The 121896-nt window shown below is 41.4% G+C and overlaps 2 protein-coding genes and 2 pseudogenes across 4 annotated transcripts; 2 read left to right on the forward strand and 2 right to left on the reverse strand.

Moving 5' to 3' along the window:
• Positions 1 to 65817: 65817 nt before the first annotated feature.
• LOC147417502 (putative serine/threonine-protein kinase At1g01540) lies at positions 65818 to 92970 on the forward strand. 2 transcript variants are annotated; one of them, XR_015187236.1, is made up of 7 exons: positions 65818 to 67319; positions 67403 to 67507; positions 67579 to 67692; positions 67818 to 67988; positions 68065 to 68194; positions 85548 to 85621; positions 92225 to 92359. XR_015187236.1 is itself a non-coding variant. In XM_086506515.1 (6 exons), exons 1-6 carry the CDS (start codon positions 66613 to 66615, stop codon positions 92453 to 92455), a joined length of 1458 nt encoding a protein of 485 aa, XP_086362641.1. In that variant the 5' UTR covers positions 65824 to 66612; the 3' UTR covers positions 92456 to 92970. The 2 variants fall into 2 exon arrangements, 1 of the variants encoding a protein (XP_086362641.1); XM_086506515.1 differs by lacking the exon at positions 85548 to 85621 and having other exon boundaries at positions 65824 to 67319; positions 92225 to 92970.
• On the forward strand, positions 68201 to 85540 carry LOC147417503 (uncharacterized; annotated as a pseudogene).
• Positions 85631 to 88687, reverse strand: LOC147417504 (uncharacterized; annotated as a pseudogene).
• Positions 92971 to 116769: 23799 nt separating the features above from the next.
• Positions 116770 to 119722, reverse strand: LOC147417505 (putative isoprenylcysteine alpha-carbonyl methylesterase ICMEL1). Of its 2 annotated transcripts, XM_086506823.1 has the most exons (5): positions 119205 to 119342; positions 118784 to 119126; positions 118508 to 118694; positions 118313 to 118427; positions 116770 to 117768 (listed from the first exon to the last, which is right to left on the reverse strand). In XM_086506823.1, exons 3-5 carry the CDS (start codon positions 118625 to 118627, stop codon positions 117029 to 117031), a joined length of 975 nt encoding a protein of 324 aa, XP_086362949.1. In that variant the 5' UTR covers positions 118628 to 118694; positions 118784 to 119126; positions 119205 to 119342; the 3' UTR covers positions 116770 to 117028. The 2 variants fall into 2 exon arrangements, with proteins under 2 accessions (XP_086362949.1, XP_086362948.1); XM_086506822.1 differs by lacking the exon at positions 118784 to 119126 and having other exon boundaries at positions 119205 to 119722.
• Between the last annotated feature and the right edge of the window lie 2174 nt (positions 119723 to 121896).

Here is a 121896-nt window from a genome sequence, read left to right on the forward strand (position 1 = left end):
AAAATGATTTCTCAAAGGCATTCCCAAAATTAAATTTGTGTTTTGCAATGGTGCTACTAAGAAATCTCATGATTCAATGAAGTCTCTGAATTGATATTCCAAATGTTTTACCATATACACACAATTTTGGTTCCTTGGAAAGTTGATTTTACTTCATAATTTGTGGGAGTCATATGCAATTTCAACTTTTGTGCAACACGTGTAGAAATGAAATCATGTGTGCTTCCAACATCATGCAATAACTTAAAAGCATCATCGCTATCTTAACTTGCATATGAAAAAAACTATGTTATTGAGAAGTAGGAGTACCTATCTGATCATGGTAGTTTGAGTTACCTTGAAGTTCTTGATTGCTATCTTCAAAAGTGTTGGCAGTGTTGACATCCATCTACATGTTGTGCACATGATGGTCACTATCTTCTTCAATCTATTCCATAAAGTGTGAGGAAGGTGTTGGCATGCTTTCAAAACACTTGTTGGTTGTATACCCCATCTTATGACAAGTGTAGCAAATAGCAGTCTTCATATCAATCTTTTTATTATTCTTGTAGCCGTTATTGTTGTTGTGACTATGTGGATACTTGTTTTGTGACTTCAAAGAAGGAAAGGATGAAGGTTTAAAAGAATTACTTGAACCATTGTTATTTACCTTCCTTTGTCCAAAACTGTTTTGATTGGAATTGCTTGATTGTGAAAAATGTTGATTGTAATGTTGCATCCATCATTGTCCATTGGTGCCATTAGTCATTGGTGGAGGTACAATAGGATTTGTACGTTGTGGTGGTGGGAGAGAAGAATAGCTCTTTCTGATTGGTTATCCTTTTGGAGTTGTTGGATTTTGACCTTTCGCAACTTCAGCATCATGAGCTAAAGAAATAACTCTTTCCAATGTATGAGGACAAAATTTATCACCTTAGCATGCAAAGTATACTCCAAGCCCTCAGCAATATATTTGCATTTGAAAGTAGAGCGAGAAACCTTTTCTACATTTTGAAGAGCAAGTATAATTTTTTTAGTTTTTGTTTGTGTATTATATAGCAATTTTTCATATCTTAGACTGAAGAGTATCCCATGCATGTCAGCTAACTTTTTCTTCATATTGAGAAGGGAGAAATTACTTATTACCATTCTTTGAAATTTCTTCCAAGTTCGTGGTCGTTTGTGACTCATATTCCACCAAATAGAAGGATGTTCCATCATTTGGTTTGTTGCACACTTGATTTTGTTTCGTTTGCTGAACTTTTCTCATTGAAAGTTGTCATCCTAAGACGATAACCAAGAGAGAAACATACGTGCATCCTTTCTTCTATCACACTTTACAAAAGTAAATGCCTTTTTAGAGATCTTGTTTTGTTTTGTTTTGTTTTGGCTTGAGCATCCAAAGTATGCTTAATTACTTTAGCAAATCGCTTCTCTTTGTTGTCATCTTCATGATTGCGCTTGTGGGAAGTCTACTTTTGAAACTTCTCAAGCTTTTCTTGAAGAAGAGAACCAACACTGAGTTCCTTTTCAAGCTCTTCAAAAAGAACATCAATCTTTTGATCCGTAACAAGAGAATCTTGGGTGGTCATAGTTGGTTAACTCATGCAAAAGAAAGTTAAAATAAAGATGTAAATCCAAAATATATGCAAGAGTTAAATTACAAAAAAAAGAGCATAAGAAAATGAATAAGATGATATTTGTGTATATTGAACGAGCTAAAATTTTTCCAAGAAGACCTTTACTGAATATACAAAGCCTTTGAACAATCCAAAATGGTGAATAGAAAACAGTTGAGAGAGTGTCGTCTTGTTTCATTGACGTTGATACTTTGATTAACTTTGAGGCTAATTTTCAACACTGTGATTGTTTCTTGAGAGTATAAACGATGTATCAATTGTCTTTGTTGTTTTTCTTCAATTGCTCGATCATTTTCTTAAAAATAGGTTGTTTATAGTATTGATTGAAATTATTGAGATGAGGAAACTTATTGCTCTTGCATCTTTAGCAAAGAGAGAGCCTTCCGAAAGTGATCTTCTTGAGCGTTTTCATGCCAAAATTTATTTTATTTTCCCACAAAAAGCACTCTTATTTGCTTCTACACGTTGTTTGAAGCATTTTCAAAGCTTCCTGAAATCTTCTCAATACTATCAGCACAACTTTGATTGATTAAATCAAAATAAATTCTGCAAAATGATTGATTGAATAATCACAACATACAAGAGAGCAACATAAACAAGAATCGAACCACAAAACTACATATTGGGTACCAACCATTTCCCTCAATCAACATGATTGAGTATTTTCCTTCCACCTCTTTATTCATTTGATGGAGCATGAATTTACAATAGTATAAATATATGAAAGATAAGAGAGCATGAGCTATGCAATTAAGAGAGTGTATGTCATGATTAAGAGAAAAAATTAGCGTAAAAGAGGACAAAAGTGTATCTTCTGTAGTTTTGCTTTGATGAATATTCGGATGGCTTCAAAAGGGGGATAAAATTGTAGGTCACCTTCTCAAGATGCTCTCAGAGTGCACATCTTCCCGTGAAGAGCCAAGAAACTGATTCATGTTGAAAAAGTGCGATGCGCACAAAGGTGCGATTTTAGGATTCTCTTTCTCTCTTCATACATATACCCAAAAATAGAAGTCATTGCTTTTCCCGTAAACTCTAAGAATAGTAGGTAAACGAGAGTTCTATTTACATTGCTTCTTTAGAATGGTTTTGAAAATAAAACATAAGCAAAATTGATAAAATGTCCAATTGTAGTAAGTAATAGTAATAACATTACATTAGGTGGAATCTTCATTAGATTCCAACACATGTCAAATTAAATCCATGCAAGTAACTAGAAAACCCAAGCAACGTGTGTGAATTGAACTCTCAACCCTCACAACAATCAAGATAGGGTATTCCTAGGTAAACCACTACACCCCACCACCCATGGCCGTTCACTTATAAAAAAGGAGGGTTCATGTGCTCCCACTTACCTCTCCTACCACCTATCCCTATGATGTGCTTGTTACACCTTTGTTCGTCCGCCTTGCTCCTCTGTCCGTGCGACATGCTTGCTGCTCATCTCCTCGCCCACCACCACTTGCCACTTCTCTTCCTTTTTCCTCTCTAATCCTCAACATAGCTTCTTCCAACATCCCCCCTAATAAACCCAACTGTAGTATCAAACCCACATACTCTATAGGTTCAAGCACTTCTTTATACTTTATGTGCGAGCTCTCATTCTCTTCGCATTACTCTTGAGTAGGATTTTGAGAGTTGTGTGCGAACATACTTAAGATCATCTAGATATTGAATGCATGCCCATCATTCTATGGATAATCTACTTTTGTACTTGAAAACTAATTGATACTACTTCTTGTCGTGAGCTTATAAGGTTTTTTACTTCTCTAAAAGTGTGTGTGTGTGAGTGTGTGTGTGAGAGAGAGAGAGAGAGGGGGAGAGGATGCTTAATCATCACTTCAATGGACTTTCTCAATTTAGGTTCCAAAACAATATTGTTCAAATGAGAGGATCTAAAAATCCAATCACATGTTGAAACCTTAATAACAGGGTCATGACTCAACACAAGGCTTACAATGGCGGGATGCGACCGCGGGTGGGTGGGTGGGTGGGGGGAGAGAGAGAGAGAGAGAGAGAGAGAGAGAGAGCACCAAATGCATTGCCTATGAAGGCTTGACAAAGGAATGAGCAAGTCAATTTGCACCCAATGAGTAGCTTCTTCTCATACATAATTGGCTAAAACATTTGAGTCTCGTGTGGAGGGGCTTGTGGTAAACCAAAAAAGAAAAGGGCCTAAAATTTGTACGATTTATTTTGTGAAAGATATGCAAAAATGAGCATTCTCTACTCATTTAAGCCACACAAAAAAGGAGCATACGGGGATTTGCTCTCATGGTGGAAATAAGCAAACAATGAAATGAAAAGAGTTGGTTGAGCATGTCATGACTCATGTGTCTCGAGGGGCTTTTTTTTTGTCATGTGTGAGTGGAACTTTGCCATACCTAGAGAATGAACCATGAACTAACCCACCCAAGATACACACCTATCTTTTTGCTTTGCTTGCATTTGTTACAACTAGAGATTGTGATGGCTGCCTTGCTTATTGGATTGACTTGCTTTACCTATGCCGGAAGAAAGGCATGTGTCTTGGAACCTTAGAGCAACAGCCCACAATCCTTGCCAAAGGTGTATTGCCTTTAACAACTTTCTAAAAAGAGTGAGGTTTGTGCTTGAAGAAAGGTGTTGAGAAGGGGAGAGATGTGTGTTTGGAGAGTAAAAGAGATTTGAGGATGGGACCATGAACACAAATAGGCAAACTATTTGAACATAAAGGACAAATCATTAAAAGTAAAGAGAAAAGGACTCCAGAGGATTTCAAAAAATTGTCTTAGGTTCAGTTCATACGAAGTGGTGGCAAGCAACAAGAGCTAACTAGACACCACATGTCTTCACATCATTTGCTTAAAAAAGTATAGCCCTTCTTTGGTTTGTTGGGACACACACACCCCCCACCCACTCCCCCCCTCAAAAAAAAAGAGAGAAAACTATCGCCCAGAAAAGCTAAAATTTGCATGCTAGCCAAGACTCATACTCATAATCATGCTCGTCCAATCAGTGAAATGGTATCATCACTTTAACCACATGAGCGCCTTGTGTTTCTTGCCTTTGTTTGCGCCTCTTGTGAACATATATAAAGGGCGACAATGAATTCTAAGAGTTCTTCAATTGCCTCGTATGAACCCAACCTCAATTTTAGGGTTAATTTGTCTTTGAACCTTAGAGCAACAGCCCACAATCCTTGCAAAAGGTGTATTGCCTTTAGCAACTTTCTAAAAAGAGTGAGGGTTGTGCTTGAAGAAAGGTGGTGAGAGGGGGAGGGATAAAAGAGATTGAAGATGGGACCATGAGTAAATCACAATATAAAAACACAAACAGGCAAACTATTTGAACATAAAGGACAAATCATTAAAAGTAAAGAGAAAAGGACTCTAAAGATTTCCTCAAAAAATTGACTTAGGTTCGTTCACACGAAGTGGCGGCAATCAGCAAGAGCTAACTAGACACCACATGTCTGCACATCATTTGCCAAAAAAAAAAGTTAGCCCTTCTTTGGTTTGTCGGGACACCCCCCCCCCCCCCCCCCCCCCCCCCTCCAAAAAAAAAAAAGAAGAGAAAATTATCACTCCAAAAAGCTAAAATTTGCATGCTAGCCAAGACTCATACTCATAATCATGCTCTTCCAATCAGTGAAATGGTATCATCACTTTAACCACATGAGCGCCCTGTGTTTCTTGCCTTTGTTTGCACCTCTTGTGAACATATATAAAGGGCAACAATGAATTTTAGGAGTTGTTCAACTGCCTGGTATGAACCCAACCTCAATTTTAGGGTTGATTTGTAATTTACTATGCGCATGTGGAAAATATTTTGGCATGTGAGGGGGGGGGGGGGGGGGTAGGAGTAGGAGTAGGAGGGATTAGTGGTACACATGAGTAAGCTTCAAATGAGCCTACACAAAAGGGAGCTGTCTCCGCTTTCTTCCACATGCAAAAGGAGTTGGCAACAACTGCCAACGCAAGAAAGATGTGTTGAAGCAACCATTTTTGAAATTATAGAGTTTTTCAAGAAGACGATGCTTACCAATGCTCCAAGGAAACTCGTTTGATTCACATGGACCATTCATAGGCTATCTATGTATCACACCATCAAAGCTAAAGTCCTCTCAATAAAATAAATCATGTGCCAATATATTAATCTTTCACGTGGTCCAATCATCGTGGATTCGTTTGCTTTTGTCCACTTCCACATGTACATGGTGGACATTTTTAAAAATTAGTTAGATAGTCTAAAATATGGGATTTTATTATCAATGGGCCATTGTATAATTTAATTTTATTCCCTATTCCCTATAGATATCTTTCATGAGCTAACTAGAATAAGATGCAACTATTCTCATATTTAGTCAATTCGAGAAGAAAAACTCCCTTGGCTTCAACGATGTGAGAGTCACCAGCAAGTGCTAGCTCTCCTTGTTGCGGCATTTAACCTCAAACCGAGTGACTCAACAACAGACATGAATGGAGGGTGGTCGGTCTTCTTGTGCAAAGATTGACCATTCAATGCCTTCTCTAAGTAGCCTAGTAGATTGAGACGCATTGCCCGAAAGAAAGGGGCATGAGAGCTAAGCTCCCTGCATTTTGCATAGTTCTTTAATGCTTGCTTCAATACTAGATCTTAGATGTACACTGTGGGAACCACACACACAAAAATGAAGGGAATGTTTAGGCTATCCAGAGCATTTTCATTTCAAATTGGAGTAATAATACTTGTGGCAACCAACTTTGCAAGCTGCTTAATTAGAAGGAATCTGGGGAGATCCTTTCGATAGATTTGAAGTGAAAAAGCAAGGAGCAGACACGTCGAGGGAAAGTGTGTAGAGAGAGAGAGAGAGAGAGAGAGAGAGAGAGAGAGATAGAGGCTTTTTTATACACCTTGTGTCAGCAAGAGCGTGGGGACCCGGAGAGATCTTTGTGTGCACAATCGGTCTGGGGATTCGAGGGTTCGTCTGCAAGCAAGGCCCCGAATGCAAGAGATGGTGGATAAGGGTGGAGGCACTGAGAGAGAAGGAGGTTCTCTCTCTCTCTCTCTCTCTCTCTCTCTCTCTCTCTCTCTCTCTCTCTCTCTCAGTGATCCATTGCAAGGCCACCGTTGACCGAGCACGATACCCTGTTTGCAAATGAGCTGCTCAGGCCAAAGTGCGATGACTTGCTCGCAAGAGGAAGCGAGGAGGAGGGTGGGGGTATACCCTCTGCCATCGCGAATGCAGAGTAGGCCATGGGCCTGCGACTGAACAGGAACAGATCGAGACTGTGTCGCTTCAATTTTTTTTTGCAAGGAGAAGCGTACGTGAACGTAGCAGCATCTGTCTAGATTCGGCTTAATAGGGAGTGTAGGCCCAATAGTATCCCGTAGTATGTATGTGTGGGGACCTACAACATGGAATATGGACATTTTGTGAAAGGCTTGCATATGCCATATGAAGTGCTTCAATTTTGGGAAGCTTTGTGTCATGGATGGCCATGGTCGGTACACATATATGTGTGCGCATGTGAGAGAGAAATAGGACTCTTTTTAAACGGCCTTTTATGTCCTATTTTTGATATGTGATATTTTCTGTGAACATTATCACACATTTCCTATTCGCTCCACTTTCACCTTTTTTTTCTAATCTTAGTGGGTCTACGCAATTTTATTAAACCGAATCTATACAGATTCTTTCTTTCTCAAAGGCTCGAAAGGCAACGATGCCGATAACGCCACATTGCATCTCTTCCTCCTGAATCTCTCAGAGATTGGCATCCTCATCACCCATCGCGCTCGCTTGCCCATGCCAAGCCTCTGACGACGTAGGGAAGCCTCTCCACCCCTGCCCTCGACCCCCAATTGATGCTAATGTCACCAGCCCTCCGCGCGCCCTTCGTTCTCTCATCGTCGCCTTGCATCTAACTGCAAACTTGCACTCATTGCTCCAACCCCATCGATGTTGCTGATTAGGGGATCAATCGTCCACTCATTGCGGTAGCCCATCGCCGATGCTACGCAAGCATGCAGGAGATACAGAGACACAAACGGTACCTGCAATGCGCATCAGCCCCATCAAAATCTCTCTCTCTCTCTCTCTCTCTCTCTCTCTCTCTCTCTCTCTCTCTCTCTCTGCGTGTCCTGGCGCATGGCAACTGGCAATTGTATCAAAGATATCTCTGCCTCTCTCGTTGTCGGGCCACATGCAAGATGTCTCTCTCTCTCTTCCACTTGGCAGGTCCCCGTTTTTGCCCTCTCAGCGAGATACCTACATACTTGAGCATCTTACTAGATTCTGGCTAATTCGACCCGCTTCCAAAATTTGGGAGACATACTCGCTCCACTTTCAATTGTTGATCCTTCAACGGGTTCCATCTCTTAGAAAAGTCCCACACAAGTCCCACTGTTTGAACTCAAGACGTCACTGTCAGGACTCAATCGTTATTGTGAGCCAGTTGATCATCACGTCCTTCGTGCTCAGGGAACAACATTCTGCATATAAAAAAAGCAGCGTCACCGTTCTAACCTCGCACGTGATAGATGGCTCTTTCCTTTGTCTCCACGTTGACTTGCGTGCCTGAGTCCACGGATTGGGAGAGAGAGAGAGAGAGAGAGAGACACTTTGATTTGAAAACAACCCCTACACTTTTCCTTTTTCTTTCTCTCGATCCTGAGCTTGGCATATATTGTGATTCCATCTAATTCCATCTAATTCAAACGTTTGGACTACCTATTTTTATGTCCTTTTGCTATCATTTACATGCACCAACTAATAGAATCCAACCAAGGACTAGGAACATTTTGAAGAGAAGTCCAAAGGCCAAAATCTTTTTTGGGCTAGTCATGGAACAATGAACATGGTTCTTACGTCTTGACCCATACTCACTAGACTCTTAGTTCTAGTCCTTTGGCCTCACCTCAAGAGACACAACACATGGAGACAAAACCTATTATTTAGCTATGGACAAGCACATGCGTGCAAGGAACTAACTCAGGGGGCACACACACGAGGAGGGGATATTTGCTTGAGTTACCACTCCCCCAACCTTTTGGATACCACTTGTTCTTCCTACGATCATAGAAGCAAAGATTGGACTCTATATTATATAGCAATAAATATGTTCAAAAACTTGTCACCCTTATTTTGGTAGAGTAGATGCCAAACACACAATACAATCTATTCTACTCTATAACGGGAAGCCCTTTTCAAGGTTTCCATGTGGTGCAAAGAGGAGGCTCGAAGGACGATGCACTATTTTGGCATCTTGCATATCTTGTGCTAGTGGGGAGACTCTCAAGAATTCATGAGTGAAAGGGAGTTGAAAAGGCCCCCTACAAGAGGGAGCTAAAGAGTTGGCCTCAAATATAGTAGAGAGAGAGAGAGAGAGCGAGAGAGAGAGAGAGAGAGAGAGGATTATCTACAAGACCTAATGATGTTGCTTCCCTATTGCATGTTTGGGCGCTCTTGCAAGCCTCAAGGCTTTGCCCCTGGTGCTATGTGAGAGATTTCTTCTTGCCACCTTGCCTCCTCGTGATTGCTACTCATTCTAGCAGATACATTTCTCAACAGGTCACACCACTCCAGCCACCGATTGGCAACCTCAAATTTGTTAATGTTTGGTGACTTTCCTTCTCTTTTGAAGTTAGTAGGTAGACAACACTAACAATTTCCGCTTTTGGAATTGGTTGAGGTAAGCCTTCCTAGCTTCTAAGTATACCTTGATGCACATCCATGGCTCTATGTGCCGGCAAGCTTGTCGGTTACATTTTTTGAGCACAAGTATAAGGTTTCAAAGATGAGGCAACTTAAGGGGCATTAGCAAGCTGCAAAGGCAACGAGGAGGGCTTAAGATTATCGGCATAATAGATTAGCTCTTGTCGTGGTAGGGTAGGGTATGAAGGTAGATTTAGTGAGTTTGGTTTTCTCTTTTATCACTCCATGTCCTTCAACGATATCCAAGAGCTAGCAACCCTACATTACAACTAATTAGGATCTGAAAGCATGAAAGGGAGAAAGCAGACCAGCCATTGAGAAGACATTTGCAGCTAATAAAAGTATCTAGCAACCTCCTTAAGGAAGCTCGTGTATCTTGACATAATGAATCCTTCCATCAACATCTCATTGTGACTTGCTTAGAATTGCTTGACTTGATGGAACATCAACACTTTGCTTCTTCATTGTTATTGTTATTTCTACACTGGCCTGTGGATGTATGCTTGCATAACTAGCCATAGTTCACAGGCATACAATGCTTATAAATGATTATATGAACAATTCCCTCTCATGCAACTACGTACATCTACTTCTCAAAATTAATCTTAGCTACTTACATTAGCTTCATGTCAAGTACAAACTTCAAGCTAATCACATGATGTGATTTATATATGATTTTAACTCTATTAAGTTGCTACTTACATTAGCTTCATGTCAAGTACAAACTTCAAGCTAATCACATGATGTGATTTATATATGATTTTAACTATATTAAGTGTCAAGATTAACAAGCCCAGCAGAGATCCCTACGAACACATGGGTGTGCAACACTGGTGGTTTAGATGTGTTGTTTGAATGTTTGAGAATCCACAAAATATACAATACTTGAGTGCTCAACTTTTGATCACATTTGAGCTTGCTTCCCTCACATTTTTTCGGGTGGTCCATTGTATCATCTATTCTACTCTATAAGGGAGAGCCACATTCAAGGAAGCCACATGGTTGCACAAGTAGCTTCCTATACACCCAGTAGCCCTCGTCTTTGTATTCTATGTGAGTCACCATTGCCAACAACCACTAAGCTCTCTCGCTCTCTCTCTCTCTCTCTCTCTCTCTCTCTCTCTCTCTCTCTCATACACACACACACATACACGCGCGCACACACACAACTATTGGTAGTGATCAATGCATGTAATGGAGTCCAACGTTGGTGCAGCCAAAGTTGGTCCGAGCTGGAAAGAGGTTTATGCCAAGCAAAGGTCGCAAGCAGGTGCAGTGCAAAAGACTAGGGCAAGTACCAAGGTCCTGGGCAGCCAAAGGGTAGCGCAAGTGTATGCTCAATGCGTTTTTTTAGGCCAAAAGAGCTAAAGGATGGTCCAAATCGGATGAGAGATCAAGGTGTTTGAAGTGCAGAGTCGATGCCTTGGAATGTAGTGTTCGATGTGCTCTGGAAGCCGGTTTAGACGGCTCGTCAAAAAGGAGCTTCGGTGCTCAAGATATTGCAGTTCAAAGTTAGAAGGTGTTGCAGATCCCCGACGGGCATGGCAGTTGGGGACAAGTGGCCCAAGCTGATGTTAGTGGATGCATGTGTAGAGATCGAATTATGGAGCGTGCCTGTCTTCTCGGATTGCGAATCGGAGCTTGGGATAGCAAGTTATGATCAATTGAAGATTTTTCGGGGGCCGGCTCTATGTCCACTTGCCTACATCGGAGGATACGCCATGTGGCATCTTTTTGACCTCAACAAGGTTCTGGAAGGTGGAGAACATCAGTGAGGATAGCACAAATTGATGGTTCGTCCATCGGATGCTTGGTCAGCGGGATACAGCAGGATGAAGTCAGGAGCTAGTGTTAAGGAGGGGATTGATAGATGTTTTTTGCCTTTTTTGCGGCCTCGGATAGCGGGCTCGAAGAAGTCAAAAGTCGATGGAGATTGCGGAGAATGAAGCCGGGTATTTGGAATTGCGATCGGGCTTTACAGCTCTGGAATGGGATCAGTGGGCAGAGCATGGGAGTTGGACCAGGTTGGCACCCCAAGGTGGGTTTCTCTCTCATGGAAGAGATGTTTTTTAAAAGATTTTAAAGCCTTAAGGTTTGGAGGCCCAGGAAATGACACATCGAGGCGGATTATCCCATAGGCACAGCCAGAGGTTCGGACAGGGGGCTTTATGGGCGTGTCCGTGAGCCTCAATAGATACACAAAGGGGGAGAGAGGGGAGCTCCCTCACCCCGTGGCAATGGAGGTCCCCTTGCGGCACTGTGTTGGCGGTGCCAATGGTCCTGGGTGCAGGTTTTGGAGGAGGAGGGACGGGACTATGCGCACGCCCGCTAGACAGTCGTCGACGGTTGGGGTTGTAGTACAGTGATGACATGGCGTGCCCTTAAGGGCTAGTGCCCGCGACCCGTTGGGCCAAATACCTTTTTGAAGGCAAAATCCCCCCCCCAATAGCAACGTCGCTATTGCCTAGAGAGAGAGGCAGTTCGAGAGAGGCCAATCCTACGGCCAGATGGTAAAAAGAGAAAGAGAGCCCTAGGAGGGCCGCAAGGTATACAAGGAGCAGACCAAAGAGGCCATTCCAAGGCCAGCCAAACAAGACCAAGTAGAAGTAAAGGGCAAATGAGGAGAGAGAAATAGAGAGAGAAGAGGGCAGGTGGGAGACGGACAAAGACGGTTAGAAGTAAGTCAAAGGAGAGTGCAAGGTAAGCTCCCCAAGGGGCAAAAAATAAAGAAAAGAAGGAAAAAAAAAATGCCTAGGGGCAATAGCGACATCGCTGATCCCCCCCCCCCCCTTCAAGTGCAAAAGGAAGAGAAAGAGAGCAGAAGCGGCTACCTCCTCCCAGGGGTTACCAAATGTGGATGCAAAGTGGACCAATCAGAGCCCATATGCCAAAATTGAAAGGGGCACCCCTATGTAAACCATTTTTGAGCCATTTTTCATGCTTTTTGCCAGAGTAGGCTTCTTGCTAGGGCCTTGAGACGGTGAGCCTATAGAGAGCCAAGATAGGGAGTGTGTGTGAGTTCTTGGGTTGGCTTTTTTGTGCAGAGGTGTGTGCCTGCAAAGCCCCAAGCGCGTGTTTTCTTGCCCAGCGACCATGTGGGTGCGCTATTTGATGTAGATGAGTTGTAAAGAGTGTTTGAGCAGTAGTGAAGCCTCCATTGTGTTTGCTCTCGCGCCGTTTCCCCTTCCCCCCTTCTCTTTCTCCTGCTCTGGTGTTTCCCCTCGGTGCCGGTTGTGCAGATGTGTGTGCCCCCCCCCCCGGACTGGCGGTGCTTTGTGTGAGAGAGTGAGATTGGGCGGCTGTGTGCCTGTGTAAGGGTGGAGACAGAACGTGGCAGCAGGTGAGTGTTGTGTGGTGGATTTGTGGAGTGTGTGAGCAGTGGAAATTGGGCAGGCGGTGGTCTTCTAGTGTGAAGCGTGTTTTCGAAGGTGTTTTCCGAGAGGATAGGGTGTTGTGGATACCCTGAGCTATAGAAACGCCCTTGTGTTTGTGTCCGGCGTGTTCCCCCATTCCCCCTCTCTAACGTCTTTCAACCTACTACGGAGAAAAAGAATCTACACATGGATGGAGAGAGAGAGAGAGAGAGAGAGAGAGAGAGAGAGAGAGAGAGAGAGAGAGAGAGAGAGAGAGAGAGAGAGAGAGAGAGAGAGAGAGAGAGAGAGAGAGAGAGAGAGAACAATGTGCTGCCACATGGCACTTTTTGCCACCATCGACATGTCCGAATAGAGAGCTGGCTTCTACAATTGCATGACCTATCACCAAAGGCTATGGAAGTTGAAGAGGATATGGAAGTTGAACTAGCTGCATGAGAAGAGAATATAAAGCAACCATTGTTCAATAATATGGGTGGAGAAATGAAGGAGTTAGCAGTTGGTTGAATAAGATCTCTCTGTGTGTGTGTGTGTGTGTGTCTTCGTGTATGCAAGTGCTAAAATTCCAATTTCTCAATGAGTTGTGTGTTGGGGTAAAGACGGTGTGCCTTTTAACCCGGCCGGATGTGGCAGAGGCGTCTGACTGCCCATCATCTATAGAAACATTTTATTCTTTACTAGATAGAAGAATACGGGGCTCTCTCACATTGTGGCAAGCAGCAGCTCCACCTACAGTGTGTCTTCTACTCTTCTCCTCCCTCTCACTCTGCACACGCCGTGCACCACCAGCGCACTCACAAATGGTATCAAAGCTCATAGCATAGGTCTTGTGGTGAGCTCAAAGTAGAGGTGTGTGTGTGTGTGTGTGTGTGTGTGTGTGTGTGTGTGTGTGTGTGTGTGTGTGAGAGAGAGAGAGAGAGAGAGAGAGAGAGAGATGAAATTTGCATCCGCACGTGCATAAAGTTTTAGGCTGGATTTTGGTTTTGATTATTGTTGTAGCTTCTTTGTCATGCCAGTAGTATTCTCAGTAGAGGCGTCCTGAGGTTTTACCTCCCTTGCCAAGTTGTTTATGCTCACAAAATCTCCATTTCAGCAGCACAAAAAAAAGGTAGTTTTTAACTAACGTTTTTGGCATCAGATTCAACTTTCAATGCTTCTCCAACATTCAACATCAGCTTTGGTGATAGATGGAAATTAGGTGCTTCTTCTCTAGCATCGGAGAAAAAGAGGTAGGATGTGTGCTTTTTCACACACACACACACTTGGCATTGGATACACACACACCACACACACACTCTGATTTTGTGTGTGTGTGTGTGTGTGTGTGTGTCTTCGTGTATGCAAGTGCTAAAATTCCAATTTCTCAATGAGTTGTGTGTTGGGGTAAAGACGGTGTGCCTTTTAACCCGGCCGGATGTGGCAGAGGCGTCTGACTGCCCATCATCTATAGAAACATTTTATTCTTTACTAGATAGAAGAATACGGGGCTCTCTCACATTGTGGCAAGCAGCAGCTCCACCTACAGTGTGTGTCTTCTACTCTTCTCCTCCCTCTCACTCTGCACACGCCGTGCACCACAAGCGCACTCACAAATGGTATCAAAGCTCATAGCATAGGTCTTGTGGTGAGCTCAAAGTAGAGGTGTGTGTGTGTGTTTGGGTGTGTGTGTGTGTGTGTGTGTGTGTGTGTGTGTGTGAGAGAGAGAGAGAGAGAGAGAGAGAGAGATGAAATTTGCATCCGCACGTGCATAAAGTTTTAGGCTGGATTTTGGTTTTGATTATTGTTGTAGCTTCTTTGTCATGCCGGTAGTATTCTCAGTAGAGGCGTCCTGAGGTTTTACCTCCCTTGCCAAGTTGTTTATGATCACAGAATCTCCATTTCAGCAGCACAAAAAAAAGGTAGTTTTTAACTAACGTTTTTGGCATCAGATTCAACTTTTAATGCTTCTCCAACATTCAACATCAGCTTTGGTGATAGATGGAAATTAGGTGCTTCTTCTCTAGCATCGGAGAAAAAGAGGTAGGATGTGTGCTTTTTCACACACACACACACACACACACACACACTTGGCATTGGATACACACACACACTCTGATTTTTGGCTTGGGTGACTCCAACATCTTCAAGAAAGCGAGGTTCTTCCATTCAACATTGGAAGAAAACATTGGCATCTTCTCCCCGACTTTGACATAGCGAGAGCGAGAGAGAGTGGATCTAGGCTCTCCTATGGTGCTTTAATTTCCTCTCCATCGGCACACATACAAGATGATACAAGCAGCTCTAATGGATTTTTGGAAGCGGGTTTTTTGACTAGCGACATTGAATCTCAGACATCTACAACCACGATAGGTACATCTTGACCTTCATAGGGATTTTGTGAGCTAGATTGTACTATGTTGGGCATAAGGACATGTATGCTATATGCAGACAAGTGGTTGCTTATCCATGTATTTGATTTTTGATTGACAAGATTTTCGACCAACAAGGTAGTGTGCTTGATTTTGGGCATTTTGCTCACAAATTGCATTCTTTTTAGTGTAGATTATGCAACACAACCATTGTGTGCTGGGGTGCAAGCATTGTATCGCCTCACACTCGTGGAAAAAACCCCTAGCCTAAGATTCATGTGGAATATGTGTGTGCCATTAATAAAGACAAGAAGTATGTGTTAGCAAGAACCTTGTGTGTGTGTGTGTGTGAAGCATTTATTGAAGGCAAGGAAAATGTGACAAGTTTGTAGAAAGCAACCCTTTGTATTCACAATGCTAATCTACTGCAATCAATATGTTTATTTCCAACATGAATGGTTTGTTTCATGACTCTCCATAGATTAATTACCCTTTCAATTGGTATCAAATCCACCATCATGTTAGTATGAGCATAAACCCTAATCTCTATCCCTTCTCTATGCTAGATTGAGCATTATTATATGCTTAATTAATAATCACAACCTATCCTTATATTCTTTAGCAATAAGCATACATAAAATGGTTGATTTGATCAAGGTTTTGGTAATCCCAATGAGCCACTACCCTCGCTTGGTGTAGTCACTAGTGCTAGGTGTTATTAGGTTTAAGATTTTCTATATTTTAGTGCTTACACGGCCTCGACATTAGTAGGTCAAACCTCGACACTAGAATGTCATACATGAGACACCCCAACGCTGACAAAATCTATGCAAACCTTGCTATTACAGCCTCCCATGTGCTATCTGCATGTATTGTTACATCAGGACTACCCATCGTGTATGGATGTGTCAACACTGAGACTAGGATGGCTACGTCCCTCTCACCCATAGGTATGTGTCCTGGCACCAACTCATCAGCCTCTAGCATGAGCATATCAAAGAACTCCATGTCCATCATCTCTTCATGTGTCTCTAGGGAGCAAACCCGCTCTACCTCTATCTGCACATACCCTAACAACACCTGTTGTGTCTCACTAGAGCACTGTCGCTCTACCCGTGTCTCTATAGAGTCTATTGGCGGGTCCTGCATAGATAAATGCTATGTCATGTGAGCATGGTGGAGCTCATTCTTGAAGGATACACATATCATCTCTCGCTAAAAGCATGTCAACAACAAAATCGAGACTATGTCATCTGGAGCCTCAAATACCTGCATAAAATATACCAAGCCACTGTGGGCTCCTCTGGCAATCACTAATGATCCGCAATGCATCTAGAAAGAGTTCTTAAGCAATGTCTCACACCCACAATCTGTTAATTGTCTCACTGAGATCAAGCTCTATCTTAGCTAAGGAACATAGCGCACATATTGTAACATACATGATGCATTACTGAGCAATGACAAGCAAACATCTCCTGCACCTGCAATATCAAACACCGAACCATTGACCAGGTGTAGACAACCAAATCTTGCACTAGAGAAGGTGCTAAACGACTCATGATGCAGAGTGATGTGGAAAATTGCATCCTCATCTAGTAACCAATGGGGAGAAGTGTCACCTCTCAAAGACAGGTATAAGGAGGAACACTAAAGGCAAACGTGGCATCATCGTCATTGGCATATGAAGCCACTGCTCTAGCATGTATCAAAACCTCATGTGTATCACACATAAATCTCTGTTGCTACCTCATACATCTAAAACAATGGTGTCTAATGTGCTTTGTGTGACCACAATGCCAACAACACATATATTGGCAACTACGAGACTGCCGTCTCTCACGAGTTATCATCGTAAACTCTAAACTCTCACACATGTTTGCTAATTGGATGCAGGAAATCAAACTATGGTGAGAAATCTTGGAAGAAATGTGGTAGAGTTTTCCCTCTAAACTAATTAAAGAACTCACGAGTCATCACCTTAGAGTCTAAACTCTCACACAAGTCTCCAAAGTGGATGCCAAGAAATCAAACTATGGCGAGAAATCCTAGGAGAAATCTAGCAAAGTTTCCCCTCTAAACTGAGTAAAGAACTCCAGCAAAAGCTCAACCATATACAATGCCAAACCGTCAACAAAGTGGGAGATAACTTGACCACTACACAATCATGGAAATCGAGATCAAACACATCAAAATTGATGCTCATATATGCATAAAATCAGCTCCAAAATCTGCTTTATTTGCAAGCATACGATATGGGACAAACAACTGAATAGAGTGTAAAGCGCATAATCATACACGCAAGTAGTGAGCAAACTAGCTCAAAACGCATCGCACAAGAGAAACTAGCTGCAAAAACCTGTGAAACCTATGATTGGCAAAGTCTGTAGCCACACGAGCATATGCAACTCTCACTCCTGCGAGAGTGTGTATAGGGCTGACAAAACCTGTCAAAATGGGAGTCAAACCCTCAACCACTAAACATCACAGAGCAAAAGTGCAAATATGCATAAAACATGGCAATAATCTGGGAAAAATCCAACAAAGTTTTCCCTATAAACTAAGCAAAACATCTCAACAACAAACAAATAGACAACACAATGGATAAAATGCATCATTGAAGTCATTTTGATAATGTGCAAAACAGAGACTCGATCTCTCATCCACGGATGTCATACACCAAGTCAAAAGTGACTAAACGCTCTCCAACCATGACAGAGAGAAGCAAGACAAAATCCGTGGACTATAATCAAAAGGTGCATAAACCTTTTTAAGACCAATCCATCTCAGTCACAAATCCACATATGGCATATGTGTACCATACGCATGGCAATCGAGCTCACTCTTACATGAGTAGCTCTATGGACAACTCCACTTATTCAAAACACCTGTATACCTATGAACCTAGTACCTACAAGCTATACCTAGCTCAAGCTATATCCACAAATGCATACATATCATAAATTGTACACAATTATGCTAGAACCACTCTCTGGAACGCCCCACACTGTCATACAATGCATAAAACCGCATCTAGATGTGTAACAATCAAAAAGTCACATCCCAAAGCATCACTTGTTTACAAGAAATCAAGGTAAATTCTCTCTCAAATAGCACCACAGTGTGTCATACATAGCCATAGATGCAAATCGCACAATGCTCTGCAATGTAGGAATCAAAGTGCAAAGCTTCGATATATCGAGGTTCCTACATGCTGTTGCAAAAAATTCAACGCTCAAAATTTTAAATTTTTTAAATAACTAGCACGTCTAAAACTTGCCAAAACCCCACGATAGACTCTTGGATCACATATATTCGAGTCCGGGTGATATGCCAAAAACTTCCGTTTTTGGCCCAAAAACGCAGCACAAACTTGTTGTGTTGTGCCTGCTGTAATTTTGATCTGAATTTCAAAAAATGAACATCACCATTGCATTTGAAATGTTCCAAAACCCCAACCTATACTCCTGGATCATATCTATCCCGACTTCGTACGACGGAGATATGCAAAAAACGATGTTTAGAGAGCCGAAAACAGCAAAAACGGGCTGCATCACTTCTTGCTCCTGCTTCTTCTCTGCAAAATGCAGTAATGGCTTGCTACACAAGCTTTATACAAGCTAAACATACATTCCTAAGCTCAGATCTATAATCTCGGCTTCTCTTGCACTGCAATATGTGTGCACAATGTCGGCGTAGAAGCTTCCGTGTACATGAGTAAAACCACTCACAAACCTGTGATGCACACATGTTGCCAAGCTGCCCCTTTCTCTTGAATCAACTACCATCAATGCACTTTTCATTGCAAATACGTTGAGTCAACGGTCACACTACACCCCCCACCCCCCCATTTGTGCTAGCTAGCCTTGAACAAATACTGTTGCAAGAGTCCATTGCCACCAACACTTGTCTGTGCTTCAAACCCTGTTTTCTTTTCATGCTCAGAGCTTCATTGTGGTGCTACCAAATTACCACTCTAGCCCCACACTATCAAATTTGCAATAGACTACCCTAACACATCCACTCATGTCATCAGAAACTCTAGCCTACAATTTTCCTCTACATAGGCTCAAAGCCTTAGCTTGTTGCATCATGCATGCACATGTGTCATCAACTGCACAACCACCCATTTCTACTCCTTGTCAACCTTCAATTGCTACCCATGGCCACCTAGCTCTCAACCATAATTGTAACCATCAAAGCCGTTGATTTAGTAAGAACCCATGCAACTCATAAAAGCTGCCTAACCCTTGCAAACTTTGGCCCGGCCCTGCTTCATATCTGCATCACCACCTAGTTTCTCCCATGCACTACTTGCATTACAGAGTGACTTCCCGCCCAAGTGCTTGGCATCACCCAACTTGGAGCATTGACACACTATGCAGGCCACACCAGACTGTCATCACCCACCATGCCACCTACGTCAGCTCGTCATCAATGAACCAGAAAGGTTTAAATAAAAAAATTGTTTTTATTTGCCTAGTAAAGCGTGATTCTCACACTCAACAATCGACTTGTCATCCTTGGATTATAGTTTACAAATTTGAAGGGTGCAAATGAATTTGACTTGATTCCAATTTCTTTTGGCAAGCTGGCATTCACATAGTGCCATCCATTGCCAAGAATTGATTCACACCCAAATAGCAAGTGGTAATTCCCATTAAAGTAGATTCACATTGGTTCTTGCAAGGCCTTGAAGGTTAAGAGATTTTTCACGCCGCAAGTGATTGCATCATCTTCTAGCATTTCAAGGAAAAATACATGCACTACAAAGTATAACCATCTTTTGAGTGTACTTTTTTTTTCTAACATCCTTGTACATTATTTTGATTTCTAACAATTATAAGCTATGTATGTATAGTGTGTGAACCAATTTGAATTGTCATGTGATATGCACATGGTAATTAATGTTAGTGCATTTATGGCTGTTGTCAAAGGATTATACACTCCTACTTTTAAAACAATAAGACCTTCTTCAAGGGTATTTGCATGCACTTATGACATGTTTTTGTACACCACTCATGGATTGTATCCAATGCCTACAAAGGCATCAACTGCATGTGTAGTTCCACCAAATCACATAGCTAATCTATCAAGTGATCCAAATTACCAACAAGCAATGAAAAAAACAATCAACAAAATGAACAACAAGGTAACAAAATTAACAATCACAACATGATTAAAATGATATTTGCACCACCTGTGTAGGGGAGAAGATCCTCCAACTGACAAAATAACCATGAGTATAGGTGAAGCACTTGGTTTGTGTTTCCATACCCTCTTGTCTGTGCTAGGGGAAATTTGTGTATCCACCCTTGTGTTTGGAAGATTTGTGTACTCCACCCTTGTGTAGGAGAGGTTTGTGTTTCCCTACCTACTTTTGTGTAAGGGGAGGAATTGTGTGCCTACATCCTACTTGTCAGAAGGAGGCAAATCCGTGTTTCTTCATCCTCATTTATGTTTGAGGGGAGGCAAGTTGTGTAAGTGCTACACCACAAGGGGAGGGTTCTTGGGTTGTGGGCATTGTAGCACCTCACACTTGTGGGAAAACCCCCTAGCCTACGAGTCATGTGGAATATGTGTGTGCCATGGATAAAGGTAAGAAGTATATGTCAACAAGAATCTTGTGTGTGTGTGTGTGTGTGTGTGTGTGTGTGTGTGTGTGTGTGTGTGTGTGTGTGTGTGTGTGTGTGTTTTTAAGTATGAAAAATCCCCTCATAATTGAACCATACTTAGACAATTGTATTAAATAACAATATTTTAAAACAAGATGTCATAAACCTCAATTATCATTTCATATACACCAATACAACATTCTGTATCTAATGGATAATACAATCATTTAGATCAAAAATTTGATCTTTGATCACTACAATATAATGTCTTAGTGTTGTATCTCTATGTGCCCATCTTTTGGATGAGCTTCCACTACATCTCATAAAGAAGGATCCAGCTGGTACATTGGACAATCTTCTGTTATTGCTGCAGTTTTTGTTGTGATCCCAAGGAAAGAATCTCTTACCTGTCACCATCCAAGAAACATAAGCCTATCAGAACTGGCATTACTTGGGAAGACATGTGTCAATGACTCCCTCCCCTTGTTATTGGTGTCAGAAATTACGACAAAAACTAACACAATATATAGATCGACTATCAAGTTTAAGTACTGAGCTATTTATTTACGATAATGTTTACATCATTTAATTCCATAAAATATTGGATAGCATCTCTTTTGTAATTTGAATCAATTTTCAAAATTCCAGTCCAATGCCATCTCATCTGAGACCCTCAGAGGAGGATTAAGGTTCTTTTAGAGATAATGGAAAATATCGACTCTTTTTTTTAAAAAAAAACCACATATTTGCTAGAAAAGGAAAGTCTCAAAAAATAGCTTATGGTTTTGAACTCCCCAATGTATACTTACCTTGATTGGGGTTGTAAATCCAACATATCCATTTCATTAGGCATTCATCTACAATATTTAATGTAAACTATATATCAGAAAAGATTGTAAACTCCATGTGTCTACATATAAGCAAGAGCTACAAATATCCATATTTCACCCAGATGAAGCACAATGTGAAGCAGTTAGCCAAAGTAAAAATTTGGGCAGCATCTCCTTCGTTCAACGGATAAATTTTCAAAATTCCAGTCGTTGCCATCTCTGTTGAGACCCTCACATGAGGTTTTAAGGCTCTAGCAACCATTGGAAAGTAGAAAAAAGCGTCCTGTGCTTAATCAATTGTGTCAACACTTCTCAATAAATTTTAGCTACCTGTATTACTCAAGGTCAGAATACCCAATATCCTCATATGAATACATGGGCAAGAATCGAGTTGCAGTTTTGTACGCTGCAAACTGCAACTCGATTCATGCATTATCTTGTAAAAGCCACGACCAAGCGAAGGCAGATAAAGACGTCAATAATGCAAGTCAAAATCTGCGAGGGAAAAGTATAAGAGGAAACAAGCATACGCCAGGTTGCAATCTGCAAGACCAATCCTAGGAGGGAGATGAAACAACCCGTTACGGCGTTTTTATGCAGGATCTACACACCATCCTTGTGGGCAAAACATAGCCGTATATCAACATCAGAGAGAGGGTCTCCATGAGTGGTGTGTGTGTGTGCATGTGTGAGTGTGTGTGAGCATACACGTTAGAGTGTGTGTGTGTGTGTGTGTGTGTGTGTGTGTGTGTGTGTGTGTGTGTGTGTGTGTGTGTGTTTAGGCGAGCAAAAAACGGATTACCAATTTCAGCAAGCCAGGAGTGCCTTCATATGATGTGCCTTCACCACGCAGAACTGATCTCCAGTCGATGTGAGTGTGTGCATACCCGATAGAGAAAGGGAGAGATAGAGACTACACACTCGTGTGTGTGTATGAGCGCGAGAGAGAATAGGGCAAGAATCGAGTTGCAGTTTTGTACGCTCGATTGCATGTGTGTTTGTGTGTGTGTTGACCTACCACAAGTGAATAGAATTGTAATGCCGCTAAAGTGGTTAGATGGCTTCATGGACAGATGTAAAGTTGAAGATAGCTTCATGGGCAGATGTAAAGTTGCTTGGCCATATTAGTGATAGCCAAAAATAGTAGCCTATGTAAGCCAATTCCAATTGCTTGTATGTGAAGGCATTAATGTAACTTCAAGTCAGCCAGTGGGGACTCAGCTAACCTTATGAAAGAGAATCTCTTTCTAGTAATTGCGAGTGATCAAGCCAAGACCTTGCCATGATACTCTCCATGTGTGTTATGGATACTGGGAGCCAGAGCAAGCTAGTCTATGCGCAGAATAGTGCGGCAAGTAAGTAAGTATGAGAGAATGGAATGGGACACTACCTTCTGCCCATGTAGATAAGTGTGTGTGTGTGTGTGTGTGTGTGTGTGTGTGAAGCATGTGTAGAAGGCAAGGTCCACATGACAAGTTTGTATCAAGCAACACTTTGTATTCACAATGATAATTTTAATGCAATCACTATGTTCATTTCCAACATGAATGGTTCATTGTGCGATCCTCCATATCTTAATTACCCTTTCATCGTGCTCATGTATGACAAAGTGGGTTACTACAAAGCGTTTTCTAGTACGATTTTGCATTGTGTTTTTGCTATGTATGCATATGGAGATTTTGAGTGAGCTAGTTACAACTCGTAGGTGATAGATTCACAGGTTTACATGAATTTTGAACTAGCACATTTGTCCATAGAGCCACTCGTTCAGGAGTGAGCTAGATTGCCAAGATTTGGTTTATGTATACCATATGTGGATTTTCTACTAGAACATTGAATGTCTATTTATGGTCTATGCGATTTGGTGATATTTTTTTTGTTGAATTTTTGGGGAAACTTTGTCTGTAGATTCTTGCCATGCTTTCTATGTACTCTTTGCTGCTTTTGTGGTCAAGACTTACTTCGACTTTGATAGTGATTGAGTTTTGAGTCTCACTTTGACAAGTTTTGTCGATTTTAGACATAGATTGGTGTTCTTGTATCCACTCTCACAAGAGTGAGATTTGACTTGATTCCAATTTCTTTTGGCAAGCTGGCATTCACATAGTGCCATCCATTGCCAAGAATTGATTCACACCCAAATAGCAAGTGGTAATTCCCATTAAAGTAGATTCACATTGGTTCTTGCAAGGCCTTGAAGGTTAAGAGATTTTTCACGCCGCAAGTGATTGCATCATCTTCTAGCATTTCAAGGAAAAATACATGCACTACAAAGTATAACCATCTTTTGAGTGTACTTTTTTTTTCTAACATCCTTGTACATTATTTTGATTTCTAACAATTATAAGCTATGTATGTATAGTGTGTGAACCAATTTGAATTGTCATGTGATATGCACATGGTAATTAATGTTAGTGCATTTATGGCTGTTGTCAAAGGATTATACACTCCTACTTTTAAAACAATAAGACCTTCTTCAAGGGTATTTGCATGCACTTATGACATGTTTTTGTACACCACTCATGGATTGTATCCAATGCCTACAAAGGCATCAACTGCATGTGTAGTTCCACCAAATCACATAGCTAATCTATCAAGTGATCCAAATTACCAACAAGCAATGAAAAAAACAATCAACAAAATGAACAACAAGGTAACAAAATTAACAATCACAACATGATTAAAATGATATTTGCACCACCTGTGTAGGGGAGAAGATCCTCCAACTGACAAAATAACCATGAGTATAGGTGAAGCACTTGGTTTGTGTTTCCATACCCTCTTGTCTGTGCTAGGGGAAATTTGTGTATCCACCCTTGTGTTTGGAAGATTTGTGTACTCCACCCTTGTGTAGGAGAGGTTTGTGTTTCCCTACCTACTTTTGTGTAAGGGGAGGAATTGTGTGCCTACATCCTACTTGTCAGAAGGAGGCAAATCCGTGTTTCTTCATCCTCATTTATGTTTGAGGGGAGGCAAGTTGTGTAAGTGCTACACCACAAGGGGAGGGTTCTTGGGTTGTGGGCATTGTAGCACCTCACACTTGTGGGAAAACCCCCTAGCCTACGAGTCATGTGGAATATGTGTGTGCCATGGATAAAGGTAAGAAGTATATGTCAACAAGAATCTTGTGTGTGTGTGTGTGTGTGTGTGTGTGTGTGTGTGTGTGTGTGTGTGTGTGTGTGTGTGTGTGTGTGTTTTTAAGTATGAAAAATCCCCTCATAATTGAACCATACTTAGACAATTGTATTAAATAACAATATTTTAAAACAAGATGTCATAAACCTCAATTATCATTTCATATACACCAATACAACATTCTGTATCTAATGGATAATACAATCATTTAGATCAAAAATTTGATCTTTGATCACTACAATATAATGTCTTAGTGTTGTATCTCTATGTGCCCATCTTTTGGATGAGCTTCCACTACATCTCATAAAGAAGGATCCAGCTGGTACATTGGACAATCTTCTGTTATTGCTGCAGTTTTTGTTGTGATCCCAAGGAAAGAATCTCTTACCTGTCACCATCCAAGAAACATAAGCCTATCAGAACTGGCATTACTTGGGAAGACATGTGTCAATGACTCCCTCCCCTTGTTATTGGTGTCAGAAATTACGACAAAAACTAACACAATATATAGATCGACTATCAAGTTTAAGTACTGAGCTATTTATTTACGATAATGTTTACATCATTTAATTCCATAAAATATTGGATAGCATCTCTTTTGTAATTTGAATCAATTTTCAAAATTCCAGTCCAATGCCATCTCATCTGAGACCCTCAGAGGAGGATTAAGGTTCTTTTAGAGATAATGGAAAATATCGACTCTTTTTTTAAAAAAAAAACCACATATTTGCTAGAAAAGGAAAGTCTCAAAAAATAGCTTATGGTTTTGAACTCCCCAATGTATACTTACCTTGATTGGGTTGTAAATCCAACATATCCATTTCATTAGGCATTCATCTACAATATTTAATGTAAACTATATATCAGAAAAGATTGTAAACTCCATGTGTCTACATATAAGCAAGAGCTACAAATATCCATATTTCACCCAGATGAAGCACAATGTGAAGCAGTTAGCCAAAGTAAAAATTTGGGCAGCATCTCCTTCGTTCAACGGATAAATTTTCAAAATTCCAGTCGTTGCCATCTCTGTTGAGACCCTCACATGAGGTTTTAAGGCTCTAGCAACCATTGGAAAGTAGAAAAAAGCGTCCTGTGCTTAATCAATTGTGTCAACACTTCTCAATAAATTTTAGCTACCTGTATTACTCAAGGTCAGAATACCCAATATCCTCATATGAATACATGGGCAAGAATCGAGTTGCAGTTTTGTACGCTGCAAACTGCAACTCGATTCATGCATTATCTTGTAAAAGCCACGACCAAGCGAAGGCAGATAAAGACGTCAATAATGCAAGTCAAAATCTGCGAGGGAAAAGTATAAGAGGAAACAAGCATACGCCAGGTTGCAATCTGCAAGACCAATCCTAGGAGGGAGATGAAACAACCCGTTACGGCGTTTTTATGCAGGATCTACACACCATCCTTGTGGGCAAAACATAGCCGTATATCAACATCAGAGAGAGGGTCTCCATGAGTGGTGTGTGTGTGTGCATGTGTGAGTGTGTGTGAGCATACACGTTAGAGTGTGTGTGTGTGTGTGTGTGTGTGTGTGTGTGTGTGTGTGTGTGTGTTTAGGCGAGCAAAAAACGGATTACCAATTTCAGCAAGCCAGGAGTGCCTTCATATGATGTGCCTTCACCACGCAGAACTGATCTCCAGTCGATGTGAGTGTGTGCATACCCGATAGAGAAAGGGAGAGATAGAGACTACACACTCGTGTGTGTGTATGAGCGCGAGAGAGAATAGGGCAAGAATCGAGTTGCAGTTTTGTACGCTCGATTGCATGTGTGTTTGTGTGTGTGTTGACCTACCACAAGTGAATAGAATTGTAATGCCGCTAAAGTGGTTAGATGGCTTCATGGACAGATGTAAAGTTGAAGATAGCTTCATGGGCAGATGTAAAGTTGCTTGGCCATATTAGTGATAGCCAAAAATAGTAGCCTATGTAAGCCAATTCCAATTGCTTGTATGTGAAGGCATTAATGTAACTTCAAGTCAGCCAGTGGGGACTCAGCTAACCTTATGAAAGAGAATCTCTTTCTAGTAATTGCGAGTGATCAAGCCAAGACCTTGCCATGATACTCTCCATGTGTGTTATGGATACTGGGAGCCAGAGCAAGCTAGTCTATGCGCAGAATAGTGCGGCAAGTAAGTAAGTATGAGAGAATGGAATGGGACACTACCTTCTGCCCATGTAGATAAGTGTGTGTGTGTGTGTGTGTGTGTGTGTGTGTGTGAAGCATGTGTAGAAGGCAAGGTCCACATGACAAGTTTGTATCAAGCAACACTTTGTATTCACAATGATAATTTTAATGCAATCACTATGTTCATTTCCAACATGAATGGTTCATTGTGCGATCCTCCATATCTTAATTACCCTTTCATCGTGCTCATGTATGACAAAGTGGGTTACTACAAAGCGTTTTCTAGTACGATTTTGCATTGTGTTTTTGCTATGTATGCATATGGAGATTTTGAGTGAGCTAGTTACAACTCGTAGGTGATAGATTCACAGGTTTACATGAATTTTGAACTAGCACATTTGTCCATAGAGCCACTCGTTCAGGAGTGAGCTAGATTGCCAAGATTTGGTTTATGTATACCATATGTGGATTTTCTACTAGAACATTGAATGTCTATTTATGGTCTATGCGATTTGGTGATATTTTTTTTGTTGAATTTTTGGGGAAACTTTGTCTGTAGATTCTTGCCATGCTTTCTATGTACTCTTTGCTGCTTTTGTGGTCAAGACTTACTTCGACTTTGATAGTGATTGAGTTTTGAGTCTCACTTTGACAAGTTTTGTCGATTTTAGACATAGATTGGTGTTCTTGTATCCACTCTCACAAGAGTGAGATTTGACTTGATTCCAATTTCTTTTGGCAAGCTGGCATTCACATAGTGCCATCCATTGCCAAGAATTGATTCACACCCAAATAGCAAGTGGTAATTCCCATTAAAGTAGATTCACATTGGTTCTTGCAAGGCCTTGAAGGTTAAGAGATTTTTCACGCCGCAAGTGATTGCATCATCTTCTAGCATTTCAAGGAAAAATACATGCACTACAAAGTATAACCATCTTTTGAGTGTACTTTTTTTTTCTAACATCCTTGTACATTATTTTGATTTCTAACAATTATAAGCTATGTATGTATAGTGTGTGAACCAATTTGAATTGTCATGTGATATGCACATGGTAATTAATGTTAGTGCATTTATGGCTGTTGTCAAAGGATTATACACTCCTACTTTTAAAACAATAAGACCTTCTTCAAGGGTATTTGCATGCACTTATGACATGTTTTTGTACACCACTCATGGATTGTATCCAATGCCTACAAAGGCATCAACTGCATGTGTAGTTCCACCAAATCACATAGCTAATCTATCAAGTGATCCAAATTACCAACAAGCAATGAAAAAAACAATCAACAAAATGAACAACAAGGTAACAAAATTAACAATCACAACATGATTAAAATGATATTTGCACCACCTGTGTAGGGGAGAAGATCCTCCAACTGACAAAATAACCATGAGTATAGGTGAAGCACTTGGTTTGTGTTTCCATACCCTCTTGTCTGTGCTAGGGGAAATTTGTGTATCCACCCTTGTGTTTGGAAGATTTGTGTACTCCACCCTTGTGTAGGAGAGGTTTGTGTTTCCCTACCTACTTTTGTGTAAGGGGAGGAATTGTGTGCCTACATCCTACTTGTCAGAAGGAGGCAAATCCGTGTTTCTTCATCCTCATTTATGTTTGAGGGGAGGCAAGTTGTGTAAGTGCTACACCACAAGGGGAGGGTTCTTGGGTTGTGGGCATTGTAGCACCTCACACTTGTGGGAAAACCCCCTAGCCTACGAGTCATGTGGAATATGTGTGTGCCATGGATAAAGGTAAGAAGTATATGTCAACAAGAATCTTGTGTGTGTGTGTGTGTGTGTGTGTGTGTGTGTGTGTGTGTGTGTGTGTGTGTGTGTGTGTGTTTTTAAGTATGAAAAATCCCCTCATAATTGAACCATACTTAGACAATTGTATTAAATAACAATATTTTAAAACAAGATGTCATAAACCTCAATTATCATTTCATATACACCAATACAACATTCTGTATCTAATGGATAATACAATCATTTAGATCAAAAATTTGATCTTTGATCACTACAATATAATGTCTTAGTGTTGTATCTCTATGTGCCCATCTTTTGGATGAGCTTCCACTACATCTCATAAAGAAGGATCCAGCTGGTACATTGGACAATCTTCTGTTATTGCTGCAGTTTTTGTTGTGATCCCAAGGAAAGAATCTCTTACCTGTCACCATCCAAGAAACATAAGCCTATCAGAACTGGCATTACTTGGAAGACATGTGTCAATGACTCCCTCCCCTTGTTATTGGTGTCAGAAATTACGACAAAAACTAACACAATATATAGATCGACTATCAAGTTTAAGTACTGAGCTATTTATTTACGATAATGTTTACATCATTTAATTCCATAAAATATTGGATAGCATCTCTTTTGTAATTTGAATCAATTTTCAAAATTCCAGTCCAATGCCATCTCATCTGAGACCCTCAGAGGAGGATTAAGGTTCTTTTAGAGATAATGGAAAATATCGACTCTTTTTTTAAAAAAAACCACATATTTGCTAGAAAAGGAAAGTCTCAAAAAATAGCTTATGGTTTTGAACTCCCCAATGTATACTTACCTTGATTGGGGTTGTAAATCCAACATATCCATTTCATTAGGCATTCATCTACAATATTTAATGTAAACTATATATCAGAAAAGATTGTAAACTCCATGTGTCTACATATAAGCAAGAGCTACAAATATCCATATTTCACCCAGATGAAGCACAATGTGAAGCAGTTAGCCAAAGTAAAAATTTGGGCAGCATCTCCTTCGTTCAACGGATAAATTTTCAAAATTCCAGTCGTTGCCATCTCTGTTGAGACCCTCACATGAGGTTTTAAGGCTCTAGCAACCATTGGAAAGTAGAAAAAAGCGTCCTGTGCTTAATCAATTGTGTCAACACTTCTCAATAAATTTTAGCTACCTGTATTACTCAAGGTCAGAATACCCAATATCCTCATATGAATACATGGTCGATTACAAATCAAAAAGATAATTAAAAAATAGATTTAAGCTGAGGAGTTCATCTGAGTCAAAAAATCAAACCCTTCTATATTGAGTGGAACTCAATTTTCTTCTCAATTTAGCTTAGTGTGTTATAGTTTAGATGCTAAACACTTATCCTATTCATCGTTTCCCAATACAACTTATTAGAAAGAAATGTTACTAAGTCCAATCTAATTCCTGCTTTAAAAATCTCAAAATTAACCAAGGTTTTACGGAGTAGGTGCAAGGGCACCTACCTGTCCCGTTGTTGCCGACAATTGGATCGTAAGTGGAGTATTTTGAGAATCTGCTAACCCCATTTAGCTTGATGAGGTCGAGATTATGCTATATGGCCATCGATTGCAGCTTCATGTATATGTTGTATCATCATGAGTGGTCCGAGGAACAACGATTAGCTACCAAGTTGCAGAGGAATGTGAGCACAAATGCATGTATGGTTTATGCCACAGAGAGAGTAAGACTAAGATTGAGTATGACAAGCATGCCTAGCATCTGAGGCTTGTATTCCACTCGAGTCAGTGTGTGTGTGTGTGTGTGTGTGTGTGTGTGTGTGTGTGTGTGTGTGTGTGGGGGGGGGGGGGGGGGGGGGGGGGGGGGGTCGTAGGGCAAGAATCGAGTTGCAGTTTTGTACGCTCGATTGCATGTGTGTTTGTGTGTGTGTTGACCTACCACAAGTGAATAGAATTGTAATGCCGCTAAAGTGGTTAGATGGCTTCATGGACAGATGTAAAGTTGAAGATAGCTTCATGGGCAGATGTAAAGTTGCTTGGCCATATTAGTGATAGCCAAAAATAGTAGCCTATGTAAGCCAATTCCAATTGCTTGTATGTGAAGGCATTAATGTAACTTCAAGTCAGCCAGTGGGGACTCAGCTAACCTTATGAAAGAGAATCTCTTTCTAGTAATTGCGAGTGATCAAGCCAAGACCTTGCCATGATACTCTCCATGTGTGTTATGGATACTGGGAGCCAGAGCAAGCTAGTCTATGCGCAGAATAGTGCGGCAAGTAAGTAAGTATGAGAGAATGGAATGGGACACTACCTTCTGCCCATGTAGATAAGTGTGTGTGTGTGTGTGTGTGTGTGTGTGTGTGTGTGAAGCATGTGTAGAAGGCAAGGTCCACATGACAAGTTTGTATCAAGCAACACTTTGTATTCACAATGATAATTTTAATGCAATCACTATGTTCATTTCCAACATGAATGGTTCATTGTGCGATCCTCCATATCTTAATTACCCTTTCATCGTGCTCATGTATGACAAAGTGGGTTACTACAAAGCGTTTTCTAGTACGATTTTGCATTGTGTTTTTGCTATGTATGCATATGGAGATTTTGAGTGAGCTAGTTACAACTCGTAGGTGATAGATTCACAGGTTTACATGAATTTTGAACTAGCACATTTGTCCATAGAGCCACTCGTTCAGGAGTGAGCTAGATTGCCAAGATTTGGTTTATGTATACCATATGTGGATTTTCTACTAGAACATTGAATGTCTATTTATGGTCTATGCGATTTGGTGATATTTTTTTTGTTGAATTTTTGGGGAAACTTTGTCTGTAGATTCTTGCCATGCTTTCTATGTACTCTTTGCTGCTTTTGTGGTCAAGACTTACTTCGACTTTGATAGTGATTGAGTTTTGAGTCTCACTTTGACAAGTTTTGTCGATTTTAGACATAGATTGGTGTTCTTGTATCCACTCTCACAAGAGTGAGATTTATAGTATGCTCATAGTTGCTACAGGTTATATGTTATGTAGTGTATTGATCGATGGATATTATAATCGTTAGTCTATTGCTTACATGTTATAGCTAGAGATTCTATAGGTTTCAAGCACAAGTTCCATGTACTTTTGGCATTTGAGACTTGCATCAGTGTGACGATTGCAGAGCACACTTTGGTTACACTGACGCAGGAGATTTTATGCATTGATGTGCTTGAGCACTGCGAGTGCTAGTGAGCTTGTTTGAGAGAATTTTCTTTAGAAGGAGCTCCTTTCTATCTATGTTTGGTTCACTTCTCTTTGGCATTTGTTTATGCAAATTGGCCTTGTGCTTGTTGTAGAGCTATAATACTTGTTTATGCTTTGATAGCATTGTATCTGTTGAGATTTTGCTCCAGACACAGGGGAGGCTCTATTGGTTTTTCTTAAGATTTGCCATTGTTTTGGTGATAGTGGTCAAGTTGATCTCCCACTTTGGCATTCACTCATGGTAGTTGATATGCGTGACAGTTTTGAGTCCACAATGATGACTCATATGAGATAATGGACTTCTTCATATCAACAATTGAGATGTTGGCATTGTGGTCACACAAGGCACATTAGATGATGATGCTTTCTTTAGACGCATAAGATACAGAGGGGATGCATGTGAGATGCAGATAAGGCTTTGGTACCTGCTAGAGAGGCACTTGCAGTGGTGGTATATGCCAATGCCAAGGATTTCATGCTTATATCTCTTGCAGATATGTCTATGGATAGCACACTTTGTCCACAGTGGCTACTAGATGGCAATGCTTCTTTCCATGTCACACCATGTCATAAGTGGTTTAATAGTTTTTCTAGTGGGAGACTTGATTGTGTGCGACTTGTTGATGGTTGATCATGTGACATAGAGGACATAGGAGACATGTGTTTTGCATTTCCCAATGGGTGCATCATACACACGTCATCATGTGTCATACATTCCTCAGCTGAGACAAAGTTTGATCTCAATGAGACAGTTAAGACAATGGATGTCAAGTACTGCATAGAGAGCACTCTTTCTAGGTGCATTGTGGTTTACTATTCATTGTGAGAGGAGCCAGAATTGACTAGATCTACCCTATGCATGTATCTGAGGTACAAGATGGATAGTCTCAATTACATTATAGCCATGTTAGTGAGAGATTAGATATGTATCTTTCACGGATCTCAAGAGTGTTTTTCACAAAGTTAGAGTGGCCATGCTCTAGTGAGGCATAGTAGATTGATCCCCTTAGTACAGAGATGCCTCCTATCATTGAGTTGAGCAATATGGAGTTCTTCAACATGGTCGTGCTAGGGGCTAAAATGATGATTCCTAGACATGTGGATACAATCCCTATGGATGATGAGGGAGTGACGACTACCTTGGAGTCAAGATTGATGTGTCCATAGGTGACAAGTTCTGGTGGTGATACAACGAGTGTTGAGATACCTGTTATGCATAGATTGGCAGAGGTCTTTGCACATGGGGTTGATGCAATTGCCACGGATGTGTTGGCAAGGATTATTCATTTGTCATTAGCCTTTGGGACTCTCATGTATGACCTCTTAGTGTTGAGACCCGATATACCAGCTAGAGTGGGATCATTGCAATTGGGGTTGCTAGTCAAGTGATAACTGACACTAGCATGATGCGTACTAGAGTAATATGAATCATTAAAAGATATCTCAGTGTATGCATGCTGATTCTAGTAGGGATATCTGCTTTTGCACACTACTAGCACCTATACGATGGCATGCATTGATTTTGAGAGAGCCACTCGACATAGGTTGAGATAAGATTCATGTACATACTACTAGGTCCTATTGTAGTACCATTTATCACATTTGACTTTAATTGGGAGATTGTTAAGGTAAAGATGGTGTGCCTCTTACCCCAGACGGATCCACCACAATTGTCCAATCACCCATTAATTTCACACAGTGCACACACATTATTCTTTAATAGATAGAATAATAAGGGGCTCTCTCACATCGTGGTGAGGAGCTCCACCTACAACGCATGTCTTTTTCTCTTATCCTCCCTCGCACTTTGCATGCATTATGCACCACTTTTGCACCCCCAGCATGCTCACACTATGGACAACCAACTTTCAATGCACGACTGCCTCAAAGGGTCCCTAATTATGTTGATAATTGATATTAGTTCTCTCTCCAAAATTCTGGTAAAATGAGTCAAGGTTAGTGGAAGCTACTCTTGAAATTTTCCATGTAAAGAGATCACATATCAACACAAACTCACAACCTAGAGCTTTGTATGGGGCTAAGGATAGTCCCTTGCATGTCTAAAGAAGACCCTCTGTGATCTCCACCTTGTATGAGTCACAGAAGACCCACCTTTAGTGCTCTCACTTCCACGTTCACCTACTTTGAAAGGGCTCTGCTTTCAAGGGCTTTCCTTTTGTGAGACAACAAAGAGGCAAAAGCTTTGAGCCAATATAGTGGTAAGATTATTTGATCAATGTAATAAATTATATGATGTTCACACTAAGTAAACCTATCTTCTAATACCTTCTCTGTCAACTCTATTTTCCTGATCCATCTTGGTGTACATAACGTTTTCCAAGAAACCTTAAACTACTATAAATGGATGCTCTAAATTGCATCATCTTGAATGCAATCTCTTTTAGATGTTGTCTGTTTGAAAGTACTTAGGCTAGGCATGTGCTCTCAACATGGGTAGATGCTTTCCTTTGCTTCTTGATGCTTGCATCTTGGGTGATCAAATGCATAGTCAAATTAATAGCACCAAAGAGATTCTTACACTCGGATTGCACTTACTATAGGTATGTCCAACAATGTTGGTAGGGCCAAGAACTTTAGGTTGTTTTTTGCGAGTCTAAAGTTGAGGTAGCAAGTAGTTGAAGAGTTGGGTGACCTTCTTAAGGCTGTAGTGGACTATGTTGAACTCTATACATACATGGAGAGGTCAATGGTGTGCATGGAAACTTTTGAGATCCTCATAGGGTTACAGTTTGGACCATGTATCTCTTGCATCCCTCTTGCCTTGTGGGTAGCCGCCCCTACATGAATCTCCTCCATTTTTTGAACTTTTTGTTGTTGCCACTTCTTTCCACTTTGTCAGTGCATGAAGGCCACTTATGGATGTGTGAATGTCTATTCCATTATTGTTTATTGTACTAGAAGACATAATTTGCTCTATTCCCTCTTGCATGGCACAAAAATGCCAGATCAACTTTGGAAGAGAGAGAGAGAGAGAGAGAGAGAGAGAGAGAGAGAGAGAGAGAGAGAGAGAGAGAGAGAGAGAGAGTTGCAAATGAGATATTTTGCCACTCAAATGTGCAAGTATAGAAGGATGGATGTAGAGAAAGAGATAGATTCATTAGAGGAAAGCTCGAGCATGTTCTTTCATAGATGTCAAGAAGTCCAACTTTAACATACTATTGACCTTCATCTAAGAGTCTAGGATAAAGCCAAAGGCAAATGTAGTGTCTCTTAATGTAGAGTTGGAGCTTCTTTCTATGGATTTGTCATTAATATTGGCTAAGCATTTGAGCCCTCTTACTACAAAGGTGTTAAGAAAAACCCTTATTACTTACCATTCATCTTCATATCCATCTTTCTATGGTGCTTTCCATGCCATTTTGCAATGTAAGAATACCATACCATCGCTATATAGGTGTTTTTCTATCGTTATTATCATTTGCATTTGATTGTGAGGTTGAGCAATTGGTTTTGAGGATAAGATGAAAGAGCTTTTGCTAATGCAAATATCATAAGTAATGAGATGAGGGGACAAGGATTTTTAGCTTTGGATGAGGTGTCCTTTTCTAGGTTCATCGCCTTGTATGAACCGCTAGGTTGTTACCATATACATGTGGTAGTGATGTGTGTGAACACACTAGGACCGCCGGGGCATTTTTTCCCTCTTTAGGAGGTTTTTCCCCCCCGTGCATTGTATATACGCCCATCACTCTAGGGCTATCTATCTTTCTATTGCACACTAAGTAACACACTCTCTATTGTGTGCCTTGAGCTTCCTCCGTCTTCTCCAAGCTATGTGCGTTTCTCTGCAACCCTAATTCCAACAATTGGTATCAGAGCAGGTCACGTCCTCCCGGGCTTAGTCGCTAGCTGCTCCAGCACACGCCTGCTCACTTTCTCCGATTTCAATGAGCTTTGGCAAGCGTTCGCAGGTTGACAAATATTTTGGGAAAGCTTGAAGAGCTTGGTTTGCTGAGAATTTTGATTTAGGCTCATTTCGGCCTCCGTTTCCACTACAGGCAGTACTGCACAGGCTATTTCGTCATTTTGTGCAAAATTTCTGTGAGTGCCATTTTCTGCATAACAGGTGCCTTATAGTCTTCTACGGTTTGTGCTATATAGCACAGGTTGTTCCCGCTCCGTTTCTCCTATTTTCGGGCAGTTTTCACATCAGGTGCAGCATTTACCAGGGCTGACAACAACAACACAGATGTGTTCAAGATGTTTGCTGCTGAGGACAGGTTGGATGGGGACAACTACCCTAGGTGGGCTTATATGATGCAACATGTTCTTGTGTCAAAGGGTGTCTGGAACATTGTGCAGGGCATTGATGTACGTCCTGGTTCTGAGGATGTAGGCAATGTTGAGGATGTTGCAGGTCTTGCTGCAAGGATTGCAGCTGTTAGAGTTGTTTTGCCTACGGCAGAACAAGCTTGTTGGGATGTTAAGGATGCACAGGCTCGTGCATTGATTGTGTTGTCTGTGAAGCGCACCATCGTTCCTCACATCCGTTCAACAAAATCTACAAAAGAGGCTTGGGATATCCTAGCAAGTCTTTATGCAAGCCGCAATGAGGCTAAAATTGCTTTGCTGTGTAAAGAGTTGGAGTCAAAGATTATGCATGAGGAAGATGATATGGACACTTTCCTTGCTAGTGTCAAGGATATCAATGAGCAACTTATTTCTGCAGGTGAAGTTATTCCAGACAGTTCCCTTGTGCAGACTGTTCTTGATGCCTTACCAGATTCTTACCAGACTTTTGCTAGTACTTGGAGACTTATGACCCAAGGAAATCCAGAAGTTGTCAAGTTTGATGCATTATGCACATTGCTATTGCAAGAGTCACTTTCCCAAAAAAACAGGACTAGACAGCGTGCAGTTGAACATGCTTTTATTGCTTCTCAAAGAAAGGGTGGTAACAGCAATGCAGCCACTTCTTATGGTTCTGCTACGAGTGGCAAAATTTTTGTTCCTAATGATTCTGCTGGCAGCAATTCGTATGGAAATTCTGGTGATAAGGGCAAAAAAAAGATGCGTTGCCATTATTGTAAAGTTAATGATCACTTGATCAAGTCGTGTCCTAAGTTGAGGCCAAAGAGGCTAAGAAGAAAGAGGGTGGTTCCACTGCAAATGCTGGTTCCACTACAAATGCAGCCATTGTTGAGTCTTCTGTGAAAGGAGACTGTGTTGCTGATGTTGATGCAGAATGGGCTTTTAGCGCAGAGTGCACTTACAATCCTTCTGTCCATGATGCATGCTTGTCAGTTGCTGCAGATTCACATGTGTGGTATTTCGATAGTGGTGCTACAAAGAACATTACCTCACATCGTGAATTTTTTACCTCTCTCGAGTCTGTCCCTCATGGGAATTCAGTCACTTGTGCCAACAACGCCTCTTATCCAGTTCAGGGAGTTGGAAAGATTGTGCTCACTGCTGCTAATGGCAGTTCCTTCACACTTGTTGATGCACTTTATGTACCTGGGATAAAGAAGAATCTCTTGTCTGTATCCGCACTTGCTAGACTTGGACTTGTAGTCAAAGTTGTGGATGACAGATGTACAGTTCATGATCTCAGTTTCGGTGATGAAATTGTTGCATTTGGGCTTTTGTGCCGTGGGTTGTATAATCTCACTTTGTATGACAAGTGTGGACAAAATTTTGCAAATGCTGTTGCAGATTCAAGGGCTATTTCAGATGCAAAACTTTGGCATGCACGTTTTGGTCGTCTGAATTTTGCCAGTTTGCTGCGTTTGCAGAAATCTGATATGGTTGCTTCTTTGCCGCCTCTTGAAGCACCTGTCAAACATGTTTGTGAAGGCTGTATTCTAGGTTAAATGCAGCGTTCTAAGTTTCCAAAGGATGGTTCAGTTAGGGCCACATGCAGGTTGCAGCTTGTGGATAGTGATGTTTGTGGGCCCATGCAAACTCCGTCCTTGGGCAATTACCTTTACTTCATGACTTTCGTTGATGATTACTCCAGGCATGCATGGGTATTTTCGCTTAAAGCGAAGTCCGAAGTTTTTATGTGCTTCAAACAATTTCTGGCTATGGCTGAAAATGTCTCGAAATGTATTATGGGCACCCTCCGTTCCGATCGAGGGAGGGAGTATATGTCTCATGAATTTAATGCATTTCTGGCTAGTCGTGGGATAAAACACCAATGTACAGTGCCTTATACACCTAAGCAAAATGGTGTTGCTGAGAGAGAAAACAGGTCACTGACGGAAATGGCACAATGTATGGTCAAAAGTCAAGCTTTGCCACATTCTTTTTGGCTTGAGGCCATCATGTGTGCCACTTATGTACTTAACAGGTGTCCTACGAAAGCTTTGCAGTCTATTACTCCATATGAAGCATGGCATGATAGAAAGCCTTCTATTAAGCACATGCGTGTTTTTGGCTGTTTAGCATATGCTTTGGTGCCACAAGTGCAGCACAAAAAATTGGATGATAAGGCTGCCAAATTTATTTTTGTTAGTTATAGTGTTGAAAGCAAAGGTTACAGTTTGTATCATCCGCAAACAAAACGTATTCTGGTTTCTCGGGATGTAGTGTTTGTGGAAGATTCTGTTCAGCCCTTGCTGTCATGTACTAGAGACAATAATGTAAGCTCACAGGACATTTATGACACTTTGTTGCCTCTTTTCAGAGGTGGAAATACGAATGTAAGTTCCAATGAGGCAAATGTATAGCCTATGGGGGTTTTTGAAAATGTTTTAGATCAGTCTATTACTGATGCAGATGTACATGATGTACTTGATGAGGAAAGGGCTGAAAATGAGCAGGCTATGAAGGAGTACGAGCGGAAGTGCGACGCGAGAGAGAGAGTGCGAGAAGAAGAGCACGACGTTATGGTGAACTCGCTCTACTGTAATGTGTAGAGCATAGTGAGTTCTTATTAGGTTTTCACAAAAGAATCTGTGTACATACCTGGCGGCCCGCCCACTTACCTGGGCGACCACATTGGGCTTTATACCCCAACAACCTCCCACTTAAAGTCCAATGTGGTACTTTAAGTGTGATAGAAGCTACTATACAAGCTAATATACAAGAGATGTAGAGAAGTGATGTACTACCCTACACCTAACTGCTTTCGAAAATGCGCAAAGCTCTCTGAGGGAAGTCCTTTTGTAAGTAGATCAGCAGGATTTTCTATGGTGTGAACTTTGACCAGCTGAATTTGCTTATTTTCGAGCATTTCCCTGATGAAATGATATTTCACATCCACATGCTTTGTCTTTGAGTGATAAACTGGATTGCGAGCCAATTGTATAGCACTCTGACTATCACAATATAACACAGGCATCTCTTCTTTGATTCCCAAATCTGTTACTAGCCGATTAAGCCAAATTGATTCTTTGCATGCCTCTGATGCTGCAACATATTCAGCTTCTGTAGTAGACTGAGTAACACAATCTTGTAATCTAGAACGCCATGATACTGCTCCACCAGCCAATGTAAAGACATACCCTGACGTAGACCTTCGATTGTCTAAGTCACCTGCATAATCTGAGTCTGTAAAACCCTTTACACTTAGCTCCTGACTCCCATAGCATATACGCATACTCTTTGTAGCTTTCAGGTATCTCAATATTCCTTTCACTGTCTCCCAATGTTTCTTGCCGGGATTTGACATATATCTGCTAACCACTCCCACTGCAAATGCAATATCCGGACGTGTAGCAATCATTGCATACATCAAACTACCCACTGCAGACGCATATGGAATCTTATCCATTTCAGCCTTTTCTTCCTCAGACACAGGACAATCTTGTTTGCTAAGTTTCACATATGGTGGCAATGGAACACTCAATGCCTTTCCCTTCTCCATATTGAAACGTTGCAAAACCTTGTCAATATACTCTGTTTGAGATAACCAAATCAACTTTTGTGATCTGTCTCTCTCAATGCGCATACCAAGTATATGACTTGCCTCACCCATGTCTTTCATGTCAAACGATTTTGCCATCTTTGACTTCAAAGCTGAAATTTCTTCCAAGTGCTTTCCAGCAATCAACATGTCATCCACATACAAAATAAGGATCAGCCAAGTGCTTTCCTTCTTTGTATATAGACAGTGATCGAACTCACTACGTTTGTAGCCTTGAGAAAGCATAAACTTGTGGAACTTATGGTACCATGCCCTCGGTGATTGTTTTAAGCCATAAAGACTCTTTAACAACTGGCATACCCAATCTTCCTTGCCTTTCTCAACAAACCCTTCTGGCTGCTGCATGTAAATTTCCACATCTAAATCACCATGCAAGAACGCTGTCTTGACATCCATTTGGTGCAACACCAAATCTAATATGGCAACCAATGCAAGAAAGCATCTCAATGTAGTCATCTTGACCACCGGAGAGAAGACTTCATCAAAGTCAATGCCTTGTTCTTGCTTAAAGCCCTTGGCAACAAGCCTTGCTTTGTACTTTGGCTGACTATCGTGAGTGGTGATCTTATACCTATAAACCCATTTACAAGGTAGAGCCTTTTTGCCCTGTGGTAATTTAGTTAGCTTCCATGTCTGGTTTTTATGCAGAGCTGTCATCTCTGACTGCATGGCCAAATGCCAATTCCCGGAGTCCTTCATTTGCACTGCTTCCTTGTAGCATGAAGGCTCATTGCAATCAGTCAACATGACATAGTTCATAGATGGAACAAACCGATCAGGAGGTCGTGAGATACGTCCCGATTTACGCAAAACAGGTGGTTGAGGCTCAGCCACAACCTATGGTTCCACTCTATCTTGTCCTTGCTCCTCTTGAGCCCTGACATTTTGTCTTGCACGTGCAGGTCCATCTTCTTGGAAGACAACTCTTCGAATCTCCTCAACCCTCTCTGGTTTAGAATGATATTTGGCTTCATTAAAGTGAACATCATTGCTGCAGATAACCTTTCTGGATTCGGGATCCCAAAGTTTGTATCCCATCTCACCAAAATTACCATAGCCTAGAAAGATGCACTTTCTACTCTTTGGCTCAAGTTTGTTCCTAAATTCCTTTGGAACATGAGTATATGCCTCACAGCCAAAGACTCTGAGATGCTTGTATGAGGGCATTTTGCCTGACCATACCATCTCTGCCACTGAATCCTTCTGCAAAACCTTGCTAGGAGATCTATTTATAAGATGAACAGCTGTTGATACAGCTTCAGCCCAAAACCCATTTGGCAGCTGTGCATTAGACAACATACTTCTGACCTTCTCTTGTATAGTCCTATTCATCCTCTCAGCAACACCATTTTGAGGAGGATTGTAAGGAGCAGTAAGTTCACGTTTTATACCTTTTGACTCACAAAAGTCCTGAAAGGCCTTTGAAACATACTCTCCACCATTGTCAGTGCGTAAGCATTTAAGCTTCTTGCCACTCTGATTCTCCACAAGTGTCACAAACATTTTGAAAACACTAAACGCTTCATCCTTGTGCTTGAGAAAGTAAACCCATACTTTCCTCGAGTAATCATCTATAAATGTCATAAAGTAAGAAGCTCCCCCTAGAGACAGGTTAGGCATAGGTCCACACAAATCGCTATGAACAAGTGCCAATTGTGTATCTCTTCTACTGCTTCTATGCTTATGTGGCTGCTGTGTTTGCTTACCATACAGACAATGTTCACAGAATTCAAAATCATTAAATGAAAAGCCAGGCAAATAACCAGAACGAGACAAGATTTCCATTCCCTTCTTGGACATATGTCCTAACCGGCTATGCCACAAAGAAATGTTCGGCTGCTCGGTTACATTGATTACATTTTTAGAGACATTTGATACATAAATCATGTAAAGTCCTCCAGACTTTACTCCATGTGCTACTGTCATAGAACCCTTGGATATCTTCCACATGTTCTGTCCAAAAGTGGTGACGTAGCCAGCATCATCAAGTAAACCTGTGCTGATCAAGCTCTTTGTAATTGCGGGAACATGTCTCACATTCTTCAGCGTGAAAGAAGAGCCATTCTGAAACTTCAATTGAACATCTCCAACACCTAAGATCTCACATGTCTGCCCATTGCCTAGACGAACATGATCTTTAGTGGTCACATAAGAGGTAAACCACTCCTTGTTTGGAGACACATGAAGTGATGCCCCTGAGTCTATAATCCAGTCACTCAGTGCATGTCCATCAGATGCTGTAAGAAGAGCTGAGTCCATTGTATTCTTCAAGAAGTAGATGTCTCCTGACACTAGACTGTCATCCTCTGCAACAGTGTTTGTCACATTTATTTCTTGAATCTTCATTGAGGACTTGTTCTTCTCACCACGGTCTTCAGCTTTCTCTTTGCCTTTTTCTGCTTTCCATTCTCTGCAGTCTCTTTTCATGTGACCCTTCTTGCCACAATGGTAGCATTCTATGTCACTCCTGCCTTTAGCATTGCGGGACTTGCTATGAGACTGATTCCTCTTTCCACCTCTGTCTTTTTCTTTGGCCCTTCCCCTGACAAACAAGGCTGTTCCTTTGCCTTTGCCCATTGTCTTCCTGTTGGTTTCTTCAGTAAGTAGACTGCCTTCTACACCTGCTATGGTCAAACCATCTGGAGGTGCAGAATTACTCAAAGCTGTGCGAAAATTGTCCCAACTTTCCGGCAATGTGATCAACAGGAACATAGCTCTAACAGGTTCATCAAACTTGACACCTTGAGCTGACAACTGACTGTAGATAGTGTTGAATTCATTCAGATGGACATAGGTGTCCCTTCTTTCATCTTCAAGTCAACAAGCTTCTTAAGCCAATATACCTGTGAAGCTGCACTGCTTCTCATAAAGATCACTCAGCTTTGTCCATGCTTCATAAGCTGACATCTCGTCTGCTACATTGAAGTAAACGCTTTCTGCCAAAGTTAGCATAATGGTAGAAAGTGCTAATTCATCCATTTCGCTCCATTCATCTTCGTCCATATCTTCTGGTTTTATCCCTTTGAGCTTTATGGGTTTTATCTGCTTCTTTTGTACCAGCACGTGCCAAATCTGCTTCTTCCACAATGGGAAATTGGTTCCATCCAGCTTCTTGATATTGTAAAGAGCAATGTCCTGTGATCCAGCCATAGCTACGCTTCACAGTAGTTTACTTTCCTGGGTAAAATTCGGCAAAGTTTCCCCTGTAAACTGACCTCTGAACCAATATCAACCTGATGAACTAGTGGATGTCGCCTACAGTGTGTGTAGGTGCGCCCGTGTCATATGTGACACGCCTCCAAGAACTGTGAGCCGTCCTTCTTTGTGTAGACAGCCACAAATCAGCACTTTGGAAGTGCAGATATCCTCAGCACTTGCAGTTGTAGGCCAGAAAACCCCAAATTTGCAGAGTCGGATCTGCAACCGCCAAGACCACGTAGTCGAAAATGGCCTGCACAGAACCTTGTCGAAGCCGAACGGTGGCCGAAATGACCTCAGAATGAAATTCTGAGCACACCAAGCTCTACGGGCTCTCCCACAGGATTTGGAGCCGTGTCTTCGCCTATCGAATCTCACTCCAATCTGAGCAGGTGACTCTGGCTACCTGCAGTGCTTACCCGAGCCTCGATCTGAGCTCTGATACCAGTTGAAGGAGTACGAGCGGAAGTGCGACGCGAGAGAGAGAGTGCGAGAAGAAGAGCACGACGATATGGTGAACTCGCTCTACTGTAATGTGTAGAGCATAGTGAGTTCTTATTAGGTTTTCACAAAAGAATCTGTGTACATACCTGGCGGCCCGCCCACTTACCTGGGCGACCACATTGGGCTTTATACCCCAACAGGCTAGAGGTATGCCAAAATGGCTGGTGCACACTTTGCGTGACAGTAAATTGGATACACCTTTGTCTAGTCGTACTCGTTCAGGCTCTCGCCATGCATCTTATGCATCAGATTGTTATGCTTTGGCTGTGTCTAGCTTACATGATGTTGAGGAGCCTCTGTCTTTTGATGAAGCACATAATTCAAAAAATTGGATGGCTGCCATGCAATCAGAATATGATGCACTTATAGCAAATGACACATGGACTTTATGTGATTTGCCTCCTGGCAAAAAGGCCATTGGTACGAAGTGGGTTTACAAGTTGAAACGCAAGCCGGATGGTGAGATCCATCGCCATAAGGCTCGACTTGTTGCAAAAGGTTATGCACAACAAAAAGGCATAGATTATGAAGAGACTTTTGCTCCCACTTTTTGTATAACTACTGTACGTTTTCTATGTTCTTTGGCAACTCATTTTGGTTGGGATGTACATCAATCAGTCATTGTTACTGCTTTCTTGAATGGTGACATATTTGAGGAAGTTTATGTAACGCAGCCTCGCCGTTTTGTCATAAAAGGACAAGAGGACAAAGTGTGCAAATGTAACAAGGCTTTGTATGGGTTGAAGCAATCTCCTCGTGCTTGGTATGAGAAAGCTGACACTCATTTGGTCAAACAAGGCTTTTGTAACAGTCCAACAGAAAGCATATTGTATGTAAAGCGTGAGGGTGATGTACTTCTCATTGTGGTTCTTTATGTTGATGATTTGCTGATCACCGGACCAAATGAGAGACATATTGTTGAATTTAAGGCTGATTTGAATGGTACTTTCAAGATGAAAGATTTGGGGCTGTTGCATCATTACTTGGGTATACAATTTAAGCAGTGTGATGGTGGTATTGCCTTGTGTCAGAAAAGTTACATAGAGACATTGCTAAGTAAGTTTGGACTTGAGGATTGCAAACCTATTGCCACCCCCATGGAAACAGGTTTGAAGTTGAGTCTACATGATGCTGGCGATCCTGTTGATGTCACTCTTTACCAAAGTGCTATTGGCTGCCTCATTTATGTATGCAACACGAGGTCGGATATTCAGTTTGCAGTCTCACAGGTCAGCAGATTTATGCATAGCCCAGGGTCTACGCATTGGCAGGCTTTCAAGAGGATTTTCCTCTACCTTAGTGGCACTTTACATCTTGGCTTGTTTTATCCCAAGGGGGGATCATTGCCGCGAGACTTACATGCTTTTTCGGACTCAGATTGGGCTGGTTGTTTTGACACACGATTGTCCACAAGTGGTTTTTGTTTCATGCTTGGCAGTTCATGTATATCATGGTTGAGCAAGAAGCAACCTTTTTGTGGCCACTTCGAGTTGTGAGGCTGAGTACAGAGCAGTCTTCACAGCTACGGTTGGGTGTGTATGGCTCAGACGCCAGTCTTCACAGCTACGGTTGAGTGTGTATGGCTCAGACGCCTTATGGCTGATTCGGGTGTTGGACAGGACACTGCCAACACTATCTACACTGGCAGTCAGAGCGCATTGGCAGTTGCGAGGAACCCAGTTTCTCATGCTCGCACAAAGCACATTGAGGTGCATTACCACTATGTCAGGGAGAGGCTCTCAGCAGGAGAGATCAGCTTGGCTTATGTGCCAACACAGGACAACCTTGCAGATCTTTTCACAAAGGCATTGTATCGTGAGAAGCTTGAAGCTTTCCGCAAAGCTTTGGGCTTACTCCCCTTTGTGGACTGATCCTGTCCTCAGGGCATGGCACTTCCCTTTACTCATGTGCCAGCTTTCGATCACCGCATCACTCCAGGGGGGATTTGTTACCATATACATGTGGTAGTGATGTGTGTGAACACACTAGGACCGCCGGGGCATTTTTTCCCTCTTTAGGAGGTTTTTTACCCCATGCATTGTATATACGCCCATCACTCTAGGGCTATCTATCTTTCTATTGCACACTAAGTAACACACTCTCTATTGTGTGCCTTGAGCTTCCTTCGTCTTCTCCAAGCTGTGTGTGTTTCTCTGCAACCCTAATTCCAACATAGGTTATATGACTTTATACAATGGTTGACAAACCAATGGTATGGTGTTTTATGTAATCTTGTTCCCATTTAGAAATTTGTCATTGTCCTTTTGTGGCCATGTTTCTTTTGTGGATACATTAATCTCCTCTCTTTCCTAGCTAATTAGTTCATTGGGGAATTTGTCAAACTATTAATAGTTTTAGAATCTCAAGGACCAAGTTCGTGGTGTTTTTGTATTCGAAACTCCCATATGGTCAACACAACAATCAGGGTAAGAAATAAGATGTGACTCGCACATTGATTTGTATGCATGGGTGATGGTGGTGTTAGTTACTAGTGATAGGTCCTCTTACTTTTGAGAGCAGATACTAATGAAAAGCTCTTATGTAATCACTTTCAATTGAAGATTTTATTGATAAGACCCCAATTAAATGTTATATTTACATTTTGGGCATATTAAAAAAACCCCACCCTTCTCTAATTTATACATAATTTAAAAAAAATTAAATATTACTAACCCTCTTTGGTTACATGATATGATAGACTTCTTAATAAGTGATTGCATGAGGTCTTTACTTGCATCTATCATATATAACTAGCGGCATATGCATAGACATTTTGCATGATCAATAAAGCTTAAGTTATTTGAAATGGATGCTCTAGATTGCAATCTCTTTTAGATGTTGTCTGTTGAAAAGTACTTAGGCTAGGCATGTGCTCTCAACATCGGCAGATGCTTCAATTTTTTACTTTTTGTTAGCTTTGCCTCCCTGTGCTTGCATCTTGGGTGATCAAACACATAGTCAAATTAATAGCACCAAAGAGATTTTTACACTTGGATTGCACTTACTATAGGTATGTCCACCAATGTTGGTAGGGCCAGGAACTTTGGGTTGTTTTTTATGAGTGTGGAGCCGAGGTAGCAAATAGTTGAAGAGTTGGGTGATCTTCTTAAGCTTGCAGTGGACTGTGTTGAGCCTATGCATATATGAATGAGGTCAATGCTGTCCATGAAACCTTTTGAGATATTCAAGGATTAGGGTTTGGATCTTGTTGGTAGGCCCCCTGCGTGAATCTCCTCCAATTTTTGAACTTTTTGTTGTTACCACTTCTTTTCACTTTATGAGTGAATGAAGGCCTCTTATGGATGCGTAAATCTCTAATCCATTACTCTTTATTGTACCGAAAGACATTCTTTGCTCTATTCCCTCTTGCGTACCATAAAAATGAAAGATCAACTTTGAAATTGAGAGAGAGAGAGAGAGAGAGGTTTGCAAACGTGATATTTTTCCACTCAAAAGTGCAAGTATAGCAAGAAGGATGTAGAGAAAGAGATAGATTCATTGGCGTACAAGCTTGAGCTTGTTCTTTCATAGATGTCAAGGAGTCCAACTTTAACATATTATTGACCTTCGTGTAATAGAGCCAAAGGCAAATGTAGTGTTTCTTAATGTAGAGGTGGAGCTTCTTTCTATGGATTTGTCATTAGTATTGGCTAAACATTTGGGCCCTCTTACTACAAAGGTGTTAAGAAAGACCCTTTGAACTTATTGTTCGTCTTCATATCCATCTCTCTATGGTACTTTTTATGCCATTTTTGCAATGTAAGAATACCATACCATCACAATATATGTGTTTTTCTATCGTTATTATCAATTGTAATTGATTGTGAGGTTGATCGATTGGTTTTGAGGCATAAATGATAAGAGGAGGGGACATGGATTTTTAGCTTTGGATGAGATGTCCTTTGCTAGGCTCATTGTCTAGTGAAAACTGTTTGGTTATATGACTTTGTACAATGGTTGGCAAACCAATGGTAAGTTTTCTTTAATGCAATCCTTTTGCCATGTAGAGATTTTTCATTGTCCTTTTGTGGTCATGTTTCTTTTGTAGATTCATTAATCTCCTATCTTTCCTAGCTAATTGGTTCATTGGGAAATTTGTCAAACTCTTAATAGTTTTAGAATCCCAAGTACCAAGTTCATGGTGTTTTTGTATTTGAAGCTCCCATATGGTTAGCACAACAAGCAGGATAAGAAATAAGATGTGACTTGCATAGTGATTGGTATCCAAGGGTGATGGTGATGTTAGTTATTGGTGATAGGTCCTCTTCCTTTTGAGAGCAAATACCGATCAAAAGCTCTTATGTAATCACTTACATTGGAATATTTTATTAATAAAACCCCGATAAAATGTTATATTTACATTGTGAGCCGACTAAAAAACATCACCCTTCTCTAGTGTATACGTAAAAATATATATATATATAGTATTACTAACCCTCTTTGGTTAAATCACATGATATGATAAGACTTCTTAATGAGTGACCACCCCAAGTCTTTATTTGCATTTATCACATATAACTAGCGGCATATAAATAGACATTGTGCATGATCAATAGATCTCCTCAAAAACCTATTTGATTACCATGTTCTAAAACCTATATATAGCATAGAGCATATGTCCAACACACACACACATTAACATCGTTTAGAGGCCAACATGATCTATGTGATAGAAACACAAGAGAGATAGAGAGAGAGAGAGAGAGAGAGAGAGAGGGAGAGAGAGGTGGGGGTGGTGAGGGATGACAACAAGGGAGACATAGTGAGAATGTGTTGTGTGTCGTAGGGAGATGTATAAAGGGGCCTAATTTAAACCTCCCATCACCATTGTCAAAATTGAACAAGATTTGACCTGCTTGTCCGTCTCTCCTTTTTTATCATCAGGTTCTTCCATCTGAGCTTGTTTGCTATTTATATATTAATTTTGACCTTTTTATTAAGAAAATTAAAAGGATATAGCAAAACTCACTTAAAACTAGAATTCCAAGCTAGTAATTAGCAATATACACCTATCTATAATAGTTGGCCACATTTTTTTGTGGATTGCTCCATTTTGAGTATTTTTTTACCAGAACATGCGAAAAAAGCAAAAATGTAATTTTTAAAGCTTTTCTCATGATATTTGCTACAAGGCTAGACTTTAAAAAGGAGAGGGAGAAGAAGAAGAAGAAGAAGCCGAAGGGGGGAGAGAGAGAGAGAGAGAGAGAGAGAGAGAGAGAGAGAGAGAGAGGGCAGTGGGAGCGAAGAGAGAGATCTCTTATCATTCTCTGAGTTTGACCAACGGTCAATGAATGGTAAGCAATACTAAAATTCAATTGTTTCCTGAAGCTAGTTCTATGTCCATGCTCTTTTCCCACAATATGCTTGTGTGGTTAAGCAATTTTTGTCTCATTACACTCTGCATACAAAGGCAACTACTCTATCACATTCCTCTTAAGTAAGAGTGCAATCAATGCACGAGCCTATGCATGTATTGCATCCCAACATGCTTGCCCAAAAGTGGGAAAAACAATTCTAGCAATAGAATTGTGCTAACATGCACATTCCTTTTTTACTATTCTTGCAAAAAAATTCGTGGTCTACTAGAATGCTTAACTTAAAGCGCCATCAATGCACGAGCCTATGTATGTCTTGCATCCCATTATGCTTTCCCAAAAAGGGGAAAAAAGATCTAGTTGTATAACTTTTTGACCAGCACCATTGTCCATTGATTATGTGTGCAAAGGAGCTTGCTTTAAATCATAACCTTGCAATGTTCCAAATGACCTTTAGAAGAGGAGCATGGTACATCATGTATGCCCACAGTGATAGTTGTCCCCATTCAGTTTACATGCTAAAAACATCAATATTGTCAACAGGAATCTATAAGGTGCGAATTTTATAGAAAATTAAAATGTTGAGTGCTACTGAACAAATGAATGTTGGAGTTGGGAATCTGTGCATTAATGCTCCATGGACCCAAAAAAATTGTTCATAATCTCTGGGGATGCAAAGCGATAGTTAATAAGTTGTTCCATCTAACATGTCCAACCTTTTCTCTATAATAGCTACATAAACCAAAATGGAATATCCAAGCCGTTGAACAAAATTCAGATGACCAAAACATTCCTCTTAAAGTTTTGCATTCAAAATAGCCTAAATGAAAAAATTGTGCATGCTAGATCTCCCACATATTTCCTATAAGCATTGAATTTATACACGCTACAAAATAGAATGCCAAATGCCACAATTATCTCACAAAAACTAAGGTAATGTCTGCCATCTCCGTGATCATTTCATCTCCCGTTATCGCTCTAGGAGGGAATCCAAGTGGCTCCCTTTTTGGAATTCCCGTGTTTGGTGGACATATCTGTGGTCCTTCATTGACCAAATATCCATCTATTTCGAATGCACTCTGTGGATTTGTGCTTTCTACAGCTTTGCATTCTTGTCCATACTTGTCAACAACTATAGATTTCCATTGACACTCGACTCCGTATGTATAGACATATAAGAGTTTGTAATCCGTCGGATCTTTTGGGTATGGCTCTAAGCACCTATAAAAGTTGACATGACTGCCATCAATATATCTATACAGTCCTTCACTATTATGATCTGTAAGTATGACTAGACAAAGGTGCATCCAATTTACTGTCACATAAAGTATGCACCAGAAATTGTGGCATACATGTAGCCTACTCATTCTCAGCCCTTTCCTCATCAAGTACATCATGTACATCTACATCAATAATATGCTAATCTGGAATATTTTTTGAAACCCCCATAGGATGTACATTTGCCTCATTGGAATTTACATTCGAACTTCTACCACTAAAAAGAGGCAACGGTGAGTGCGCATATGTGCGTGGTGCGGTGCGGTGAGTGAGGGGAAGGGGAGAAGCACAAGATGGTGTGGGTGGAGCAACCTCAGGAACTGAGAGTGAGGAGCTCCTTATTCTTTCTATATGAAGAATAAGGATATGTACACACGTGGGCGGGCGGCCAGACACCAAACGTTCGCCCCCGGGCAAAGGTGCAGCGCCTTTACCCCAACAAACTCCCACTTAAAGGCGATTTGCCGATAAGTGAGGCCTATGTTTCTTATAAAGGCTGACTTGCAGCTTCCACAAAAACTACATATAGACTAAACAAGATATGTGATAATGCAACATGTAACCTTTCTTTCTGAAACATAAATTAAAAAATGTATATATTACACAATCTTGTCAGATAATTTTCATCATTTTGGTGTAGACACCAAAGCATAGGCACAAATTCTCTGTAAATGATATAATTTTCCTCATAGAAATGCCATTTTTTAAAGGGCTATATGGCCATGTTCATCAGTATTTTATCCCATGACTTGCTAGAAAATGCATTGAACTCTTTAGAAATAAAGTCGAGGAAGTGAACACCCCCTCTGATAAAAATAAAGGGTTACCACACTATGATGAGATACCTTTTTAGCAAAAAGAAAAAAATCGCTTGAAGCACAATATTATTTTCAAATTTTCCTTAAGCAAACATATCATGCATGCTTGGAGTAATCATCAATAGTAGTAAAAATGATTCTCAATAGATGAAGCACGCGCAAGACCACCAATGTCGTGATAAATAAGACAATTTGCGAGTAGCCCACACACATCCATCCTTAGAAAACTTAGAGCATTGCATTTTGCCCAAATATATAGTCCTTGCCTACATGTTTTAATGGTGCTTTAAGAGGGGGCAACGAAGCAACCATATTAGATTTTTGCGAATATGGCACAGCAGCAAAATTTCATATAACCACAATATGCATGCCAAAGTTTTGCATTTAAAATAAGCCTTAGAGTTATAAATTGTACAACTTATAAAACAAAGTGTCAAACTGAAGATTGCACAATACATTTGTCATACACAAAGTTGATTTATAAAACAAAGTTTTGCAAGTGCTACTATAGACAAAATTTTGTCTTGATCCCAAGTATATATAAACCATGAGCATTGTAAAACAACTACCACTTATAGTGGTAAGCACAATCTTGCCAATATTTTGCATCGTACACAACATTGTGTTCAATCTACATTTGAAGAAGCATTTACAATAGCTGCATTTGCCTTATAATAATTGCATTATAGCTTATTCTTGCCTTTATCACCATACTGGCATTTATAGTTGTGTGTATGGCGAGGAAGAAGCTTTGTCATTTGATGAAGCACATGATTCAAAAAATTGGTTGGCTCGAATGAAATCTAACTATGATGCTATTATTAAGAATGTCATGTGGTCTTTGTGTGACTTGCACCTTGCCCTATTAAGTAGGCTTTTAAATTGAAACATAAGTGTGATAGTAGTGTTGTTCACTACAAGGCCATACATGTGGCAAAAGTTTATGCTCAAGAGAAGGGCATTAATCTAAGGAGACTTTTCCCTCTTGTCATGTGACTACCATTTGTAGCATTTGTGCATTAGCAGCTCATAATGATTATAAGGTACATCATTTGAGTGGTAAGAGTGTGTTTGTGAAAGCAATGATTAGACATCAAGTAAAATCTGGCATATTTAGAAAGTAAAGTGATTAGCATTAAAAGTTCAATGAATTACGAAATCCTTGGACAAAGCATAGGTCCTAAAGATAGACCAATTGCAAGTGTGTAAGTAGGTTGAATGGCTAGGCATGTTAAGTGTGATTGCAACACTTAGGGACAAAGGCGCCAAGATTAGCCATGATTTGTGGCAAGTAGCTAGGAATCTAGCTTATGCAAGGGTGCTTATAAGAAGGAAAAATTGCAAGCATGGGATAGAAATGCCAAGGGGTAATGGAGGATTCTTTAGTGGAGCCTCAAGGGCAATGTTTGCTCTAGAAGGGCAAGAGCTTTTCCTATGTAAGATAAGGTTGGGTAGAGAATTACACATACTGTGCTCATTTTTCATCGTCTCTTTCTCATTTTCTCTAGGAGCAAGGGGAGTTTGCGAGTTTGCCAACTTGTGAGACAAGTGCCTCTCACATTTATATCAGAGCTAAGGGCTTGATGAATTATACATCTTTGTGAGTGCATGGGTTGTGACCAACTGACAAATCAAGCTAAGTTGAAATTGCTCCTCTTTGCTATTAGGGTAATTTTTAGCTATTTTTTGTGAAGAGTTTAGCTCTTGATTGTGTGCAAAAACAACTAAATTAGCAAGAAAAATGCACAACTTGCGCATTGGTGATGGTAATTCTATCTTTGCGAATGCTAGTAAAAGTGAAAGGAAAGATGACCACTTTTGCGGTGGACGAGAGAGCAGTGAATGCCTAAGCGCAGAGCTACACACACTATCATGTGCCAAGTACTGGATAGAGAGAGAAATGCCACCACTTGTATGGGCAAAGTGAGCCAGAAGCCATTTACAGGCACTGTTGGGCATAGGGCAAAAGCATTGTGATCTCCTAGAGGAGCAGCAAACAGGACACCACTCAGGTGCCCAACTAGTAGAGAGTGAGAGAGAGCGGAGCTGGTGGCCACCCTCATAACGTCATAGAGCATCCCCTAGCACCACTGTAGGTAGTGAAAGTTGCAACACCCTCAACTGCTACCATCCTAGGCCGTAGAGAGGTGCTTTCCATGGGCTGTAGAAGCAAAAGGAGGTGCCATTCTACACAAGGGGGAGATGGCAGAGGATGAGAAGGGGAGGTAAAGTGTGAGTGTGTGTGTGTGTGTGTGTGTGTGTGTGTGAGAGAGAGAGAGAGAGAGAGAGAGAGAGTTTGACCCTGCAATGCTCTGAATCACACTCTCCGACTGCCTTCACGTCTTTGCTCAAACTCTCTAGTTGCGAAATCTCACCAATTCCATTATATTTTTTAATCGTGGCCTTCTCTCTTTTTTTATATATATTGATAAGACCTTAATTCTTACCATATGTTCACTTTTCAAAGAGGAAAGTGAATAGAGAGAGAGAGAGAGAGAGAGAGAGAGAGAGAGAGAGAGAGAGAGAGAGAGAGAGAGAGAGAGAGAGAGAGTTTAACAAGCCTTAGCGTACCTCTTTCAATATTATATCAATATGAACCCACCAGTACACCATTGTGTGCTTCAAGAAGCCATTGCAGACATTAAAGTGGAGCTCAAACAAGTGTTAAGGTATTATCTGTTGCATATGGTAACATGCAACGGATCAAGGAATCCCACTCTCTCAAATAAAGAGTGGTGGGCATTCAAATATCCAAGTAGTCATTAGGAAAATGTTGTATGACTATCTTAAGCATATTAGGGAGAGACCCACTTCTCTGAGTAAGAATGGTGCTCACTTAAAGCTTGAGGTGGGAGAATTTTGAGAAGGCCCGGTCTTCCAAGTACGATTGCATGCCTAAAGTTTGAGGGAAAATACTAGTCCCTTACATGTGGTCCTTGATAAGTACCACTTAACCAACAAAATAAAAAATTTGAAGCTTTTGCCAATGTTTACATCAAAGCTTGTGAAATTTTGTCGATTTTATTAAAGACAAGCTCGAAATTCAGGCAAGGTTTTGCAATGTTAATTGGATAAAAATACACTAAACAACAAGATTTTTTTTTCAAACCCTAGAGAGTGTCTCTTCCTTCTAGTGGTCCAAGGAGTTGCAAGTGTGTGATATATGATGGGGATCAAATTTCTTTGCGGGGTACGTTGATGCCAAGTATAGAAAACATTGGAAGAAAAACAAAGAAGGAGTTTTCTTTATCTAAAAAAGGAGTTTCTTAACATGATGCATGTAAAATTCTACAATTAGTGTCCCACTAGGATGCTAAAAGGGCATGAGTCACAGATGGGCTAAGCTAATGGGGTAAGAGGATGGTACCACCCTTAAAATGAGTAGTGAATACATAGTTTTTCATATATATGCAAGTGCAAGTGGTGTGGAGTAAAGACTTATTCGTGATAAAACATGCACCTCAGCATAGATATATTGAAGTGCAATGGAACGAGGTCAAGATCAGGAGGTCCTAACTAAAGGTGCAAGAAGATAATTTGGCTAAAAATGCACCAAGTGTTTGTTGCATAGAAAGGCACTAGATGGGCCTAGTAAAGAACAGACAAAGTTGATAATTGGTCTCGTATTTAGGCATCTTTGAAAGAGAAGACAAGATTGTTGTAATGATTTGCAACCTAAGCAAAAGTCAACACATAAAGAGATTGTGTACAATTCTGGAGCAAGTGAGCCCCTAGATTTGCAGGTAACATAATCATAAAACATGTTCATTGTAGAGAATTACATTGTTTAATTGAGAACTTTACCAAGTATGGGCAAAGAAAACTCAGGATCACATGAGAGGAAATCAAATCAAAGTGAAAATGGCACTACATATGGTTAAAGTGGCAAAGAGCTTGTTCTCTCTAGTGAGAGAAGAATGATGATTTTTTCATCTCATGGATACTAGGACTTTTCTCTCAAGAGATGATGACAAGCCCTTCAAAGAAATAACTAGCAACACACAATGGATACTGGGACTTTTCTCTCAAGAGATGATGACAATCCCTTCAAAGAATAACTAGCAACACACAATGGATACTAGGATTTTTCTCTCAAGAGATGATGACAATTCCTTCAAAGAAATAACTAGCAACACACAGTGGATACTAGGACTTTTCTCTCAAGAGATGATGACAATCCCTTCAAAGAAATAACTAGCAACACACAATGGTTTCATCTCATGGATACTAGGACTTTTCTCTCAAGAGATGATGACAATCCCTTCAAAGAAATAACTAGCAACACACAAAGGTGCCATGAAAAAATGCTTGTTATAAATACCAGCCAAGTAAGCTGAGCATGAGAACTCTAGAGGGCCTTGTGGTGTAGATATTAATCCCAAGACAAATATAAAGACATCAGGTAAGTTGCAAAGAAAATTCTTCTATGAGATACCTACCTTGACACCTAAAGATGACAGTTGATCAGAAAATAACGTGTTACTTTTCTAAGGAACAAAGAAAGTAGCGTAGTTCTAGTCAAAAGTGTATCGTGCATGGCCACTTGGTAGTCCCTCAATAGATACTCATGTAGGAGACTCCTATTTTTTCCACCCACCTAAATGTTAGTCCCTTGGTTTGGGGTGTTGGAAGCAACTTAGTTGGCCACCTATGCGTTTAGGTCCCTCGTAATGGCACTTTAATAAACGGGTTACATGAATGTTGCTAGACTGTTTGTAGAAACCATACATGCAAACAATGTGTAAAGTATGTGGTATGGTAATAGTAAAAGGGTAAGCTACTCTTGATTTCTCTTTGGACATCCAAAACTTAATTCTAAGTCAAGCTGACTCTTGATATATCTGAGATAGTTTATACCATTTCAGTAATTTGCAAAGCATATAAGATGACTGAAAGTTGTGGGGTTTTTTTTTTTCCACGAAGTCATCGACTTAAGTAGGAGTCGAGTGCAAAATAACTTTGATTGCATTTTCTAAGTAGTGGTGCTTGAGCAATTTCACATTGACTTATTCTACAAGACAAAAAGTCTCAAGTGCAAGCACATGTGCATAGAAAGTAATAAACCAAATGTTGTTAGTTTTGTTTGATAGAATTCTCCTATGAAAGCCAAGGAAAAGGGAAGTTAAGAATCTGGGAGACTCTATTAAATGTGGTCCCTACATGTAGAGCATATTTTATAAAAGGTGATAGTGTAGCTTCGTTGACTCTTCATCTAAATCACAATAGACAAGCTCTCTAAGAAAATGTAAAAGGATGTGAGATCATGACATTAAATAGGTCATTGTGACTCTCATGATGACACCATTTCTTTATTTTGGTCAAGTAGCCCAATATTATTTTAGGAGGAGTTCACTTAGATGCAAAGATTGTTTTACAATGTGGCATATTGCATATATGTTGAGTATCTATGAAGTTGAACAATAATTTTTGTTGGATTATTATTTTCTTTGTTTTCGGTCAAGCAGACCAGGATCTTTGAAGGGCGAGTTCACTGAACGGCATGGATTGCTTTATAGTTTCATATGGGACACATTTGTTGAGTATGTTTGTAGTTGAGCAACAACTTAAGCTTCTAGGTAATTAGCTATCACTGAGGACAATGCATTCTTTGAAGGGGTGGAGAAAATATAACACACTTTTTACTCCTTAGAAGGTCATAGACTAACACGTGCTCCAAGATATTGGATCATTTAAATGTCTTTGTATTGAAGAAATTTATGATCTTTGATGGGGTTGTTAGATTGACTATCAATTTGTTAATGTCCTCGATATAGTTATGTAGTTTGAAGATATTGCAAGGGGTAATATGAGATCCAAGTTCGAACAAGGAACCAAGTTAGAAAATGGTGAGTTGACCACAACCAATTCTTGCTTAGCTTGACATGTGTTTTGCATACTATATTTTTTTTCTTTTTTAACTACAAAAGTGATCATTGAGCACAATGATTTAGGTTGAGGGGGTGATAATGTTAGACATTAAGTAAAACCTCTAGCGTACTTACAAAGTGACTAGTAGTGAAAAGTCAGTGAATTATTAAATCCAAAAAGAAAGGGGGGGGGGGGGGGGGGGGGGGGACACATGCAAGGGGGGTAGTTGTTATGAGTTACCCCCAAAAACTGATAGTGGAGCTTTGGCCCCTCCTCAATGGATTTTGGGTGCATCCACATAGTGGTGACAATTGAAGGCAATTCTGTGTATAGCCTCACAATGGTGGTGACAGTCGAAGGTCATTTCAACATCGATTTGCCCATTGATTTTTTGCAGCTAAAGAGAGAGGGAGTGAGGATTCAATAAATCAGCAAAGAGAGATGTTGACGGCTAGACTTGAAACACGAGCGAGCATAAAAATCAAGGAGTCAATGGGGATCCCAAAGCATGTGGTCGAGTGATGTGAGGCAATTGCTCCTCTTGGAGCTACAATTAGCATTAACCCCCTCTCAAATTATTGCGTGTGTATGCGAGGTGTAGTGGGGTAATTACCCCCTCGATTATGGTTTACCCCTGTGTTTGTGGGGGTTACTGAGCTGGGGTCTTTGAAAAAAGCATAGGTCTTAAGGATAGACCATGTGCAAGTATGTAAGCAGGTTGAATGGGTAGGCATATCATGTAATGTAAATGGTCTATGAACTTTGAGGATAGCGGAATTAAGAGAATTAGAGTGAGCATTTTTGTGATATTACTTTCAGAACTTGGAGGGTGAACTTAATTGATGGTAGCAACATAAACATAGTACTTAATTAACTTGGCATGAACATTACTTTTGCAAGAGAGAGAGTATTAGAGAACATGACAATAGATGAGGACCGGATTTACTTGGAGCCGGTCCCCCCTCCAAAAGGCGTTTGTATTATAGATTCTCCCATCAAGAGAGACTTTGTTACAATACAATCCTTGTGTTCCTTTGTGACCTTGGTGATGCTATGAAAAAGGAAAGATTCATGCATCACGAGCTTAACATAAACTTTGCAAAAAGCATTAACTATCCCAAGCCTCAGTCCCAAGGCCTCAAACACCTTCGAAGGTGGAAGAGCTAGCGGGGAATGAGGGTAGGGAAGAGGAAGAAGAAACATTCCATAGGAGAAAGAAATAGCTCCTCACTTATCATCACTCTTCTTGCTTATCATAGCATAATAGCATAATAATGAAGATGAAGAAGATGGCAAGCTTAAGCATTGAAGCATGGCTCTTGGTTGGATTTGCATTCCATAGCCAAGAGTGTTGGTGTAAGCTCTCCACTTCTCAACAAACTTGGAGAAGGAGATGGAGCTCTTGCATTTTGCACTCCACACAATGAGAGAATGTGTGTGTGTGTGTGTGTGTGTATGTGGAAGAGTATACCCCCCCTCTCATGCTTGCTCCACCTCTCTCTCTCTCTCTCTCTCTCGTATTATTTTATTATTTCATTTGGACAGGTGTCCTCTTTTTCCTCTTTGAGAGAAAGAACTTAATTATTTAATTTTATGTATCTAAATTCTCATTAGACCCCTTTAAAACCTATTCAGTAGCATTCAAACACATCATGAGGGCCACATGTGGAGGATCATTTGAACATGTGTCGTTTATGCTTATTAAGCCATTTGGTTGAATTGAAATACTTCAAAGACTTAGTCAATCAAGCATGGCACATTCGTGTCTCTTGAGAGTTATCTTTGAATTGAATACTTCAAGAACTTTAGTCTTTTAAGCATGTGAGAAACACCTCAAGCTTTTGGATAAAGTTCCCACTAACACTTAACAAGCCAACAAGCACCTCATGCTTGGGTAGGATTCCCACCTCAAGGTCAGTCCTAGCTTGCCTAAGGTCAAAGGACTTTTGAACACTAACTTTTGGAGGTCTTTAATGAAGCTAACCCTACGGTCTTCAAGCTCCATTAGGTAGCATTGCTCTTTAACATACCATCTCTCATTTGGACCCCTTTTACCCTTGGCCTCGTGTTGAGACAGATCCATAAACACATGTCCATATTCTAACCCTTGTTCTTGTTTATTCTCCCACATTAAATGATCAGTTTAATATGAGAAAATCATTTGGGTTGGTTAGATATTAGATTTTATGACATGTCAAGCGTGATTGCAACACACAGGGACAAAGATGTCAAGATTAGCAATGAATTGTTTTGTAAGTAGTTAGGAATCGAGCCTACGCTCGAGGATGCTTATAAGATGGAAAAGTTGCAAGCAGGAACCTGGCTTACACTCAAGGATGATTATAAGAAGGAAAAGTTACAAGCATGGGATATGAATGCCAAGGGGTGATGGAGGACACTTTAGTGGCTCCTCAAGGGCAAAGGCTCATGGATTGTTTTGAACGAGCAAGATATTTTCCTATATAAACTAAGGTTGGGTGGAGCGTTACACAATGTGCTCATTTTTCATGTTCTCTTTTTCATTTTTTCTAAGAGAAAAGGGAGTTTGTGGGTTTCTTGTCTTCATGAGACAAGTGCCTCTCACACTCACAATTTTGTATAAAAGAAGAAAAGGAGTAGTGCCATGTCAAAAAGGCTTTGTATGGTCTAAAACAAGCTCTTCATGGCTGAATGAAAAGAATCATTCTTTTTTTAAATCATTCTTTTTTTATTGCACTTGGTTTTTGGAATAGTCTACCTAAGAGCACTCTATGTGGTAAACGTGTACATGATGTACATTTGGTCAATGTTCTCTTTGTAGGTGACATGTTGCTGACCTAAAAAGATTAGGGACAGACATGTTGCTAATTTTAAGGCTGGTTTGAATCTTCTTATGTAATATCAAATGTGGGGCTTTTGCATCATTAGTTGAGTGTACATTTTAAGAAGTGTGATGTAGAGCTTTGTGCTAGACAAAATATATTGGGAAACTACTACATAGGTTCGACCTTCAAGACTGCAACCCTATTGTTACGTCTACGGAGACACGTGTGAAGCTAAGTCTTCATGTGATCGAAGATTGCTTTGCTGCCACTCTCCATCAACGAGATGTTGGCTCCCTTAATTATGAATGCATTACGAGGCCAAATATTCAATAGATAGTCTCATATATAAGCAAATAAACGCATCACCCATAATATATACATGGAAAGGAAATTAAGCAAATATTTTGCTACTTGAAAGGTCCTATTCCTCTTGGAATATTTTATCCCACGCCATGAATAGTACCACCATAGTTGGATGCCTTTTTGGACTTGAATTGGGCTAGTTGCTATGACATAGGAGTGTCCACTAGTGATTTTTGTTTCATGCTCGCTACCTCATGCATATCTTGGTTGAGCAAGAAGTTGCCTACAATGGCCACTTTTGTTCTGATTGTGGAATTAAGTATAATGAAGCTTTCATAGCTATATTGAATCCATTATGACTATGTTAGGAAGCGATGCTATGCAAGACATTTGCTTACGTGCCTACACATGGAAGCTATGCTGATATTTTAAAAAAGGCTTTGCCTTGTGAGAAGTTCTAGGACCACAAAGATTTGGGCTTACTTCCCTTTGTCACTCTCAAGGGGGGAATTCTACCATATTATGGTAGTGATTGTGTGAGAAAAGTTAATTTCGTTTACGAGAAAGGATGCAAATGTGCTTTTTGTTTCCTTGTGTGTGTGTGTGTGTGTGTAGGCCACATTGAGTTTGTCATAGATGCACTTGAGGAAGCACTTGCAACAATATGACATGCTTTGATGGTGTTGTTTGTCTCATATAAGCAAGAGCATGGTGCAAAGTGCATAGCCCCAACATGGCGAGCATCAACACTATCTCACATAGGATTGTGAATAAAGACGGAGGAGTGGGATCAATGTTGGAGAGTGTCGATTCACTTTAATGTTTGCTTGCACAATTCTCCTCCCTTGCCCCTATGTCTTATGCTGAAGCGATAAGGGGTCCTCAAGACTGGTACTTCAACCCTCTATTCAGGCTTGCCTTACATAGAGATCCAGTATGAGCTTTATTCCCCAATTATTTTACCATAATATGTGGAACATCCAAGAAGGGAGTACTCAGAATGTTCATAAACTTGAAGAAGGGAAAAATAATATAACTAGTATGTCTATTCTCTTTCTCACTCTGAGGAAGTGTCGACCAACCCCCAAACATCGAATCATGTGCTCAACATAAGGCTCATGATTCTTAGGAAGTAGAATCAATCCAAGGATTAAGAAGCACGAACAAAGAAAAAATGACTATTAGCAACAGATCATGATGCCTAGCATGGGCAACTAACGAATAGAATGGTTATAGGGCTATGCCATGGTCCTAGACCCTCTGGACTCCTTGAGAAATTGGGTTTCAGAGAATTGGGAAAATAAAAACCTCTTCCCTCAACAGATCCAATACCTTTCTAATAAGTATTATCTGTTTCTTTTTTAGAATGCTAATAGTGCACTCCAGGTAATTACAAAGGAACAATGATTGATAAAGGATACTCCATCTCCTTTTTTAAATGGTATAAAGGCTTTAACCCTAGAGTGGAAGATCCTACAAAGCTCTTGTGTGGGTAGATTTTCTTTATTTACTTGTAGAATTTTACCCGTGGCTCGATCATATTGGAGGGGTGGTAGATAAAGTGTTGGGGCAGAAAGCTAGAGGAGGGATCAACCCAAAATGAGATCCCCAAGTCTTGATTGAAGTAGATCCAAGCAAAGCCCCAAAAGTTATTGTGCCTATTAAGGATTGCTCTGGTCTTCTTCTCCATGAACAAAAGGTTTTATATATGAGTCTTCCCAATTCTTGTTTTCACTGCTGCCAACATGGCCATTTAATCAAGAACCCTACTATGCATGATGCAAAACAACAAATCAATAACTCTAAGGACCCCAAACAAAACCCCCAAAAAACAATTTCAACAAGTTCAAAGGAACAACGTTGGTAAGTTTCAAAAGAAGAAACAATGTGCCAATTCTAACTTCAACTATTTTGATGTCCTTTTGGAAGAGGCTTTTGACCCTTTTAGTGTGATAGATGATTAAGTTAAAGCAATTAACAAAGAGACAATTGAGTCTGTAGCAAATGATTAATGTGAAGCCAATGGATCAAAAGACTTGCACGATAACTCTATACCTTCTGATAGTCCTATTGTTCAGGATAAGGGGCTTTCAACCTTAGATGAAGAAGGGGAGTTTATCAAAAGCACTTAATAGGCCACTCAAGATCCCTCAAAGGATTTGATGCAGTTTGCCAAAGAAGTGGATGCAAAGGATATTTTCATCACCAAAACTGAGATCATGAACTGTACATTTGTCATCCACAAATTTGACTACAAGTCCAAGTGTCTAGTAAGTGCAGATACAAACAAGAGATTCTTCTTGATCCCAGGTACATAAAGTGCATCAACAAGTGTGAAGGAACTGCTATTTGCAGGAGTAAGCACAAACTTTCCAACTCCCTGAACGGGATAAGAGGCATTGTTGGCACAAGTGACTGAATTCCCATGAGGGGTAGACTCGAGAGAGGTGAATAATTCACGATGTGAGGTAATGTGCTTTGTAGCACCACTGTCGAAATACCACACATGTGAATCTTAGCAACTGACAAGCATGCATCATGGACAACAGGATTGTAAGTGCACTCTGCACTAAAAGCCCATTCTGCATCAACATCAGCAACACAGTTTCCTTTCACAGAAGACACAACAATGGCTGCATTTGTAGTGGAACCAGCATTTGTAGTGGAACCACCCTCTTTCTTTTTAGCCTCTTCGGCCTTCAACTTAGGACATTGCTTGATCAAGTGATCATTAGCTTTACAATAATGGCAACACATCTTCTTTTTGCCCTTATCACCAGAATTTCCACATGAATTGCTACCAGCAGAAGCATTAGGAACTGAAGTTTTGCCACTCGCAGCAGAACCATAAGAAGTGGCTGCATTGCTGTTACCACCCTTTCTTTGAGAAGCAATAAAAGCCTGTTCAGCTGCACGCTGTCTAGTCCTGTTTTTTTGGGAAAGTGACTCTTGCAATAGCAATGTGCATAATGCATCAAACTTGACAACTTCTGGATTTCCTTGGGTCATAAGTCTCCAAGTACTAGCAAAAGTTTGGTAAGAATCTGGTAAGGCATCAAGAACAGTCTGCACAAGGGAACTCTCTGAAATGACTTTACCTGCAGAAATAAGTTGCTCATTGATATCCTTGACACCAACAAGAAAAGTGTCCATATCATCTTCCTCATGCATAATCTTCGACTCCAACTCTTTACGTAGCAAAGCAATTTTAGCCTCATTGCGGCTTGCATAAAGACTTGCTAGGATATCCCAAGCCTCTTTTGTAGATTTTGTTGAACGGATGTGAGGAACGATGGTGCGCTTCACAGACAACACAATCAATGCATGAGCCTGTGCATCCTTAACATCCCAACAAGCTTGTTCTGCCGTAGGCAAAACAACTCTAACAGCTGCAATCCTTGCAGCAAGACCTGCAACATCCTCAACATCGCCTACATCCTCAGAACCAGGACGTACATCAATGCCCTGCACAATATTCTAGACGCCCTTTGACACAAGAATGTGTTGCATCATATAAGCCCACATAGGGTAATGGTCCCCATCCAACCTGTCCTCGGCAGCAAACATCTTGAAGACATCTGTGTTGTTGTTAGCCATGGTAAATGCTGCACCTGATGTGAAAATTGCCCAAAAATAGGAGAAATGGAGGGGGAACAAGACGTGCTATATAGCACAAACCATAGAAGATTGTAAGGCACCTGTTATGCAGAAGACGACACTGACAAAAATTCTGCACAAAATGACAAAATTGCCTGTGCAGACCTGCCTGTAGTGGAAACGGAGGCCGAAATGAGCCCGAATCAGAAATCTGAGTAGACTAAGCTCTATGAGCTTGCTCGAAATATTTGTTGACCTGCGAACGCTCGCCAAACCTCACTGTAATTGGAGAAAAGTGAGCAGGCGTGTGCTGGAGCAGCTGGCGACTAAGCCCGGGAGGACGTCACCTGCTCTGATACCAATTGTTGGAATTAGGGTTGCAGAGAAACGCACACAGCTTGGAGAAGACGAAGGAAGCTCAAGGCACACAAGAGAGAGTGTGTTACTTAGTGTGCAATGGAAGGATAGATAGCCCTAGAGTGATGGGCGTATATACAATGCACGGGGGAAAAAACCTCCTAAAGAGGGAAAAAATGCCCCGACGGTCCTAGTGTTCACACACATCACTACCACATGTATATGGTAACAACACAACCATGCCTAAATAAAAAACTAGGGATTTCACTACGACATTGACAATGATGGTGTGGGGTGTGCGGATAGCAGGGTCAACGCGAGTGAAGCATGGCCTTTAAGGTAGTGGGGTTTTGTTCACAATGCACAAAGTATCACAGGCAAAGAACCATCATTCAAACCACATCAACGAGCCCCAGTTTTCCTACTCAAGGTAGCAGTACACAAGTATAGGGTAATTTCTTTTTGGATCACTGCAAATAGATAATTGGTTTCAACTTTAATGACATAGCTTCTCCACTCACAAGTGCAAGGCAAAGCATTGCAGTATGCAAAATTTACAACACTGCCAAACAAGATTGCCCGTGCATGATCTATGAGGACTTCTATCTTTAAAAGAATGGCATTAATTACAGCAAGCTTGGTGTAATTTGAACCATTTGCGATCAAGTGTGTCCCTCAAGTGGGAAACTTCAAGTTGCTCATTGATAGGTTCAAAGTAGTAGTTGGGGGTGTTTCAAAGGGAGAGAGGGTGGTTGGAAGAAGTAGCAAAAAGGATCATGAGCCTTCAATAACAAAATACCCCAACAATTTTCAAGGGATTTGGGGGATACACACCCCAAAGTTGGTCACGCAGCGTAGCTTGGATGACATGCTGAAAGCCACAATGCTCTTACCACATTGGCACAAATGGGGGACCAAGGCCCAAGGCGGTCACCTTTGATGGCATGGTGAAATGAGGTCTATGAGTCTCTTGCCAGTGCTAGGCATTGTTACGAGCTATGATAGCTTGAAAAGTGGACGACTGAGATTGACAAGGGTAGATTTTGTGGTCCGATTGCCACCAAGATTTGAACGCAAAGGAGGCCATGAGCAACAATGCTGTTGGGACGGAGGCACTACTAGCTATGTTAGTATAGTACTACTTATAATAATGTATATTAGTCATGGGATTAGCAGTTAGGAATGTGGAACAATAACGAAGTTGTACAACAAGAACACAAGGTTTTCATCAATGGTTTTGCCAACAAAGAAGAGTATTAGACATAGCTTTGAGTTGAATCCTAAGGAACAACAAGGAAATTCTATTTATTTGCTAGATTCTTTGGGACACCTGCTTGTAGTGCAACTTCTCTGAGACATGAACCCACTTGGATGTAGTGGAATGGTGCACCTGCATGCGAGAGAGAGAGAGAGAGAGAGAGAGAGAGAGAGAGTTTTTCCTTCATAATTTTGTTGCATGTTTGCTAGCTCTACTCCTTTGCCTTGATTGCTTGTATTCCTCTGTGTCTTTGAACACATAACAAATCTCTGAGGAAGAAATTAATGTGAAGTGTGTTGTCAGATACTTGCTACGTTTCATGAATCATGTAGTTGTTTCAATATGAAAAATCATACCATTGTTTGATAATGCTTTGTATTCATGTTCCCGTTTGTGGTAAGTGACGACAAACCAAGGGGTGATGTATAGTTACCTGTGCAAGAAAACTTCGAAGATGTTAAGTTTCAATCTAATGTGTCTTGTATGATCTATGTTACGTACTGTCAATCTTTAGATGCTAGGTCTTGTTTCTTGGATCTCGTCTTTAGGTTTGCAAAGTCTCAACTAATTGCACGTAATACTAATGCTTCTAATCCACAAGGGCAGGCCTTGTGATTTCCTCACTTGTCTAATATAATTCCTGTTTTCTAAAATCCTCCCTTGATCCCATGGCTTGGTTCATCAAAGACTCGATCATGTGCATGTGCACACCACCACATCTCACTCTACCGAGTCTCGTTTTACTAGATGGGAAAAAGCGCTGCTCTCCTGTCTCTCTCGGATTCCGTTCGCCTGATGCTGTAGCCTGTCATCCTCCACTGACGCATCAACAATCACATCCCCGTTTTGCCAGCAACAGCTCTTTCTCTCTTGCCTCAAGTTGGCTCCCTTGTCCTGTGCGCAGTGCTCTTCCCCCCTCTCGCCCCACCCCACCGCAGAGGCCCTCTATTTTTTTTCGCTGACCCAGCTTACCAACCTCTCTCTTGCACACACTAAGCACACACAACCTCCAATTCCTTGTTTTTTCTCGTAGAACGTCTCTCTCTCTCCCCTCTCTCCCCCCCCCTCTGAAGGCTCCATCGCCTCACGCGCATGCGACAGTAGCTCCCAACCAACGCAAGAGGATGTGCGTAGAGGGAGACCTTTCAACTCTATCAACAGCAACAGACAGCTGCTAGGAAATAGAGATTTCTCGCTTGCTTAGCCGTTGGGGTTTGCCGGTAGCAGGGAGCTCTCCCCCTTTTCTTACTCCACCCATCATTTTGCAATTTCTGCACCCGTTTGTAGAGCTGCTTCTTGTGGGTAAATGTTTGTTCTTTCTCAGTGGCTTCGACTATAAATTTCTGCGTCAATTTTCGCAATTTTTCTTAGCAAACTGTAGCGAGTAGTGCTCACTCATGCAGGCGATGAGGGAGATTGAGCTCCAGGCGAAAGGAATACTGCCACGCTTTGTGTTCGGCAAACCACTTGCCCTTCAAGTATCTGCATATAGGTGGGCTGATGCGAGCACAACCTAGGTGAAAGGCGGTTCATGACAGTACATTTTCGTGAAATTCTGCCTCTTTGCAAGGGCCAGCTTGTGCTAGTAATGTGCCAAGAGAACTGCGGCGGAGGTGCACACCCAAGCGGAAACTCGATGACCCTTGGTTGATCCCTGTCTAGCACCGATACACATTCATATGCCCACTGGATTCATACTCTTTTGTCATGGCTGGTGAAGGAGATCTTAGCAACAAGCTTTCGCAGAAGACAACCCTGTTTGGTCTCAAGCTATGGGTCCTCATAGGTGTGGCAGTGGGCATTTTTATCGTCCTCATCCTGTTCTTTCTCTCCCTTTGGCTCATATCTCGGAAGAAATTGAGGATGATGGCAACAGCCGAGAAGCTTCGTTCAACAGCTTCCATCCCTTCTGACTCCAAAGAGATCAAGGAAGTGAAGGTGGACAGGGTCATTCCTTCCACTAGTGGCGGAGTAATCCTCACAATCACTGATAATACAGGTGATGGTGAGCCTGAGAAGGTTCTTGTTCGTGTGGGTGTCTCCCGGAAAGCCTCCTCCAGTGGAGACCGGCGCAGCAGTAGAGGACTGAGCAAAGAGTTTGTGGAGAAGCAATCCCTCCTGCAAGATCAGGAGATGCACCTCATTCCTCACTCTGGATTGTCCGCTGAAGAACAAGAAGCACGTAGGTGTACACCGGAAGATGGTAGCTTTCACCCTATTGCTTCAAGTGGTGAACTTACTGGTGAAGATATGCATTTTGGGTGGGGACATTGGTTCACTCTCAGAGATTTGCAGATTGCGACTGATGGTTTTTCCAAGTCTAATGTGCTTGGGGAGGGTGGGTATGGTATTGTCTACAAAGGCAGACTGGCAAATGGAACTATGGTGGCGGTCAAGAGCCTTCTGAACAATATGTAAGTCAGTGGGTCTCGTGCACAGCTTGAGTGAGATTTACATCAAGTGGGTTGGTGTGTAAAATTTTGATGCAACAATGCAGGGGCCAAGCAGAGAGGGAATTTCGTGTGGAAGTGGAAGCCATTGGGCGTGTGAGACACAAGAATCTTGTGCGGTTTCTTGGTTATTGTATGGAGGGTACTTACAGGTATCAAAAAACTCAATTAGTGCAAGCTTTCTGTCCTCAGCAGATTTGCTTATACAGTTTTTTCATTCCAGGATGCTAATTTACGAGTATGTGGACAATGGAAACTTGGAGCAGTGGCTACATGGCTCTTCCAGCAGCATGACTTGGGAGAATCGGATGAGAATTATCATTGGCACTGCCAAAGCGTATGTTCATAGATGCTGTCATTTCTTACAAAGTGTACACTACAGCATAGAGTTCTCTTTCGTAGGTAGAGTGATTCTGCTTTGTGTAATCAAGCTATACTCAAATTGTTTTTTGGAATTTTCAGTCTAGCATACCTCCATGAAGCTTTGGAACCCAAAGTGGTGCACCGGGACATAAAGTCGAGTAACATATTGATTGATAGTCAATGGAATGCTAAGGTGTCTGATTTTGGGCTTGCTAAGTTGTTGGGGGCGGGGAAAAGTCATGTCACGACACGAGTGATGGGTACATTTGGGTAAGCTCCTGTATTTCCTTTTTCATATTTTGGGGAGTCTCTCTCTGAAATGTTACTGCACTTGATGGCTTCACAGATATGTGGCTCCTGAATATGCTAGCACGGGCCTTTTGAATGAGAGAAGTGACGTCTACAGTTTTGGGGTTCTTCTTCTTGAAACTATCACTGGCAGGGATCCTGTCGATTATGCTAGACCTCCTGGAGAGGTATGTTTTTTAAATTTTGTGAAAAACATTGGATTTTTTTCTAGCAAAATGTTTATACTATGGTCAGTATGCACTAGTAGTCGTTGGCAAGATTGTGAACTTAGGATTGTACTTTGGTCTGCCTTTGTCTTGTCCACTCTACCTATCTTTGCGCTCAGCTGGGAGTCTAGGAGTTGATGAACTGCTTGACCCTGTGTGCTCATGACATCGTAGGTGTGTAAAGGTTATTATAGGATACTCATGTCTCTCTTTCAGCTGTGCACTTCGTGGATCTTTTAGGCAGAGGCCAAACCTCTTTATGATCTTTCTTAGTGGTGCAATGGAAAATTATCAGCTCTCTTATTCCTTACAGAAAATCAGTTGTTATATGATACTCCTGTCTCGCTTTCGGCTGTGCACTTTGTGGACCTTTTAGGCAGAGATCAAACCTCTATGATCTTTCTTAGTGGTGGAATGGAAAATATCAGCTCTCTTGTTCCTTACAAGAACTTAGTTGCGAAGGTCAGTGTTGGTATTCCAATTTTGGCTTGATGGAGTAGAAAGGCTATACGAGGACTCTTTTACCCATTTTTGACTCTGGCATCCCATTATGCATGAGAAATTGTGAGTAAGAGAGAGACAAGTTATGTGATTCAGCTCAATGTTTTCTGTACTAGAGTGCTAGGAGTTAGGTTTTTCCAAGGATTCTTCAGCACGGTTGCATTGCCATGCATAGAAGGTGGTAGATATTTATGATAAAATTTATCTCCCAAGTCTTTTTTTGTTGATCAAGAATAAGTGGGGGTTGAATCAGTAAACAATGAGACCGCTTTAGGACATGGCTTTTAGTGTCCTTACGTCATGAAGCATGTGGGTGATGACACTTAGTCAACATCTTTTGCCTCAGGACACTGGTGAGGCATAAATTGGTGTCTCTCATCAGAAAACCCTCCTTGAGAGAATAACGAGGTATTGATGGCCCATTCGCAAACTCATAGAAATATTAACAAAATTTGTTCCCTAGGATACCGCTTTCTCTTCTCATCCAACTCATGATGATAAAGGGCAGGGATAGTTGACCCGTGGCCCCGTGGTTTGCGGGAAAAAGCGTTTGTAACCACATTCTTCTCACTTGTCACATGCACAATGTATTTGGAAAAGGAATTGTGACAATGAAGTGGTTTCATCTCATTTGTTTATTGGATAGCTTAGCTCAAGTGAGAAGGTATGTAAGACTCCGATGATTTGTATGCATGTTTATCAGATAGCTTAGCTCAAGGGAGAAGGTATGGTGAGACTCCGAGGATTTGTCTGCATAGGAGACTCCGCATCCAACAAGTAGTGCTTCCAAGAGCTAAGAGCATGAATGACGTCTGATAGCTTTTCTTATAGATCTGTGTACGCCTCAACGCCTTAGTGATCCTCACAATGAACCTTAAATGGCTCGTACAATTCTGGCAATAAAAGATTAGGCCTTGTAGTGAGCTTCTTTTAGAGCCTTTCAAAGGAATTGATCTTCTTTTTCCCTAGCTAAATGTTACTCCTTTCTTGATTAGATTATGTAAGGAGCCGCGATCTTTGCTAAAAGTATGATATAAAACCCAAGAAATGTCTCACACCATGCACATTCCTAAGTGGTGGCCAATCCCTGATGGCTGCAAGCTGGTTTCTTGTATACACCTCTGTGAGAAGCAATGTGTCCCAAGAAATTGATGTCCCTGATAAAGGATTCACTCCTTGAATCACCTGTCGATGCTCCTTCAAAGATATCATCAAAGAAAGTACCTACAAACTTCCTATACCTATGAAAATCTTGGCCATGATCGTGTTAAAGGTTGCTGCTGCACTCGTGAGGCCAAAAGGCATCAATAGGAAAACTCAAAGATTCAAAAATTCATCTTGAAAGAAGTCTTATGGAATTTTCAAGTGCTATTTAAATATGATGGTACATACTCTTCAAATCTGTGTGTTAAAAACATGTGGATTTGTGATCGATCAAGAGTATCATCTATTTGTGGAATGGAAAACCGATTCTTGTTGGCTATCTTGTTCAAGGCTCTAAAATCAAGGCAATTTTCCAAGCCTCATCCTTGTCGGAGCAAAAATGGCGAACAATAGGGTGGAATGGAAAACCGATTCTTGTTGGCTATCTTGTTCAAGGCTCTAAAATCGAGGCACATTTTCCAAGCCTCATCCTTCTTCTACAGGAGCAAAACTGGCGAACAATAGTGTGAACAATAAGTTGGATCAACCTCCTCTCTAAAAGTCACGCGCTTGGTTCATGCTGTCCTCTTGTTGAGCAACATTACTTTGTAAGGCAGTTTGTTAGGTGGGAATTGCTTGAAATCAAGTCAATCATATGATCTTCAAGCTTGTATGTGTGGAGAGAGCTCTCTAGGCAATTGCTTCGAAATATAGTGGGTATTTTTGCAAGAATGAGGAATCGTATTGTGTCCTTATTTAATTGTGAGTGGCTGGTATATTGTTGTTGGAACCTCACTCTTTAACAAAAATCAAGTAAGCAGAAATATGTGTTTCCATCAACTTAGAGACCACCGAAGCATATACATCAGGGACGTGCTCTCTCAATTTTCACATTCAATACAAGGCCTTTTCCTCTATGTTGCAAGTGTAGCCATCTGTCTTGGGAGTCTATCATTTGATGGTTCTTGTGATGCCAAGGCATCCCAAGCAATACATCACAACCTTCTAGGGAGATGATTTGGAACTTGAGTTTGCCTGAGTATCTTCCACCTCAGGGCGTGGAGCTACAAGAGCAACATCCAATTGTGGCCCCATCTCCTCAGGCATCATTCCGAACTTGGCTAGAATCTCTTGAGAGAAAGTTTACCTTTGCTCCATTGTCAAAGGATGTTAGGGCATCCTGGGCTATCTTTTCCCAAGCTTTGCATAATTTTGAGGACTCATCTTCACGATGCATCCAATCATATCCGGAACTAGACCGATTGCGGCCTTGTCCTTCTTTGCTTTGCATTCCTCTAGTTCTTTATCCTATGTTATTGTTGGGAATAAAGGTCAATGTGCTTGGCGAAGTTGTGTCCGGCCACCCAACTTACACTAATCTTATGACTAATGATTCATTGAGTATTCTTATCTATTTATTAAGCAATAAGGAGCTTACACTTTGCAGTTGCTATGATAGCAGGCATGCATGCTAGTGCTTCACTATCGTCTCTCTCTCTCTCTCTCTCTCTCTCTCTCTCTCTCTCTCTCTCTCTCTCTCTCTCTCTTCCCCCTTCCCTGTGCACACACCACCTAGGGCATAGCGACTGTTATTAGAGCCGGAGTTCCGACTTGGGTATGTGGACATGATCGTGCAGAGCTCTAGCCACCGTAAAGATGACCTTGAAGCTTTGAGACATTGAGAGGCTTGATAGCTAATGTACTCTGAGGATGCACATGGTCTGAAAGGGCTCTCGCAACAGGTGAATATAGTAGTGCTAGAAAGTTATCATGAGTGAGCACACGTCTCTTTAGAAAAAACTATCTCAGGTTGCTAGTAAGAAGATTTTATTAGGAGCGCTTGCAATCACTTGTCATGGATGATCCACTCGAAGACGTTAAACTATAATCGAAATTTTGACTTGAATGGAACATAAAAGATGCCACTTGCACTTTGTAGATATATGGGAGAGGAGTTTGACGACACATCGATGTGATTTTTAATTAAGGTCTTGCCTCTTATTTATAGACACTTGGCCTTATAAAAGCAACTAAAATATCACCAGCGTAACTGCGAAACGCGTTTCAGCAGGCCTGAAACGCGAAACGGGTGAAACGGCTGAAACGTTTCACCTGCAAGGTGAAACGCCTGGAGTGAAACGCCTGAATGAAAAATTGCCTTTAGAGAATTTAGCCATTAAATAGTTATTTATTTATTATGTATATGCTATTTCAAGGTTAACATAGCTTGTGTCTCTACTCACTGCACTGTGAGCACCTATTTTGTCGATACATAACTCTATATATACACAAAATTGGCGTTTCGATCATACGTTTCACTAAAGCCTTAGCTCGGGGTGAAATGCCACGTTTCGGGGTGAAACGTTTCGCGGTTACGCTGAATATCACTTCTAAAAACAAAGCATAAAAGTCTTTTGCTTTTAGTAATTGGGCCCACATGCTGAAATTTAAATCGCTTCATTTATCGGTGTCCAAAAAGATGTACCAATGTGAAAAACTGTCACATCAACGATTCCATACGTCGTCACCATTTTTGGCATGATTTGCGCTGGAGTATAACTCAACTTATATCGTGAGTCTTTGTCTTATGGCTTTTGTTGCTACTTGACCGGCTAGCTTCTTCTTGGTGCCACGTATCGGCTTGTCACATACCCCTCTCATAAAGAATAATAATCATTCGTGATTGCACCTGCAGACACAAAAATCAACTAGGTAACATAGATAAGGGTTATAGACCCATGCAGTCGAGCAAACAAATTCCATCATCAAACACATTCACTTTAGTTAGAGAGAATGCAACTATCTTTCATCTCCGACACTACCTACGTCACATAAACCACAAAACATAGAAGAGGGCTTGCTACATGAAACAATGATGATTTGTTCAAGTGTTCTAGTGCTCAATGCCACAAGCGCTCAAGTCGCCTTGTTGACAAATCAATCTAGTGTTGATTTCTAATGTCGTCATACATGGTTCCATAGCATGTCTGGAGAAGCATATCGTGCTAAACCATGTCTAATCACGTCGTTAATTACAATATAACAGTTTGGTATGTATCCTCTATACACATGCCCCTAGCATATGTAGCAAATATATCTTGATAGGCTTTATCGTTACGTTGTTTAACACAGGTATATCAATTCACTAAGGGTCTTTAGGAGCATCTTATTAATAAAAACAAGGATGTTAACATTGGTATATCAATCCGCTAAGGGTCTTTAGCAACCTCATCTTATTAACAAAAACAAGGATCATAACCAAATGTTCATGTACCATGAAGAGGAAGCATCCTCCTTCAATTTGGCATCCAAAGAGTTGTGGACCTATGCCCCAAACCATCCATGGTAATAGAGATAGTAGCTACACTCCATTCACACATTGACCTTGAAACATTGTTCTTTGTCATAGATTGAAGCAAAAAGTCATCTACTTCATTCACACATTGACCTTGAAACATTGTTCTTTGTCATAGATTGAAGCACAAAGTAATCTACTTTCATAAGCTATTGCATGGCCGTCTTGAGTAAGAAGTGAACCATACAATCGCCTGAAGCATCACAATGTACTTCAAATAGTTTTCGTAGGTCAAGCACGATGAAGATTGATCCATGGGTTAAAAGGTACTTAAGCCTTCCAAAAGCTTCCTTTTGCTTAATACCCCATATGAAGGATTTTTCTTTGTAACGTCATGAGATCCAAAAAGCCAAGCACTAGCGCTCGTTGGCAACTGAGAGAGATCTGAAGAGAAACTTAAAAAAAAAGAGAAAATTACCAAAATACCCCTCTTATTTTTGGTGCCGCCACATGAGCGAAATGACGAATTAAACCTCTGTAATAAGAACAGAGTCCAAGAAAACTTTGGACATCTTGAACAGAAATAAGCTATGGCCATTTTGAAATATCTTGAATCTTTGTTGGCATGCGTACTAGGTTGTGAAAGACTGTGTGTTTCAAATAGTGAATTAAAAAATCACTTTTCTTAGGATTGACTTGAAGTATATGCTTCTTCATTTCTTCAAAGACAATCTGCAATTGTCGTTTATGTTCTTCTTCTGTGTGAGAGAAGACGAAGATATTGTCAAAGAAGATTGTTGTGAATTGTCGACGAGGACGGAAGATGCGGTCCATCATTCCATTGAAAGTTGCTGGAGCATTAGTAAGGTCAAAAGGCATTACTAAAAACTCGTACAATCGAAGGTTTGTGCCTCTTGTAGCTTATCTAAAATATCATCAATTCTGAGTTGAAAATCTGTTCTTTATCCAAATCTTGTTTAAAGAACGATAATCAATGCACATTCAAAACTTGCTTTCTTTCTTTCGAACAAGTAGAATTGGTGAACAATATGGACTTCTAGGTGGAACAAGACCCTTTTCCAAATTCCAAGAGTTCATTTACTTCTATAAGAAATTCCTCCTGTTGGAGTAAACTAAGTCAGTAAGGTGGTTGATTCGGAGGTAAATGACAGGAATCAGATCAATGCGATGATCTTTTGGTCTTCCAAGAGGTAATTCATCGGGGAGAGAGTCAATAAAAAAATCTTGATACTAATTAAGAAAATTTAAACGATATTTATCCAAATTTGACAAGACATTTTCATCACTCATCTCTCTCTCTTCAAGTAACCAATAAGACACTTCTTTATTTCTCTTTTAACAGAGATCTGATTGACCATAGAAACTGGCCACTCACTTGCACTAGCATCTACATCATAATGCTGCCCTTTAGAGTGGAAGAAAAGTTTTTTATTTACAAATTTTGGGATAGGATGAATTATATAATGCTTCGGTAGTCCAGATGCTTTGAGAAGTGAGGCCCTTGGGCTTCTTATAAACTTACAAAGGGATGCTAAAAGCAGAGCCCCAAAAGCCATAAACTCAAAAGCAAAGTCTTCCAAAAGCATCTTGGTCCAAAAATTGTAGGAAAAGCAGTATGAAATTCCGACATTCCTAGAGAAGACACCACCACCTTGGGTAGATAGACACTTACCACTTGACCTCGACACGTCAGATCACTTGCTTACACATGAGCATCTACATGGACTTAGGGAAAGAAACTTGGATCTCTTCTTGGACAGGTTCATTACTTGGATCTACAGATTGGAGTGGGACCTCAGTGCTTTGGACTCTCTCTTGGAGAGCTTACCCGCGAGATGTGGGAGATCAGGCATCCCACGACTACATCCGGAGGATTGCTACCTTCAGAGTTGCTTACACTCACCCTCCGTAACCTTACAACAGACTTAACCCCCGACCTGGGCAATAATCACCAGACCTGGGCAGTAATCCCCCGACCTGGGCAATAGGCCACTCCCAACTCATTCACATTGAGAGCCACACCAAGTTGCGGTTTGGTGGCGTTGTTAGTGTGGATTCTTTTTTGGTTGACATTGGAGGATTGGAGGCAAGAGATACAGGCAAGACGATGCAGACAGATTGGTTTGGCCTTTCCTCTTATAATTCGTGAGTTTAGACTATTCTGAACTTATGAAGGTATATTATTCACAGCGCAGACTTCTCATTCTGGCTTCCCTTCTTCATACATGATGATTACGGTGCAGACAGCTTGGTTTGACCACACCTCTTCTCAAAGGCCCTTCACAACGCAGACTGTTGAGTTTGGCTTTCTCATCATCTTGGATTACCCTACCTACTGGCAGGACACCATCCGGTGGTGGTCTGTGCGGTCTACCGGTGACTGTTGCAGCTTACTGTAGCTTCTACAGTGCTGATTGTTTTGTGTGGCTTTCCTTGTTTCGGAGGACACAGATTGCTACATCCGGCCTTCTTGGAGTTTAACATAGCTTAGCCACCTGGCCACACTGGGTTACAGGTTCATGCATTGACAGGCTTCCGGTCATTCTCACGACAGTTCTTGGGCTTCTCCATTTTCTCCAAACAGTTTGACTACAGACACCACAGATCCTATTGGGCAGGACACTTGCACGTCTATTCGCACTTCTTTTACGACAAGGATGGCCAGTCCGGAGACACTAGCCATACAAGGAAGTGCCCTAGACCTGTGTGAAGCAGCAGAGTTGTGTAAATCTAAGACCCCCTTTCAGCATCGGATACTGAACAAACCACATGAAGCTGAAGATGTGAGGCAAATGATGAAGATGTCCACAAAGCTACAATATATCCATTTCCCATGTGACCTGCCCTCCTCAATAATGGCTCGTAGAGTTCGGATGTGATCAAGAGTAGAGAAACCCCTCGTGAAACCTGCTTGTCCTGTTGCTCGTATACCTTCTCTCTGGCCATTTGCTCAGCTGTTGCTCGAGAATGGATGCGTATAATCGTGCTAATGCGTGACCAATCATAATAGTACGGTAGCTTCGAGGCTCCATAGGGTCTCCTTCCTTTAGGATAGGCATGATAGTAAACAAACTCCAAGTCTCAAGCAGGCCCTCCCACAAAGCACATCATAGCTAGAAGCTCTGCAAGCATATCTTTGGCATGAATAAAATGCTCGGTCACTAATCCCTCATGATCATAAGCTCTCCCATGCTTCATCGTGTCGATGGCTTTCCTTACCATCTCCGCTGTAAAGAAGACATATGCATGTGGGCATGGTCCCATGCTTCATCGTGTCGATGGCTTTCCTTACCATCTCGCTGTAAAGAAGACATATGCATGTGGGCATGGCTTTGATGGATCCGTTAGCAGTGGTCGCCCCGTGCTGTATATAGGGATGCTGCATATCGGCCCCACCTCTCCGAAGAAGTAATAGCTAGAGCGGGAGAGGATTCATGAAAAAGCCGCCAAGCCTCAGTTGAATCTTGACTCAAAAATAGCTGGTATAACTCTTGCTCAAGACTAGCTAGAAAGGCCCTCTTCTTCCGGCGTACTAAACGCCGGAAGGCAATACACGATTGTCTTTGAGTGATGACTCCCAAAGAAATCTCTCTCTCTAGGCGGGCTCTCTCTCAAATCTCTGCACTCCTCATCATACCAAATGTTCTGGGGCATAGTCCCAGAACGACGTCTCTGCTTGGGCTGTGTATGTGGATAAGCCTCCCTAGCCACATCCCGTAGAGTCTTTGTCAGAATATGGTTGAGCTCCTCCAAAGGTCGCCTCGGATCCTCTGTGCATAGGTGTCTATAAATCCCATCCATTTAAACAAAGTCCGTCTCCGCAGTGAAAGTATATCTTGTAGGACCTCTTGCTCGTGTCCTTTAGAGCTGTGGTGAACTGGAAGGAGATGTCTAGTGTCAAAAGGGCATGGTCCATTGCTACCCCAATGGGCCGGGCTCCAACTATGAAGTTCTCAACATGGGAAAGAAAGTTCGGTGTGGCCATAATATAATCCACCGTGCTAGCCCCGTGACGATGTGGGAAGCAAGTGAACCCGACAGTTGATGGGAATTTCTGTAAGCCATTAAGTATGGCTAACCCATGTGCGGTGCCCATATCTAGCAAGTATCTCCCATACTTTGTACATTCTGTATCCTGTGAGCGTTTGTCCAGCCCCATGTTTATGGTGTCCAACTCTCTCAACATCTCCTCCGACGTATCATAGAAGACTGTCTGATGGTTGCCCGTCCAGGCATTGAAGTCCCCCTAGAGAATGATGTCCCCATCCTTAGAGAACTCCCATATGTCATCGTCAAGCTCAGAGAAAGGAGAGACTCCTCTAGGTGACGCATAGGTTGATGTATTTGGAGCAAAGTAGCATATGGCAATAAAGAGAAATCTGCCTGTGTCAGCCTTCAATCTCACCCACATGTACCTGGCATGATCGTCTCTCCAAGCAATATGTACAAGCGATTGCAAATCTTCCCTGAAAAGAGGCACTACGCCGGGCCGTGTTGAGTAAAATTTAACTGTGATTTAAAGTTGTGAAGTGCTCTCCTGTGTCATGTCAGATTCGCGATTTGTAAATTCCCAGCAACTAGGCAGATTGCGTCATGATTCAGGGGATGTTTCAGGGTTTAACTTCATACCTTTTTGCAGTGTCGGTTGGAGTCATGATTCAAGGGATGTTTCAGGGTTTAACTTCATACCTTTTTGTGCTCTTTTTGAGAGAGGCAATCCCATTCTTTCTTCATATCCGTTTCAAAATCAGGAGGAAGAAACTGAGCATAGAAATGCTTTTTTAAAGTCTTCCCAAACAATGCGACATAAAACGCATTTCAAAGCTCTGAAACCTTGAAGTCCTCGGCGAAACAATTAAAACGTGAAACTTGTTTCAGGTGAGAGGTTTTACAGGTCTAAAACCCCGAACCCTGAAACCTCGTTTCGGCGAAATAATCGAAACGCAAAACTTGTTGAAATAGGTGAGACTTTGAGGTTTAAACCAGTGTAATAGGGAACGGGCGTAACATAGCCCAAATGTTCCGTAACGGCGTTCCGGACGAGTCCCGTTCTTGAAACGGAGTCAAGAATGGAACGCCGTTCCGCAACGGGGTGTAACCGGAACGGGGGGAACATGAGGTGGAATGTCGAAATGCGGGGCGAAATAGGCAAAAGTAAGCATTTGGGGGCAAAAAAGCAGGCTTTTGGGGGAAGATTTGGGGCTGTTTGGGAGACATATTTGGTGCAGTTTGAGGGCAGGTTTGGGGGCAGTTTCTGAGTTGTTTAGCAGTTGATTTGGGACTAAGTTGAATGGAGGTAGTTCAAGCCTTACTTTAGTTGACCGTTCCGGCCCCCCCTCCTCCCCGTTCCGTTCCCGATCCGGACCCTCCCGTTCCCGTTCTCTGTTCCCGTTCCGGGTAACTATGGTTTAGACCTTGATAACAAGAGGTGATATTCAACTATTTTTGGGCCACATTTATCGACATAATGATAAATTATAGAACGTCTGTAGACTCAAGCGAAAAAATAGATTTGGGTTTTTTCTCATGCGAGAAAATTGATTTTTTCTTTCTGTTATTTTCAAGCTTCCAATACAACGAGCTCTCGATCTCTACCGTCCTTGGTCTCTCTCATCGTATGAATGTGTGTGTACCTATACTTTACATGCAGGCTCACCTTATGAGTGCGTGCTTATGAATATAGATGCTAGTGTGCACTATGTACATACACACATACATATATAGATATATGTATGCATATATGTGATCGTGATGCTCTTAGGAATTTTCATCGTGATTTTATGATCTTTTACGTAGATAAGTGCTCTAATAACTTTGTTGCTACGTGCAAAAAGTTATATTTAGAATGCTTGTTAGGTGAAGTAAACTCTCAGACTTACAGTGATTGTGATCTTTCGATGCAATAGGTTGTCTTGAAACATCAAGATTTTTGTAAGTCTTTTGGTTTCAAGTGCCAGCCTAAATTACCTTTTTTATATACCGTTTGGAAGTTCCACAAGAACCCTATAAATATAAAGCCTAGATTTATAGCTGCTTCTTACAACACCTCTTTGACCGAGGTTTCCAAATGGCTTAGTTATTGTTTCAAAGCCATTTTACCCAACGTAAATGAACTGTGGAAAAATCTGCTAAAGGAAGCAGACGCACTTACCGATTCAAGTTGGATTTTAAATGATTCAGTAGGTGTGATTCCTGTTATAAAGTTTTTGAACTCTTCAAGAAGCCTTAAGAAGAAATCTTCCCCTTTATTCCCCTTTATGTCTCCAAACTTTTGACTTTACAACACTATATACGAAGCTAAATTTGGAGGACCTTAAATTCAGAGTCAAGTCTCTTATTTCAGAAGTTTTTGCGGATAAGCTTGAAAAGGATAGGTACAAGGCATTGCTAGTAGAAAAGTCAACCTTGAACTTTGACTTCTTATGGTAAAAAGTAAGAATGTAGATGTAGACAAAGGAAGAAAGAGATTCACCAGAATTGTAGATGACATTGACATCATATCTTGGTTAGATTTTCTTTTGGACAATTTATGTATAACCGTCGGTGACTCTCTTTTCAAGCAAACAATGGGTATCCCTATGGGCACCAATTGTGCTGTTTTTCTTGCTAATTTCTTATTTTTTTAATTTATGAGTTTGATTTTATGGAGCGTCTTGTCCTTGCTAACACTTGCCCAATATTTTTGCACAAGTTATGCAATGTAAGACGCTTTGTAGATGATCTTTTTGTTCCCGACGTTCCTTATTTTCAAGATTTTATGTACTTGAATTCGAGTTCTGTAGGTGGAGGAATTTATCCGAAGGAGTTTTGTGAACTTAACTGTACCACAAATAGTGATTGTTGTGCCTTTTTAGACCTTAAGTTTTTTTAGACTCCATTGGGATCAGAAGTAGATATCTATGATAAGCGCCTTCAACCAGAATATACCAATCTAAATATCATCCTTATGCCTCACATTTCCTCGAACATTTCTCTTTTAGCTAAGTATGGTGTCATTTGCTCTCAGTTATTTAGATTTTCTCGTCTTTGTTCTAGTTAATCTGCTTTTGTCGTTCAATCGTGCCATCTTATTTCTTTACTCGTTGAGAAAGGATACTCATTCAAAAGAATCATGAAAAACGTTCGTTCATTTTGGCATCATAGTAAGTTTATTTTTAGTGTTTCTTCCTTTGGAATGTTCCAGATAATCAATAGTAAATTCAATAAAAGTGGGGAGCTTAAAAGCCCACTTATTGTTTGACTTAGTAACACACTATTTTGTTGTTTTGATCTCTAGCGCTTCTAGTATTTTTACTCTAGCTTGACAAATGCTAGCCTTCATCATGGCTGAGTATGCCCATCACCTCCGGAGGGTGATAGAAACTCAGCTCGTTGGTTTTGTAGAGTACGTTCAAAGCATGAATGACCTCTATACAAACCTGCACCTACTCCGGAGGATGTCATAGCTGTTGTCCAAGCTATGCATGATAAAGGTGATAATCTTATTCTTCCTGTTTGGACAAGCAGCGAAGTTGAGCTTGCATAGTTACCCGGAACGGGAAAGGGAGGCTCTGGAACGGGACGGGAACGGGGATGAGGAGGGGGGCTCGAAACGGGAACGGGGTTGGAACGGTCGACTAAAGTAAGGCTTGAATTACCTCCATTCAGCTTAGTCCCAAATCAACTCATAAACAACCCCAAAATTGCCCCCAAACTTGTCCTGAAATTGCCCCAAATTTGTCTCCCAAACAAACCCAAATCTGCCCCCAAATGCCTACTTTTTCCCGTTTCGCCCCGCATTCCGCTGTTTCGGCTCATGTTCCGCCCCGTTTCGCCTGGTTCCGGAACCCCATTCCGGAACGTTCCCGACTCCGTTTCGGGAATAGGACTCGTTCCGAACGCCGTTTCGGAATGTTTGGGCTGCATTCTGCCCATTCCCTGTAACACTGAGATGAGGTCACATTTTGTCAAGTTTGGATCTTTGTACTTTGGTTATTTGCAGCCTCTTCTTCGTAGGTTTGGAGTAGTATTCATTTTTCGATTTCGTATTTGGCTTACGTTAGGACTTAAGAATATGTTCCTTTAGAAGTTGTTGGACAAGCAGTGAAGTTGAGCCTTGACGTCACATTTTGTCAAGTTTGGACCTTTGTACTTCTTTGGTTATTTGCAGCCTCTTCTTCGTAGGTTTGGAGTAGTATTCATTTTTCGATTTCGTATTTAGCTTACGTTAGGACTATGAATATGTTCCTTTAGAAGTTGTTGTGTGAAGTTTGATTTCTAGGATTAAGGTTTTAAGATGTCTTTTTCTTTTTTGTTTAAAGTTGAGTACTTGTTTTAAGTTTTAGCCAAGTAAGCTACGTCAACTTATTTTACGCGTCGCTCTTCTAAAAACATTTTTACGTTAATAATGTTCTGTTGTATCTAGTTTTGTTTCATAGCAAATAAAGTGATTTTCTTTTTTTTTTCCCTCTTTTCTTTTCTTGAGTCCCTTTGCTTTTATAGTTTTATGAGTGCTTTATTCCATCTTATAATTCGTGAGTTCAGACTATTCTAAACTTATGAAGGTATATATAAATATAATTAAATAATTATATACATATTATTATGAAACCCGTTTCGCTTCTGTCTTGCCATGAAATGAAACGTTTCAAAACCTTGAAACCCTAAAACGGATAAAACCATGAAACGTTTCATGTCACATTGTTCCAGTCTTTGGGTTTACACCCTTCAAGAAGCGCAATTTGGATAAGTTGCCTTCTATAAAGGCTACTTCATATTGGCGAATGAAAGATGACAACCCCTTCCATTGTAATAGTCAAATTTAACGCCTTTGTCTCTAGCTTTGAAAGTCTTCTTCTTGTGGTGTCAAGATCGCTTCTTGGAAATAGCTTTGGAATCTTCATGGATAGGAATTCTGTGACTACTATTCCTCCGATCCGGGTTATGTTCCCATGCCTTCTTTGGTTGATCAACGGGCTCTTGTGGATCTAGCGGTCTTCTTCAGGGATTATGTTTTCCAAATTTTTCATGAAGAAATAATTTGGAGATTAGTTAGGTGAGGAGGTCATGTTGACGGGAGGTTCCCGCTGCTGCAAGATCTCTTTGAGGATGTGTTGGAGTCCTAGTTTGAGGTACATTTTGAGGTGGCTCTTTCACCATCTTCGCTTTTCCTTTTTCAAGGATCTTGAGTATCTTTTGCACCTTGGGATGAGCAAGTGCATCTTGTAGTTCTTCCATTTGTTTCTTGAGGCGCTCAATCGCTTATTCTTGTCCTACCATGGCGGGGATGTTTTCTGCCAAGAACTCTCTCTCCTTATGGAAAAGGAAAAGTGAGGACCTTGCCTTGCTACTTGTAACCGGCCCTAGGGTGGTAGACGTAGGCTTTCACCTGAAACTTTAACTTTACGACAAAAAGGAACTTCACAAATAAGCCTGTGACTGGAACTCAACACTTAAAGACAAACCACGGCCTGGCAGCTAGAATGCTACGCAAGCAGAAACGACACCCTGTTGGCCCCAAAGATTGGCGCCCCTTTCGATATTGCTTTATTCTTATTAAACTTCAGAAAAACCTGTAAACTTCTACAAGCTGTACCACTTCATTTCGCCAACATAATGGCGCAAAAATCCAATAGGTCAAAAGTACACGTCAAGGACACTTTCCTTGCGGTATAGAAGCTTTCCAGTGAGCTGCAAGTCAATTTCAACACGCTGTAATTTTTTGTTTTGCCACTGTTAGGTGCCTACTGCCCTGTACACGCATCCCAAGGCCTTTTCGAGGCTCCCCTGGCGATTCCCTGCAATTTAGGAGCGAAACCCTAAACCTGCAGAAAAACACAGCAGTCTGTAATTCTCTGTTTTGGATCGTTTCGAGCAGAGCAAGCACGCCTATGTGTGTCTCAAGTGCTTCCGCACGCAATGGGACAGTTCCCTTTCAAATCGGAGGAGTTTTCACACCCTAAACCTGCAGAAAAACACAGCAGTCTGTAATTCTCTGTTTTGGATCGTTTCGAGCAGAGCAAGCACGCCTATGTGTGTCTCAAGTGCTTCCGCACGCAATGGGACAGTTCCCTTTCAAATCGGAGGAGTTTTCACACGAGAAAACTCTCCGTTTTCGCATTTCTTCGCGATGGAATTGTGCGTACCTGAAGGGGATTAGCAATTAGCTAATTTGGTTCTTGTACAGAAGACTCTTTCCTTGGCAAACGCGCATGAACCCCCAGAACTGTACATGGTCATCTGAGAAGCCCAACTAGGGGGGCATTACCATATGTGCAAAGGGGAGAGAGAGATGAGCGAGAGCAAATCGTTGCACTACATAGAGCAAGGGAGAAGGCAACCTTTCTATTAAAGCTGTGAGCACCTGCACCCACTACTCACACACGTTGTAGCACACTTATTGTGAGCTGAAATCAGCCCTCTTAAAATGGGTGCCCCCTTACATGGTCATCTGAGAAGCCCAACGAGGGGGGCATTACCATATGTGCAAAGGGGAGAGAGAGATGAGCGAGAGCAAATCGTTGCACTACATAGAGCAAGGGAGAAGGCAACCTTTCTATTAAAGCTGTGAGCACCTGCACCCACTACTCACACACACTGTAGCACACTTATTGTGAGCTGAAATCAGCCCTCTTAAAATGGGTGCCCCCTCTTGCTGATGCTTCTGGCAATTGCATCTGAAGCCGCCATGTGTCCTGACAGTTTGCTCTTTTGAGTTAATTTCCTAGTACCCACCAACTTATAAGTGTCGCGAGGGGCCTAAATGATTTTGAACTGAGCCTAGACACCCTTTTACTGCTTGGATTGCTGTGCAGATTGGCCCGACCAACTCGTGGTGACCTGCCCTTTCCAACTGCAGGTGAAACTCTCGGCCGTCGGCCGTTTCACACTGGCCATACAATGTTCGGTCATTTGCAACTTCAAAAAGAGGGTCCCAAGAATTAAACAAAAATCATCGGAAAGAAACCAACAACTCAAGTTAGCAATTGCCATGCCCTCGTGACATTACTGTCACAGAAATGAAAGAGAGCACTTAAAGAGTCTTAAACACTTTTGTACTATTTAATTACAACATTTAAATTCAACATGGAATAAAACTAAAAATAATTCAAAAGACACAACATTGGGGACCTGAAGATGGGCCCGATCCCTCTCCGCAGGAGATTTTTCCATTAGTTGATCAACTGATTCTTACAAAGCACATGAACCAAAGCAACGGAATCTATTCTCTACACCAAAATTATTTTGATGTATGCATACAATGCATATTACTCATGAGTATCGTTATCAAAATTTGATATACTTGTAGCCCAAAGCGGCTATCTTTTACGTGTGCTGTAGTCCTTCGTGCGGGGGAGGTTTCTTTTGGTATCCACCTTCTTCCAAAGCGCCGAAACGAGGTCTCTCTTGCTGAAATTTACTCTGCTGGAGCTTGTTTGAGGATTGAAAACTGTACGGACAGCCAATAAAGCACTTGTTTGAGTGCGGCTATCCACAGAAGGATGCACACAAGCACCTGCTGGCTGCTTGTTACCTCCGTGTACGCTCTTTAACCTCTGCACCGCCTTCGAGAGTGTGGGAGCATGGAAAAAAAATAAAAAATAAAAAATATATAAAAATAAATAAATAAATAAATAAATTTATATAAATATAAATATAAATATAAATATAAATATATATATATATATATAGAGAGAGAGAGAGAGAGAAGAAGAAGAAGAGGAGAAATTTTTAACGTTCTAGGAAACCATCCCAAGAGACCTTAAAGATCTATCCGACGAGGAGAGTTGAACTCAAGACTTGTTATTCAAGAGGGAAATGGCATAATCAATCGACCACACGTGGGTGATAGAAAGGTTATACCATTTTCCTCTTTTTATTAGCACACACACACACTCACTCACACGCACACCCGAGAAGAAGATAATTTTTTAACGTCATAGGAAACCATCCCAAGAGACCTTAAAGATCTATCCGACGAGGAGAGTTGAACTCAAGATCTCTTATTCAAGAGGGAAATGGCATAACCAATCTACCACACTTGAGAGAGAGAGAGAGAGAGAGAGAGAGAGAGAGAGAGAGAGAGAGAGAGAGAGAGAGAGAGAGAGATTCTCTGTATGTGTAAGAGAGCACAAAGAAGTAGTGCTAGTAGTCTCTATGGCAAGGTGTGGGATTTTCCTGCTAAATGTTGCTACATGAAGGTAATCGTGGCCTCTTGGGATGCGTACAAAATTTCTCACGCTAAGTTCTTGGCTTATTTTAATGTTATAAAAATAAAAATTGGGCCTTTCATAGTGTGACATGTACCTATCACAAGGGGAGAGAGAGAGAGAGAGAGAGAGAGAGAGAGAGAGAGATTCTTTGTATGTGTAACAGAGCACAAAGAAGTAGTTGCTAGCAGTCTTTATGGCAAGGTGTGGGATTTTCCTGCTAAATGTTGCTACATGAAGGTAGTCGTGGCCTCTTGGGATGCGTACAAAATTTCTCACGCTAAGTTCTTGGCTTATTTTAATGTTATAAAAATAAAAATTGGGCTTTTCATACTGTGACGTGTACCTGTCACAAGGAGAGAGAGAGAGAGAGAGAGAGAGAGAGAGAGAGAGAGAGAGAGAGAGAGAGCACACCAAACTGAGCGTACCTTGCATAGCAGTGGGAAGCTCCTTAAATTGAGCATAGATGGGCTTCTACCGAGATCTACCATGAGTCCTTCCACACTAGGTGGTCGGACACTACCTATACGTCCATACATCACACCTCCCCCATTAGGGAGAAAAAGGTGGACATCTTTTTACAATTTTGGGCTAAGAATGAATTCAACAAGAGAAATCAACTCTGACGCTTGATCCCGTGGGAGTGATCATACAACGGCTTAGGGGCTAGAGACTGAACTTGGGGGCTAGATTCGACATCATGCCGGACATCATCAAGGCATGGAACTTGTACATCTCGCTTATGCAAACATTAGGTCGCTATCCCAATGTAATGGACAAGACGAGGAAGGATTGGGGGCTGCATCATAACGACAAGTATGTGATCTTTTTGCGATATACATCTCTCCCAAAAGGGGTTTGGTGTGTGATGATCCGTACTCAACAAAAACTAGTGAAAGCAATGACTAAACACATCAAATGAAAAGTGTAGGACTAATAATGTTTTGTAGTAGCTTCGGAATACTCCATTGGCAAAAGGCACCTCTACAGCCTTGCTGCAGCAACTCCTTGGCCATAAGGAGCTCACGCTCGTCTGCTGCTTTGCAAAGTGCAAAAATATCAGAAGCATCTAATTCTGCAACACCTATGCACCCCTTCCCTTCCCCATCCAAAAGGCTGCAATATTGGGTCGCTTCTTGCTCATCCTCAGATACCCAAAATCCTTCACAAACATCTTCCACAACCATGCGGAACCTGGTGTCAGGTGAAGAAGCTGAAGACTTTGTAGGAGAGAAGAGGATGAACGAGGAAGCCCATTGGATCCCCTCCTGCTGCCTCGCTTAGGAAAGAGAAGACTTAACTCGTTTGTTCCACTTCACTTCGTGCTCTCCTTGTGCGTATCTTCTTCCTAGGCAAGCACAAACTGGTTTTGGGTCTTCCCTCCAAGGGTTGGTCTCTAGCACATCATAGCTGCTGCTTGCTGTCTATACTCTGCTCCAAACGCCGTTGCATGTCGTAGGCATTAGAAAAAACTTGCTTAAGTAGTGCATCTGAAGTGGAAAGGATCTGGCCATCCACATGAAGTGCCTGCTCAGCATCAAGTTTGTCGTCATCGTGTCCATCAGGATCTTGAAGGGGCGCAGGAGAAAGCGTCGAAGCTGAGCAGACCCATCTGGAAGTGCCTCTGAACTACTGATGTGCAATCAATAAGCGGTGGGAAAGGAGGGAGCTTGGACAAACAAAAGAGTGAGGCTTTGAAGTTGCATCCACACGCAAGGGAAGGTCGCAAGGCAAGGAAATGCAGTCAATTGGCGATGTGAGCCCCATGGAAGCTCTGCTCTGTTACTGCGTGCGTGCGTTGCATGTCGTGGGCAGAGATGGCTACCCGGTGTCAAGCAAGAATGCCACGAGCTGGCCAAAAGCAAGAAATGCCCCCTAACTACCTAGTTTCCTGTCTCCTCCACCAATGTGATGTACCGGTCACGAGGAGTAAAGAGAGAGAGAGACCACCAAACTGAGCGTGCCTTGCATAGCATTGGCAGCTCCTTATATTGAGCATAGAGAGAGTACATGCCAAGATGGGCTTTTACCAAGATCTACCATGCGACCTCCCACACTAGGTGGTCGGACACTATAGCTACACGTCCACATACCACAATATTGACCTTGCCACTTATTTTTTAAAAGGTTTTTAAATTTTGTGTTTTAAAACTCTTATTCATGTGCTTGTCCATATGCATTTGACGTCACTGGGTACTGCTTTACTTATCATACAACCCGAACACGGGTAAATTTCTTAAGTGGCACATTGCACCGGGAAAACTTACTCATGTTTTGTTTTATCAATTGGTACTACCGTACTTGTATATTTATAACAGTTCTGTGTGCACAAAAATCATTTTATTTATTTATAGCCTTAGCTAAACTTGTTATAGTTTTGGCTAGGTTGAGGATGAGAAGACAAGTTAAATTGTTGTAAGAAGGGACAAGCAGGAAGAGTATGGCAGATTGGAAACATTGGTAGCATTGATTGTTCTTCCTCAAAAATTCTTGTTGCATGGCATTTTAGATTTATAGTGTGAAGAGAAGCTGACACTGTGCACATAAAAAAAAGAGCTATGTCGAGACGTGCGCTTCTGATAGCTGCCTAAAGCTCGCGACCTGCGCTCGACGCTTCTGCAACAGCACATGGCCATCGGCTTCTGCCGCTGCTGCAGTTCTCTATGGCCATCGGCTTCTACCATCTTTACTTTTCGTTTTCTTTCGGGGTATTTCCCAATTATTCCGTGATTTTCCCATTTCCCCTAGCTGGTATCCCTACTACTTGGAAGAAAGTTTATCATTTGTAAAGTAGATATGCCCCTATGATTTTCAAAAAATCGCCTTAGAGGGCAATCACAACTGATGCCCTTTGATTTTGAAGGGAAAGTGAACTCAAAAGGCAATGGGTGCTCGGCATCACCACTGCGCACTTGCTGGTGGTGGTGTCGTCGCATTTGGCGTGAAGGAGGGGACGTGTGAGCAGAGTAAGGAAAGCTGCGACCTGGACGAGGGTTGGGGGGACTTGAGACGGGGGACTTGAGAGACATCGTTTATTTTCCTTACATCAAAATTGTAAGCGATTCATCAGCGATGGCAACTTAATCTGATGCCTAGCGCATGCCTAGGCTACCAGAGTTCAAATCGTGTTGCACCATGATGATCGATTTGTGAAAGTAACTTAGATTGAGAACCAAGAAAACGTCTTGGTATTTGATTGATTGATTGATTGATTGATTGAGAGAGAGAGAGAGAGAGAGAGAGAGAGAGAGAGAGAGAGAGAGAGAGAGAGAGAGAGAGAGAGAGAGAGAGAGAGATGAGATGAGATGAGATGAGATGAGATGAGAGAGAGAGAGAGAGAGAGAGAGAGAGAGAGAGAGAGAGAGAGAGAGAGAGAGAGAGAGAGAGAGAGAGAGAGAGAGAGAGAGAGAGAGAGAGAGAGAGAGATGAGATGAGATGAGAGAGAGAGAGAGAGAGAGAGAGAGAGAGAGAGAGAGAGAGAGAGAGATGATGAGATGAGATGAGAGAGAGAGAGAGAGAGAGAGAGAGAGAGAGAGAGAGAGAGAGAGAGAGAGAGAGAGAGAGAGAGAGAGAGAGAGAGAGAGAGAGAGAGAGAGAATGAGAGAGAATGAGATGAGATGAGAGAGAGAGAGAGAGAGAGAGAGAGAGAGAGAGAGAGAGAGAGAGAGAGAGAGAGAGAGAGAGAGAGAGAGAGAGAGAGAGAGAGAGAGAGATGAGATGAGATGAGGAGAGATGAGATGAGAGAGAGAGATGAGAGAGATGAGAGAGAGAGATGAGATGAGATGAGAGAGAGAGATGAGATGAGATGTTATATTAACGTCTTCAAAAGGCCAAAGTGACCTATGAGACCAGAAAGTTACAATGTGGTGGGTTTGATACAAAGTCAGAGTAACAAACTAACTAACAACATAACAAAACAAAACAAAAAATACTATGGGATCCTAAACTGGTTGATGTGAACTAAGCAAAAGGGGCAGCTTGCCGGGATAGCTAAATCACAGGAGATCTAGCATCGGGCGTTGGCGGATCTCATCAATCTCCTCCATGGTGAGTAGTCTGACCGGGCGTCGTGCATGCCTGGCCAGAGTGCTCTGAATCTTCGGATGAAGCCTCCGTCGATGCTGTGTAGTCCTCTGCAGTTGTGGGCGCCTGGATTTCCCCAGCTCACTCGCTTGGTCGATCAATGTGCCTCTGGTGTGAGACGAAAGCGAGCTTTGCTGTGGTAGTAGCTCGTGCGGCTGTCCAGTGTCTGCTCTAAAGAAATCCGTGATCCGTCTCTGAGACTGGCTAGCCTCTCCACTCATTAGGCTATCTCTGTGTCTGCGCAGCTCGAGCAAGAACAAACCCAAGCATCTTTGATCCTCATATCCCATGACTCTGGAGAGTGGTCCAAAACCCTCTCTGAACAAGCAATGGAAGCGGCCTCGTATCTCGTAGTAGACGGGGCAGCGGCATGTGTAGTGCAACTCTGTCTCAGGCTCCATGTCACACAAGGGGCAAGTCTTGGCCTCTGCTGGTACTCCGCTGTATCTCCCAGTCTCAATCCGCAGCTGGTGAGAAGATGTGCGTAACTGGCCAATAGCACATCTTATCCCATGAGACAAGTGGGTGTCCATGTATCTGGGTCTCGTCACAAAACCATCCTCCGTAAGCTGGAGAAGATGCTCTCTGTAGAAAGCCATCTTCGTGCCCAGCTCGTGCGCCGGTTGTATCCATGTCCTCTTGGTGTCTAGCTGGGTCAGGTCTTGACGGATGAGCCTGATGATCTCGGACTGTGTAAGAGTGAGAGATGGTGCATCCAATGAGTACTGGAAGGGTGGCAACCTGTCTATGCTCAACCCATGCGCCTGAAACCATGATGTCATCTCCCCATACCAACATGCTGTATCTCCATGCATGGCTAGCTGTCAAGAGGACTCAAGTGCAATGCGAGCATATCTGTCTCTTTGGAAGTTCCCACATGCGGTGTATGAGGGAGACTGATCTGGTGAGCGCCTCAACCACTAATGGGGGGGCCGCTAGCTCTGCTTGGATAATGGCATGTGGTACCGATGCTTTGGCTCTAATGAGACGTGAGATCATAGAGATCAGAGGTTTCTCCATGCTCCCCCATCCATCAGTGTGACCCGACCCCCCGCGATGATCCAATGAAGGTCCCCATATCTCAGCTCCATAGAGCAATGCAGAAGCCACCAAGGTGTCTAAGAGCCAGAGCTTCGTCCTAGGCTCCTGAAACTGAACCTGTGAACACACCTCTCCAATCTACCCAATGCTGCACGTGCTCTAGTCAATGTGGTCTTTGCTGCTCTCCTGAGTGAGAATGCTGGTCTGCTAAAAACCACTCCAAGGTAAGTGTAAGCATCTGTGTACTCCAGTCTCTTGGCCATATGTGAATGTAGGTTCTGACCTCCTGATCCACTGTGGGGTGGTATTAAAGACCATAACCTTGGTTTTACCAAGGTTGACAGACAAACCACTTTCATGGGCAAACCTATGCTTATAGATAAGGCCAGGACAACTCAAAGGCAGTTGAATTTGTGCAATAGTGCAAACAAACCAAACAAAAAATGCATGTGATTTATGGCAGCTGAATTTGTGCAATAGTGCAAACAAACCAAACCAACAATGCATGCGATTTATATGATTTCTGGGAGTGCCAAATCTGGTAAATACATTCATGACAGAACACCTGTTGAGGGGGAGGGGTCCCCCCTAGTGGACAGTTCTGGCCACAATAAGTTTTGTCAGCAAGCCTCCGGGGCGTCTTCTACTGCTGAAAATAAGTGTAGATGTGTTGGGCATATATGCAACAACCATGGAGAGCTTAGTGATCTTGAAGGTCATTGCCCTCTCTCTCTCTCTCTCTCTCTCACACACACACACACACACACACATTCTCATTGCTACCTACCTATGATAGTATGGCAGCTCAATGAAGAAGAGTTAAAAAACCCAAAAGCCTGCACTATCACTAGGTCATTACTCAAGAGCTCTGAATTTTTAAAAAACATATTGGTGACACTGGATGTGTGCTTAATTTCTTCCTGTGTGTTTTTTTTTTTTAAAGGGAGGGGGGGGGGGGGGGGGGGGGGGGTGTTCTCAGAAAATTGTGCATCCACATTGTCATGTGCCGATTTTAGCAAGTTGCAGGTAGAACATGTTAATATTGCATATTTGCTTAATTGTATTCATTAGAAGATTTAGGCTAATTAAGTTTTCATCGAAATCAAAGCACAGTATTCCGTTCATTATGAAGAAGGGAGCAATCAACAAGTAGGCCATGCGAGTGAAGTTCAATTATGAAGTAGGGTAGGAGGGACTTGGACACTATGAGAGATCGTGGTTTAGTGGTATGCCTTGTGTAGGGTTTCCCTTGGCTTTAGTGCTCTTGACAAGCGTCCAAGGACCATCCTTCTAGAGGACCACACTGTCACACTCTACCTTTTTGCTCTATGTTATGATTTTGAAGAGCCTCACTGATGAGACCAAGTTTTGGCTAACTAACAAACTCAAGTCAATCATAAGGAAGAAACCTCCAATTCAAAAGAGGCTCCCCGCAGGAGGGATAATTTCCTCTCAAAAGTCTTCAAAATCATCAAGGAGGTGGAAATCAAAGGTCTCCTTGAGGAAGCATTCCACCACTGGAGGAAAAATCATCAGTGTAATGTAGACACAAGAAAGAAAAGTGATTCTTGTTACAAATCCATGCATCCACATTAAGTCATGTGCCAATTTGAGTAATTTTTATGTCTATAATGGCTTAAAATTTTATGTGTATAATGTCATGGTATTTGATTTTGAGAGAGAGAGAGAGAGAGTGTGAGTTGCGGTTGTGACCTGCAGGTGAATCTTGTAGACTGGTTGAAGGTAATGGTGGGAAATCGGAAATCAGAGGAGGTGGTGGACCCAAATCTTACAGAGAAGCCCTCTCCTCGTGTGCTGAAAAGGGTGCTATTGATAGCTTTACGCTGTGTGGATCCTGAATCTGAGAAGAGGCCAAAGATGGGTCATGTGGTCCACATGTTAGAATCAGAAGATTTTCCTTATCGGGATGCAAGGGCTCTGCTTTCTTGAGAAAGAAAGTATCATTTAACACGACTCTCTGTGTGGGAGAAATCACAGATGGTTGCTAGGCGCAAATTTTACAGTGAGTCTTTTACTTCCCTCGGTGCCATAACATAAATACATGTGTCGGCCTCCACAGGATGTACCATATCTAGCAGGGTTCTTATCCTTCTGAAGCTATGGAATGGTGGGTTTTGCTGCAACCTTGGAGAACTCTGGAGTGTACATAATTAGAGATCTGGAAGAGGGTTTGGGCTGATTTGCAGGGGGATCTTGAGCCCTCCTCATTGGGATAAGAAATGGCTTTACCCAAACAGGCCAATTGTATCGTTTCATGCAAGGAAATTTATGAAAACAGAGCCTTTGCCTTTCCCATCAGTTTCCCTTCTTGTGCTGCTGGTTTAGACCTTTACTGGCATTACTGCTATTGAATTTGTGAAAAACTTGGAGGCATGCCATTTGAGCGTATATGCCCTTTGTAATTTGTCATAGCATGAGTTTTATGAAAGCTTCAGTCTGGTTCCTATGGTGGAAACAAAAGGATAGCTAAAAGCAAACAGGTAACAATAAATGACATTAGAAACTGCAATGTATATCAGTTGTGGAAGACGGACTAAACGAGTCTTGCATTGTTGATAATAGCAACCATCTAGCCGCTTTTCCTTGGTTTTCTTACACCATCTATGGCAGTATCAGCCACTTCATTATCGGTCTTGGCTGCATAAAATTATGGCGAGTGATGCTTAAATTCAATCTTTTTTAATCAGGTCATATTTCCGTTCGAGGAGCACCACTATGTAACAAAATTTTGTTTTGTGCATTAGAAAGGGAAATCTTGACTTTCTAATAAGTCATGTAGTAGGTGACCGCATATGTACGAGGCCCAGTATCACCACATACTAGAGCGGTAATTAAGGTTGGTAACCCGCTCATGAGGGAGTTCAATTTAGAGCAATGTCTGGAGACCATAAAGTTACAGCTCCACTACCGAAGAATGATATCCACTCTTTGGGAGTTGGATTCCTAGGATACTGAAGCAAAGAATAGAAGACTGCAGAAGTAGATTGAAGAATTCAAATCAAAGTCAAAGCAAGATGGAGGAAGAGCTAATAGAGGAAAACAAAGAGAATTCCTACTACTCCATGGTGCTCCAAGAGCACATTGCAGCAAATAGCCAAATGCAGGTAGAAAGGCAAGCCACGGAGCAGCAATCGGAGAAAGAGAAGTAGAAGTATATGAAGCTTGACGAGTCGTATGGCTGAAAGGCATATGCAATAGATAAAGTTTATCATAGCTTATAGACAAGGCCAGGACAACTCAAAGGCAGCTGAATTTGTGCAATAGTGCAAACAAACCAAACCAAAAATGCATGTGATTTATGGCAGCTGAATTTGTGCAATAGTGCAAACAAACCAAACCAACAATGCATGCGATTTATATGATTTCTGGGAGTGCCAAATCTGGTAAATACATTCATGACAGAACACCTGTTGAGGGGGAGGGGTCCCCCCTAGTGGACAGTTCTGGCCACAATAAGTTTTGTCAGCAAGCCTCCGGGACTTCTTCTACTGCTGAAAATAAGTGTAGATGTGTTGGGCATATATGCAACAACCATGGAGAGCTTAGTGATCTTGAAGGTCATTGCCCTCTCTCTCTCTCTCTCTCTCTCTCTCTCTCTCTCTCTCACACACACACACACACACACACACACACACACACACACACACATTCTCATTGCTACCTACCTATAATAGTATGGCAGCTCAATGAAGAAGAGTTAAAAAACCCAAAAGCCTGCACTATCACTAGGTCATTACTCAAGAGCTCTGAATGTTTAAAAAACATATTGGTGACACTGGATGTGTGCTTAATTTCTTCCTTTTGTGTTTTTTTTTTTTAAAGGGGGGGGGGGGGGGGGGGGGGGGGTGTGCTCAAAAAATTGTGCATCCACATTGTCGTGTGCCGATTTTAGCAAGTTGCAGGTAGAACATGTTAATATTGCATATTTGCTTAATTGTATTCATTAGAAGATTTAGGCTAATTAAGTTTTCATCGAAATCAAAGCACAGTATTCCGTTCATTATGAAGAAGGGAGCAATCAACAAGTAGGCCATGCGAGTGAAGTTCAATTATGAAGTAGGTAGGAGGGACTTGGACACTATGAGAGATCGTGGTTTAGTAGTATGCCTTGTGTAGGGTTTCCCTTGGCTTTAGTGCTCTTGACAAGCGTCCAAGGACCATCCTTCTAGAGGACCACACTGTCACACTCTACCTTTTTGCTCTATGTTATGATTTTGAAGAGCCTCACTGATGAGACCAAGTTTTGGCTAACTAACAAACTCAAGTCAATCATAAGGAAGAAACCTCCAATTCAAAAGAGGCTCCCTGCAGGAGGGATAATTTCTTCTCAAAAGTCTTCAAAATCATCAAGGAGGTGGAAATCAAAGGTCTCCTTGAGGAAGCATTCCACCACTGAAGAGGAAAAATCATCAGTGTAATGTAGACACAAGAAAGAAAAGTGATTCTTGTTACAAATCCATGCATCCACATTAAGTCATGTGCCAATTTGAGTAATTTTTATGTGTATAATGGCTTAAAATTTTATGTGTATAATGTCATGGTATTTGATTTTGAGAGAGAGAGAGAGAGAGAGAGAGAGAGAGAGAGTTTTGCGGTTGTGACCTGCAGGTGAATCTTGTAGACTGGTTGAAGGTAATGGTGGGAAATCGGAAATCAGAGGAGGTGGTGGACCCAAATCTTACAGAGAAGCCCTCTCCTCGTGTGTTATAAAGGGTGCTATTGATAGCTTTACGCTGTGTGGACCCTGATGGTAATGGTTTAGGCTGTTACAAAGGCAATCCAAATGTTCAAGAGAATTCCATCATGATGATCAAGATATCAAGAATTTTACTGACTTGTATAGTTACTTTCCAAGAGGCAGAGCAATGTGAGAGAGCCTAGATGTCCTTCCTTGAGGGTAATAAGGGCCTATGCTATGACTTATCTAGCCATGCCTCAGATGAATTTCTTTATGGGTTCTATGTTAGTCTCATTTATTTGCCCTCATAATACATGAAACATTTGAAGAGGCATTCTACATGGGATTCTTCACCTTTCGATCCCCAATTTTCGGCCCAGTTGTACAAAACCTTTGTGCAAGGTTTGTGTCTTACTTGGCTATTGAAGAAAAGAACAAAATCACCATGAAATTTATCACCACTATAGAGAAAGAGCTTTGCACCAAGTACCGCAAATCTTTGGCAGACCTCCACAAGCGTCATCAAGTGGGATAACCCGAGCACTACCTAGCTATCAGCTAGTTGTATCATGGATGACCCAAAATTGGAGGGGGAAATGTTAGCTGCACATCTAACAAATGAGCCTTTATATCAGCCTACATTGTAAATGTCCATTTTTTTGCACAATCTAGACGTATCTAGCTATAAAATTTTGTAATTTATTGATTCCCATACCAAGCATGTAAAGGATTATGTAATTATGAGCTACATTGAGTGGGGCTACATGCTTCTAGATTGTATTAGTGAATCCCTATGGTGTAAGAGTTAGCAGGTTATCCATTTTTGACCTAAAACCTTACACCTAAGGCATAAAAGCCAATTTTTGTAAAGCATTTGTAACTTCTTTTTGGATAGTAAGCATATGGCACGATTACAACGCACTATGTACTCTCCTTCTTCCTTCTCAAGCTTGCAACTCTCTCATGAATGGTTTATTTGGAGCATAGTCTATTCCATTGTGTTTGCAAGTGAAAGATCTACACGACATTGTAAGCTTCTCATGATAAATTTGTGGTTTTGTTATAGATAATCCTCTTCTAAATCTGCTCATAACTCAATTTTTACATATCCAAATTGCATTTTATGCATATGGGTATTTAAATAGCATTGCTAAGCTCTATGGTGCATTCAAGACAAAAAATAGTTAGGTCAAATCTACCTTGTAGATAATAAGCGTGATTGTGGCAAGTGGTTGAAAGGGGGATTTGAGACCATAGGTATGTGTCTTTAGTCATTTCTTATCCATCCTACAAGTTTGGTCACGTTTGGAATTCATTTTCTTAATGAATCGATGAGATTAGCTTGCACATGTCTTGATAGTTTTTGCTACCTAACATGTAGTTGAGTGTAGCTTTGGGTAGATAAGGATTGAATGTGTTTTCCAAGACCCTAACCTCTTGTAGCCTCCACGCACTAGCCAAATTGACTCCGTCCAATGGTATGACATTTATGTATGTGGTTTTCATTGTCTCTATGATAAGATAGCAAGACTCGGCAACTAGCAAGCTTACATCAGGTGTCTTGATGTAAAAACTCGTTGAGATATTTTATTTATTGCTAACTATCTTGGGCAACATCTTGCATGTCCTTCTCTTAAGCAATGTTTTGCAGCAAAACGCATGTTGAGATATTTGAAAGGCACTGCAAATTTTGGTTTGGTCTATCAATGATGATTGACATCATACTCTATGCCATCTCTCTCTCTCTCTCTCTTTTAGGTTACATAGATGCATGGGCTAGCTCGCACATTTACATGCAATCTACTAGTGGCAATTGCATCTTCATCAATGGTTGTCTTCTTGCTTGTCCTTCTATTAAGCATTGTTTTGCAACAAAATGCATGCTGAGATACTTGAAGGGCACTGCAAATTTTGGTTTGGTCTATCAATGACAATTCATATCAGACTCTATGCCATCTCTCTCTCTTTTAGGCTACACAAATGCAGATTGGGCTAGTTCACACATTTATCTATGCAATCTACCAGTGGCAATTGATTCTTCATCAATGGTTATCTTATTTCTTGGACCAGCCAAAAACAACTTTGTGTTGCAATTTTTGCAACCGAGTCTAAATATGTTGTTGCTGCACTGCTTGCAGCTTGTGAACTGATTTGGCTTCAACAAATGTTGATTGACATTGGTCATCCTCCTCTTTCTAGCATGTCCTTGCAGTTTTTTGTTTTGTTTTCGGAGTTAGGGCACGCCCGGCCGCTCCCCTCATACACCAAAAAAGTATACAAGAAGAACGACTAGGACTATGCACCCAGAAACCGAAGGCAGATGCTTTTGTCACTAGTTTCCTCTGGACTACGAGAGGCCAGAATTATCTACACTCTTATAGCCATGACTAATCCCTTGAAAGACCCATTTTGCCAACTTGATTTGGGCGTGACAACGACCAAGTATCTCTGTTCAGAGGCCCAGGTACTGCGGGACTTGCTTCGGTCTTCCCTTTGGAGTTGCCTCCTCCAGGTAACTTATCGCTCACCTCACTAAACTGCCTTTGAAACCCGACGGTTTTCCCCTAGGAAATGCCATACCCGCTTGGAAGGGCGTCGGCTCATAGGTGGCGTCCGCTGAGGTTGGTGATCTCCCTTTTGCACCTACCAACCCCCTTTTAGGTGAAGTTGACCCCCCCCCCGAGGGGGAATGGCACTTGGGCACTCTTGTAGCTCATTTGGCTTCGCTTGGGGAGAATTACGTCATTTCCCCCGTAATTAGATTGCTATTAGTCTTGCAAAAGACTATGTACAACACAATAAGTCAAAGCATATTGTTGTAAACCATCATTATGTCCTATATGAAGTATGTAAAAGCACAATCATGATTGAACATTATCCCAGTGACAAGATGATTTTAGAAATTCTTACCAAAGGCCTCAATGAGTCACACTTCCTTCTCTTGTGCTCAGAGCTTGGAGTTGCCTTAGCTTCACTCTTTTTAGATTAGAATCTCTAATGTCATGGTACCTTTGTACATATTGTAATCTTCCAGGCATCATGCACAATTCACACTTGCACAATGCGGCCACTTTGTCACTTGTATATTTGTACATAGATACACAATGCACTTTCACATCAGTAATTTTGGTTCATATTTTTACGTTTCTATGTGGGCTTGGGTTTTTTCCTTGTACTCCCCCAAGGATTTTTTCATCTAGAGCTAGAGACCTTTATTTGAGTGGGGACGTTGGAGCTATATATGGCTCACTCTACCTAACTTGGTCTCACCTTCATATGTAAGTTATCCTCAATATGAATTGGTCTTTTGGAGTGTATATGGTCTCTCTCTCTCTCTCTCTCTCTCTCTCTCAATATAAATAAATAAATATATAAATATATAAATAAATAAATAAATAAATAAATATATATAATAAAAACAAGCCCCAGGTTATCAATCCCTTTTGTCTTGGACTATGCAATGTAGGTGGGCCTAATCTTGTATCAAAGCTGCCAAGAGAACATTGCACATGGGTCTAATCATAACATAACACACAAATGGATGGCCAAAGTGAGATAGCCAATCTTACGATATTCGATCTACTAAAGACTTATGTTACCAAAGTAGATCAATGCTCACAATGGAAAAAGTACTTACTTCTTGTAGAGTATGCGTACAATAATACTGTACATACTTCTACGAGAAAAGCACATTTTGAAATCATTGAGAGAAGACCTAAAAGTCCTTTGCTACTTAAAGTACATGGGAAGATCTTCGCTGCCGATGAGTATAGCCGTGCCCTACAAGAATCTTTTCAAAAGATTAAGGAGGCTATATCAATCTCTCAAGAAAGGAAAAAGCTGCTGCTGACAAGTACAAAAGGGTCCACATGTTAGAATCAGAAGATTTTCCTTATCGTGATGCAAGGGCTCTGCTTTCTTGAGAAATAAAGTATCATTTAACACGACTCTATGTGTGGGAGGAATCACAGATGGTTGCTAGGTGCAAATTTTACAGTGAGTCTTTTACTTCCCTCGGTGCCATAACATAAATACATGTGTTGGCCTCCACAGGATGTACCATATCTAGCAGGGTTCTTATCCTTTTGAAGCTATGGAATGGTGGGTTCTGCTGCAACCTTGGAGAACTCTGGAGTGTACATAATTAGAGATCTGGAAGAGGGTTTGGGCCGATTTGCAAGTGGATCTTGAGCCCTCCTCATTGGGATAAGAAATGGCTTTTGTTACCATATACATGTGGTAGTGATGTGTGTGAACACACTAGGACCGTCGGGGCATTTTTTCCCTCTTTAGGAGGTTTTTTCCCCCGTGCATTGTATATACGCCCATCACTCTAGGGCTATCTATCTTTCCATTGCACACTAACACACTCTCTATTGTGTGCCTTGAGCTTCCTTCGTCTTCTCCAAGCTGTGTGCGTTTCTCTGCAACCCTAATTCCAACAATTGCTATCATAGTAGGTTACGTCCTCTCGGGCTCAGTCACCAGCTGCTCCAACACACGCATGCTCAGTTTCTCCGGTTACAGTGAGGTTTGGCGAGCGTTAGCAAGTCAACAAATATTTTGGGTAAGCTCGTAGAGCTTAGTCTGCTCAGATTTCTGATTCGGGCTCATTTCGGCCTCCGTTTCCACAGGCAAGTCTGCATAGGCAATTTCATCATTTTGTGCAGAATTTTTGTCAGTGCCGTTTTTTGCATAACAGGTGCCTTACAATCTTATACGGTTTGTGCTATATAGCACGTGTTGTTCCCGCTCCGTTTCTCCTATTTTCGGGCAGTTTTCACATTAGGTGCAGCATTTACCATGGCTGACAACAACACAAATGTCTTCAAGATGTTTACTGCTGAGGACAGGTTGGATGGGGACAATTACTCTATGTGGGCTTATATGATGCAACACGATATTGTGTCAAAGGGCATCTGGAATATTGTGCAGGGCATTGATGTACGTCTTGGTTCTGAGGATGTAGGCGATGTTGAGGATGTTGCAGGTCTTGCTGCAAGGATTGCTGCTATTAGAGTTGTTTTGCCTACGGCAGAACAAGCTTGTTGGGATGTAAAGGAGGCGCATGCTCATGCATTGATTGCGTTGTCTGTGAAGCGCACCATTGTTCCTCACATTTGTTCAGCAAAATCTGCAAAACAGACTTGGGATATTCTAGCAAGTCTTTATGCAAGCCGCAATGAGGCTAAAATTGCTTTGCTGCATTAAGAGCTGGAGTCAAAGATTATGCATAAGGAAGATGATATGGACACTTTTCTTTCTGGTGTCAAGGATATCAATGAGCAACTTATTTCTGCAGGTGAAGTTATTTCAGACAGTTCCCTTGTGCAGACTATTCTTGATGCCTTACCAGATTCTTACCAGACTTTTTCTAGTACTTAGAGACTTATGACCCAAGGAAATCCAGAAGTTGTCAAGTTTGATGCGTTATGCACATTGCTGTTGCAAGAGTCCCTTTCCAGAAAAAACAGGACTAGACAACGTGCAATTGAACAGGCTTTTATTGCTTATCAAAGAAAGGGTGGTAACAGTAATGCAACCACTTCTTATGGTTCTGCTGCGAGTGGCAAAACTTATGTTCCTAATGCTTCTGATGGCAACAATTCATTTGGAAATTCTGGTGATAAGGGCAAAAAGAAGATGTGTTGCCATTATTGTAAAGCTAATGATCACTTGATCAAGAAGTGTCCTAAGTTGAAGCCAAAGAGGCTAAGAAGAAAGAGGGTGGTTCCACTGCAAATGCTGGTTCCACTACAAATGCAGCCATTGTTGAGTCTTCTGTGAAAGGAGACCGTGTTGCTGATGTTGATGCCGAATGGGCTTTTAGTGCAGAGTGCACTTACAATCCTGCTATCCATGATGCATGCTTGTCAATTGCTGCAGATTCACATGTGTGGTTTTTCGATAGTGGTGCTACGAAGCACATTACCTCACATCGTGAATAGTTCACCTCTCTCGAGTCTGTCCCTCATGGGAATTTAGTCACTTGTGCCAACAATGTCTCTTATCCGGTTCAGGGAGTTGGAAAGATTGTGCTTACTGCTGCTAACGAAAGTTCTTTCACACTTGTTGATGCACTTTATGTACCTGGGATCAAGAAGAATCTTTTGTCTGTATCTGCACTTGCTAGACTTGGACTTGTAGTCAAATTTGTAGATGACAGATGCATAGTTCATGATCTCAATTTTGGTGATGAAATCGTTGCATCTGGGCTTTTGTGATTTGGGCTGTATAAGCTCACTTTGTATGAGAAGTGTGGACAAAATTTTGCAAATGCAATTGCAGATTCAAGGGCTATTTCAGATGCAAAACTTTGGCATGCACGTTTTGATCATCTGAATTTTGCCAGTTTACTGTGTTTGTAGAAATCTGACATGGTTGCGTCTTTGCCGCCTCTTGAAGCACCTGCCAAACATGTTTGTGAAGGCTGTATTTTGGGTAAGATGCAGCGTTCTAAGTTTCCAAAGGATGGTTCAGTTCGGGCCACATGCAGGTTTCAGCTTGTGCATAGTGATGTTTGTGGGCCCATGCAAACTCCGTCCTTGGGCAATTACCTTTACTTCATGACTTTCATTGATGATTACTCCAGGCATGCATGGGTATTTCCGCTTAAAGCGAAGTCCGAAGTTTTTATGTGCTTCAAACAATTTCTGGCTATGGCTGAAAATGTCTCGAAATGTACTATGGGCACCCTCCGTTCCGATCGAGGGGGGGAGTATATGTCTGATGAATTCAATGCATTTCTGGCTAGTCGTGGGATAAAACACCAATGTACAATGCCTTAGACACCGCAACAAAATGATGTTGTTGAGAGAAAAAATAGGTCACTTACGAAAATGACACGATGTATGGTCAAAAGTCAAGCTTTGCCGCATTCTTTTTGGCTTGAGGCCATCATGTGTGCCACTTATGTACTAAACAGGTGTTCTACAAAATCTTTGCAGTTTATTACTCCATATGAAGCATGGCATGATAGAAAGCCTTCTATTGAGCACATGCGTGTTTTTGGCTGTTTGGCATATGCTTTGGTGCCACAAACAAAGCGCAGAAAATTGGATGATAAGGCTGTCAAATGTATTTTTTTTGGTTATAGTGCTGAAAGCAAAGGTTAAAGGTTGTATCATCCGCAAACAAAACGTATTCTGGTTTCACGGGATGTAGTGTTTGTGGAAGATTCTGTTTAGCCCTTGCTGTCATGTATTAGAGACAATAATGTAAGCTCACATGACATTTATGACACTTTGTTGCCTCTTTTCAGTGGTGGAAATATGATTGTAAGTTCCAATGAGGCAAATGTATAGCCTATGGGGGTTGCTGAAAATGTTCCAGATCAGCCTATTAATGATGCAGATGTACATGATGTACTTGATGAGAAAAGGGTTGAAAATGAGCAGGCTAGAGGTATGCCAAAATGGTTGGTGCACACTTTGCATGACAGTAAACTGGATGCACCTTTGTCTAGTCGTACTCGTTCAGGCTCTCGCCATGCATCTTATGCATCAGATTGTTATGCTCTGGCTGTGTCTAGCTTACATGATGTTGAGGAGCCTCCGTCTTTTGATGAAGCATAGAATTCAGAAAATTGGTTGGCTGCCATGCAATCAAAATATGATGCACTTATAGAAAATGACACATGGACTTATGTGATTTGCCTCCTGGCAAAAAGGGTACTGAATTGGGTTTACAAGTTGAAACGCAAGCCGGATGGTGAGATCGATCGCCATAAGGCTGACTTGTTGCAAAGGGTTATGCACAGCAAAAAGGCATAGATTATGAAGAGACTTTTGCTCCCACTTGTCGTATGACTACTGTGCGTTTTCTATGTGCATTAGCAGCTCATTTTGGTTGGGAAGTACATCAATCAGACATTGTTACTGCTTTCTTGAATGGTGACATATTTGAAGAAGTTTATGTAACGCAGCCTCGCGGTTTTGTCATAAAAGGACAAGAGGACAAAGTGTGCAGATGTAAGAAGGCTTTGTATGGGTTGAAAAAATCTCCTCATGCTTGGTATGAGAAAGATGACACTCATTTGGTCAAACGAGGCTTTCGTAACAGTCCAACAGAAAGCAGATTGTATGTAAAGCATGAGGGTGATGTACTTCTCATTATGGTTCTTTATGTCAATGATTTGCTGATCATTGGACCAAATGAGAAACATATTTTTGAATTGAATACTGATTTGAATGCTACTTGGGGTTGTTGCATCATTATTTGGACATACAGTTTAAGCAGTGTGATGGTGGTATTGCCTTGTGTCAGAAAAGTTACATAGAGACATTGCTATGTAAGAGGATTGCAAACCTATTGCCAGTCCCATGGAAACAGGTTTGAAGTTGAGTCTACATGATGCTGGCGATCCTGATGATGTCACTATTTACCAAACTGCTTTTGGCTGCCTCATTTATGTTTGCAACATGAGGCCAGATATTCAATTTGCAGTCTCACAGGTCAGCAGATTTATGCATAGCCCAGGGTCGAAGCATTGGCAGGCTGTCAAGAGGATTTTTTGCTACCTTAGTGGCACTTTACATCTTGGCTTGTTTTATCCCAAGGGCGATCATTCCCGCCAGATTTACATGCTTTTTCGGACTCAGATTGGGCTGGTTGTTTTGACACGCAAGTGTCCACAAGTGGTTTTTGTTTCATGCTTGGCAGTTCATGTATATCATGGTTGAGAAATAAGCAACCTACTGTGGACACTTCGAGTTGTGAGGCTGAGAACAGGGCAGTCTTCATAGCTACGGTTGAGTGTGTATAGCTCAGACGCCTTATGGCTGATTTGGGTGTTGGACAGGACACTGCCAGCACTATCTACACTGACAGTCAGAGCGCATTGGCAGTTGCGAGGAACCCAATTTTTCATGCTCGCACAAAGCACATTGAGGTGCATTACCACTATGTCAGGGAGAGGCTGTCAGCAAGAGAGGTCAGCTTGGCTTATGTGCCAACACAGGACAACCTTGCATATCTTTTCACAAAGGCATTGTCTCGTGAGAAGCTCAAAGCTTTCCGCAAAGCTTTGGGCTTACTCCTCTTTGTGGACTGATCATGTCCTCAGGGCATGGCACTTCCGTTTACTCATGTCCCAACTCTCGTTCACCGCATCACTCCAGGGGGGATTTGTTACCATATACATGTGTGTGAACACACTAGGACCGCCGGGGCATTTTTTCCCTCTTTAGGAGGTTTTTCCCCTCGTGCATTGTATATACGCCCATCACTCTAGGGCTATCTATCTTTCCATTGCACACTAAGTAACACACTCTCTATTGTGTGCCTTGAGCTTCCTTCGTCTTCTCCAAGCTGTGTGCGTTTCTCTGCAACCCTAATTCCAACAGCTGTACCTAAACAGACCAATTGTATCATTTAATGCAAGAAAATTTATGAAAACAGAGCCTTTGCCTTTCCCATTAGTTTCCCTTCTTGTGCTGCTGGTTTAGACCTTTACAGGCATTGCTTCTATTGAATTTGTGAAAAACTTGGAGGCATGCCATTTGAGCGTATATGCCCTTTGCAATTTGTCATAGCATGAGTCTTGATAAATGTTCACTTTGAGATAAAAGTTTAATATTTTGTTCTTTTTATTTCTATCTTGGTTTCGATCAAAAGAAGATAAACTCTGTGATGGGAATAAGTGATCTTGTAAAAAAGACTCATTCGTTTTTTCAAGTTATTTTTCCCATTGTCGATCTTTATTTTATAGTTCCACTATTTAATACTTTAGCAAAAGAAGATATCCTAAGCACATACCAAGTTTACATTATGAAACTAGAAAAGCCAAACCAAAAGCTAAATGACAATTAGCTTTTTCACTTTATCTCAGCTTTTTATAATCATCAGTCAGAGCTCCCAAGTTTCTATATCATAGATAGTTACTCTTTCTGCATTGGATTGGTAAAAGTTCATGTACTTTCATGAGATCCCAATATGATCAAGATACGAGGTTTAAAGCAAACTGTCCTTCAGTAATATCAAGAGCTTTAGCCTTAGATCAAAAGGACCACTAGTTTACTCAAAAGGTCCAGTACAAAAATCACTAAGGTTTCCCCTTCTATCCTAGCATGCCGTTACCAAGAACCTAGGGCTAGGTCAGGATCAAAAAATAACAATAAAGAGCAAGAAACCCTAAGTTAGAATACACCCCAATAGCTTTAGGTACTATTAAACAAAAAATTCATAAGGTATAATCAAAACCAAGTTTACTCATAATCTCAGCCCACATCAAAACCATTCAAGATGTAAAGAATACATGTGATTAATCTGTTTGATTTGCTTATGCACATTATAAACTCTTAGTATGTGGTAATATCACCAAATCATTCCCTATTGTTCTTATTAGAAACAAGCAAGGAAGACACTTTATATTATGATCCAAGACCCATCTCATACCGATTTATCAGTTTTAAAAGAGATAACCATAACTAGAATAGTAAGAGTCCAAGACAACCAATGAGGATGCAGTGATTAATCACCAAAAAGGGAACACAAGTAGTTCCACTAAGGACTACAATACCAAGAGCTGCTAACATCCAATCCAAGAAATGCTATGTCATACACCTTATCCAACTACGGCCATCAAAACTAACTGCCATAGTGCAAATGAAATGCTGAAGACAACAAGTTCTTGAACATACGATAGAAAGATAACCACCAAGCTTTTCACAAACTACAGGTGATTTGCCAACTAGTGGTTGCTAGAGACAATAAATCAAGCAAACCAAAAGGCCTACATGTTTGGGCCAAAGAAAAAAACATCAAACCAACATGATACTAAAGGTAGAGCAACAAACCAAAAACTTATATACAACAAATAGAACCAGAAGAGTCAATCAACAGGATTGCCTCCCGAGATTGAACCCGAAAACCAAATGTTTTTGAAAACCTTATCCTTCATAAGTGTGATGCAACTAAAATAAAACTACATGCCATCAAAAGGTTAAGTATACAAAGCCCAAAGTGTCAGGCCTAGGATAAGACGGGCTAGGCCAAGGGCTTGGATACATATGCAGTACATCTATATTTAGCAGGCTAAGGGCCTATATTATGCATGGTTGGGTGGAGAGTTGCATGTGGTAGCTCCTAGTCTCTTACACTGGTATTAAAGCTCAGGGGGAGAAGGGAAACAAAAGAGAGGGCGTGGAGGCATGGATTCTCTCTCTCTCTCTCTCTCTCTCTCTCTCTCTCTCTCAGACTTTCCCTCAAGCTAGCATGAGGTGATGATGCCACGGCCTGGGCATGGTCCCTTGATACTACAAATATGAAGAAGAGAATGTTGGAGGACCCCTTGCACAAACATCTTGTGTGGCCGACTTGCATAATACAATGCCTGATGGAGCTCGTTGGGAGTGCATGGAGTTTCTCATCAGTATTCGTTTCTATAGTGGCCCACATTGAGCAACATTCGTGATGTGGTCTCCTTAGATTTGTTATGTGCGCTGCACCATTCGATGCCATGGAGTTATTTTTTGCTCTTTCACACTTAACTGCCCACTTAACCTATTTTGGGCCTTAAGGTATATCTAAGAGGGGATTATCCCAAAGAGGTGAGGGGATTCTCCCAAGGTGGTGAGGCTGCAATGATCGGGCGAGGTGGTGAGGTAATCAACCCTTTGGGGTTTTGAAACTTTTGAGGAATTCAGAAGATGTTCGGCAACATCAAGCACTACACACATTGATTAAAAATTGCGGGTGGCAAGGCCACCTTCTTGAAGGCTTTTTGGCAAGAGCTGAAAATCACAAAAGGATATCCCAATAAGAAAGTCAGCAAACAAGTTAAATTTACAAACGAAAAAGTTGAGAGATTGACACGTGCAAGATGACACAAAATCCCTACGTCTTTGAAAGTCGACCAAGTTTGCAAACATGATGCATGAATAATCAAGATTGGAGCTCATTATGATCTGTATCATGCAAAGTAGAGGGAGTCATTAAATGACATGAAGGTTGTCGTAGCATGGACCTTCTCCCAGGTTGTGTGAGACACAATCAGGTGGAAGTCTTTCCATCTCCATGCAAGGGGTATGTCTGAGTAGATCGGTCATACACATTCAATTTTTAATATGAGAGGGTAATTACCCCAGTAGTTGGTTGACAAGGTCACATGTAAGAAGATTTTTAAAGTTAACTTGATCTTGAGTCTGTTTTTCAACGGTATGCCACCAACTGAACGAACATTGCAAGGCTTTACATGTAATCATGTTTGGACAAAGTAGCAAGTATCACTGTGAGGCTACTCATGAGCATGGCCTGCGGAGAAAAACTTTGAAATTTGGTGCCTCCAAGAAGTTGATACGGACACGAAATCCATGCACGTACATTATGAAGAAAGGCTACAGACGACGCCGACGTCGACAACAACACCACGGGATGCTACGAGTCGCAATGCCAAGGGTGGAAATTCAAGCAAGTTGGTACGCAAGTTAAATTTCATGGATACAATTTTGAACTTATTCAATGTTGCAAAATTTTCTACAATGCCAACTTGAAAAGCAAATGTTGCTCCGGTCAAGGAGAGTTTAGCAGTTAGACAAAATTTGATAGCTAAGCTTCATGAGCTATCTCTTTCAACATTGAGTAGTCTAAGGATTCTCCATACTACGTATGATCCAACAAGGTCGATTCTCTACGAAAGCTCAACAAGGTCAATTTTATTTTGCCATGTTATCTATATATCGACAAAAGCACCCATTGGCTATGAGCACAAAGACTCCCATCTTGTCTAATTTTTTTGATGTATTTATGCAAAGCAAGGCTTCATATTGTAGAGAGGCTTCAAAAGTTTGGAATATGCTATGAACATACAAACTTGGGGGGGGGGGGGGGGGGGGGGGGGATTTTGCAATATGTATGAATGCACTTTCACTAGAGGTTGGTAGTATGAATTAAGTCAAGGGGTCATGCATGGTTTGTATGATAGCACTGTATTTCTCAGTTTACCTAGCTATGAGTCAAATTCAAGTAACGACTATTGGCCACGACGTGGCAACAAGATCAGACAGCTTTAAAAAATTTAATGAGAAGCAAGGCTTCTATTTTGTGCCAAAGTACTACCCATTGGCGTAAGATCAAGGGTAATGGCACACATGTTTGGTGAATTGGCAATACGGATATAAGCTCAATTTTACGTTTTGCAACATCAAACTGTGATGTATCCATGCCAACACAAATTGTGCAAGGCACATATGGTACCGACTCAGATTGTTGTTGAGACCGTCTTTGAAACCAAGGGCTTATTACTGTATTTTTTTGATATGCATGCATGGGATGCCAATACGGTGGGATTCATTCCACTGAATCATTGTTTACGCTTCCTCTATAACACCAGCTATCCTATCAAGGAAATCCTTATCAGCGTCATAGTCAGAATGAGATGCATAGAACAACCAGCTAAATGTGGTCAGAAATGCCATTCATGAGCCGAACTTGCTTGTGGACAATCCATTTTGGAATGGTCCATCAGAGCTGTATGTATTGGCAGATGTGTGTCGTCAAAGCAGGAAAAAGTCATTGCCGAGGAGACTACATCAGAGCTAAGCCGCTATGGATGCAGGCTAGAGGAGAGCCAATGCTACTCTCTCTCGATCCATCTCCTACTATGTCAAGGCCAAGATATTGGGGAGAGATCATTGGAGCAAAACCACTCCGAATAAGGCTATGTCAAAGGAAGGTAGCCGATTTCACGGCTAGATCTGAGGAGAGCCTAAAATGCTATTTCTCGCTCTTGCTATGTCCAAGTTGATGTCGAGAAGAGTGCTTGATGCCAAAAAGTATAGTAGTCGATGGCGTCTTTCTTCATCGGACGAAAGCATGCCGAATCTCCTAGTCAATGTCAAATTCGAGGAAAGGTGGTCTTTGAAGCCAATCCACTGCGGATATGTCAAGAGATGTCCAAATATCCCTAATGCCAAGAAGAGCATAAAAAGCCAAAAAAACTCACCAATGCCAAAATCAAGCCAAGAGACGATGTCGCTCTCTCTACATACATGTATGGAGAGGTTGTCGAAGCCATAACCGTCGATGGTCGAAGAAGATGATGGTCGACAAGGGAAACCAATGCCGAGCTGATGGGCCAAAGACAAAACATTGCCAAGTTGGCGAGCCTATGGCTTGCCTATATGGGGAGCTTGACATCGATGTCAATAATCAGGAACCAGAGAGATACCCAATCTCTCCCTTACTATGTACCACTCCGAGACGATGATGTTCCACAGTCATCGGAGGAGAGCCTAGAATGCTCTCTCTCATTGCTCTCGTGCTCGATGCAAAGAATCATGTGTGTGTCTATGCGTACGCTCAATCCCTCTCTCTTCTCGCTTTCGATGTCGGATCTTCTCTCTCTCTCTCTCTCTCTATCTCTCTCTCTTGCAAAACTGGGTGTGTGTGTGTGGGCGTGCACGCATGCGCGCGCGCACACACACACACACACACAACCTTGCTCTCTTTGTCTATTGTACCGCTACAGAGGATCTTTACTTTGTGCTAATGTGTTTACAATGTTTCTTTTTGCTCTTCGTACTCAATGCTACCCAAAAGAAATCCTTAGTGCTACTTATTTTGGCCTCACACACTCCTTTTGTAACCTATTTACTAGTGCTGCTTCCTTGCTTGCTTCAGATTGTGTGAGCTCCAATGTTCAATCTCCCACTCTGTCAGTTGAGGAGGTGCTTTGAGCTCAAAACTCCAGATTGCTTCAAATCCTCTAGCACTTTTTTAATTTTATTAATCAGCACCAAAGGCTTCAATTTGCATGCTTGATTCTGTAGATCTTTCTGTTGTCATCAATTCTACATGCAAAATTTATTTTTGAGCTCCTCTAAGGTCTAAGCCTTAGCCACATGTAGAAGGCCGTGCACGTGCTGAGAAGGCAGGTCGAGCCGGGTGCTCCCCGCTCTAATTGGATCTAGATTTGCAAGCTCAAACATCAATCTCCGTGGCCATCGATCACATGCAAAGTGTTGTTGCAAAGCTTCGAAGAACCATCCTACCATCGTTGTCTCACAGAGGCTTTGATACTAGTTTGAAAGTGCACAAATGCGTGCGTGTGCATGTGCATGTGGGGAAGGGGAGAGGAGAAGAAGTAACAATTTGTGTGGGTAAAGTAGGCCTCTTAGGAGAAGAAGTGAGAGTGCTCCTTATTCATGTATACGTATAATGAATAAGGGTAAGTGTGGTCAATGGGCGGCTAGACATCTCGGGCGAAGGCACATCACCTTTACCCCAACAATGATTTGGGTTATACTACAGTTTTTGGCAATGGTTCCGCAATTATTCACCAGGGAAATTTGGTTATTTTGAAGAGCAAAGCGTTTGACTTATTGTACAGTGTACTCTTTGTATGTCTCTTTTGTGAAAGCGAATTCCAATGATGTTGTCAAGGTTCCTTCTACTAAGTTGTGGCAAAGTCGGCCTGGTCAAGAGTTGGCATCTCACAAAGCGGAGGGTGAACAAAAGAAAGCTAGCAAGAGGAGTACATCAAGGTCGAGAGCAACAAAGGAAGAGTTGGCAGCTCACAAAGTGGAGGGTGAACGACAATGACAAAGGAAATTAGAAGTAGCCATTTGAGAGGTTAACTAAAGAACAAGAAGTAAAGAGCAACAAGAGTTGATTCAAAAGAAATTGCAAAAAATGTGAACATTTGAACATAAAGCTGCCTTTTAGTAGTTACAGGCATAGGGTAGGCAAAGGCACATGCCTTGAAGAAGAAAGGTTGATCTCACTCCTCTTCTTTGGGTTGAGTGACATCGGCAATTAAGGGATTGAAGATTTGCAATTCTTGAGAATGGTTGGTGAGGAGAAAGTTTTTGCCATATTGGAATGAGGCCAAGCAATTGAGCTAGATAGCCAGTCACAGTCTCTCTCTCACGCACACACTCACATAGAGCAATCCTAAGAAAAGAGCTAGGGTAGGATCTGGTTTAGGTACACTCATATTGTATGAGCAAATTCAAAGAAATTCAAATCTTTCCAATTCAATCTTCCATGATATTCCATGATTTTGAATCAAAATTAAGTCAAAAGATAACAACACTTGGGAGTACAAATAATAAAAAACAATATGGTGGCTTATTCAAACATTGTCCTTAGTCTCTAACCCATCCTTTTACCTTTCATTGGCTCCCGTACCCTATGTGATAAATATATTGTTGACATAATAGAATTTTGACACTAGTGACGACATTGAATAGAAAATAATAAAAGAAACTTACATTGATTAACTCTCATGAACAATACAAAAGCTTTGTATTGTGTGTAAGTGTGTGCGGGCACACGCGCGCACATGTGTGGGTGGAGAGAGAAGAGATTCAAATAGGTCAAGTAGCTTGAGATTCCCTCAATTGACGGCGGATGGTTTCACCTAAAATAAAGCTAATAATAGCTTTAAAAATTAGCAGCTTATTGATTCTCCATGATGTATACAACTAGCTATATGCTAGTGAGGATTACTCTACTCTTCTCAATGGCAAAGGGTTTACACACCTCATGGGGCATACACAAGACATCAAGCCATGACTACGGAGGATACGCATGCAAAGAGTTCTTGTCCATAATGCTACACCTATTGGGAAGAAAGGTCGCAATCGGAGCACATCAAGATTGAGAGCAATAGAGTAAGATTTGGAAACTCTCAAAGCAAAGGGTGAAAGACAAATGGAAACAAAATTAGAAGAAACCACTTAGGGGTTGGCTAAAGAACAAAAAAGCAAAGAGCAACAAGAATTGATTCAAAAGAAGCTACAAACAACGTGAAGATGTGAACGTAAAGAAAACCTTTCAATTCTTACATGCACAGGGGAGGCAAATACATGGGCCTTGAAGAAGAAAGGTTGCATCTTACTCCTTTGAGTGACATCGACAATCAAAGTATTGAGGATTTGCAATTCTTGAGAAGGGTGGGCGAGGAGCAAGCTTTTGCCACATTGGATTTGAGGCCAAGGGATTGAGCTAGATACCCATCCACGATATCTCTTACTCTTTTTAGTGTAGTAGTTGAAGAGGGGGGGGGGGGGGGGGGGGGGGGGGGGGAACTAGGAGGGAATTACAGCATTATGATCAAGATGTCATCATGTCGTAGACTCCATATGAACCAGGGCACGCTGTGTGAGCATTGCCATTATCTTTGTGATATGCATGCGATCAAATGCAGACACCATGTGAATTGTGTGTGATGAAAATGTGAATTGTATAGGAAGGCCGACACCCTCATTTTTTACATTATATAACAAAGTGTTACTTCCAAAAAAAATTCATATGTGCTTGCTTAATGGTAAAGCTTCGGCCTCGGATCATGCAGGTTGCAAGTTCAAGACCCAATCCTGCAATGTTTTTTTCCTTTACCCACAATGTGCAATCATCTTTCATCTTCCATTGTTGATCCCCTCTAGCTCAAAGGTGTCATTTAGTCCCCCAACCGGGGGGGGGGGGGGGGGGGGGGGGGGGGGCGTTGGGAGGCTTTGGTGGAGAATAGAAGATGGAAATTTTTGACTTGGGTGGATTGAGTGGTTTTCCTCCAAAGTCCATGTCAATCTTGCCACCTCAATATTTTAATCTAAAAAAAAGGATATTTACTTGAATCTTGTATTAAATCATTTTGCCAATATTATATACAATGTGCCTAGGTGGCATAAGACTACTTGCAGCTATTTGTCGTTTGCATCTTTGTACCATGTTATGCACTCTTAAGCCTCGCCTTCGTGTGAAATAGAGCTGAGCTATCTTTCACAAATGGGAGAATTCTATGAAGTTCTTACAGACGAGTGACATCTTTGGATTTCAGAGCAATGCATGTTGGCCTTTTCATTTGGGGCAAAGAGCATAGGATACCATTAGACTCCATCATGTAGCATATTCGCAAGAATTTGCTTTGTTTTGAGCATATACACAAGATAGCTTCACTAGAAGTGGCCACAGCAGGCTTCCTTTTGCTCAACCACGCCATGCATGAGTTGCCAAGCATGACGCGACACATATGCGACAACTAATTTGATTTGAGTCAAAAAAAGCATGTTGGGTGGCAATGATCCCCCTTAGGATAAAACATATAGAGCCACTCAAGTAGAAAAATATTCCCATAGGAGTGGCAACAGGCTTGCAATTCTCAAGGAAAAATCTATCCAACAATGTCTTGACATACTTTGTTTGACACAATGCAGAACCTCCATCACCTTGCTCTATGGAACATGCCCAAGTCTAATTTTTTAAAACAAGCCTTTAAATCTGGCTTAACATAAGCAGTGTGCAAGATTCTCATTTGCGATTTAGGGAGTAGCATGACATCAACATAGTGAAGATGATTGAAAGTAGATAATCCACATGTTTGACATACAAAGTGCTCTCTAATTGACTATTTTGAAAACCATGTGCCACCAATTAAGCATGTATCTTCTCATACCAAGCACGAAGACTTGCTCTAAGCCTAACAAAGCCCCCACAAAGCTTTTTCAACGTAGAATTATTGTTTGCCTACACTTTTTCTAACAAACCACGAGGTTGTGTTATATAAATTCCTCTTATAAATCATCATTCAAAAACAGTCTAGCTCATATACATTCCAACCATAATAAATGGTAGTCATACAACAAGTGGAGCAAATTTTTTTATTGAAATCTATCATGCCTTTCTCTTGGGCATAACCTTCTTCCACAAGGCCATTCTTATTGACATTGAGTGTTACTATATAATACCAAGCGAGATTTCTTGAGTGAAGTATAATCCAAGCAAGTATACATGGAGAGAATGTATGAATGGTCTAAAACATCATAATTAACATGTTTGTGCAAATGAAATCACCATATATCTCATAACTCAAATTTAAAACCATATTAGCATCTCTAAATAGTACATTTTATTTTATCTTCCTTAATTTCAAAACTACATAACGTCAAACAAGCTTGGAGGTGCAATTGCACAAAGAAGATTCTAAGAAACTCCACAACACCTAGAGATATAACTATTTGAAGACCTACAACCTTTCAATGACTATAGCATCTATGAGGAGTCACATTCATCAAATAGTTTGTAGCAATAAGCCACTTTGTTTTTACTTTATTTCTTCATTAAATGAAATTGATTTCTCCTCGTCTCACTTATTCAAAACAACCAAAAGAAAAGCAATCCGATGCATGTGAGCCATGTTGAAAACTTGAACAAGTTTGCACCAACAATTTTGACATATTTCTAGCTTCCTCATTTTCAGCCCTTTCCTCATCAAATATATCACATATATCTCGATCAGTATGATAAGCAGATTTGTGACATTATTTGAAACCCACATAGGTATCATACATATTTTGTGACCAAACATATATCTCTTTACTACATGACAATAATGGCTATAAAAGAATCTCCATACAAATTACATCTTGACTGATCAAAATATGCTAAGATTATGGATGAGACAACATATAGCCCTTGCTCTCTTACATGTAATGGTCAAAATTACATCTCACAACCTTATCACATGAAAACCTCTAGGTAAAACACATGTGGAAAAGCTTGGATTTTGACATTCTTACATATGAGGGGTATATAGCTCGATACATTGGCATTTTCTCCCATGACTAGTCATAAATGCATTTACTTTATTTAACTATATACTCCCTCCCTTGATTTGAATAGAGGGTGCCCACACTACATCAGCATACATTTTCAACCATAAGTAGGAATTACTTAAAAGCGTATTTTGAAATTTGCATTAAGTGGCTTTACCCAATGCATATCTTGAGTAGTCATCAATGCAATTCCCACTGTATGAGTTATTATCAAAACATTAGGTATGAGTTACATAGGATTGAGATTACCTACCTTGTATTCCCTACATTGAGTTAAATCGTATTACCTACATTGAGATCATGAATACATGTATCACAACCACAAATCTTATTACAAAACCAAGTTTAACAAACACAAAGATAGATAATAAATTCTTCTTAATCCGAGGTACATATAGTCCATCAACAACTGTGAAAGAGTTGCTACTTACAATAGTAAGCAAATTTTTACCACCTTTCTTATGTAGATAAGAGGAATTGTTGGTGCATGTGACACATTTCCATGAAGGAAAACCCCAAGAGAAGTGAAAATATCACGATATCTAATGTGGTTTAACAAACACAAAGATAGATAATAAGTTCTTCTTAATCCGAGGTACATATAGTCCATCAACAACTGTGAAAGAGTTGCTACTTACAATAGTAAGCAAATTTTTACCACCTTTCTTATGTAGATAAGAGGAATTGTTGGTGCATGTGACACATTTCCATGAAGGAAAACCGTGAAAATATCACGATAACTACTGCGGTTTGTAGCACCAATCTCAAAGTAGCCTGCATGTGAATAAACTATCATTTCCATACATGCATCATTTCTTGTGTAAGATTCAGTGGTGGATATTCCAAAGTCCTTTTACTAGAATTCAAGCTTGTATCGACGAAAATGGTAAAGTTATATACATTTTGGTGCAGAAACTGTCAAAATTTTCCTATTTTAATACTAAATATTAGACAAATTTAAATAATTTTCCCTTGTTGGTTGGAAAAACTGTTACTTGTGAGCAATCTAGGCTATGAGCACCACATGTCCAAAATCGGCTACAAAAGACTCTTGCATAGTAATATGAAAAATAGTTGGTGCAAATGTGACAATAATGGAGGAGGCAAAGCTATCATAGAAAGTAACCAATAACGGTCATGCCTTGGGCCTGCGTATTCCAGCACATTCAAGCAATCTCAACCGTCCATTGCATTAGCATTCTAACAGTGAACAGGAAAATGCATGACGGATGGGAATCTCCCTCACCCCCACTGTTCCGGGCTGGAATAGGCGAGGCGCCGGGACAGGGAACAGGCTCGGCCTCCGCCTTGCCTATTCCAGCCCGGAATAGGGAGATTCCCCACCTCATCATGACTCGTCCCTGGGAGTTCTAACTCGGCTAATACATACGATCCACCCGTGGTATGAAGGAACATGGTGTTGCAGTCAAAGCTAATCATGATACTTTGGGTAATGTAATGTCGTTTTCTGTTGAGCTTATTGTTTGGGCCCCCACCACGACTGGCTCCACTCGATTCCTTCATTTTGAACATGAGAGAAGAATTTGAGTAAGCAGTGCATGCCTTGACAGTGGATGTTCTCTCAACGACTATGATATGGAGCAGCAAGTTGAAAGAGTCTTTGGGTGGAGATGCTAGGTGTCCTTCCATGCCTTTGAATGAAGAATTGATCTCCTGTCATGTCATCAACAAGGTATCCAGGAGCATTTCTTGCATTGCACAATGGCCCCTCTTTCTAGAGTTGAAAAAAATGCCGACTACTGATAGGCACACAGTGCATTGGGAATCTAAGGTGACATGACATTTGATACTTAGAATGTGTGGCGTGTTCGGAGCCACCTTATGCTTGTGCAGGTGAAGATCAATTACTATTCAACATGTGACATACGTGACAATGGAGCTGAAGGTATGGTGACCCTATGCCCCCTAGGTAAAGAAGGAAACTTGCAGATGGTCCTTTGTAAAGTTATGACCTCAGGATACCATATCATACAAAGAACCTGAGCGGCACATGATAAATGGGGCGGTGTGTGTCATTATTCATGAAAGCTCAGATGGTTTGAGGGTCCAATCCCGACACAATGGATGGATGCTGGTGGCAGAGACTCCCATGAGCCACCAGTCAGCACCAGTGGATTAACCACATTTTACAAGGTAGTGATAACAGCCAGGAACATAATACAATGTAGGAGAATGGGGAACAAACTCACGCTAGATGTCAAGGACTTCTACTGCCCAGGGCCCGAGAGAGACACAGATGGGAAAAGAGTCTCAAGGCTGTAAAATGCTAAGGATATGCCTTCGCAGCGACACCTGCTCGGGTAAGCGCCCGTCCAAATTGATAAAGTCACTGTGTATCAGATTATCAAACATGATAAGCTGAGACTGGTGACCAAGCTGCTCTTGCAAAACGGTATAAAAGGAAATGGAGCTGTCAGGTGGGACAACCATGTCACCCCAGCTGCAAATGATGGTGCACCTTGGCAAATGTTGGCGACAGGGAGAGCCATCCCCGACAATCACTACCCCCACATCATCATAGTTACTTGTAGCTTCATGATGCACTTCACTATTGCCACCTTCGATGCTCTTGTCACATAAGCCTGCATCAACAGCGCCTAAACTATCCATGTTATCAATTATTGCTTTTTCAATGCTTCCAGGTACACTGCCTTGGTCTGCACCAATGTTGGGTATGCTTGTGCCTGCCCCCATACTCTGAAAGAGATGCACAGGTGACATTGCCTCCAATAAATGCTTCCCTCCCATTGCCGGTGTCATGCATGACAAAGCCTCTACACCCCTCTTTTGCTCATACTTGAGATGCTCCACAATGTCATATACTCCAGCCATACCTATAAAATTGCAAGGCTGCCTTATGTCTTGCTCTTCTTCGTCAATCTCTGGCTGGAGTTGAGGCACCAAAAAGCCGGCTTCAGCTGCCCGCCTTTGTTGCAAGTGTTGAGCAGCCTTGAATCGCTCCCACAACACAAGGGTGCACAAGTGGGCTCCTGCAAAGCCAAAATTCCATCAAGAATCGCTCCACATCAAGCTACCAAATTAACAATAATGATGTTGGTATGAGGATTGTGAAGGCATCAACATATCACTCTTACAAACATCAATCAAGCACAGAATAAGGAGTTGAAACTGTTGTAGATGCCCAGTGCCAGATCTGTGTATCAGCCAGGGTTTAAAATTTCATGGATGAGATAGCAACATTGCCATATCACACACGTGGACAGCGACTATGTGCCACGTGAGGATTTCCATCATAGACACCACTAATCTCAGCATAAGACTACATCAATATGCAGGATAAAGGAGTATCAGCATTGTCGATGCACGTTCCCACGTGAAAATGCCGAACATCATCATCAATCACGTTGGGGGTACATGGGAGTATTGCATATGCCCCTTGTGACACGGCAACTACACATTTCTCCTCATCCCATCATAGAAATAAATTCTTGTTCATGATGGGTTGTCCAAAATTTATTTAGCAAATCCCTGGTCATACCTTCATCAAGCCACTCTAGAGAGAATGTGGCTTACCCGCTGAATGTCCCATAAGCGTAAGTCTATGAGGATCTGCACCAAACTGCTCGGCATTGTCCAGAAACCATGTCAGGGCACTCGAAACTTCCCTTACCTGCTCCCATGCTAAGACCTGCAGAAACCTCTCGTCTTAGAAATGCATATTATAGTGGTACCACATCTTGAAAGACAGAAGAGAGGCTGCTATGCTACCTCAGGAAAGAGAGTGTATTGTACAACCACTGTGAGGACTCCAGAATGTGCAAGACAAGCACCCAAATGAGAGAAAAGCTCTTTACTGCCAGTAGCCCAAATGCCCCCATGCACAAACATCACAGCTGGCCATTTACGCGGTCGCCCTTGACTAAATGTTGCTGCACCCGGCACATACACGTCCAGCCTGAAGCACCAACAATGTCGAAATTCAACAAAGTGTAGTCTCACATGCTCACTATGAATGTGATAGAACACATGAGGTAGTCACAGTACTGGGAAACCACAATCGGAGCCCTCAGTAAAACTAGTCGGGTTGAACTGGCATCACCGCACTTCTCACACTTGGTTTGCTCTTTACTTCATAGATGGAGAGGCGGCAATGGGGAAAACCTGCAAGAGCTGACGAATGATGGGCACTCCTGGAAGTACAAAGCTTCAACAGCTGCTACCACACAGGGTATTCGATGTCAAGAGTATACCATTCATGCATTACGCATAATGTATGTGAGTGAAACTCTCCTAAGCCAATCTCCCCTGACTATAAAGATACTGATGAACTTCGACTCTCAAGTAATTACAATGCCCTCTGTCCAGTTCAGGCCAGCTTTGAAGGGGCCTGTTATGACTTCTCTTCGTTATGGAATACAGATCAATCAGGGAATTGCAAGTGGAGGGGGAGAGGATGAACACTTACAGATTGCGTTTGGCTTTTCCATATGCAACATTGCGCACAACGGACACATTGAAGCCGTTGAGCCATGGGAGGCGCGTACGGGGCAGACGCAGGCGATTGTGCTTCTTGACAATAGTAATTGTGGGTAACGCCATAGGATAGGAGGGGAGAGAGGAGTAGATGAGAACCGAGCGGGAGAGCGAGGGCACCATCATCGCGAAGCCCAGGAGTTCCTTCACAAACAGGTAAGTTAACAGGGCTGCGAGCCTAGCCTTGGGCCACGCACCCTGCGTCGACGCCACATGGGCCGCTGCATTATAGATCGCCATTAGCACCATGGTTAAGGCCATCGTCTCCCTCTCTCTCTCTCTCACTCCACACACACACAGTGAGACACAGGAGCTCCGGGGCTTATAAAAGTTCATTCCCGTGTACGGGTCTCTCAGTTCTCACACTCGAGTCTCGCCATTGTGAGTCTCGACTCTGAGAGTCTCTAATAGCTACTGTGTGGTCGCGCTTCCACCCCACTTTCTTTGGCCTCCTCTCACATGCTCAAGTGGATAACAACCGTTACGCGTATCCTTTTTGATTAGACTAGCTCACGCGACCACCATGACACACATCGTGTTTACAAAGCGTAACATAAACTTCAAGGTTTAACTACGAGAAGACTCAAGTACAAAACGTAACACTAGGGAAGAAAGAGGAACCTTTTACTGTACAAGATGGTTATCTTCTCTATGGCAATAGACTATGCGTTACTAACTCACTACGTGAGAAAGTAATGTATGAATCTCATGCTCCTCCTTATGCGGGGCATAGAGGGATCGAGTCTATTCTAAAAGGGATTGAAACATATTTCTATTGGCCTACCATGAAAGCAAAAATACAATAGTATATTTCTAAATGTGTGGTATGCCAAAAGACGAAGTTTGATAGAGGGAAGCAACCTGGATTGCTTCAACCTTTGCCAATCCTTAATTCACCATGGGAAAGCATATCCATGAATTTTCTCTTTGGATTGCCTAAGTCTATCCATCGGAATACGGGAGTATGGATGGTAGTAGACAGGTTCAGTAAACAAGCTCATTTTATACCTGTCAAAAAGACTATCAAAGCCCATCAAATGGCAACCCTCTTCATTTCACAAATCTTCAAGTATCATGGCTTGCCAATTTCCATAGTGTCGGATAGAGATCCTAGAATGACCAGTAAATTATGGAAGGGTCTCTTTGAGAATTTAGGGACAAGGCTAAACTTCTCTTTGGCCTATCATCCGTTAACAGATGACCAAAGTGAAATAGCTAACCTAACAATTATTGATCTACTAAAAGCCTACGTAACGGAAGTAGATCAAAGGTCCCAATGGGAGAAGTACTTACCCTTAGTGGAGTATGCCTACAATAACACTGTACATACTTTCACGGGAAAAGCACCTTTTGAGGTAATTGAGGGAAGATCCAAAAGTCCCCCGCTACTTACGGTACACGGGAAGATCTTTGTTGCAGATGAGTATAGCCGAGACCTACAAGAATCTTCCCAAAAGATTAAGGATGCTATCTCTATCTCACGACAAAGAAAAAAGGCTACTGCTGATAAGCATAGAAGAGCCCAAGCCTTGAAAGAAAATGATTGGGTCTTGCTTAAATTTCCCAAGGCTCGATTAAGGCACACGACAGGCAAGAATCCTACGAGACACCAAAAGTACTATGCTAAGTTAGCAAAAAGGTACTATGGTCCCTTCCAGATTCTTAGACCAATCAATGAGATGGCATATCAACTCAAGTTGCCTAGTCATTGGCTCATACACAATGCTTTCCATGCGAGCCTACTAAAGCCTTACAAAGGAGAGCCACCTCAAGAACCAACTATTGAAGACCCATCGGAGATCGAGGACCAAGAATAGGTGCTGCAGCCCGAGTCCATTCTCCAACATGAAGACAAGGTATTAAGAGGCGGTAAGATTATCCGATGGTATCTTATTAAGTTTAAGAATTATCCTTTTGACGATGCTAGATGGATGCAAGGCATACTATTAAAGGATAACCTAAACCTTGTCAATGCTTACAATGCTTCCCTAGAGTAAGCAAATGTACAAATGTTTAAAATGAACAAAGTTTTTGTCTTATAAAACTCTCTTTTTCTTTATTGTGCACAAATGTTAAGTAGTATGCATGCTTAGAATCAAGTTTGTGGAGACGACATCTTCCAAACACCAATTAGAGCTTGTCACTCTACTATGGAAGATAGATAGGACTAATCTGCAGACATGCTTGCGGCAACTCAGGCTCTCAAGCACCAAATGGATTAGTCATCCATTCTGGAACGATGTCGTAGGGTAAGATAGGGATCATCTACCCGCTAGAAAAAGGACTAATGAATAGGCTTTATCTTCTCTACCCCATAGTCGAGGACGACTATGATTTCAAGAGAGAGGTAATGTCTTAATAACTAATGTCTAGTTCTCCTAAATGATTTTCTCATGTGAAACTAATCATTTAATATGGGGAAGTACTAGGGGAGAAAAAGCTAGAATATTTGTTAAGATGGCAGACCGGCCACAGTAGGGATCCATAGCAGGGAAAATAGGGATTCAAAGGAGGGGCCATCTCCAAAAGAGCAATGTGCATCAATGGGCTTCAAAGATCCTAACGTTTAGCCCATTAAGACTTCCAAAATGCTGAGGTTCCAAAATTCAAAGGTAAGTCCAAAT

Source organism: Adiantum capillus-veneris, chromosome 30, assembly GCF_014529385.1.
Source record: "Adiantum capillus-veneris isolate H3 chromosome 30, ASM1452938v2, whole genome shotgun sequence".
Classification (NCBI taxonomy): domain Eukaryota; kingdom Viridiplantae; phylum Streptophyta; class Polypodiopsida; order Polypodiales; family Pteridaceae; genus Adiantum; species Adiantum capillus-veneris.

Bases quoted from the DNA above. Each gene is read 5' to 3' on its own strand.
- LOC147417505 (XM_086506822.1), bottom strand. From the start codon at position 119,608: ATGAACTTTTATAAGCCCCGGAGCTCCTGTGTCTCACTGTGTGTGTGT. The intron at 118,695-119,204 runs GTAAGTGTTCAT...TTGGTGCTTCAG, and splicing joins GGAAAAGCCAAACGCAATCT to GCTGGACGTGTATGTGCCGG. The intron at 117,769-118,312 runs GTAAGCCACATT...TTGGCTTTGCAG, and splicing joins GCTTATGGGACATTCAGCGG to GAGCCCACTTGTGCACCCTT.
- LOC147417502 (XM_086506515.1), top strand. From the start codon at position 66,613: ATGGCTGGTGAAGGAGATCTTAGCAACAAGCTTTCGCAGAAGACAACC. The intron at 67,693-67,817 runs GTATGTTCATAG...TGGAATTTTCAG, and splicing joins ATCATTGGCACTGCCAAAGC to TCTAGCATACCTCCATGAAG. The intron at 67,989-68,064 runs GTAAGCTCCTGT...ATGGCTTCACAG, and splicing joins CGAGTGATGGGTACATTTGG to ATATGTGGCTCCTGAATATG.